A 121,896-nucleotide genomic window follows, 5' to 3' on the forward strand; every position below is an offset into this window, starting at 1 on the left:
TAAAAAGAGTTGAATCAAGGAATCAAAATAATATTTGTTTCAGACATGTCATTACATATCTCCTATTTGTTATACATACACATGTATAAAGTAAATAGAGAATAATGATAGGTTTAGTTCACACACACACACACGCACCCTCACACACACACACACACACACATATATATATATATATATATATATATATATATATATATATATAAAACGATATTACATTCCGCGTGTTGGACATAGATGATATTAATGACGCAAAGTGGTAATGCATTGTACTCACAGTGAGCTTTATTGTATCCCTGAAGAAGACGTGTGTTTAACGTCGAAAAGTTGGACTTCAAAATAAACTCAGTTGGAACTAAGTAAAATGCATTACCACTTTGCCTCATTAATATATATATATATATTTATATTTATAAAAGGAGGGTTGTGGAGGATAAAACAAACTATATATTTGTTTAGATTGTCACCGGTGTTATTGTAATTTTAACTTGTTCAAAGCGAAACACACCCGGATACCCGTGTATTTTTACAAAATATTGATAGAATAGGAAATGGTTCGACAGGAGGACTAGACGAAGTAAAAAAAAATAGGGAGAGAGAAAGAAACATAAAGAAAGTGAGAGAGAGAAAGGAAAGTAAAGGAAGTGAGAGAGAGGGAGAAAGAGGGGGAAGGGGTTCCACCAAAAACTCTGTTGTATTGGTGGAGTTGAAAAGAATGCGTGGCGCCGAAAAGTCGGAAATCTTTGCTTAGAATCTATTACATGTCGATAACCAATATGTTTAGGAGTGTATGATGCATTGTAAATTGTTCGATCGACCCACAGAGGAGACAGAATGCAGACAGTCGACCGGTATGTAGGGCTTGCAATCATATTAACGTCTCTTCCCGCCAAGTTTGTTGACTTCTGACGTTTGTGTTATCATTTCGAAGGTATTTCGAAAGGGAAAGTGATACAACTTTGCGGGTTCACAAGTATCCTTGTTATCTTTTATTTTTTCTTGGTCTTAATCTGCCCCCTCCTTCTCCCTGCCCTTATCTCTATCTCTCTCGCCGTCTTTCCCAGTACCTTGCTTTCTGTCACGTTTCACCTGTAAAAGCAATTACATTATGCACTAATACATTCTTAAGCATGACAGTGTAATACCATTTATTATACATTTTACATTTTGAAAGACATACGAAAAATATTGTGCTGGCGCATAATAATTCAGCAGTATTTTTTTCCTCATCATTTTGAGATTAAATCTTCTGAGTACAATCACGTCAACCATCAAATTTCGGTTTTTAAAGTATGTTAACATCTACCCAAGATCATTTTTTGTATCGGAGAGAAAAAAATTGGTTTCTATTTTCCATACTAAGTTGACCCGGTTTAGCGCAACCATAATTGAATATGAATACGCTTTTAACATACATGTAATTATCATTATTATCATTACAAAAAATAAAATGGCAATGGATTAATATCTATAATGATAGTAATGCGATAGATAACTATAACTATTTTTTAAGGAAACAGAATAAAAAATAATACGTTGCAATTGAACAACATTTTGAAATAATCATTTAAAAAGTACTTGTGTTTTTTATGTAAATCTGTCAATCCTGATGTTTTACTGAGGACTTTCTTCATAAAATACAATTATTTTCTATACCACTATTTTCATTCAGACATTTTCGATATAAATCACATTATCTATAAAAGTGAATAAAGAAAAATTGCTTGAATCGGTATGTCAGTGACCTTCACTATCACATTAGTGTTTAGGGTGGAGTAAATCGATTTATCCAAACACATCCCTTGTAATTGGCAATCAATTCATTTGTATAGATTAAACTTCTGCTTTCTACAAGAAGTCTGTCTTTAGGAGGATAAATGTCTCCTATTAGCCGACCAAACATACCTCAAGCAAAATGTGCTGTGCTGATTTGCTTTTTACACTATGGGCATGTGTATTGAATCATCCAATACCAGATTTGTCATTTATTTACTAATATATTTTCCCCACTTTTGATGGTTGTATAACGCTGTGAAGTAATTACGTTTACAGAACACGTAGACAGAATAATCACAGTCTGATATGTGCGAACGAAAATCGAACAACTGGCGTCGAGACCCGTTTTTTGTTATATCTCTGATCAAAATTGAGTGAGAGATGAAAAACAATGTTCAGCTATGAATATCGTTTGCCTTCATTTTCTCTCCGCAACTTCTCCCCCTCTCGTTTAAATATTGTTTTCAGAGAAGTCGGAGTTTAATCAAAAGAAGAGGTTCACAATTCTGTCACGGAATTAATCATGAATTTTGATTATTGTATGCTGTATATCGAGTAAGGAGCGATGGCGAAGAAATTTGGCGATACGGTGACTGGGAAATTTACATGTTCATTCGCTGAAGATGAAAGAAAAAATATCCCCAAAATGCAAGCTTTTGTATATTTCTATTATCAAAAATCCAGAAGATCATCACCCCTTGATATTTCACGAATCCAGGGACCAGCAACTGGGTATAAACCAAAACAATACCTCCAAAGTTCTGATTTGTTTTGACTTCAGCAAAATGATTGTCTTTCGATTTATTTACATAAATTTAGATCATGGGGCCTGCATTGCCATTTCTATTTTTTCAAAGGTTAATATACATTAAACTCTTCGAAATTGGACAATAAATTTTCGAAAAAGTTGTTTAATATTTCATTGATTAAGCAAAAATATATGTATTTTATTAATGAAACCAGTATTTAAGAGAAACAATTTTCCATATTTTACTCCTTGCACTATCTTAGCACATGTACTATGAAAAGTTACTATATTTTGAATGTATTTTGTTTTCTAAATTTCTAATGTAATTCTTCTTTTAGAAATAAAACTTTAATATTAGGTTTTTTTTCGTTCTTTTTCATTTCTTTAGATTAATCATGGTGGCAATATTTTGCGATCATAATAAAAATGCAACGAATTGATTTCGTTTAGCATAGTAGCAAAATCAAAGAACTCGGGATAAATAACAACTTGTATTGACCCCCTACACAAAATCACGTTTTGGAATAACTTTTGGTCTGGCTTGCAGGTATAAACTTATATAAGCGATTTTGAACTACAATACTAGGTGTTGGGGAGGGGGAAGCTGGGAGACCCTTGTTAGAGTTGAATGAAAAATTATTTTTAATTTCGACGGGTTCAATACATGTGTCACTCCCGGCATGATCAGCGGAATATGTTTTCCATGGAGACACATATTCTCGCAGAAATAGCAACATATCACAAATACAATCCAGTATTTCTTTTCTAAAATCATGAAAAAGATGGAAGTTACAACTGTTAATTATGCAACGTCATGGATGAAAGTACATAGTTTGCAAAATGGTAACCGTGTTTACTGTTAGCAATAAGAATGACTCATTGAGGTACACGATGTAATCATTGATATTATATCGATTATATTGATCTCATTTGTTATGTTATCAAGTCATTCGTGTTTTGTATGTTTTCGTTATAACATGATTCCAATTGAATTTTTAAGGAGCAACATAACAATTTCTGATGATTCAGAGTTGACAAGTTTATTTGATATATGTAGGATATTGAATTGCACTTTGGTAAAATTAGATTATCAGAATAATTAACCCATTCAATTTCAACGATCTAAGAATCAGGCTGGTCTATGATTTTTATAATATTTGTTTCTACCATGATCATAGGGGTACAGTGGGTGAATATCATTCATGATTACAATAATTTTTAAATTATATACATTAACTATATGTCCTTTCAATTTCATTATGGTTATGTTTTTTTCCTTATACTTTGTATCGTAGTGGATTCTTATATTTGGAGATGGCAGTGATATTCTTTTAATATTACACACGAAACATTGAGATAAAATCAGAACTCAATAAAGTAAACAACTGGTTTTAAATCAAACTCTCAGTGAATAATGAGAAAAAACTTTACATGGTTTTAAATCCGTAAAAGGAAAATAATATTGATGTAATAACCATCAAAATATGTTTACGTAATATCAGACAGTGAAGTTTAGGAAAGTTTGGGAAGCCACAGACCATCGATGATAAATTGAATGGAAAAGAATATGTAAATATGTCTCATGTAAAGTGTCAATAGCATTTGTTTTATCCAACAATTTAAAAATAATTTTTCTTTTGCGTATTATCTTTAGTATCGATCAAAAAATTAATCCTTTTTATTTATCATAAATTATGTTAACAGAGTGTCGGATAGTTGTCCAAGCACTTTTCGGAAGCGGAATCCACCTTTTTTTCACGACAGAAACTTACAAAGCCCCTATATGAAACACTTGTTTAAGTATATGACATTCATGTAACCCAGGTTGTCAATTTGATGTATTATGATTAATATTTGAAGGGTATTCTGCCATTGTTAATTAATGCCACCGCTATGTCTGCAAAAAAAATCACACTAGAAATTCCGATGAACCATTATCATGATTTTTACCCCCAAATAGTTATGATATTTCAAGAAAAACTTAATATTCTAGTCCTGTCCTATACTACACTGTTAAAAAAACCCTGATTTTACAGGAAAAAAAAAAGATTTTGCAGAAAGCAATAACAGAATCATTCTGTAAATTCATACGACAGGAATTTTTCTGCAATTTAACAGAACAGGTCTGTTTAAAAAAGGGGAAAAGGGTGTTTTAATAAAGGAAATTTGTAAGGTTCCATACACCAATTTCCTGTAATTTTACATGATATAATGTAAGATTACAGGTGTTCTCGAGACTCTGCTGCAGGAACTTCTTTTATTTTAAGGATAAATTTTTCTAACAGTGTACGGAATCTCCTTCCTTAAGTTCCTTAGGCACTGAAATCAAGCACATTCCTAATTATCATTAGGTTCTTCCATGATGACTATTGATCTAAACAATTTTACTTCATTTGTTGCTTTTAGGGTATCTGTCTTCGTTAATTCAATTTACTCATTACATGAATTTGTGTATTTGTGAGGGTTCTGCCTCGAAGGGCCAATCACCTATGTGGTTCCCTTCCCTTCCAATTGTCATATATCTGTCTAGCAGTGTTTTTTCAATATGTTTTGCTTTTAAATTTCATATTCATGGCAATTGGTAAATTAACTTGTACTTGAAACTTGCTTAGAAGCTTAATGTGTTGAATGTGGATGTTTTTAGTCTACTTCTCCTTCTTCGTTTTATACATGTTATTGTACTTCTTGTTATTGTTCTTCTTTTTTCATCATCAACTTCTTCATTTTTTCCTTTTCCTTCTTATTGTTCTTTCTTTCTTCGTCTTCTTCTTTTTCTTCTTCTTCTCCTCCTCTTCTTCCTCCTCCTCATCGTTCTTATTTGTTATTCTTTTATAATAAAATTATTTTTTTTAATTTTCGTTATCATTTAATTCTTTTTTCTTCTTTTTCTTATTCCTCTTCTGCTTCTACATCCTCCTCCTCCTCCCCCTCTTCCTCCTCCTCCTCTTCTTCTTCTTCTTCTCTACATCCTCCTTCTTTCTAAACCACAAACAAAGCTAAAAATCGGTACAAAATAATCTAACAAAGTGATTCGGCCCAAATCTTATTTACTATACACGACAGTCGACAACAATGGTCGAAGACAATATTCAAACTTTCCCATCACGTCGGCGCAAACAGTATCGTTGCAGATATCAATACAGTACTTGTCACTTATGAAATTGGCTTAATGTTGGAATTCTACTGTAACATCTTCGTTGTCATACCATCTTTACATTCTGACACGGATGCGAGATTAGCTTTCTGTTTTCCCTCGAAATAGGCGCCTAAAACCATCGATTTCTCATGCACTTAATACCGATGACCCATCAAAAATATTCAAAGACAAAAATTTACGATGATGCAAAATCAATTTTCTTTCTGCAAGGGTGTCTTTTCATGGGTTGGACAAATTCTATGAATTCCTAAGCAATAATCATTTCGTTGACCTAAATCGGTTTCATAGGATTGTATTATTATTAATGGGAGACAGAAATACACAATCAGACTGCGACTTCTTTTTCGTCTATAATATTTCCAACTGTAAAATGTCAATATTATCTCGGAAATAAGTTTAAGAATATTAATCATGTTAATAATAATCAAGTCAACGGTAATAAGATGTATCGGATTGTACACAGAAACAATAATTATTGATTTGGTCATCGAAAAAAAAAATCTGACAATACGAAATACATCATATTAAGTGAGCTTATAAAAAATTTTATCATTTTTTATGAGAAGTTTCAGATTGATATTTTAATTAAATGATTATGAATTGTAAAAACTAGTGTTTAAGAATCACACAAGGAGACTTTAAAATACATAGGAGAGTTCGTTTATAACATTGAGTAATAAAATATCAATCTTAGGGTGTTTAAATAAGTATGTGTATTGCACCTAACATAATTCATTCATTGCTGGTATATAAAAAAAACCCGAAAATGGTATGATTCCCTACACAAAGGATGTATACTTTAAAACTATAGTTTTTACTGTCAGCTATATACATTGTGTATCGCTGTGCTGAATTCATCAATACTTTTTTTACGCTACATCAAACTTGGTACTTGTAATTAAGTGAAAAGCTATTCAATTCTTCCAAGCAACATCTTCTCCCCTTTACCTACACAGTAAATACGCTGTGTAAAATTTTGTACAACGCTATTTAACTTTGCAGTAGTTGTTTAACAATTCAAACAACATTCTTTCATAGAAAATTTAATATCAAACTAGGTGTTATAAGAAATTGAACACTCTTGTTTAATCTGTTACACAACTACTGTAATATTAAAATGGTATAAACAGTGTTGTATAATAATTGCAAAAACGTTTTTTACTGCGTAGCTCACATGAAAAGTATACTTAGCTCAACACATAATTCACCGTATGACTACCATAGCTTTATTATTACACTCCCCCCATCATCGTGATGCCTAATCGTCGCCTCTTTCCAATAAAACGGTTATGCAAAGATAGTCTATTCATTTCACATGTTATTCTGGTACATGCATGGAAGTCTGATGTATACAATGAAACACAGCACACACGAAACAGAAATAAAATGTATTATAAGATAGCATTATTCACGGCAGGGTTCATGAAGACCGTTTTGGTGAAGGCATATACGCCATTTTCGCGTGGCGCCTGGATCGCTTATCATGTGACTCTACTCAAGTGTCCAATAAGCGCGGGGTATTCTTAATTTGCACGAGAAAGCAATGAAACGTTAAATAATCCTCTACAAAATTGTCTCCAAGCCTTTCATTATTCATTTAGCATCTTGTGAGATGGTGAAATGAAGTTTCCAAGAGTTGCGACTTAGATTGTTCTCCCAAAAACTATAAATAAAAGTATGCTCTGTCTTCCCCTTCTTTTCCCTCTTGATTCTCTGAATACTACTTTCATCTCAAGAGGGTTTCTTTGATCAAACAAACCGCATTCCTCTGAGTTTTCTACATTTTTGTTCCCAAATCAAACAGGAGCACTTAAACCGATCCATTGCCAGCGGCCACCTTTACACCTGGAGCCGGAAAAAAATCCGTTGTCGCGAAAAAAATTAATGAGCGACAAGTGGCCGTATTCTCTCTATTTAACGCCTTAATACCATGCCGTCATACCAGCCCAGAGCGCATCTCTCAAAATGGCGACCAATGTGGCCAGGGCAGCAACTAGCACGGTATAAAAAAAAAACATCCAAGATGCATCAGTGGATTAAAAGCATTTCATCGATTTCTTTCATTTTGGAATTGACTTTGTCAAAATGACGAAACCACTGCCTGTCTCCACTGTTCTTTGCCCCTGCGCGTAGTCAGTGTCAGCCCTTGAGTTGGAGTGCTTTACATTAGCTAGTGATACGTGGTTTGAGAGCGGCTCGAGAGAGTCTGTCGGGATTTGCTCATCGCCTGTTTCCCGCTATTTTCTGTATACACGGCTGCGCACGGTGCACGGGTGTCATGTCGCGTGCAGACCTATTCCCCTTTCAAGACATCGCGCTTTAAACAATGCCGACTCGTCAAAATGGCATTGCAAATACAGGTGCAGAAGGACAGTCGATTTGAAATAATTCGAAGATCCATCATGCCAATTTCTTAACATTTACAGACAAAATACTTCCTCTTCACTTTTCCTCAGGTAGTTCGGCGCCATCACATTCAATGGTAAAGGAATAATGTCACTAACTCTTGAAATAGGCGTACAAAGATTCTGTAGCTTATCAAATTAATTATATTAGTATATATTAATTAATGATTAATATATTTTATGATGCACCCAAATGGCGTACAAATGGAGGGGGGGGGGGCTTGGGGTCATGCCCCCCCCCCAAAAAAAAAAAGGGTTTCAAGGCCAAGAAAACAAGAAAGAAAGAAAGTGAAATATGACATTATTTTTCTGAACATTATGTCAAATTACAGTACTATCATAAAGTTAGACTGCATTAAAAATGTGAACAAATTTCTCGCTCACTTTGCTCGCTTGCAGCTTTTCAAAAATATTGCTCCATCCGCCGTGACTGGCCCCCTTAAAATGTTGGGCCCATTACGCTACTAATGCATGCTACATATTAGACTGCGATATTGTTATAGCAACATTTATCCAACTTTAATTTTATTTTTTGAATGGATTCACCTTGTACTGGACAAGGAGAGGCAAATTCTTGACGTAAACCGTATATGGTAGGGATTCTACACCATAATATCGTGTTCGATCTTAATAGTAAATTCTCTATAAAAAATCGACTCGAACATTAAAGGTCAAGTCCACCCCAGGAAAATGCTGACTTGAATAAATAGAGAAAAATCAAACTAGCATAGTGCTGAAAATTTCATCAAATCGGTTGTAAAATCAGAAAGTTATGACATTTAAAAGATTCGCTTATTTTTCACAAAACAGTGATATGCACAACTTGGTGAGTCAGTCGATGATGTCCATCACTCACTATTTCTTTTGTTTTTGATTGTTTGAATTATACAATATTTCAGTTTTTATAGATTTGACAATAAGGACCAACTTGACTGAACCATATAGTATTAAACAATGCTAATTCCACATGTTCAGGGAGGAATTAATCGTTGTATCACTTGACAATGAGGAAAAAATTTGAATATTTCATATAATAAAATACAAAAGAAATAGTGAGTGGATGATGTCATCAGTCTCCTCATTTGCATACCAGCCAGGATGTGCATATAACTGTTTTGTGAAAAATAAGCGAATCTTTAAAATGTCATAACTTTCTGATTTTACAACCGATTTTGATGAAATTTTCAGCACTATGCTAGTTTGATTTTTCTCTATTTATTCAAGTCAGCATTTTCCTGGGGTGGACTTGACCTTTAAATTGAAATATATATTATTTGGGATTTGAAATGAGAGAGGGGAGAGGGAGAGAATATGCACTAAGGCAGAAAGAGGGAATAGGGGATGGGAGGAGAGAAATTTTGATAGGCTTGATAAGTGAGATCTTGAAATATAGAAATTTGGATAGAAATGTAAACGTTGAAAACTGATCGAGTCAAATCTAAAAAGAGTTACACGATTATTAAGCTAAGAGGCTCCTGGCTCTGCAGCGATATTCACTAATGGGCACTCTTGCACGAATCTTTGAGGATTTAGGAAGACTTTAACAAACCGGCGAGAAAAACGGTGCTGCATCACCGACCCTCTGACTATTAAGAGCTAAAAAGACAGTTACAAAATTGGCTCTGATCGATCGACTTGTTGGTACAGCTTGAAGCCAAGGATTATTGGTAATTGAATAGCAATAAGCTAGTACCATCTCCCACTCTCTCTGAGTTCATCATCGGAGACACTAACCACTCTCAAGCCAGGGCTTGCCCGTGGTATGGCGAGAGGCGATCCGCCAAGGGCTGACCACTCAGAATCACTCACTCTTCAATTACTACAAAACATTTTCATTAAACACGAATATTGTTTTATTTATTTGAATTGTCTTCCATCTAATTTGTAATCTATCTTGGCTATACTTGATCAATTAACGGGACATTCTTTATTCAGCAGGCAGTGTCGTTTATCCTGCCCGTTTACTCATTCTTCAAGAAGCCGCATTTGACATCGATTTCAGGGCTCGAACTCCAGTGATGGCGGTAAACATTAACATCCAATTTCATCAAAGATTTTTTTTAAAGCAGAAGCAATCAAAGTGAATGAGATGGAGATAGATAATGATGGATGTGACAAAAATTCTTGAAATTTAATCATCAGTATACATTCGTATATTCTGCATCCATAGATTCAGCTGCTTAGAGTGAAGCCTTGTAGATTATAGTATAGTGGAAGCTTTTTTTATGATTTGTAATGTGAAATCTGTCTGAGTCTCTATTAGTATATTCTGTAAAGCTAATTAATCAACAATGATGATTTCATTTTCAAATAATCGATATTTCTTTGAATACTATGGACATATCACCTAAATCTTAGACATGATACAGGAGTAATTAGCATATATGTTTTTAAAATAAAGATAATTATTATTATCAAAATGGTTAAGTTTTTTCTGACAGACCAAAGTGGTGTGCATTAAGGCTTGGGTTGACTAGCTGCTTAGATTAACATGGCCGTCAATTTGAAAGATCGCTATTCATCCTCAAATCGTTTTGAGTGATCAGTTGGTCACGGATAGACATTTTCAAACATACTGACAAGTAATAAGATTACAATTGGCACGTTTGGGGTTTATTATGAAAACTATTACTTATTAGTAAAAATACAGGAGTTTTGTCTTTTTACTTTCATATACAAATAAAAGAAAGGTTCATGGGCGAGACCATTGATGCATAACGTTCGAGTTATCTTTTGTAAATGCGATCCAATTAAAGTGACTTTGTTATAATAATATTTTCAATATAAAATTTTATTAACATGAATATTCATATTCATCAAGTTTATACCGCACCCTTGACTTTGTACTAATGTTAAAAAGGCGATGTCACTGACGGATTCTGCGACTCCTGAAGTATAATAGTTTTTAAGTATTTTAGTTAGTACATGTCGGTATTTGATAAATACAAATCTTCCAATTTCATTAAATGCCCAGGTTTGAAATTGAACAAAATATTATGTGATCACTTTGATAGGGTGAAACAACTTGCGCAAGAAAAAAAGTAGTAATAAAGGATAATATATCAGAAAAGGGGGGTAATCATGAAGAACATAACAAATATATAGTCATTAAAATGTGAAATGAAACTATGATACTTGGAAATTGTTTTAGTTTTCCATGGTGAATATTTATATCATTGCTTTGGATTTAAGTGATTAAAGAAAAAACACATTCTATCCTTTAAGTCATTTCCTTCACATATAATCATGATATGTAGAAGGGGTCCAGTTAAGTTCACTGAGGTACATCACTTTAATTAGGTAAGCATTCACATACTGTATCTGGGTTTTTTACTTTCTCTAGATACTATTTCAAAAACTCAATAACCCATGAAATTGACCGTAAAAACATGCACCATGCATGTTTTATATCTCAATCGCTCTTGGCATCTATATCATTTTGAATTATATTATTATCTTTACCTTGTTATTTTCTTACACTATATTCTTATGTAAGCGTAATCATATGTTTTATATTCAAATTAAAATGTTTAAGAATTAAAATGAAATATTTATTCTCATTCAGGCCATTTTTACTTTCAGTTTCAATTTATTTTACATTTAAGATAAATCAAATTTCATCATTTTATGTACGAAATCAAAAACTAACTTCGAAACTGAAATGTATTGTTTCAAAAGCGTTAGGTATATGCACCATGGAGGGTTTTTTAACTAAAAAATCAACACAAGAAGACAGTGAAAATGTAGGGATCTAGTAAAAATCAGGCGCGTAGCCAGGGGGGGGGGGGGCGGTCGCCCCCCCAAAAAAAAAGTCCCCAAAAAGAAAAAAAAAGAAGGAAAAAAAAGAGAGGAGAAAAGGAAAAGGGAAGGGAGGAAAGGGAAGAAAGGTAGCTTTGTGTTTTTTTTTTCTTTTTCTTCTTTTTTTTTTTTTCATAAGAGAAACTCCTTCACTCTTGCTCTAAATTTATAAATGAATTTTGCTTCCGCGCTGCGCGCGGTTAAATGACAATATTGAAGATATCCATTGTTTCCCCCACCCTTTCTCTAACTCTGTTTTTCCACCTCAGCTATATGTGTTTCTTGCCAGTTAAAGTTCAAATGTATACATTAGGGCATGGAATTAGAGTAAGGTTAGGCCGAAGTATATGAAGTTATCCTTTTTTTTTTATTGATCGCGCAACTTCTGGTCGGGTCGGCTCCGGGCGGGTAAAATCTTTTTATCAATTTCTGCCGTCACCTCCATAAAGTCAACTTTTCCCGCTTTTCAGCTCATTATTAAACAACCATAATTTGGGGGCAAACAGGTTCCTAATTTAAAAAGAGGAAGGTATAAAATTAAATAAAAAAGTACAATATTTTTATCAAATTCTATTAAACTTCATGTCATTTCCCTGCACATTCATCTCCTGTCCTGTTTTGCGCCCTCAGTTTGAAATTTTGAATGACACTTATGTTTCTTTATAATTCAAAATGAAGCGCTTCAGGATAAGTCAAAGGAATTAGGCATCCCTTTTATATAATTTCAATAAATATCAGAAGTTTCAACTTTTTGCGCACTATTTTCCTTGTAATGAAGTTCAATAATCTTAGAAAATTAATTGAATTAGAGCCGATGGGGTATTGGAGATATCTGCATTTGATGAAACGTCCGCCCTTTGAAATTTCAGAGTTTCGTTGCTCTGCGCGGGGAGGAATATCTTCCTCCCGGCATATACACTTCTTCTCCTCTGTTTTGCGAGTTAAAGATATGCACTGTCGCTAAATTGTTTGTAATCAATTCTGATCTTTCCAAGGGAAGTATTCAATAAATGTTTGAGAATACCCTTTTCTCGGGACCCTTTTCATGGCAAAAAAAATGATAAAACGCTTTAGCTTCCACGCTTTGCGCGGGGTTATTAATTTAATTTCCTCCATTGTATTCCTTTTTTGTGCGTTCACAATCTTTTTTGAAAACAAGGTTCAAAATCACAATATAGTCAACTGAATTGGAGCTGATATAGGTACTAGAGACAAGAGAGACGGCTCCTTTTCATTTTAATTTATGAAACACCAAAAGCTTCGCGCTTCGCGCGGGAGGGGGAAATTCCCCCTCCCTGCACCCACCCCCTAGGGAGCGCGCTCTGTAAGTGTTGGCACGCTTCGCGTGCATTTACCGCCCCCTCCAAAATGAAATCCTGGCTACACGGTTGGTACAAATCTGTAAAAAAAAATGTATACACCATAAGGCTGGTTTAAGTTATGCTGCATATAATGGTATTAGACCATGCAGTCCGATACCAAACCCTGAAACTTGTTAAGATAGAAGCCAAAATCCACTTTGGATAGTATAGGTTAGTAATGGTAATAACACAGTCCCTCCAATATACATATTGATCAGCCATTTTGGATGGCTTGACCGAACGTTCAACGGTTCTAAACAATATAAGATACCAAATTCTAGAAGCGCTATCTCCATTGAGAGAATTAGATCAAACAAACTTTTACAGGTGGATTTTGGACATTTATATTGGACATCTTAAAAATTCATAAGTTTCTTCTTTTTTTCCCCGCATTATTTGACCAAACAGTAATTTTTGTATCACTTCCAACATCTGTCAATGTTTCATATACCACCCTATTTACTATGTGTATTCATGTCTTTGTAGGTATTCATTTTTATGCAGATCCCTATCACTCTTGGTAACTTGTTTATCAAATAATAAATAAATACATTATTTAATCATTTAAGAATATACTGCAAAAGTGATCAAAATAAAATGTCTATGAATTAGACAGATAATGCCGATGGTGTACTGGTGGGCTTTTGAGGCGGTGACCACCCCCCCCCCCCCAGGATCATCTAATAACTACGTACAATGGGAGTATGGACTGAATTTCCAGTAATTAGTAAGTTTTCCTAAATGTTGTGCTCTTCTCATAAGATGGAAAATACTCAAATTGACGCTATACCGGCTTCTGTTTGCGCACGCGACACGATTATTCATTTAAACCCATCTCTGCATCATCACTATTGCCCCAAGCCCGTGCTGTATTAATTGGATGTAATTGGGTAATGGCGGGGGGCATGCGTGTTCTTAAAGAGGTTGAGTAAAGGAAAGAACGGAGGTGTTAATACAGATGACGTTGCGGAGGCCAAAACGACGGAAGATGCCTGAATAAACATGATGTTGTTTGCGCGCGCGACTGATAGCACTATTAACCCGTCTTTTTTTTCCGGTATCGACATATTCGCCCCCCTTGAAAAGGTGTGCGTTTTGAGGGTAAGTTTTTAGTTGTGGGGCGCATGCATAATGAATTACAGTAACTGGAAGAGGAAGAGCAAGAGAAGGTTGAAATAGAAAGAGGGCAGAGAGAGAGAGAGAGAGAGAAAGAAAAGGAGGGGGAGAGAGGGGTAAAAAGGGAGGGGAAAGATAAATGGGTTAAGGAAGAAGACACGAGGGAAAGGAGAGGTATTAAATAAACACTTAAAAATTACATTATTTCAAAAGAAAAAGAAGAGAGAAATGCCATTAAAATTCTCATAGAATGGGCCAATATTGCCTTTCTAAATATGCAACTAGTCATATAGCCTCCATGATATTTCCTGAATGATTGGGTGTGAATCAAAGGTGACCACCATTTCCAGAATTATTTTCTGTACAAAAAGTTACAAAAAATATCTCGGTGGAGAAGCACTCTGCAGTCTGTTTATCCTGCCCCCTCCCCCTAAGCTACGCCAGTGAGGGGCCCGGTGAGGGGCCGTATGAAGGGAGGGGGTGAAAAGGCATACAAATACAGCTCATTTCTATTTCTTTATGAAACAGGATTCTGATATTTTGAGTTTGTCTTTTTTTTTGTAGGAACACAACTTTTATTTAACTGCATAATCTTTCTAAGAAATTTCTGATCTACTGTACGTATAAAACAATAGGTCCTGGGAACAGTTATTTAAGAGGTGGTGCTGGATCGGAAAAAAAATGACAAGCAAACGAAAAAAAAGTTCTCGCTCCAAAACGAAGGTGATTTTTGATTTTTTTTTACTTTTTAGCACACCAACCTGATTTCAAGGGGTGTAGCCTATGGTGTGTAACATACACAACGCTCCCCTAGACAAATCTTGGGGTGCTTCAGCACCACCAACCTCAGCACCCCTACTTCCCACTGCCATGACGTGAAACACGTGCTTAAACTTTTCGATACTCGTGCAGTGCGTTGGCATCTTAGCAATCGATATTACAAAGTACACGTAAAATTCCGACATGAAAAAAAATGCTCTCACCAACGTCCAACTTGGGTTTGTCTTACCAAAAGAACTTATTATGCCCCTTGGGAGAAACACAAGTCAGTATCCAAATCATATTAACAATCAATAAATAATATTAACTGTGTTTGGAGACAACTCGTGAGTCCAGCTCCGGTTTCTTCTGCACTATTGATTCTCCAGTTAATAACGATTTTGGTAAACCCCACAGCTACATCTTATATTAAATGAGAAATTTTGTTATTACGATAAACATGTGTGATTTGGATTTAATAAGCCAGAGTGGACAAAATTTCATGGGTTCCTTTCATAATATCAAGTCGATTTTCGTGGGGATATTATCTTTCACGTCATGGCTCAATTTACATCATTTTCCTGTTTAGCTTGTCAGCGTTTCAGTATCCCCCCTCCTTTTCTCTTTCGCCCTCTCTTACTTCCATGATAATTTTAAATAATGTATAGGACGAAAATTATGTAGGCCTGTAGGACGAAAAGTTTAACAAGAGCAAGTTTGCCTTATCGCAGTTTTCATACATGTTTACCCTCTTGTTTTCTTCCATAATATACAAGGCGCTATCGAGTATAGTTTGCCATCTTTGTATAGGCCTTATGCATGTTCTAAACTAGCACATCAATGATGTGGAGCTCATCCGGCATCTCGCAACGAAATTTAACACAATTTCAATTTCAGCCCAGTTGACACTGTAGTGAATTATATTGGTGACATAAATTGAGGATATAGAATTGAAATTAATGAAGAAATGACATAGAAGCACTTTTTTGTGATTTATGAATAAATTTCATATAAAATAAGCATAAATAATTTTCTAGTCAAAATTTCTTAACTCTGTGTAAAACCTTTGTGAACCTCATGTAGCTCTCAGATGGAACAAAAATAATCAAAATCAATCAACAAATAAATAAGTAATTTTTGTGAGTTGTGAAAATATATGAATAAATTAGCTTGAAATGGCGAAGAAGAAGCATTTTGAAATTGTGGACGGACGACAGATGACGGACGCCACGGCATAATAAAGCTCATTTGGCCCTTCGGGCCGGATGAGCTAAAAAAAACTGGACCAACTGAGCTTCAAGGTGGTTTTAAACCTTAACACGTGAGGCTGCGATTTTTAAATGTACTTTCAAGATGATTTCATAAATCTTTATTAAACTTGTTATTAAAACGACGCTATTGATACTGTTGGTTCCATGGAAACCACACTTCCTTGACAGCCCACATTACTGTGCAAAGTATAATTCAAACATTTTTTCCTGACAAATAGCAATCATTCTTGCCTCTCCAATTATATTTTCCGACATCGTCAATAGAGTAGCTTAAATTTTGACAGTCAATTTGATTCCTTTATTAAAGGCTTTACTACTTCAAGTCATTATAATCAAAATGGACAGCTAATGTCTGTATCCTGCCAACTTTTGCGAGAAGTAGTTTTTCAAGAGTTCGCCTGATTGATCGCCGACCCATCATTAAATTACCAAGAGATAATGCATATTTATCGAGATGTATGTTTCGCGGAGAAAAACCTCAATTCTAGTTATTCTAATTGTCTTAAGTCCATGCTTGGGTGACTCGAGATTGACTAAACGAATTTGAAGAAATCTTCTCAAGGCAGAAATTCGAAGGTTATGTCTACATAGCACCGCCACCTGTTTCAATATTTTCAAGCTTTTTTCTTCTCTTCCCTCAACGCCAAATGAAGGAATAGATCTTCAGTGCCTTGTGCTGCGGTATTGATTGGCTGTCCGAAGCGTAAACTTGTGTATTCATTTTTCGTTGACATTTGCTTGAGTCGCGCTGATGTTGGGCCAAGCGACTAACCGCCTCATTCTAAACCGCTTTAGTCAATCAAACTCAGTCAGTCGGTGTTGGAGCAAACCATTAGGGTCTGTTAGTTCAGGAGTATCGTGCCACAAACACCAGACTCTAAAAACTTTTGGCTACGCCACGGCTGGCAGCCGAGCCGAGACATGAGGAAGTAGAGATAAGCCAATTTCAGCCAAAAAGTAAAGTACTCCGTTTTTCTTTTTCCTAATATTCCCGGTGTTTTATCACCGCTAATGCAAACATTTCAAAGAATTGAATTGATTGGGGGTCTAATTAAATCTATTGAATGAAACGGGAAAGAGAAAGAGATTGATTATGTCATGATGTTAAAGAGAAACACATAAAACAAAATGACGTTTTAGTCTTCCAAAATCATGGCAGGGAGCAAGAGAAGTTTGCGATCACTTAGATATTATCCGTAGGCCTACGGGTCTATTTCAATCAGCCCTGGGATGGAATACTTAATAAAATAATGGTATGTGGTCATTCAGTCGTTAAGTCACGTGTGTCACTAACTTTTTTTTTGAAAAACCGCTTCCTAACAATAACTATTTTCCACGCTTGGTTTCAACTTGAATAATTTGTTCTATTCAAGGTTAAATGGGTGTTTTTTTAGGGGGAACTTACTTTTGATATTTTTAATATTAGATCAATTAAAATAAATTCCTTGTTCATTTGTTTGGTATTAATTTTTTATGTAAAGGGGAGGGGTAAGAGCAGGAAAAGGGAGGGGGCTCTATTAAGGTATTCTGTGAATATGACAATTTTACACAATTCTTGTTCCTGATCTTATAATTCATACATGTATATTCAACAGACTGATATTCAATATGTTCTTGATATCATCTCGTTATCCCATATAAATATGACTTAATAAAAGATAAAGGGGCCCCTGCACACATGCACATATACAGTGTATATATAATTTACTTTTGAATTCTGAATCTGTATTGATGTTACTTTACGACTTAATATCCAAAAATGCAAAGAGTCCTGCCATCTTTCTAATCATCACAATGTTATTTCCATTCATCCCATCTTTCTGGTTACATTATACTTATATTGTATATTGCAGTCATCTCTCCACTTGCAACTAAATATTCACAAGTCTTTTACACTCATCCCATTTGCTGTTGATAACTCAACAATCACAATTTGATTTGCACTCAACTAATCTTTCATCATCTATCACCTCTCTTGTCGTAATCATTCCTTTCGATCTTTCTCTCACTTACATTTTCATGGGTTCTTCCTGCCGTCAATCTCTCATTTTCTTTCTTAACAGGTGAAGACAAACACTAAATGACAAAGGAGGAAAACAAATAGAAATAATATTTACTGACCATTTCACATTTATAATATATAATCATTTTACACAATATTCATACTTTACTTCATAACAGTACATTTTCACTTTAAATACTTTCTTGCTGAACAATGACAGCTTTTGGTACAAGCATTGAAAGGCAGTCGTGAAATGATTTTTGCTTCTTTCGTGCACACTAATAAAATGTTATTTTGATAGCCAATGATCAATAGAAATGTTTCTGACATAATAACAGCTTACAATAATTGGTGGGAAAGAGTGTTTATATAATTATCCCCCACACTGCATTTTATATTGAACTTCTAGTTCCCATCTGATGTTAATATAAATTGATCTGATCTGATCATCTTTGCTCCCATATCATACATGAGCCAAGTTTGAACTGGAGTCTCTTTACATGACCTATGACTTTGATACCAGAGGAAAATAATCAGATCATTGTAACTCACACATGCAGACTTGGACCAAATTTGAAGTTGATGTGTCAAACATTTATTATGAAAATGGATACAGGAAAGACAAATGCCCCCAAAACATGCCTCTGTCAACCACCTGTGTTGGGTAGAATCATAAAAAGGAAACAGCTGCATACAACCTTTGAAAACTTTGTGGACTGCACATTTCACTGCAGGTCGAGTACTAACAATTTTTACTAATTTTGCTTGTCAGAATAATTTTTGTACTGGGGAATTTTTCATGAATTAACATTTCACATATTTGAATGAGCTTAGAATATTGTTGTTACTAGTAATCTGACTGTCATAAAAATATCAACTAGGGCTGATAATCACTCCCATAAACAACCCCCAAAACGTTGTCACAGTGATGACACATCTTGCCAAAAGGCAAATCACTCTAGGAGCATATATGAAAAGTGCAGTGCATACACAAATCAAACACAATCAATTGATTTCAATTTGTTTTGGGGATCTCTCCAGTGACAACTTCCACCTAATACCCCATCGATGAGCCACTACATTACCAAATGATATTGATCCCCATAACACTGACTTAATGGAATCAAGAGAGGCACCTTCAAATGAAGGGGGAAATTATTCTTCCCTTTCAAAAAGAAATCTAACAACATTACAAGTATCATCACGAGGCACTTGTTTAAAAATGACAATAATACTAGTAAGCATAGTTACAAAGAGTTAATTCATATCTAAAGATTGGGTAAGGATCCAATGATGTGGATAATATTGAATGATGTGGATAATATTGAACAGTTTCATCAGATTTTGAAGCAGCATGTTTGTTATATATCATCTATAATCTTATCTGATAATACAGAGTAATCCAGGAGAAAAAAATAACTATTTATCATTAGATTTGCCAAAACTGAATAAGGCTTTCAAGAGATAAAATATTTTGGGCAGATTGTATTTGTAAAATTACTTGTGACAAATAACTGACAATATATTAGCTTGTTTCATGCTAAGATAAAGAATCATTTTATCTGGAGAAGTCTTAAAATGAATGTATAATGAATTTGCTAGAATAATAGTTGATGTGGCTGGATATTTATCAGAGTGTTGGCTGTTCTCTGATTAAAAGCCTGTATAATAACATAGATAAAATATGTGCTTCTTAAATTTTCATACCCAGATATCTGACAAAAAAAATACAGATAAATGTTATCTAATGAAGGAAAAGTTTTGGGTCAATAAAGAAAAACAAATTTCAAATGATTTTCCATTTTCTATGCTTGGGAACAGTAAGGCACAAAATGACTTTGAAATTGTAAAGATAGGCACATAGTTCTGTTCATATCTACACTTTAGATCTAGATCCATAGAAATTTAAATGAGTAAGCTTAGTATACGGGTAGAAAATAAATGCATAATACCTGTGATTTACATAAAATTGAATAAAATACAAGTTGGACAGGATTCTGTGAGAGCATGGCTCTTTAAAAACATGAAGGAAATTAAACCAGATCAAGGATGAGAGATTTTTATTGAATTAAGGCCCCAAAACTTACCACACCTGTAACTCAATACATAGAGAGGAACACAAAATTGTAACTCTTCAGTACACTTCTTACCATGGACCTTATGCTAATTCATGTTAGTTACACTTAAATTGCATACTGGAATAACAGAATAAAAAAATAATGCATATCCAACTCTCAAAGAGTCTAATTTAATACCATATCCATAAGTGCACTACACTTGTGTCTTGGTAGGGTTAAGTGAACTTGTCATCCTATCTACAAAATCATGTAAAGCCAAAAGCATGTTAATACATACTTGTAAAGCATTGTGCATCATCTTACGCATTTAACAATATTTTCATTTCATTAAGTCATTGTAGTGCACCCCTTTAATTTCATGTGGAATATTTTGTTAAATCTATACAAATATCTGTTGCTTCCTGAAAAAATACTATCAATGCCATTTGCACTCTCTTATGAAAGTTCTCACACACATTAACGGAATGCTCTTGGCAAATACAATCAATTTTATTCATAAGGTTTACTTTGTGCCCCAAATAAAAGGTATATCTGTATATTCTGATGAACCACTATCAAAACTACTTAAAAACGTTGATCAATAGTTTCCGTTACTTAGCGTACTTAATGAAATGAGCCTGGGGTCATAACTCAGTGTGTGCTGATGATGAACCCTCACAAAGTTCTGTAGAGAAAAAGAAAGACATTAAAATATAAGTGAGCTCAATATCATCCAGGTACATGATCAAAATTATAGTTTTTTTTGTCTCTTCTAAAACAATTTTTTTTTCACGATAACCAATTGCTTTTGATACCACTTTTTAAATAATCAAATTTGAAATGGATTTTTTGAAAATAATTTCAATTGCTAGAGCTTGTCTGCAATTTTGTTAAAGATTCAATAAATATTGGACTCTTATTCTTAACAATTAAATGTTCCAAAAGTGTAGTGATCATGATATAATTTTCCCTTGACCAAATCAATATATGTAATCTTCTTCTGATAATAATGCTAATTTCCCCAAGGTTAACAATCCAGTTCTAAACAAGCTGGTCTCCCAGCAGGCCATGCATACTAGTACAGTTATTATTATTGTTCTCCATATTGATATGCTAAGCACCTTTGAATCTTGACCAAACCTATATACTGGCTTCAAGAGCTAACTATAGTTACTCTAGTCTGCACACTGTAATTCAAACTTTTGCCTAGTCAATTATCTAATTACAGCTCTTTTTTGCCATTTTCTGCTGTTCACTTTGTACAACTCCAACAATTATTTTGTTTTCCAAAATCAAACATCTTTTTTAAAATACTGATATGATTTAGGGAGTATTTTTCATTCTTCTACAATCCTCTTGATGAGATCAGAAACTGATTTGACCATATAATCCATTCAACTGAAGTTATTTGAACCATATCAAAGACATATCAACTTGAGAAATCTTGGTAAATTCCTTAAAAAGAATGCATGATTCCAGTCTTTTGTTTCGGAGTACTGCAGTGACTCGTACACAATAAACATATTCTACTCATTCCAAAAGATGACATCACTTGTTAAACAATAAATACTGTGTGGGATGACATCTTTATCTATTCCAATCAACTTTATCTGAAAAACATGCAACTAATTCTTAATAAACACCAATTACCGTTTGTCAAATATGAGATGGAACCTCAAATGTCACTTTCAAACAAATTTATCAGACTAACGCAATGATCTTGGCACACACTTCACTTACGTGTAACACTGGAGCACAGTCTGGTTTCAATGTCCGTTGACTTTTCCCTGTACAATCGCAGCACTTCATCTTCGTACTCTTCAATAATATTTTCGCACTGGGAGGAAAGGGAGAGTGAAAACATTGAAAAACAATTTCTTACTCAACTACAGAGATGATTTTAAGGAAAACCTCCATCTGGATTCTTGTTGGAAACAATATAATATGAGGGAAAAGAATGAAGTTGTTGCGGCACTAGCCAGCAAATGAAAGTAAATGAGAGAAATGGAAAGTGACAGGTAGGAGGAACCACTCTATTCCCAGGGGAGGATAAACAAGGGGGAAGGGGAGGGTCACAGGAGTGGTACATATTAGCACCAAGTCCTTGAGAATGAACTCACAACAGGAACCACCCTGTCAAGGGCATACACTGAGCTGTAGACATGATATCTTTCACCTTTCTTTAGAAACACAGGCAAGTGATTCAAGCTAGTCCACAAAGAGTCCATGTTTGCCAATAAATTAGAACAATGACACTCTTAGGGGATAGGTAAATTGCACTTCCTAGAAAATGCACACAACATATGGAATCTATATTTTTACACAAATTTAAAGATGCTATTACTCTTTTTCACATATATTCACATTTCCTAATGATACCTTACCATGTATCAATGCTTACTACAGACAGAATACTAATTTTATGTTTGAAATGTGTTTTCTTCAGTGTGTAGTACTTCAGTGAATTTCTTGCTTATCTCTTCCATGTAAATTTCCTTAAAAAATTATATTACACCAAAGTAAGGGTTACACATTAAGAGATTAAAAAGCAAACTTATGGAGAAAAGAGGCAGCGGATTTTCAGACGACAAGGTGGAAAGTATAAGGAGGAGAAAATTTTCATTACAATGTCACTGAATAGATGAATAACGTACGACAATGTCCCTCAGATATGTATTTGATTTCTATGACGGAGAAGAAAACATATTAATTAAAAGAAGCAAAAGTTTCAACTTTTCGTATTTTGTTCCCCCACACATCTATTGGCAGTTTCATCATGTATTCAATCAAGTATTCTCTTCACTGAAGAAATCAACATAGGAGCTTTAACAATACAAACTTGTAAGGTTATAAAAGGAGAGTACATCACATAATGCTGACTTTCTACTTATTCCTGACAAATTTTGGAGGGGAATGACCACAGTTGAAACATTTTGGAACTGTGTGGGCGGTTGATGTCTGCGTTGTTGGTTAAAGTAAATTTCCTTTTCGAAATTAAACACTCGGCATTTGATACGGCAGCATAATACTCTCCATGTGCCCTGCTGCTGACTACAAAAGAAAGATACTTTCTGGGCAATTACTTCTCTAAAAATGATCAATTTCCTTCGGCAATACGATGAGTTTGTTGGAGAAACATTAAGCAACCTTTTCCTCTCCTGTGTTTTCACTGAGGGAGGTGGGTATTTTCAAAGGAACTGTAGAGTCAGGTGTCATTTTGTGGCAGACATGTTTTAGAGCTTGATCAAGACTATTCATTGAGACAGTCATGATTTTATATACTGATAAGCTGTGTTTCTCCAATATATTGTCCTCACTGAATTAATTTTGATGGGAAAATAATCACAACTATTCTTTGGATTTCTCAAAGTTAAAAGTTTACTTTCAGCCCAGTAGTATTCTATATTATTTCTTACCAGACTTAAGCATAAGTCAGGTAGTGTTCTATTTTCTTTGATGCAAAGTTAAAGAACACGATTATAATGATTGCTCATGATTATTGTGCCATTGAGTCTGTAACTTGACTGAAGTTGGAAAAAAAGGAAATCATAAAGCATAGGTATGAACTAGAAAAGTTCAATTGAACAAGGACACTTTTTTCATTTTAAAGAGATCAACTTTCTAATGGTCACTAGCCTCATAAACTACCCAATTAGTGATTTAACCACAATATACACCACCAGGCATCATCATCCATTCCAAACCTACCACAATTGATTATTAAATACGTTCCACAGTTAAAGTGAAATCCATGTCATTTTCACCAAACTGTGCACATAGATACTTTAGCACCTGAATATTCCAAATATGCAAAAATTAACATGAGTCCATGTGCATGATTTTTTGCTATAGAGCTTCACAGTTCACCCAAAAGGATGTTCTTGAGAATTGTGCATTCAAAAGAAAAGGGCACGTTTATACCTCACAAGATCACTACAATGAGTTTAAACCTCTATTAATCTGAAAATTTCATCAAATTTCACTTTAAGATGGAGAATCTATTTATATTGCTATTTGTTTGCTCTTTTAAGTCTAACAGCACCTCTGGCAGTCTTGCCTGCATTACGTGATTCAATATAGCAGCAGTGCTGACTTTGAAAACTACAAAAAAATAATTATTCACAAAAACACCATTCATATGATACAATACTACGTTCATTGACCCTATATGACATTTGACCTTGGTCATGAGACCCAAGACTTGTCAGTGATACTTGATTACCCCTATGTTCACATTTCATAAACTATATCCATAAACTTTGAAAGTTATGACAGCAATTTAATAATTACCTCTAACATGGCCAAAGTTCATTGACCTTAAATGACCTCTGACCTTGGTCATGTGACCTGAAGCTCACACAGGATAATCAGTGATACTTAATTACTCTTATGTCCAAGTTTTATGAATCAGTTCCATAAATTTTCAAAGTTATGATAGTAATTCAACAAATACCCCTAACTTGGCCAAAGCTAATTGACCCTAAATGATCTTTGACCTTAGTCATGTGACTTGAAACTCAGGCAGGATGTTTAGTAACATTTGATTACCCTTATGGTCAAGTTTCATGAACTAGATTCATATACTTTCGAAGTTATGACATTTCAAAAACTTAACATTAGGTTAAGATTTTAATGTTGATTCCCCCAACATGATCTAAGTTCATTGACCCTAAATGACCTTTGACCTTGGTCATGTGACCTGAAACTAAGGTAGGATGTACAGTATCACTTGAATAACCTTGTCCAAGTTTCATGAACTAGGTCCATATACTTTCTAAGTTATGCTTACATTTCAAAACTAAACCTTCAGTTAAGATTTGATGTTGACGCCGTCGCTGCCACCACCGCCATCGGAAAAGCAGCGCCTATAGTCTCACTCTGCTTTGCAGGTGAGACAAAATGGTGTGAAAGATAACAAGAACCCAATCTCAAAAACGTGAAATTTCAATAACAAACTTGAGAAGTACAATAAATGCTGCAATTCATTCAAAACCCATGTTATTTTCACCAAACTTTGCAAAGTTGTAAGGATCCTGCTAAGTGCGAAGGATAGATTCCTTTTGGAAACACCCTCCTCTAAAACCAAGGCTACTCTTGGAGACTGTGTATTTAGCTATGCAGCTCCAAAATTAAGGAACCAACTTCCCCTTAGCGTTAGAATGACCCAGTCTGTTCCTTCTTTCAAAGCATTATTGAAGACATCTGTTTAAGGATGCTTTTAAGTAGATCATCATTTTTAGTTAGTATGAGCAGTAGGAGTATCCAAAGCGCAGTAGAGTATATTTATATAGTGTCTGCGCTATACAAATTTATCATTCTTATATTATGATAAAGTTTTAGAGGAAGGTATACCTAAGAGGTGCAAACATCAAAAGTAGAGATTCATGTGCTTGTTTTCAAACTATCAGCACTTTTATAACAGAAAATGTGCTTTTTAAAAAACCAAAAACGCATTAAATGCTTTGAATCTATGTGAAGAAAAATTCCAAACCACTCTACCATTTATTCAAACTCAGGGTTACTTTTGTCATACTTTGCAGCACTGCAGAGTGAAGTATTTTGATATTGTAGAGGTATTTTAAAAATGTTCCATGGAATAACTCCAGTTTATTAGCTTCATAAAATAACACATTGGATCTGCAGCTAGAGTGCAGATAAAGAGAAAAATCAGCTCATACCTACAGCTGATTAATCACCTGTTCATCCATTGTGACGTCAGCGTGCATAGTGTAAAATATGCGCAGATCATGATGCGCACAAACACAACTATGGAACGTCCTTAAAAGGACATAAGTCACACACCCCTCCCCTGATAATTAACAGAAACCACATAAGTGTTTTTTATTTTTGTGGGGGGGGGGAGATTCCTTTTTGAGCAGCCTTGTGTTGATTCACACTGTGTATACAGCAGTGTTGTGGTCTTTTGTGGCCTCAAGGCCGCAAAATCGTCAAAAGTGCCTTCCACTTTTCATCAAACTAGAGTGAAAACTTTGACTTTGTCTGATTGTTTTTGAAATCAATTTGTCTGTAGACTCCCTGACAATTTGATTTCAAAACAATCCGAAAACCTGAGGCAAAGTAAAAAAATCTAGTCGTCCTCAAAGGGTTAATAATATGGTTAATTGGGTAAGTGGTTATGTATGAGTGGGTGTAATGGTCTATATGAGTGCACTGTACTGTATATGTATATGCAATGTATACCAGTATGTATATGAGCATCAGTGTATGTTTTTTATGGAGGTGAAGAAAAATAATACATAACCAAAGCAAAGAGCATCACTGGGCAAAGAAATGACAGTTATTAAGGTTTTTTATGAAATCTGTGGCAGTTGCCACCAAATAACATCACAATATTTGGCCATGGCTGGCCTTTTCCTGGATCTCCGGCCTCGGCCGTCCTTGTATTGGAATATTTGGCCTCGGTCTGGCCTCGACCCTTCTGGCCTTGGCCTTGTCCTCAGGTGATTTGGTCTTGGACAAGCCAGCCCAGACACAACACTGGTATACAGGCATGGATTCAGGGTTGGGGGCAATGGAGGTACATGCCCCCCCCCCCCTTTTGGGGGACCTTTTATTGGAAATACAGTGCTTTGACCATTTTATCTTTTTTAGAGACTAAAGGTCAGGTAATTTTTACTTGTCAGTCAGAATTGCCCCCCCCCACATTTCTGGTAAATCCTGGAACTAGATGGTTCCATGATATTTGTTCCAGCGAGAATTGCTCTGCTGCAAATTCCACACATTAATAAAATAACCAACTTCAACCCTGGATTTAACACTATACCCTATTATAAACATAATCCTAACATAAACCCTATTGCAAGTTTGCAACCCTAACTCTATAGAGTACCGAAGTGATGTCACAAAAAACTTTTCTAGCATTTCTGCGTTTTTGATACCATATTTTGGTAGAGCATGAGGAAATACACCCACTACATAAATTTGGTGGGAATCGGTCCTAGGGGCCTTAATGATCTCATGAACAGGGTTCCCACAGATATTTGAAAACAGAATTCAATACTTTTCCATGAATAAATTGCTGCTTTCCATGACTTCCCCTGATGTCCCGGGAGTTATGTAATTTTGGGATGTCACAAAACTGGGAAAAATGGGAATCATGAACACCAATTATAATAGCATAGTATGAGAGTTGCGAGACACGACAAACTGGAAAGCTGCCATGGCCAAGAGAGGTAAATGCAATTCCATGATTTTTCCATGACTTTTCACAAATTTTACAAATTCCCTGACTTTCCATGACCACAAGTTTTTCCAGGATTTTCCATGACTGTGGGAACCATGATGAATACATAATTAGCCCCATTGAAGTCAGTGTATTATTGGCCTGGTTCTAAATGTTAGGAACCAGGCTAATAATACATTGACTTTGATGGAGCTAATTACATATACATGAGGTCATATCTTGGGGCCCATGGACCGATTCCCACCAAATTTGGGTTATGGGGGTTTGTCATCATGCTCTACCAAAATATGGTATAACAAGAGTGTCGCTAAGGCGAGCACATAATACGACCTCATATCATTTGACCTTTTGACCCCTAGATGACCTTTGACCCCTTTCTTATCATAGGTCGCATGCGGTATTACCCAAGGATCACATGTACCAAGTATTAACATAATTGATGAAAAAATAAAGAAATGAGAGCAAGTTGAACAAAAACTTTTACATTTTCGAACGGACCAACAGGAAAAGTGCTAACTGGTCTCTGCCGAAATTTGTTCAGGCGAGACAAAACCATGCAAGACTTTCTGAGGAAAACAACCAGAAGATGTGAATTAGTGTGTTTAGAAAAATAATTCGAGGTAGAAAATTAATATCAATAAGAATTTACATTGTACCTGACTTGCTTCATAGTACTAAATAGTTCCTAGTAGTAGTAATACAGATTTCTAAAACAACAGTTTTATTACAGGATGAACTTGCTCAAAATTTGACACCATGTACAGTGATTTCAAATAATTACACTATGAGAAATTTCCCGGGTGCAATGTTTTTTGGTCCAAAACTAATTGCTCTATTTCTGATTTACTTTCTTTGGAACTTGTTTACATTTCCCACATACAAAACTAAAACCAATGGCCTTAAAGTAATGATTTACAGACATGTGTTTCTGCATTAAAGAATCATCTGAAAAGTTTCTACTTTGTAGGTATGATACCCTCTCTCATTATAAGTAATAAATATTTAGGGTAATTCCATATGTATAATGATTTATTCATATTACAGTTGAAGGTGCAATTACTACTAACTTCCACATGATGAGCTCTAAATAATTATGAGTATCCCATCAACATTATCATGTGAGCACAATAATGTAGTAAACAAGTTGTGCTTTACAAACAATTCTTTTAAAGTCAGAACAATATTTTGATTTCAATGAATAAATGTGTCAAAATATGTTGGCTGCACTATTTGGACAGCAATAATAGGATAGTGAATTTAATTTCTAAATCTGAGGTATTTGGATGAAACAAGTGGAATGCCTCTGGCGGTCTCACCTGCATCACGCGATTCAATATAGCAGCAGTGCTGACTTTGAAAAGTACTATCAAATAATTATTCACAAAAAACACCATTCATATAATGATACAATACTACGTTCATTGACATTTGACCTTGATCATGTGACCTACTAAAACTTGTCAGTGAAACTTGATTACCCCTATATCCACATTTTATACACTATATCTATAAATTTTAAAGTTATGACAGCAATCTAATAATTACCTCTAAAATAGCCAAAGTTCAATGACTTTAAATGACTTTGGTCATGTGACCTGAAACTCGGACGAAATGTTCAAAGATACTTAATTACTCTTATGTCCAAGTTTCATGAATCAGATCCATAAACTTTCAAATCTATGATGGTAATTCAACAGATACCCCCCACATGGCCAAAGTTCATTGACCTTGGTCATGTGACCTGAAATTCGCACAGGAAGTTCAGTGATACTTGATTACTCTTATGTCCACATTTTATGAACTAGACCAATAAACTTTCAAAGTTATGATGGTAATTCAACAGATACCCCCAATTTGGCCAAAGTTCATTGACCCTAAATGACCTTTGACCTTGGTCATGTGACGTGAAACTGCAGCAGGATGTTCAGTAATACTTGATTAACCTTATGTCCAAGTTTCATGAACTAGGTCCATATATGATGACAGTTATGATGACATTTCAAAAACTTAACCTTAGGTTAAGATTTTGATGTTGATTACCCAACATGGTCTAAGTTCATTGACCCTAAATGACCTTTGACCTTGGTCATATGACCTGAAACTCAGGCAGGACGTTTAGTAATACTTGATTAACCTTATGGCCAAGTTTCATTTACTAGGTCCATATACTTCCTAAGTTATGCTGTCATTTCAAAAACTTAACCTTGGGTTAATATTTGGTGTTGACGCCTCCGCCGCCGTCGGAAAAGCGGCGCTTATAGTCTCACTCTGCTATGCAGGTGAGACAAAAACTGTTTGTCCTTTGTGTACCTGTGCAATAGTGGGACCAACATTATTCATAAAAGAAATATTTGGATAGCAATAATTTTGACGTAAGAGACAAAAATCATGGATCAATTACTCATAATACATTATGTCCAGGGGAGTGTTTCATGAAAGGACTTGTCGGACGTTTTATCCGACAGTTACCATAGTAACAGTGCCTCTCAGCCAATCAGAATCAAGGAAAGATGTCAGATCTGACATCTTGTCGGACAAAATTGTTGATGAAACGCTCCCCAGGAGTCAATTTACTCCTTTACATGATTAGACGTATTACAATGCCTTTGGAATATTTTCTCGGTCATCCAAAAATTTGAGATAAAAATTAAGAACCCCTGTGTAATTTACAATTAGGTGATTGATTTAATGATGGTTTGAGATATCAGGGAAAACAGTGAAACAAAAAGCAAAAAATATTTAGTTTGAAAGGCCTCTACAATTTTTGAACATCTGTGAAATTAGGCTTGTGATAAAGCACATGTGCTTGTCTGTGTCTACACAACTTCTAATCTAAATACGGGGCACAACTTACAGCTACTTTCAGAATTTTTCCTGTGACGACGTTGATAGATACATTTGTAAGTTCCATATCCTCCCCATTCCTTGCCTGGTATCTGACATAGGTTTTCTCATTGGTTTCTGGATCTATCCTTTCAGCATAGTCGGTCATTTTATCACAGACATTCTCCATCACCTCTGTAAGATGGGCCTCAGATCCAGCATATGGTATCTGTAAAGCACAAAAGGAGGGGGGGGGGGTGTTATTTCTTTTATATTTTTACATGCAAACTAGTACTATCACATAAGAGAAACTTTTGGAATTGGTACAATGTGAGCTCAGGCATATAGCAAACAGGTCTTTGGGGGACAGGATCACAATCTTGCAAAAACAGCAAAAGCTGTAATTTTTTAAGGCTTTAGAATACATTACATAATCTAAGAATAAATTGTCATTGGTATTCACTTTATTTTTGCTTTTATGCTCATTTTCAATAAAAAAAATAAAACATGCAATCAGATTGAAGATAAAGTTGTAGGGCGATGAGGGTGTTGAGTATCTTTCAGAAAATGTGCTAAAATTTCACTTTTCAGTTACAAAAATTTACTTCTGAACATATGACTTTTTCAAACATTTATCATGAATCTATTTCTTATCAGTTTTATTCATTGGGAATACAATTTAGGTAAACAATAAAATGTCTGTTTAAAAAGGTGGATTATCCATAAGCAAGAATTAAAAAAAATCACAATCTTGTGTTGCTTTCCTGAGATGTGCTCATGTCAAACAACTACAATTTAATGTTAGCAGCATAACATCATCTGAAATCTCCTTACATCGACCTTTCAATCAAGTAAATAAATATTTTTAATTTTCTTTGTAGTTTACAACCAAATCACATCACTATCCAGGAAAGGGTATTTCATGCAAAGGTGTGAAATGTGAATTTTCAGAAAGTTTTTTGGGTTTTAATCCCATAAGGTCAAATGGCTTACAAAATAGCAAAATTATTTTAATTATTATTATTAAAGGACAAGTCCAACCCAACAAAAAGTTGATTTGAATAAAAAGAGAAAAATCCAACAAGCATAACACTGAAAATTTCATCAAAATCGGATGTACAATAAGAAAGTTATGACATTTTAAAGTTACGCTTAATTTCACAAAACAGTTATATTCACATCCTGGTTGATATGCAAATGAGGAGACTGATGACATAATCCACTCACTATTTCTTTTGTATTTTATTACATGAATTATTAGATATTCTAATTTTCTACTCATAGTCAAGTGAAACAGCGATTAATTCCTCCCTGAACATGTGGAATTACCATTGATTAATATTATATGCTTCAGTAAGTTGGTTCTTTTTGTCAAATCTGTAAAAAATGAAATATTGTATAATTCAAACAATAAAAAACAAAAGAAAAAGTGAGTGAGGGACATCATCATCTGTCTCATTTGCATGTCACTGAGTTGTGCATATCACTGTTTTGTGAAAAGTAAGCGAAACTTTAAAATGTCATAACTTTCTTATTTTACATCCGATTTTGATTAATTTTTCAGCATTATGCTTTGATTTTTCTCTATTTATTCAAATCAACATGGGGTGGACTTGACCTTTAAGTCTTGTTTAATACAGGGAAGCCTCATCAGTGATGCACACTGTTCTCCCAGAGGGCCCTGTAAACTATTTTAGTGTTGTTAAAATAGCAATTAACTGATTGACTTGGCCCTATTACATATTTCACATGATTGTTAGGGAAGGAGAATAAACATCTATTAATAAATTATACCCTTTCTCCCACACTATAAAAGATTGACTTAAAAAGAAATAAAGCTTACAAAGCTTCAAAGATGACCAAATATATTGCATCAACCTCATGGAAGTGACACTTCTGTCAAACTTTCAACATAAGAGCTAATTAAGAGGTGTTTTAAAAATTGGCATTCAATTCTCAATCATTACAAGCCTCAATGAATTAGAAAACTAAGAAATGCCACAAATACATATTCTGTAAATGAAAATCATTTGTACTTTAATTCACTCAGAAACTAGATTTGGCTTAAATACTGGGTGCAAGAGAAAACTTCTTTTATTTGTTGAATTAAAAATGTGAAATGACCTTGGTCTGTTTCTGTTTTCCTGTGGGGTCAATCCTGAAACTTCCAACAGTAATGGTCTGACGAGGGTCCTCTTGACTAATAGCATACTCCACTTCACTGATCAGCGCTCGGCAGGCTACAGTTCAAACACACAAATTAATATGTTAATAAGAATTAAAAATGAAAAAAAAAAAACAGGAAAATTCCAATATTGATAATTAATCTTTATTATTGACAATGACACAGCTTTGTACTTGAGGTTACAACAGTGTTGAGGTCATGTTTTTCATAACAGAAAATGTTTTCTGATTTTCAATAAAAGGTGTGAACATAATATTTCCTTTATTCAAATGATTTTTGTATTTGTTTATTGGTCATATTCTCTAATGGTGGAATACATTTTGAAAATTAACAAGAAATAAATAGATTTTCAGCCTGTTGCCCCTATTCCAATAAAAATATCAGGACTCAGTCTTCTTACCTCCACAATATACATTAGAATCTATCTCTCTTCCTGCTTGAACACTGGAGTAAAATGCTAGTACAAAATAGGTCAAGATGGTAGCTTTAAGAGGACAAATCCAATACATCTTGTTCATTTACAGGCATCTGAAGACAAAAGAATAATCAACGATTCAATCTAATCATCTGAATGTTACACTTACACCTGAATTTAAAAGCATTGGAAACACCATCTTTTCAAACATACTTCCTTGTGCTAAGCCATAAGCTGATTTTTGAAGCACCAACAACCTAGTAAGCAATGATATTTACAATGTCTTATACATTTTTTTTTTATTGGGAATTCCCCTTCTCAACATCCCTTTTTTCCCTCTCTGTGCAAGCATATAGGCACCAGTTTGGCCATTTTATGCATTGAAGAGATCATCACTGATCTATTCATCATTTTTTTTAGGATCAACCACCTTGAATTATGATATTCTATGGACCGGGAAAAGGAATATCCATGGAATCAGATGGGGGCATAATTACCATGTTTTGAATAATTTGAGGGGTGTTTTAAAGTACACTTGTGGTACCTCTGTGTTGTGAAAATCTGGTGTAATGATCCTGGGCTGCGCGCTTTGTGTGCAGCCCCTGGGTTAGACATGCCTAAGGTTTTCCAGGTACTCCACAGGTGGAGAGTAGATGTCGAGGTCCTGCCTAGCCAGGAGTCTCCTCGAGTAAAAATCATTCATGAAAATTATACTTTTGAAAATAACCCTCTCTGACTCTTAATTACAAGCAGAAGCTTGTTTTCAATAAATTTTTTCGAAAAAAGGAGTTTTCCTTTTGAATATTGATGCTTTGATGATACCATAATTGGCCTCCAAATTCAGTGGTCACGAAAATCTGTGCAATTACATATGGCAACGTAAACAGCACTTGGCGAGTTAAATCCCATCTTTTAAGCATTAATTCTAAAAAAATGTATATTTTATTTAATACTAACTTAATATCTATCTTGAAAAAGATCAAGATCTATTCCAATGTTTTTAAAAATTAAGTGATTGGTCATTTAGCCTACATTGATATGTTTAGGGCTTGATCACTTATAGGGAAAGTTGAAATAATGGGGTAAAAGTTTAATTTAGACCTGGCTCAGCTCCATGGAGAGTAAGCTCACTTTACTCTTTAGTGAATGATTTTTACTCTCTAGGAGCTTCCTGGCTAGTCTTGCCTCGCTCAAACAATTAAGGGGAAGATCGGACACTTTGGCGATTTTTTGAAACACTCGATTTCGCAAAATGGGGAAGGGCGCCCAACAGCGTTCATTTGCACATCAGCACTCGGCTGTGTATAAAACATATCGGGAAAATGAGAGAGGGGATTTTGGAGGGCACAAGCCTGAAGCCAAGGGCAACACATGTGGATAATCCCATCTTTTTCTTTCTCAGATACCTCAAGTAACGCTGTGCCAGGCCAGGGCGCTCTTCTCCTTCCCGAGCGTTTCATTGCGCGCATGACTATGTACTGTTCAGTCTTCCCCTCACTTGTTAGGCATGGTGTGTCACATTTTCAGCAGTTGGGGAAACAGCGAAAAAGACTCAATAAGCCGGGAGGCAAGGCAGCGTTACTGCCAGTACTGGCCTTTGCGACATTACTCGGATGCGGTCCCTGTACATTCTCAATTGTAAACAAGTTTATTCGTTCACATTACAACTACAAGTACATTCACAGTACCGGTACCGGTAAAAATAAAAAGTGACAATCATCAGTTCGCAAATTTCACAAAATGAATGATTGAATTCAAATAACTTTGCATTCCAAGAAACACAATGAATTTAGATCCATGCATTAAGGCATAGATTGCAGAATGGGGCAAGACTTTCATATGAAAACTCCACTTACCAACACAAAAAGGTGGAGTTTTCTTGTCGATCGATGTGATGACCTCTTCTGCTGCCGGTCAGTTCGGTCGATATACGTATATCATGGTACAAGTTTTTAGTCTTTAATTCAAGCTCTTGCATATACCCTTGCGCAGCACAGAATTAAAAGAAAGGGCCTTTACCAGTCTATCGTACTTCCCACCAATGATCTTCGTCCACGCTGATTAATAAGACGAGACCATATAGAGATATATTACTATTATGGACGACGGAGTATTAAATTTTCATATTTACGAAATAACAGTAGGCCCTAGATCTATATAAAAATAATATTGATTCAGTGGCGTACATGGGTGGGGGTGGGGACACCCCCGAAAAAAAAAACAGAAAGAAAAGGACAGGAAAAATAAGTAATATTCACAAAATTAGATTATATTCAAAAAACGCGAAAAAACGTCAAAACAACTCGGGACTTTTGAGAAAATGTTGCCTCCCATGCCATATTCTATGACTTATTACGCCATTGCATTAATTCATTTGCATAATTCCAAAAAAATATCAGCTACTGCATGTGCCAATTTATATCAAAGATTTTCTTCTACATTAATTGTGCGTGAAATCTAATGATAAAAATATTCCACATATAGGCCTACTGGGATGGGGGGGGGGGGTGCTATGCATGCATATACCTTTTATCTTCATCCACATGCATTATGAATTTCTAGGGGTATTAAAGTAATTGCAGGAAGTTAATGATTTATTTTGTTTGTTTATGTAAAGTTTTCAATCATTGTTATGATATATTGTACTTTTCATCTTCGTATAGGCCTACTTATTGTTATAGCCATTGGAAACCACACTTCTTTGTATGTGTACATTGACCAAAAAGAATATTGAAACTTGAAATTGGCACATTAACTGCAGTAGTACTGCAATACTTGCAGTACTAAATAAAGATCAATCGAAATTGATCCGAGTTTCGAGATACCTATCCAGAGAGCATATCATCAACATGGGCATTCTAACTATATTTTTATCATTAAAATCAATAATGCGAGCGCGAAACGCGAGCTGAATATAATTGATATTCCTATGTGAAAAATGATCAATTTAAGCACTAATTCAAGCACTGTGTAGGAAAGTTGTGAAGTGGATATTTTGATCACTCTTAATAAATGATTTTTATTTCGACCTTGGACCAGGGCATTGTAAGGACATTTTGTCATCATATGAAAATGATGAATATCTTTCTATTCTTCTTCCAAAGCACGAGATATTCCATTCTGAAAAAAGGGACAATTTGATTATTAGGAATTCATGAAAATGTTATTTTGTATTTATTAATCTTATTCTTATAAGCCTTGACAGCAAAAAATTTGTCGAAATTAAGGCCAGAAAACTGGAAAATTTAAGCACTTTTGTAATTATGAATAGGATGCATGGGTTAATACATTTCTAACAATAAATGCAGCGCTTATCGCGATGTCATGAAAAGGTGATTTTAAGTAGTTTGTTATAGAATAGCTTATTATTATAGAGGTAATTAATGATGTATACATTACTCACCAATTAAAATGCGAGCGCGCAGCGCTGGCTGATAGGTTTTGACAATCAAACCTGAAAAGGGATATTTTTGTATTTATGGAATACATGAAAAGATTAGGTTGACAGATAAAAATAACGCGAGCGCGCAGCGCGAGCTGAAAATGTTGATCCTGAGACAATAAAACAGACATTTTACATAGCACCTTTTGAAAGTCAATTTGTAAATCAAACAAAATAATGAAAGCTCGATGTCGGAGCAGAAACATGTTTTGTATATTGACTTTAAAACTTTATATGTTAAGCTCCGTATCAGCCTATTGAGGAATTATCTTATGTAGGCCTATCTCATCCAACACGCAATGCGAGCGAAATTTTATATAGTGACATGAAAGATTTTTCAATTTTATTTTCCAAGTCGTACTCCTCTTCCTCCTCTCTTTTTCCCTTCTTTTTTTTTATTCCCCCCCCCCTTCATTTTGCTCCGCCAAAAGGAGAGGGGCCTGGATCCGCTTATGTAAATTTGAAAAGCAAAAAAAAAGCAAAAAAAAAAAGGTTTCTCTGGTGCCAAAAAATTGATAACTAGCCCCCCCCCCAAAAAAAAAGATTTCAACAAAAATGTAGGTCTTTTTCCATACATTTCTTGTGACACACCTACCAGAATTCCAGGGGGGTGCTACCTATGGAAAACAATACATGCAGCACCCCCTGGGGAAAACTTTGGGGGTGCTTCAGCACCCCCGCTTCCCAGGGTCATGACTTCAGTTAGAGAGTTACAGCCCAGCTCCCCTGAAGAAGCGTTTCTATATCCCTAGCCAAGATCTAGGTCTTTTGTTTGTGAGGAACCCTGCTGTGAACAAAATAACGCAAGAACTGACAGGAACAGTGGTTTTCAGGTTGCAAACGACAGTTGGGTTGACACTCCATTTTTACACAATGAAATGAAGGAAAGAGAGTACAATCTTTTCATGGTTTTAAGCTGCCTTTATTTTCATTAAATACTTTTTCAATTCACATATCAAATAAACTTATGCAAAAAGTGAACCTGAAATGAAATAAGTAAATATAAATGGACATTCAGTTAAGAAAATCAGTGTAAAAGTCTTCTTAGACTCCTAACTATATAGTAAAAAGTACTTGATCAATGAAATGTTCTATATAAACAGTCTATAACAATTGAAACAGAGTGATGCCTAATAAGCTTCAAAAGTTCACTTTATCTTCCATTACAAAACTACATTAATTATATTAAAATCTTATTTATCTATCTATCTACTTATTGATATAACACAGACCTTTCAAAGGCTGAACCGCTTAGGATTATGTGTAATCGTGTCAACAACCAGATGCATCGATTAGAGCTTCCTTTAATGCACAAATGAAAATGCAGAAAGCAAACATCGAGAAAGCTTTAAAAAAGGCAAAGATCACAACTGGCAGGAGGCTGTTTGAAGAGGAATTGGAGGAAGCAGAGTGGTTGGAAGAAGATGGAGGTAACAGACATAATTATTATTAATATCATCATCATCATCATTTTTATCATTAATATCTATTATTATAAATTCTACTAGCAGCAATAAATTTCAAAACATTCCTGTTATTTTCAAATTACAGATCTGACTGACATCTCCCCTTTGGATGAGAGCTTGCAGATCAACAAAGACGAAAAACTCCAGTGTATATACAGGTGATAAATATGAACTTCCATTTATATTAATATGCTGTGAGCATATAATATCAAACCAAAACTGAAAAGGGAAACTGAACTCGCTAGGAGGAGTGAATCTCTCTCTTTCTACATTTACTAGCAAGATTGGACCTAAAAAGTGACATTTGCACTAAATTTTCAAACTATTACTAATAATTTGACAAACATGCATCTCAAAATTTATAGTGCATAAAAAATTGATTGCCAGCATGCAGTGATATGATAGAAATATGTAACCTTTTTGCATCCAAACTAAGCATATGAAATAGCTTTGCTTTTTACAGGGTCATTTAAATTCAACTGATGGTGGGGATTCACTTTTTCTTAAATAATTTCAAAGATCGCGTACCCCCTTTGCTAAGTTGAATGCCATCTATTTGATTCATCTGATGGTTGTGTGGGCATATCTTACAGAGTATAACAATTTACAATGAATGCACAGATAGCGTCATTTTAACTTAATGATGTATTTTTTTTTTAACATCAAGTCAAAGAGTGGTCTGTACTAGAGTATTTACATAATAGGTTCTCTACTCTGCACATCCATAACTGGTAATGTATCTTAACTCAATTTCACAGCATTATGCACATCAGTCACTTGAAAATATTGTTTGATTTGTCCGATTCTGAAAAATGGCCTTGAAAATATTTCTTTTACCATGGGCTCTCATAATGGCAGTAAATGACAGCACTTTTCCATCACTTAAAATATCAGAAAAAATCAGAAAATGATATACAATTTCTCATCTGGAAATCATTTCTATACATGACTTAAAAACATAGAAAGGGGGATGTAATTCCTAATTCATATATATCTTATTTTAATGAGTGTTTCTCATTGATTTTCTTTCAGAAGTATCAAGCAATACCACAATCACAGCAGGTATGTTTATATTTGAATATTTTTTACAAGATAAATAGTTGATTCTTCTAAGGGGTAATGATGAATTAAAAATGAATGAATAAACAAATAAATATATCTGAATGTAAAGTCATCAATAAGCCAAAACATATCATAAAAATATACAATGTTTACCCCCTGGAAATCATTTATATATAAGTTAAAAACATAGAAAGGGGTGTAATTCCTAATTCATTAAATCAGATTTTGATGATTGTTTCTCACTGATTTTCTTTCAGCAAGATCAAGCAATGCCCCTATTCCAGCAGGTATGTTTTACAAGATAAATACTTGATTCTTGGAAATTTTACCACTGAAGATTTTTTTTTTAATCAATAGAACATCAAATAAACTTCTATCTAAACAACATATTCTCAAACAAGCAAATGGAACACTGAAAGTTGAGAGATGCCTTTTGAACAAATTTATATCAGTTCTTCTATGTTCGGCAACTGTGATTCCTTCACCCTTGAATGCCAACCCACAAAAAATGGCATTACTTGGCAAAATTGAGATACACTCTAAAGGTTTGATAATTAGTTATAGTACATTTCTTACAATTGGCATGCACGCTATTAGATTTCAGAAAATATTAATTTTACGGAAAGTCAATGTTAAAACATAAAATATATGTCGTAACAATAACTTTTTATTAAATAATGAACAAAAGCATACAAATTATTGTATCAGGCTTAATGTCCTCAACCCCCCCTTTCCAACAACAACTGTACATTTATTTATTTATTTATTTATTTATTTTGTTTTATTTATTTTATACTGCAGGGTAGGCCTGACATAACGGTTTACTCGGCCGGCCGCGCCGTGACCCAAGCTCAGAAGGACCCACCAAGTTCAAAATGGAAACCAGATCAAGAGCCAGAATTAAGCCATCGAGATCACCTCCAAGCAATGAACAGCCCAGTCTTCAGTCGGATGCCCATGCCGGGGAGTCACAGCCATTAAGATCACGTCCCACCAGGAGAAAGCCACGTCGTAAGTCGGATGCCATTGCCGGGGAGTCACAGCCATCGAGGTCACCTCCAAGCAATGAACAGCCCAGTCTTCAGTCGGATGCCCTTGCCGGGGAGTCACAGCCATTAAGATCACGTCCCACCAGGAGAAAGCCACGTCGTAAGTCGGATGCCATTGCCGGGGAGTCACAGCCATCGAGATCACCTCCAAGCAATGAACAGCCCAGTCTTCAGTCGGATGCCCTTGCCGGGGAGTCACAGCCATCGAGGTCACCTCCAAGCAATGAACAGCCCAGTCTTCAGTCGGATGCCCTTGCCGGGGAGTCACAGCCATCGAGGTCACCTCCAAGCAATGAACAGCCCAGTCTTCAGTCGGAAGCCCTTGCCGGGGAGTCACAGCCATTAAGATCACGTCCCACCAGGAGAAAGCCACGTCGTAAGTCGGATGCCATTGCCGGGGAGTCACAGCCATCGAGATCACCTCCAAGCAATGAACAGCCCAGTCTTCAGTCGGATGCCCTTGCCGGGGAGTCACAGCCATCGAGGTCACCTCCAAGCAATGAACAGCCCAGTCTTCAGTCGGATGCCCTTGCCGGGGAGTCACAGCCATCGAGGTCACCTCCAAGCAATGAACAGCCCAGTCTTCAGTCGGATGCCCTTGCCGGGGAGTCACAGCCATTAAGATCACGTCCCACCAGGAGAAAGCCACGTCGTAAGTCGGATGCCCTTGCCGGGGAGTCACAGCCATCGAGATCACCTCCAAGCAATGAACAGCCCAGTCTTCAGTCGGATGCCCTTGCCGGGGAGTCACAGCCATTAAGATCACGTCCCACCAGGAGAAAGCCACGTCTTAAGTCGGATGCCATTGCCGGGGAGTCACAGCCATCGAGATCACCTCCAAGCAATGAACAGCCCAGTCTTCAGTCTGATGCCATTGCCTTGGGGTCACAGAGTTCAAGATCATCTCAGTCAAAAGCACCCATCAACCAGGCAGGAAAAGAAGAAACTTTAGAGAACATAAACGCCTTTTTAATGCACCAGTGGAACCAATCTATGCCAGGGAAATCCTGGGGAGGGTACGACGCATCAGTCCAGAGAAAAGCAAAAACCGGCGGCAAGTTTCAAGAGAAAGCATATCGTGATCTGTCTTGGCGAGGCGTACTGAATCGCTATGTAGGAGCCAGTGTAAACGATGAACAATTCTTTATCTTACGGTGTTGTGCAAAATGTTATCGCACCGGGGAGCAAGCGACAAACCACATACGCTACAAACACGTAGAGTATGATGAGAACAGGCGTATCAAATCGTTCAAATTTGATCCCATGTTGAAGAAGGCACGCCTAATTGTAAAGCAAGAAGACATTATGATAAATTTCACACTTAGTCTCAAAGAATTGCAGTAATTGCATGTTGACATACCTTGTTAGATTAGAAAAATGATTACTAGTTTTTAACTTTAAAACCTTATACATGTGAACAATTGCTTATAAGATTGTGATAACCAAATGGTGAATATTGATGATTCTTTCAGATATGCCCCTTGGAGTAACCCTCGTCTTTGATAACGTAAACCAGCACACCAAGACAAGATTTAATACAACAGAACACACCAACAAGCAACTGAAGTTTGTTCAGAGCTACATGTATGCTGCTTTGGACCGCATCCCATCATTCCACCTTGATGATAACTCTCATACAATTGAGCAAATGGAAGGAATTAGTGAAGATATATTTGAAATGGTGAGGTACATAAGCACATTCAGTTTTTTGTTTTATATTTGTATGAAGTAAATCAACGAATGCCTTGACTGTGAACTGATGAAAATATTAGTGTGCAGTTATGTTCCCTCATCCTAAATCATGCAGAAACTGTACACAGAACTAAGATGAGTAATAGTATTTTTTATGTGAAATTATTTAAAAATGTTGTGTATTCTGATATTCATTCTCCAAACTTTCTTTTCAGTCTTCTCAACATCACTCTTGTTTCCATCATCTTTCTTTCTCTCCCTCTCACTTTCATGCTACCTTTATCCATACATTCTTATTGATTCAGATTTCACTTTTAAACATTATTTGGCAGGATCTTGAAAAAAACATTAATGTTAATATAATTGCTCTTACAGATTGGAGTACCTCATCTTAATCAAAAGGATCTTGTCCTCTCATATAACTATTTTCAAGGACATGGAGGTAGTTGATCATATTCCCCATCAATATTCTTCTGAAACAAAGAAAAGGAGCACTATAGTAAGTATCATTAAGAGTTCTGAATTATATATATATATAGACATACATAGACATATATATTAGACATTGATATTGCACAAACTGTATGTGAAGAAGATGATAAATCTCTTAAATCCTTGAAAATCGAAGTGCAGTTCTGGTTTACCTTTAGTAATCTTAGTCCCATATGTTTTATTTGGGAAAATGTATGCATATTTTAATATACAGGCAATATTGTGATTGTTATTTATAATCCTATTTTTCCAATTTTCCTCCTAATATTCCAGAGAGATACATGGCTCATATCGTGTTAAGAGCATTTACTTCTTAATGTTATTGAGGTCATTATGTGCGGATCAAATGATAACATATTTGATGTCACAAAATTGTCTGCTTCTCAACTTTGCTGCTCCATATCTAAAGCATGTTGATTAAAAACCATTTTCTAACACAGGGCATCAGCCAACAAAACCCCAAAAAACAGGAAAGCAGTCCCTTTGTACATAATCAGATATGCCTTGGTATTCGCTATTATAAAAAAACATGCATGTTCTCATTAAAATGCACATAATCACTGACGGCGGATCTCGTTCCATCAAAGAAGAGGATGGATTTTTTGGTAAGAGAAGTCAGCGCCAACCAGGTTCAGCTTCACGAGGAGCGAATCCGGGTGGTCCGGGAGTGGCCTGTCCCAAGGACGAGGCAGGTGGAAGAGTTCCTGGGCCTTGCAAACTACCATCGGTAGTTCATCAAGGGATTCGCTGGAATCACGGTCCTCCTGTACATGATAATGTGCAAACGGCCATTCTGTTGGTTGGTCGAACAGCAGCATTTTTTCGAGGAGATAAAACAGCGGCTGACAGAAGCGCCGGTATTGACCGTGCCCAATAGGCAGGATATGTTTATCCTGGATACGGATGCTCTAAATGAGGCTATAGGTGCAGAGCTTCTCCAAGTGCAGGACAAGCAAGAGTGAATGGTGTCTTATGGCAGCTGCACGCTCATTGCGGAACAGCGGAGATACTGTGTGACTCGGAGGGAACTGCTGGCGATGGTCAAGTTCACCCACCAGTACCGTCATTACCTATTAGGGGAGGCATTTCTGGTCCAGACAGACCACAGCAGCCCTCCAGCATATGGTAACCTTGAGCGAAGGGTTGACCACAACCATACGCAAGAACAGGTACACGCTGCAGTATTACAGGTTAGGGAAAACCTGAAAAGAGCAGCACAAGACATAAATTCCAGGCCTACTCAGAGGTTGATTGGAAACCATTTGATGGCTGCCCCCGAAAATGTCAGGGCAAATATGAGCCCACTTGGCTTCTTACTTTACACAGGCTCAAATGCACAGGGTGTTCATAGAAGAATATGGCAAGTGTGCATCCTTGAGTACCTACAAAATAGTATTCAAATGCTTATAAGCACAAAACACAAGCCAAAGAAAGACATGTGTGGTGTGTGCACAAACAAAACAAACATGAATCCACAGAGTGCTGAAAGGGAATCTCTGGATGAGGCATACAAAAAATACAGAGCCGAAATTGAGAGAATTTGGGGAATTAAAATAAAAGAGTAAAGAGAAATGCAAATGAATCCATATTCATATCCAGCTGCCATATTTGATCTCCAGCAAGTCTGGAGATTGGAATGGTACAACTTGACGCTGTATGATTTGCATACAAAGGATGGCATCTGATATTTTTCTAATGAAACCATAACAAAGAGGGGTTCATGCAGAATAGTGACATATCTGCCTGATTATCTTCGCGAGTTAGATATACCAAGCGTGTTAAGGAAGTTGCCCTATTCAGCGAACAAAACAAAAATTTGGTTCTACTACCTTCCATGGCTATCGCTCTCTTGAAGGAGTCAATTAATGTCAATGGCCTGAATTCATGAAGGTGGGCTAAAGTTATACAGGGGTATAGTTAACACATAGGTTAACTATACCCTAGGTATAAATTTAGCCCACCGCGCTATTCGCAAACGGAGGACTAACTAAAGCCATGGCTTAAATTTAAGTCCATTGATTAAATCATAAAAAAGAAGCTAGCATACCATCATTACTGTACTGAGCATGCTCAGTTGTGATATGATAGTCTGCTTGTAATGGAGTCTGGCAAAAACAGATCTGCCAACTGGCACCACAGCGAGCACTACTTTCTTTTGGAGCTGGTGCAGGATAGAGCACATGTATTTGCGATCAGAGCGAATTATGCTCTTACTAACAATAGAAAAACCCTTGCATGGGATGAGGTTTGCTCTTCCATTATTGCAAAATTTGGGAATAAGTGGACAACAGCTTAAATCATGAATAAATGGGAACAGCTACGGGGAAAAGCCAAAAAAGAGTACGGTGAGTGGCAGAGGCGCACAATTACTTTGCATTGGGTAGTACACATAACAAAACAGTCGTATTTGTAGAAGTCGAGAAACACCACGTGTACTAAGTGACAAAACTTACTGTCCTGAATGCGTTCTGAGAGGAATTTATTGACAAAATAGAAACACAATTGACAGAAATGTGCCATAAGCTGGAGAGAGAAAAATAAAAAATGCCAACTGCAATGTTGCAATGTTACTGGCATGGTGTTATCCAATGCAAGAGTGAACAGCTACACAGGAATTGCTTCTAAAGCAAAACCTGAATGTCTTCACTCATTTCTAGAGCCAAAGGCCCCTGCCTTGCACAATGGGAATAAATATATCCTTAGTGATTATCCATCTAGGTATCCAGAAGCTGTACCTGTACCCTCAGTCAAAGCATCTGGGGTAGCAGATGAGCTCATTAAAATATTTAGCAGAGTTGGTATTTCAGATTAGTTACTGAGCAGGGTACAAACTTCATGTCTACATTCATGAAACAGCTGTGTGAGAGTTTAGGGATAAAGCAGATAAGAACCAACCATTATCATCCCCAGGCCAATAAATTAGTAGAGAAGTTTAATGGTACACTCACTCTCAAAGGGATGCCAAACCCCACAAGGATCTTCAAGCAGATATTCCCCAAGCAGTTAGATGAAGAAGGACACCCTTTCAAATTTTTGGTGATAAAGAGGAGAACTCTAATGGGCATTAATGAAATGTGGATACCACATTATGGGTGTGTCAGTTTCCCATAAAGTATGGAGAAAGAGAGTGGGCAATTAGAACATTCTTTGATATGGACACCCATAGCTAAACTAAGACTGCCTAGCTCTTGTCAGATGAAGCTAGTGATGCTCAACTGTGCAGTGTAAGAGACTGCAATCAAGCCTATAGGGGACAAGGCCCGAGGGGGGGGGGGGGGCCACTTCCATTGACGAGTGGATACCATGCGCGACCATGAGGTCTCGAAAAGCACCCTTAACACGTATTTTCTAGTTTCTGAAAATGCACCCCTTAACAAGTATTGGCGTGTGAAACCCTACCCTTAACAAGTATTGGAAACAAAACGATACTCTTGGCAAGTTCCCTGAATTGACCCCCTAAACAAGTACAGCGATATTTTTTATGTCAAGGACGTCGGTTTACCTTCACCTACATTATTGGGTTTGGTACAGCCCCACCTCCCACATCTCGCGCAAATCGTACTCTAAACACGTAGTGTTGACTCTTGGCGCAAAAGTACATCCTTTATAAAACAATTAAGTCTTAATTTTCTACACCCTCGCAAATTTTACCCTAAACACGTAGCTTTCCTAGCGAAAATAGATACCCTTTTTTCATTATTTTAGTGTTTTTGACACCCTTATCACGTTACGTAACGTGCCCTATCTTGAAAAAGACATCCTTTTTACGTGTTTTTTTGGTTGCGCATGGTATCCACTCATCAATGTAAGTGCCCCCCCCCCCCCCCCCCCGGGGGACGAGGACCTCCATGCACAATTCCCTAACCGTTTCAAAGGCATTGGGAGATTCCCTGGTACGCTTCATTTGACTCTGCACGAGGATGCCAAACCTGTTCTGCATTCACCAAGAAGGTTGTTCATCCACTTGAATGATGAACTGGAGCAGGAACTTTGCCCCTATTTGCCCAATTGTAGCCAAATTTGGGTAGTAGATGTCTCATACCAATATCAATAAAGTACAGGAAAGATGTGTGTACGTAAAACTGTCAACTGTGGAAACTAGGTTTTAATTGGGAGCAGAAGGGTATTAAATTACTTTGTAGTATTCATATAGATGGGGAGAAATTAGAAGAAGTTGAGGAAGCAATTTTTCTAGGTATAACAATAGATAAGCATCTCTGTACGAAAAGCCATATGGACGAATATCTAAAATTCATGTAAGAAAATAGTCATTTTGATTACAAAAGTTGGTATCCAAATTTGCATTGATTCTATTACACATTTAGTTTTTATAGAGTCACATCTCACTTATGGAACCAATGAGTGGGGAAGTACATTAAAAAAGTAGCCAGAATCGTATACATCTTTCTAAAAAAAATGACAGTGCAATTACTTTTAGTCACTGGTAAGCACATACACGCCTAAATTCAGATTTTAAAGATTTGATAACCAAAATCTGTGTGTACCTTTATGTATGATCTGTGTAATAAGATATTGCTTCACTCCTTAGGAGATTACTGTAATTTTATAGAGCACACATATTCTACAAGACAAAAGGGAAGGTCAACAGGTAAACATTCCAAAACAAAGAATAAATCAAGGGTAATTTCCACTTTCTTTTCTTAGGTAGTGAGTACCAGATGAAATCAAACTGAATAAATCCAGAAAAAAGTTTTAGGAGATCTTTGTTAGCATAATTCCCATCACCTACTCTACAGTATATAGATATTTATTGCAATTAAATACAATTCAAATTTTTACTGATATCCTTTAATACAAGTAAATTGCAATTTAATATTCATTATAATTTTGTTTACTGCATTGGTAATAAAGTGAGCCAACAGAACGCTCTTGATGAAAATTGGCATTAATTGAATAGGTAGTTCATTTCATAGCTTTGAATTTTTCTCTGTGTAGGAAGCATCTGATGATGAATGAAGACTATGTGTAGGGTGATACTGAGATAGAATTGCGCAAATATGTGAGAGACCGAGAGTGAGTAAGAGTATGTATTATTGCACCAATATCGTTGAATGATTTCATATAAATCTCTTTCAATGAAAACTATATGAGTAATAGTCATTACAATTACTATCAAATTAACCTCTGGATGCAACTTGATTAAAAGTGAAGAAGAATTTTCAAGATGGTTTCTGGCAAAATACAATTCAAGCAAATCACATATGGAATTCAAACATTGTTTTTCTCTACCTCCACAATGCCACTGCATTGCCTTAGTAACAACCATCAACTAGGCATAGCTCCTTTACTCAAGGTGTCTTGACATGATTCATTGATGCTGCTTGCAGAATGCACAGAACTGTTATCCAAGATTTCAACAGGAATCCTCACTCGGTTCTTGGTGCAGTTGCATTCCTCCTTCTTTTTCTTCATCTTGTTGTCAGAGGCATAGTGAAGAGCTAATTCCGCACATCTCTGGCAGCAGGTGGTTAGTCCAGAGGTCCTACAGGATAGGCAGGAAAGGACTAGCTGATGACAGTGTTCACTGCTGCATGGTTGGTATTCATCCCAAGGCTTCGAACAGTGGAAACATTCTGTGAAGATAAAAAAATCATAAAGTAATGTTAATTAAATTATTTGGTTCTAACTTGACAGCATAAAAATGAAAGCACTATTTATGTTGTATTTGCCCAAGAAAAGGTTTGCATTGACAATTGTTTGCCATGTCTTTGATGATTTTTCACTTCTTCTCCTCCCTTTGCCCCTCCTCATTCCCTCCTTCATCTCCTTTATGATTTAAATTATTTTCATTAACATCATCATTATTCATCTAAGTCGATCCTTTCCGTTGGTGATCCTACTACATTATCACAATCAAAAGACCTCACCTGCTATGACATCCCGGTTTGTCTGAATAGCAAAGCGGTTGTCAAAGACAAACAATTTTCCTCTGAAGAAGCCATCTGGATAGCGATCAAGATACTTGTGGATACCACCTTCAAGCTGGAACACTTCTTTGCAGATTCCCTGTGAAGACAGTACACTTCATATCAAATATTCAGTAAGTGAACAGTCAATCTAACCTTTGTAATTCCTGTATCATACAGATGTAAGAAAGTTGTATCAACCTAACCATCAAATAGTGATATAAATCTACAAGTGTTCTGAACAATCAAAGAGAGCTATTCTTTTCAATTCTTTCACGAAGAAACTGCATCATGTGATAATGATGCTGCATAGCAGTGATGAATGGGAATAGAGGCTTTAATTTCAGAGGAGTTTACTCATCTGAAGTACCCAAACTTTTCATCCATCCTAATACCAAGAGAGCTTTCTTAAAAATACAAGTGGAACGCCTCTGGCAGTCTCGCCTGCATTACGCAATTTAATATAGCAGCAGTGCTAACTTTGAAAACTACTATAAAATAATCATTCACAAAAACACCATTCATATAATGACATAATACCACGTTCATTGACCATAAATGACATTTGAACGGTGACTTAAGACTCGTCAACTACACCCATGTCCACATTTCATTCACTCTATCCATAAACTTTCAAAGTTATGATGGCAATTCAACAATTATCCCAACATGGCCTAAGTTTATTGACCTTAACTGACCTTTGACCTTGGTTTTGTGACCTGAAACTCACAGGGGATGTTCAGTGATACTTGATTACTCTTACATCCCAACTTTTATGAACTAGATCCATTAACTTTCAGAGTTAGGATGGTAATTCAACAAATACCCCCAACTTGGCCAAAGTTCATTGACCCTAAATGACCATTTGAGCATGGTCATGTGACCTGAAACTCTCACAGGATATTCAGTGGTACTTGATTAACCTAATGTCCAAGTTTCATGAACTAGATCCATAAATTTTCAAAGTTATAATAGTAATTCAACAAATACCCCCAACTTGACCAAAGTTCATTGACCCTAAATGACCTTTGACCTTGGTCATGTGACCTGAAACTCAGGCAGGATGTTCACTAATACTTGATTAACCTTATGTCCAAGTTTCATGAACTAGATCCATAAATTTTCAAAGTTATGATAGTAATTCAACAAATACCCCCAACTTGACCAAAGTTCATTGACCCTAAATGACCTTTGACCTTAGTCACGTGACCTGAAACTCGAGCAGGATGTTCACTAATACTTTATTAACCTTATGTTCAAGTTTCATGAACTAGGTCCATATACTTTCTAAGTTATGATGTAATTTCAAAAACTTAACCTTAGGTTAAGATTTGATGTTGACGCCGCCGCCGCCGTCGGAAAAGCGGCGCCTATAGTCTCGCTCTGCTATGCAGGCGAGACAAAAAACCAGTTTGATAAATTATATAAAGTTATGTGAGCCATCTCATGCACTAAACAAATGATACTGCTTTCATTATTGCCATGATGATGATGATGAAGATACTGCTATTGCCGATGATGATGACAGTGATGATAATGCTCATGATCTCTATATCATATCAAGAGCTCAACTTTACTAGAAATATTACCACCAATTCAGTTCGTCTACTGGTCAAGTCTGGAGACATCAGACTTTAGTAAAATTAATTTCAATGTAATCATTTCTCACCATCTCCATCATGTCAAGAATGCAGTCCACATGATTCTGTATGAAATCCTGTTGTGGCTTGAGAGCAGTATGGGACATTTTGACGAAAATGTATTATCAGGCCTTGGCCCAGAACAAAATTCAGTCTGCCCATTGGACCCATGCACAGTCATGGTACATCGTTGACAGTTTATGAATCATGGTTCAGTTCATAGAATATAAAATCTCTTTTTAGATCCCATTTATAGTCTTGCAACTGTCCAGCAATCATGCTTTCTTTCTTCTAATTTTGCAACTATAAATCAACATTGACAAATTGAAACCTTCGCTTTGCTTAACCTGACCCACATTCAAATCTCACTATCAGGCAAGAGAAAAAAAAAATAATAAGACAATCCACGGATGCCAAATGCACATCACATTTCCATCACCTTTCGGGAATGGTTTACCACAACACCTTCACCTTTGTAAGGTATATTAAAAAGCAACTAAAAGCCTGACACCAAGATCACACTTTACTGTTAGCTGGCCAATGGGTTGACCAGTAAGGTTTAAGTCACTGGGTCTCAATAAAAATTTGTCTCTGGTTATGTATGTAAATGTCATAAAAAGAAATTTACAAGTGAATTTCATCATCACAATATTAAAGATCAAATGATATTTTGAGTTGTAAGGGTTTATATTCTAACTACCTAATCACATTTGTAATAAAAATATCCAATCATAATTACCACAAACCTTTGATCTTAGATAGGCTGATCCCCTTTCACATCTGATACCTCCAGTGCAGTACATAAGGACCTTCTTGTCTGCAAACACTGCTTCATTCTTATCCACATACTCAGGCCAGTAGCTAAATTTTCGAATGTCTGGAGTGATTGCATCTGGGAAAGCACCCTATGGATACAAACAGATACTATATTATCTACTTCTCTTTTACATGATAACATCAACCATAAACAACTTTCAGTTCAAACACTTTTATTTACTTTTATTAGTTAGAAAATGGTTACAAAATGTACTATGAATTTATGAAAAATAACTTTCATAAATTACTTTGTGCATGTTATGTGGACTTATTATATGAACAAATCTTTCAGTAAGATTGATAATCACTTCAGCTTTATTGTTAATCTAGCTATTCTCAAAAGGTTTACTTAGTGAAAATAATTCACTATTTCTTATGTACTTTTAAAAGTTTTTTTTTTTGTAAATTAAAATTTGGAAATAAATAAATTGAAACTCAGATGAAGCAGACCTGAAAGTGATCTGAAGTAGAGATTCCATCACTAAGCTACAAAGTGGATATGATAAACCGAATAAATTGATATGGTACAGAGTTATAATAGATACAGTGGTGCTTAAAGGTTTGTGAACCCAACCAGAAAAATGAACATATTTAAAAGTGTCCAAGTTCTGCCAAGTTATAGATATTTAATTGTGAAGTCAGGTGATGAAATATTACTTATTCAATAAAGTTTATTTCTCTGGGCTCGCCCGACATTGTAGTGTTGTTGTCTACATTCAACACATCAGCATGAAGGAGTGCATTTTGTGGTGGCGTTCACCAACTTTCTAGCACCACTGCATATCAAAAAAGATTATACCACCAGCTATACAAGCATAGAGAAGCTTAAACCTTGATCTTATCAATGTCCTGTTTAATCACCTCTATGCTGTATCCCTTCCTACATGATTTTCTGTGATTTTACTTAAACAATTTCTTAACCCTAAATAGACTGGGCTATTTCAACACCTAAGAAGACGGGGGGGGGGGGGGGGGGGCTGATTGATTTAGCCCCCCCCTTATGATCTCGGCCGTCGATCGCGACGAAAATTTGCACGCGCTTTACCCATGGCATTATCTACAAAACTATAATATCAAATTCTGCGAAAAATCTCATTGCTCATTGATTATGTTAATTTATGCATAAAATCATAAGTTTGCTCTAATTAAAAAAATGATGCCCCTAAAATGCTAATTTTTGTTTCACATACTCTTTATAGGCATCTGATTAAATTTATTTTAAAAATATTTCAACATCACAATTACTTTTTATGTATTTTATTGTTTTCTAAATTTCTTATGTATTTCTTTTTTTTTTTTACTTTTTGTTTTTTATTGTTTTTTCAATGGAAATTGTCGGAGACTTTATTTTGACCATAAACAAGATAAAAGTTATTGGTTTTAAGCAGTAAAAGGAAAAATATGATACATTTTATGAATTTTGGCTAAAAACACTATTTGCATTGGATTTGTACACAAATTCACGTTTTTGAGCAATTTTGGATCTGCATGCACTTACGAAATGTTGTGTAATTTCGGAACCGCGTACCCGGGGTCACAATTTTGGTCTCAAAAGTTGCGCGAGACTTGAAAGTAAAAAGTCAGCGAGTGATGCGGTCAAAAAAGTTTGCGCGGCGGATTTATCGCGGAAAATGTCGAGGTGGGGGCTGAATCAGCACCCCCCCCCCCAGTCTTCTTAGGGTTAACTCACAATTCTACTTTCATAGAAATTCCTGCAGTCAATGAAGACTGTATCTGTCTTTTTCCCACTTTCCTTGGCTTTTCTGTTTTGCTGAACTTCTTCATGAAACTGGGTGGGGGTAAGGTGAGAACCTACATGTAAGAGAGTAACAGGTATTCAACAATTAACAAGAATGACATCTATACATGCACATATTTTGGTTATTCAAAGTCAGCGATAAGGACCCCCATTATTGTTTCATTTAAAGCTACTTCCAAATATTATGTATCATCCCTTTTGTGGTGAGCCAGGACATGAGATGCACTAAAGTCCTACACTAAACTCTCAAAATATTCAAATATCATGGACTATTTACATAAATTTTTAGGTCTTAAATACTCCTAAACATCTGTAAAAAAAAAAAAAAAAATCTTTAAGTTTGATAATCTGTTGCATGAAGGATAATTTAGGAAAGTATTTGTAAAAGTTCTACCAAAAGATCAAAACCCTTTTTTGTTGAGAGAAATAAACAAAATATTACTAGTTGACAAATATAACTTATAGAAAAGGAAGAGACTATAATTTCCTTAATAAATCATTTTCACCAATATTTTGAGACAACTGATGCTTTCCTTAATTTTGAATTTTCACTGTTCAAATCTATTTGAAGCCATTTTTATGCTTTAGTAGTCCACATCATCATAACGATTCTGCATACAAAAAAAAATCAATTGCAAATCACATAATTTGAAGAAATTAATGACTGTCACAGGATATACCGATGCAATCAATTTGATTAAAAACTGGAATACAACCCACCTGCCTCTTTGAAACTGATCAGCTTAGGATCTACACCCATTGGAACAATCTCTTGATGTAATGAGACAATTAGACCACCAGGAAAACTTTCATGACCTCCTTGACTTGTCTTTGGGGAATAAACATAATAGAATAAAACCAGCAATTACATTGTTTGTAAAATAACATGAAATAATTGTTTATACGAAAGAAAGTCTGATTTATTTTTAATAGTTTATTTCATACATTCTAACTCTTGATACATTTTACAACTGGATGGATTCTCAACTTGAGATATGAATTTGCCATTGCAAGACCAAAAATACATTACACAAATGATCTGACGATGACATCTGCAACTTTTGACCTTTGATCTTGTGACCCCTACACCTAAGCACATTATGCTCATCCCATATAAATACACCAAAAATCAAAGTTGATCCCTAAAACTGTTCTTTAGTAATCACTAGAATTATGTAATTTCTGGTATAGTATAACCTCTGTGACCTTTGACCTTGATACCCCCCCCCCCAAAAAAAAAAAAAAAAAGAAACCTGGACAGATGGCTGGACGTACAACCCCAAAACATAATGCCTCCAATTACTACCTGTAAAATAACATCATTTCATGTTTCAGAACTTCCTATAAGTAAAATACTATATTAAGGCAGAATTTTGCTATAAATGTTTCATCAATGCAAGTGCAAGTGATACTTGTTAAGAATATGTACCCTTAATTTCTTTCAGAATATTTAGGAAGAATTAAAATACACATACCTTGAAATCTTCTTTCTTCATGCCTGTGAAGCATGGGTGTGACATGACTGCTTCAATGTACTTCTGAGTGTTCGATAATGCCCCACCAACTGTACCATTTAAACCTTCTCTAGCTATCCTGATCTGACAGATAAGATGAAGAAAAAATTAGGTCAGCAAGCATAAATAATTAATAAACAGGATTCACTCTTAAATGAAAAGATGAAAAAAAAAGAAAAAAAAAAAGAAAAAAAATCTGACCAAATCCATTTTTATTTTGTACATTACATTTTAAAAATCAGTCATAAAAACCCTTTTTGACTTTGTAAAACTAAAAGGCATGAGACAAAAACAATATATTATACGCAAAGATACATTTTTAGATTTTAATGGACAATGCTTTTGACCAATCAACTGATTCAAAGAAAAAGGAAACACTGTTTGCAAAAAAGTATACCTTTCCATTTAAATGTAGTCTCCTGCATAACTCTTTCTGCCATTCACATATATCAGGTGGATCGGTCAATTCAACATATTTGTAGAACAGAAGGACTTGGCCTTCCTGTGTCATGCTTTTGTTGTCGAAATAGCTTCCTTCGTCTTCAGTATTCTTATTGCACTTTATAGGTAACCAGGGTCGCACTTCATCCTCAGAGTATGAGGGGAGTTTTTTTCTGCAATCACTAATGCCCTCACTTGCATCCACATCAGGTGGACTGAAACCATGGTCTGGAATCTTGTTCTGATCATAAGGCTTTCCTGATCTGCGATAATGCTCTTCCAGTCCCTCTCCTGCTGATGCACTTTCAAAAATATCTTCAGAGCTGCTGAATGTAGATTTGCCTCTTTTCAGAGCTTTTAGAGCAGCCAATGTTTTGCTCTGAATCTCTTCCCCATGTTCAATGGATGTGTGCTTGTTGATATCAATGGCACTCCTGAAACAGATATTGCAACATTTCCATTCTGGTGGGTGGTCATTCACTTGCTTGGTTGATACAGTCTCAGCAAATACCTGAATGACATAGAAAACATAAAACAATGATCAAATATTCATACAAATTGAAAAGAATACTGGTATGCAGCAAAAATATACTGTAAGCTCAGTCATTTTGGGTGACTGACCCACTTTATGAAACAAGAGTGTCACTAAGGTGAGCACATAATACGCCCGCCTGTAACGCGAAAAATTGAGTAATTGTTCAAGCAAGAAAAGTGGAAGGTGGCGACTTCACCTTTGACCTTCTGACCTCAAAATCAATAGAATTCCTGGGATCTATGCTAGTATCATACACACCAAATGACCAAATTATATGAGCCTAGGTTAAACTAAAGTTATCACGTTTACCAGGACTTCAGAAGGGTAAGTTGAAAACATGTCGCTGTGAACTTGACCTTTGACCTTTTATTATCAAAATCAATAGAATTTGTGGGATATATGCTAGTATCATACACACCAAATTATATGAGCCTAGGTTAAGTTAAACTGTAGTTATCACATTTACAAAAACTTCAGAAGGGCAAGATGAAAACATGTCAGTGTGACCTTGACCTTTGACCTCAAAATCGTTAGGCTTCCATGGAACCATGCTAGTATAATACTCACCAAATTATATGAGCCTAGGTTAAGTTAAACTTAAGTTATTGCGTTTACAAGGACTTCGAAAGGATAAAATGAAAATATGTCACTGTGACCTTGACCTTTTGACCTCAAAATCGATAAGCTTCCTGGGATATTCATGCTAGTATCATACACACCAAATTATATGAGCCTAGGTTAAAACTTAAAAGTTAAACTGAAGTTATTGCGTAACTTACAAGGACTGCAGAAGGGTACATATGAAAATATGTAATTGGATCTTGACCTTTTGACCTCAAAATCAAGAGGCTTCCTAGGATCCATGCTAGTATCATACACACCAAATTATATGAGCCTAGGTTAAGTTAAACTGAAGTTATCGCATTTACAAGGAAAAGTTTACGGACGGACAGACAGATATTCATATTTATCGGCTGATGCAAGTATTTTACGTTTCATGATATTTATTGGCTGATGCAAGTATTTTTTTAAAATCTAAGTTGGCACTGCTCATAATATCGTCACCCTCTATGCGCGTCTTTAAGTTGTAGCTAGGCTACGATAACAAAAACGGCAAGATGGCGACAAAGACTTTGAGTAAACGCTCCTGCTCTTAATTATTTTTCTCATTTTTTTCGATTTATTTGAATAAATACATGCACCATTTAAAATAGTATGTGCAGGAGGTAAATATACTTTTAGCCCATTTACCATGTTTAAATTTTAAAGTTTGGGCTCAAAACCCTAAAGAAAACCAGTATTTTGGACTTTTTAATTAGAGCAAAATTGTCAGATTGTTGTCCCCAAAATACTCTGTTTGTGTATAGCAATGGCATCCCGTCCCTGCGGCAGGGTCCCTGGCTCCATACTATAAAGACTCCTCTCCTGTCCTGGCTAGCCCTATCTGAGTCTGGGAAAAATCAGAAAATATTTTTTTTTAACCCTCCAAACATATTACATGACATGATTAAAGACATGAAAGAGTTTACAGTACCAGGGTAGATCTTTTATTATAAATATAGGATGGGGGATCGGGTGTCCGGACACTTTATATTTTTGAAGCCTTCTTTCATGTCTTTATTTGTCTTTGGATTACACTAAAAATATGAATTCAATAGTTGTAATCATCTTCCATTTTGTTCTCCATAATATTTCCTTACATTTTGTACGAAAAATTGATGAAACTTCGCTTGTAAATTTTTCCAAATGACTTTCTAAAATTGATCGTCCGGACACACAACCTGTCCGGACACACAACAACTGGGTATACTTATACTAAGTTATAGTCTCCTTAATACGAACCTTCTTTCTTGTTATTCTCTTCATGCGAATCGTCAGTGTTACATCCTGGTCCATGATCACATCAGTTTCCTATAATATTCCTAATAGTAACACTAACAGAATTTCAGAAAGACAGGGCAGCCATGTACATAGCATTCGATTCGTGAGAATGTGCATGCAGCATGGCGCTACCTGCCATTTACTACGGTACCGTACGGTACTTACGGTAGTATCTACCGCTTCGTTGCATTTTATGGAACGCTTTAATAGGATATAACTTGTTGAAATTCTTTGTATAAATGTTTTCAATGGAAAGTGAATACATGCTTGTTTTTATTTATTCCACATTCTGTTCATGATATACAGTTCTAGACCTACTTCAAATGCATTTTTCTTTAATTCAACAAGATCTACAGGTTATAATAATAATTTTTAAAGGAACAATTGGCTTGCTATACATTACAATTTTCAGCGCAGCCACGCTTCATTTGTCGATCAGGCCAGGCTAGTATCAAGTACCTAAATCATGTAAATGTGGTTTTCAGCTCCATTATTATCTTCAGAAGACAGCAAATCGTCCACAAACCCTCTATCAGTCCTGCCTTGTCCGAGTAACCATATTGGGAGCATGGATCCTTCGCAGGAATTGGTCAATATTGGGGAGAGAAATTTTCATGGTAAGTGCGACGGAGGATCGTTAACGCAACGTATTGGCCTCGCCCTCGCATAACTCCGGGAGCTCGAGCTCCGCGCCTGGTGCCAGCTGAGCTAGCTATTGCATATTGCTACTTGTATTGTATGTATGTACGTACTATGTCGCGCTACGTAGGTACCGTTTGTGAAAAAAAAAATGAAAATCATCAAATATCAATAAATTTGATGTCAATTGAAAGCTCTTAAAAAGATCTTTCAAATTATACCAATAACTTTATCTTTAATTTTCATCAACTTTCAACTCAAGGAATTATAAAGTTATTCACTTTATTCAGTTTAAGTCGCGATGATTCATCCAAATTTGTAAGCTTCAATTCAATGGAGTCTCAGTATTTGGTTGTTCCGCTGAACTGCGTTGGCTCCACTCACTGATTCATAGAGTCTAGACTGCACTGGAGAGCTTGGAGGCCCATACGTAAAGACAACGTATTAGCAGTAACGTTAGATCTAACATTCGGTGGAAACCCGAATTTAGGATTGTTTTTTGTACATAAAACGGGCGGATCAAGCTCCTGCCAATAGGGGGGCCCCGAAATTTTTTCTCCCATATTTTCCCCGGTCGGCGGCACAAAGTTGATTTCTGTTTTTTTTTTTTTTTAATGAGCCAAAAATTTGAGGGGGCTCCATACGGCATTGCGCGTAATAAGAAGTTGTGAGCGAGCAAAAATTTTAACATTTTAATTACAATAATCAAAGTTTGTGATAGGTTTTTGCATAACATTTGAAAAAATATAGGCCTATATTTCACACTTATAATGGGCTATTCCACGGTTACTCACGTTACATTTGGAGACACCTTGACTCATACTTAGTGCTGTAACTCCATTATTATTGATAGGAACTAAACATCTCTTTATCACAACAAAGTACACAGTCTGACTATCCTTTGTATAAAAACAAAACTTGGGAAATTTTATTATGCTCCTGGCAAATCTTTGGAATGTGTCGGTTACTCACGTTACATGATTTGGACATGCTTAAAATGAAAAGTCGACATAAGTGAAAAGTCTCCTCATACAAGGCTTTTATGAAAGTTGTTTATATCCATTTCAAAGAAGTATATTAGGGAGACAAACTTTGTACATAATTAAAAAAATAAAGAACACATGGTTTTTACTTGGGGTGCCGATAATATGGTTACTCACGTTACGGTTACTCACATTACATTTTGTCCATGTATGGTTAACAACACAAATGTCATTAAAAATTCAATAATGCGTGTAAAATTCATTGCTAGGAACATCAAAAAGAGATATCATACAAAAAATTGGAACAATTTGAGCTTTATTAGGGAGTAAGAGGGAAAAGTATGATTTTGCTTACTAATTATGCATAAATTAGCATTATTGCTTAATACCAATTTGCATGAAATGAATTACTGATAGTATTGTAGATTATGTCCAAGACAACCTGCGTGCAAATTTTCGGCGCGATCGTGCGAACAAAAGGCCGAGATCTCAAGGGGGGGCCTAGGAGGCCCCCCCCCCCGGGCCATATTAACTCCCAAAATACCCCGGCCTAGATAGGGTTACAGGTAAGGACATTCAATGTGTTGTTCGAACACTCTTTAAAGTTTGGTTAATTGAAACCAAGTCTTACTAATGCACTCTCGCATTGTGAATACTTCTACTAATATTCAATTTTTTGTGTGATTGTATGACCACTGATATTTTGATGAACAAAGAGTCACATCAAAGAGGTGTACCCTCATTTTGCTTTTAATTAATCAAAAATAACTTCACAACTCACCATGAGACTTAAAACTCGACATCCCACAGAAAATGTTACCTAACTGCATAATTTTTACTGGTTACTCACATTACATGATGGTTACTCACGTTACAAAGTTACTCACATTACAGTTTTTCTTCATCATTTTTATTAAAAATTGTACTTTTTAATGATTTTGTTAGTCATCACTGTGTCAAAGATTGTTTGAAGGAAGAGAATTTAAAATCCCACCAATTAACTGTGCAGAATTTTTCTCTCAAAAAACAAAGTCATTTTTTTCGGTTACTCACGTTACATCACCTGAGCAGGTTGCAATATTCATTTTTGAATGAGTACTACAAATTTACTTGAAAAGCTGTTGTGTATTTTAGGTAATTTGACTCTTCTAAACTTCAGAAATATATAAAGTGGTATGATGTTGCAATAACAAAATGGTAATAAGGCATATTTCATTTTTCACTATTTTTCTTGTATTTTGGTACAGAATGGAAGACACAACTTTTGACCATTTTTTTCCAAAGTATACATATGAAAAAAACTTTTTATTTCTTGTTCCTGAAACTATCAAGCATGAAGGACTTAAAGTATTAAAAAATTCAAGAAAATATTGAATTTGAATTTTTAAGCTCATGTCCATCAACCTGTGGAATTAATCCGTTTCCTTTTCTCCCCATTTTCCTTAAACACAGATGTAGAGAAATATATATGTATGTAAATATATATATATATGTTAAGCCCGAGTCGAATCAATTTTAAAATCGGTGTTCGATCAATGTCATTGAGCGCTGGTGCAGATTTTGCAAAATCGGTGCATCAAAAAAAAAAAAAAAAAAAGTAGGCCGGCCGATTCGTTTGGCCATCGCCATCGATCGTGCATGTGCAGTACTGTGCTTTAATCAAACCAGAAAATTGCAGAGATCAACATAAAATATACCTTGCATTCATGAACAATATTAATATCATTATCATGACCATAGAATATTATTTAATCGTAATATTTAACAATAATTTATATATGATAATCATTAATATGCATTTAGAGCTTGATGTGAAACTTTGTATTTCGTTTCAATTTTCAATGACGGACATCACATGACAATCGACTTGAGTGAGTGCACTTGTCTAAAAAAAAATTATCACGTCAGGATTGATTCTCGCACATTGTCAACATGCAGAAACTCTTTTCAAGATCGTAATATCACCATATAATAACATTATACATGACAAAACAGAGAAAATTGCGTTTGTTACTTTTTCCATCAATTTGAAGTTTATGCCCAACTTTGGGCTCTGATTTCATGAATGAAAAATATGTCATACGTCATCGAACGCGCATGCACATTGTGCTTCTTTTCTCGGAGACGTCTAGATGGAATAAAATTAAAATAATGCCAATAATAATACTTCCATATGAACATAACATACTTTGCTGACATCGTTAATATTTTTAGTATGGCCATCAAATCTTATAAAATCGTAATTATTTAACATCCAATAATAATTTTAATGAATTTAGAGCTCGATCCGAGACATTCGTATTTATTTCGATCGCATGCTCTTGTGTCTGAAATAAAAATGGATTATCATATCAGGATTAATTCTCGAACATCGTCATAACTCATATTCTACAATCTTTCCTCACATTCGTTATATCAGCATTGAATACCAATTCAAATGACCATCCAGAGAAAATTACGTATTATAATTATTCCCATCAATTTGGAGCTTATTTTGGATCCAACTACACGATCTCAGGCAAGTTACAGTGCTCTCCGCTGGTTGCTGGCAAGCACGCCTGTCGTTTCGGGAGAGTGAGTGTACGGGGCTGTGGACGGGGCTAGGTGTGTGCGATGCGAGTCTGGACTGCAAATGCTAGTTGACCAAAAATCATTCGGATCGACTCTGCATGATTCATGTCTTTATCATTTTAAACTTATATGTTGTCATCTGCAAATATCATTGTTGAAGATATTTTGGGAAGAATTCTGCATTGGTCCCTGGCCTTTTTTTGTGGTTTGTGATCATGGAAAATACAAACAAACTTTGCTCTGTCATCTGCTTGTGCAACGCTCACCCGGCCATGCCAGCGCTAGCGCATGCAGTGCGTGCATAGCGCATCGACACGACAGCCGGAGCAAAAAAAAATTGACTCGATTTTCCCGCCTTCAAAATTCGATGCATCGATGTTCGATCGAATTAAAGCTGTCGAACACCGGTTTTCAAAATAATCGATATGACTCAGGCTTAATATATTTATGTATATATATATATATTTCTCTACATCTGTGTTTAAGGCAAATTTTTTTGTCTTCTTTCAATGTTCGTAATGCGCCTTAACGCCCTCTACCTTTGTCTTTACGTCTATATGTGTATTATGATGGAATAAACCCATTCATAGACTCTGCTCTTTCGTAGGATGTATGCATATATATATATATATATATTGCTTGTTTTTATATCCAACAGAATCTTTACTGATACAGAAAAACAAGCCTTTCAAAGTGGGGCCTTCATCAGGTATGTTTCAGCTTTGTATTGATACCATATTAATTTTATTCTGTTCATATATTGAAATATCTCATAAGACCTTTAGCTCCTTATTTTCAGATTTTAAATGTTGGTTTGAAATTGATTGCCACAACATTCTTACAAGCCAATAGCTTGCTATATTCATGAATAGTTGGCAGCAGAGCAGTAATACTTGTAATTACATTCAGGTCACTGTACTTGTGTATGTGCTGTTATCGCTAGTCCTGTTGATAAACGCATGTTTTGCCACTGAGCGATATATCGATATCGTTTCTCTCCTTGTCGACAATACCCACAGTTATGTAGGGACAGTGATTTTTCGTGATCGCGGAAAACGGACAGAATTCACAGAAACAGCCTTTTGAAATGGATAGTGGCCTTTCAAACGGAAAATCACAGAAAACATATTTTTCCTCTAAATGCGCATAACAGCAACAGAAATTACTCCAAAATGTCAACAAAATACTTACTGGCCACAAAACACAATCTCACTTCGCTACAATCATGACAATCCAAATATAGTGACCCCAGTCCACTCCATCACTCAATTGTATCAAAAACATTCACAAGCGCAAGCTCAATTTAGCGACCAAAACAAGTACCAACCAACGTAGAAGCGATAAGCAACACGGCCGTGTGTTGTTGCCCTCTGCGTTTGAAGCTGTAACAGCATGATATCAAAATGGCTGATAGGCGAAAGTCGTTGACTGCTCAGAATGATGTCCAAAAAGCCCCAAAATTATTGATCAAATTTCATCCAATCCTAAAATAATGCTAATAACGTGAAAGGCGAGGATGTACTCATGCTAAATATGTTTCTTAAAATATGTTATGTACTTGTTGAGATTCGATGAACACAGATTTTAATGCATTGTTAGTACAGTGGCAGATACAAATTTTGACCAGCGCGAGTACTGTGACATCGCTAATCAATGCAATGCCTATTGATTTTCTATGTAATAAACAGAATTGTCACATATTAATAAAATGTTCTTTTGTTGATAGTTGTCGATATCGGTAAGATATTTCTACTGATATATCGACAGAGAATTTTCTTACTGATACCAGCACTAGTATTTTGTAAAATTCAGTTTTGGTTCTTTACAGAATGAAACACACATGTAACATCAGCCAAATGTTATTCATGACAATACAATGGCATTTGATTACCGGTAAATCAATATCAGGAAATGTGTTCCTAATGAGATACATATATTGTATGGTTAATGGAGCAATTTGTGTTATTTTCATATCTTTCTGTGATGACGGAAGCATAATATTAAAGATTAATGTTCCAGAGTGCCATCATTCAATTTTTTGTTAGATGAGATGGTATCCTTAATCTATTATATGTACTCAATGAAAAACCCGAATGAAATAGCCAGGATCCTCAAGGCATTTATAAGTTATGCTTCATTGATCACAGATAGGTATGAAAATGACAAATTTGCCTTATTTGCCATAAATCAACCATATCTGTTCATATATATGAATGAACAAGATTTCTGTTGATCATGTTGATTATTAGTAAATTAATTGTCTTGTCTTGAATGAGATATAGTTCACTTGATGTTACACACCTGTATCATAAAAACTTGCAAAAATACATAACGCTGGGTTGAATACATGTAAGTTGGGTTTCAGTTGGTGATTTTCTTTCTTACTTTTTATCAATAGTTTAGCTTTGATTTTCCATTGCATTTTCAAATGGAAAAATCATTCTATTTCTAAATTATTTAAGTTTTAGTTTATAATATCTTATATCTTAAGGAACATCAGAATTTAGAAAAGGACCTTTTCATTGAAATAATGTTATGAGGCCTGAATAAGAATAAGTAGTAAATTGTATAAATTTTTCGGAATGACACAGATAAAGATTTTGAAATACAACGCCATTGCATGTAGGCACCTCACCTATCAATTCAATTATGAAATTTGTTATAATCAAGAATATTTTCTCTGGTGTAATACATTGATGCTGCAGTACTGGACAGAGTGAAATCATTTCTACCACAAATGGAAGTGGCCAACAAGCAGCTTGAAGAGAGGATTGCAGATGGTAAAACAGTGGATCTAGACATTGAAAATGTTGATAATTGTGAAGGACCCATTATCGAAATGGTAAATACTCTGTTATCTCATTGAAAATATGATTGCACTCTGTGTTAAGACAGTGTACCGTAATTTATTATAAAGTAAGGCATATTTTTTGAAATAGTCACTTAAAATTAAAACCACCAGTCAAATTTAGTGTATAAATTCAATATGAGATGAATTAAAAATCACCTTTGTAGGTACATATACAATTGGAAATTATAATAGAAATTAATATAGCACTCAAATCCTCTCTGCCGAGTGCTAAAAGAGCCATTTCTGGCTTTATTCTAATCACCCTGTGGCCCAACTTTGCAAGCATTAGCATTATTCTTTAAAAAAATCTTGTTCTTTTAACCCTCAATCACCCGGGGTATTTTGATTCTTGTCATTCCCGGGGGGGGGGGGGGGCCATTATGGCCCCCCCTTAAGATCTCGGCCGCTGATCGCTCGAGCGACGCAAAAATTTGCATGCTGGTTGTGTGCGATGTAATCTACAAGGCTGTATGGTAAAATTTTCCAAAATAATGAGATTTTATTTTATATGAATTAATTATGCTAATTTATGCATAAATCATACTTTTTGCTCTAATTCACTAAATAAAGCTCCTAGAATGCTAATTTTTGGTTAAAATATTCTTTGTAGCATTCTTAACAATCGCAATTAAAAAAAACTTCGGTTTGGAAATCAATTTCTTATGTATTTTATTGTTTTATGAATTTCTTATGTATTTCCTTGTTTTTTTTACTTTTTGTTTTTTATTGTTTTTTCAATGGAAATCGTTCCAGACTTAATTCTGATCATAAGCAAGGCAAAATTAATTAAATTCAATCAGTAAAAGTAGAAATAATGATACATTTATGAATTTTGGCTAAATACACAATTTGCATTGGATTTGTACATGAAATCACGTTTATGAGCAATTTTGGGTCTGACATGCACTTACATAATGTTGCATAATGTCGTAACCGCGTATCTGGGCGTCACAAATTTGGTCTCAAAATTTGCGCGAGACTTGAAAGTAAAAAGTCAGTGAGCGGCGAGGTCCAAAAATTTTGCGCAGCGGATATATCGCGAAAATTGTCGAGGGGGGGGCCATTATGGCCCCCCCCCCCCCCCGGGAGAATTAGGGTTAATGGAGACATGTATGTAGTGACCAATTTATCTGAAATTATAGAGATAAACAAGAATATTTTAAACTTAATATTATTGATCATAAACAGAACTGCAATTAATTAAGTTGTGTTTGAACAATGTATCATACATATAACAGATTGACATGTAGATTTAGTAACATAGGTAGACAAGCACAACAAAGAAGTTCCTCTCCCTTTTTGAAAATACATTTGCCGTGTTAACAAAATCATTATGAATAAAAATGATTTTCTTGGCTACAGCTGTTATTATACTGATGGACAAACCACTGGATGAAATACTATTGTCAATGAGCATTGTGGCGCATATTGTTACTAACTAGGCATAAATTTCACTTCTCACTTCTGAATATGGGATATCCAAGAGCTTCAATTTTGTTTGTATTTATCTTTTTATTTTACTGTATCGTTTTGTCATTTTATTTTAATATGGAAAAAAGGAATGTACTACTACTTATTTTATGATACAGTTTAAAGGAGAATGAAACCCTTGAAACCAGCTGAATCCATATCAAAGAGAAAAATCAAAGAAACATATTGTTGAAAGTTTGAGGAAGATTGAATGAATAATAAGAAAGTTATGAGCATTCGAATATTGAGATCACTAGTGCCATGTAGATCCTCCCAACGGCAATGCGACCAAGATCTGTGATATCACACACGTACAACTCCCTCATTACTTTAGTACTTATTTCACTTATATTCTCACTTTTATAGAGTCTATCACAAGGTGAGGTGTTCTCTTTATGAGATGACAAGTACAGAGGTTTCACAACATTATATCATTGATGAATCGTTTGTCATATGATTAGAATGAGCAAAAAGAGATGTTTTGGGGTATATTTTCAGTGTCCAAATGGGAGAGTTGTACGTGTGTGACATCACAAATCTTGGTCGCATTGTCAATGGGAGGATCTCCATAGCATTAGTGATCTCGACATTCAAATGCTCATAACTATTTTATTGCTAGTCCTATTTTACTCAAAGTTTTGTTGATCTTATTCTTTGATTTTTCTGCTTTCACAAAAGCTAACTTGCTCCAAGAGTTTCATTCTCCTTTAATGAAAATTCATGTTTTGAGGGAGTGATATTATACAATTATATATCCTCGGATTCCTTACAAAAAGTCACATCTTCACATTTTGTATTGGGTCAGTGAGCTCAATAAAAAACGTCATCTTTTTTTAAAATTAAATGTAAAAAAAGTAGAAAACCCATTCATTTCACTAGAAAATTCAAATCGGTGTACCTTTTCACAAAAATCCATCTCTGACTGTATGAAAATAAGTGGTGGTAATTGCATCATGGTTGAATAAACACAATTTCAAAATATTGGGAAAAAAATGCTATTCGCTGATTTTCTAAAGCGATTTCACTTCTTCTGCATGCCCACATATTCTTGACTTGAGGCAAGTTGAGGGATGAATCAGATTCTCATAGAGAATTAGCCATGTTGTGTATGAACAAATTATTTTTCAGCATGCTGGTTCGATATTATGTTGTGGTTCATTGAAAAGGAGAAGTTGCCTTCTTTTGTGCGAGGTACATGGTATTTTTTCCTCTTTAAAAATGTTCTCCCTTTTACTTCTACAGAATCTTGCCTTGTGCGCACGTGATGAAAATTCTGATGAGGAAGAAAGTGAAGAAGATGAAAGTGATAGTGATGCAGACATCCAAGTTGAATTGGAACATACCAAGTCAAAAAATGAAGACGAATCCCTCTTAAAACTAAAAATACCAGGAAGAGGAAAGAAGCCTAAAGATGGAAGGACATTGATTGAAATGATGCCAGGAGAGTCGACCAATACCAAAGATTGTTTTGAAAAGGACAAGACATAGCATGATGGAAATTAAAGATCTAATTGAAACTTTAAACTTTGAAGAGTGGAGAGGCGGCTCAGTTGAAGCTCTGTGCAGCCTGTAAATTCAAGGAACAAATGTACAAAATCCACTAACTGCCAACCTGTCTGATGTAAAAACCTTCTGAACAGTGTTCTGGCTTTTCAGGTTGAAGCCTTTTCAAATTTATCATGATCATGACACCAGTAGTGTTACAGTTGTAAAATGTCCATACATGGTGTTTCATAGCACTGTAAGAGTAAGGTGTATGATGGGGAAGATTTATTAAATATTGTGTCCTGATGAAAGCTTCTTCAACTCTCAATGGCATCTGTCTTCCAGAACATACTGGTTTATACTGGAAGTGATAACATTTCTAGTCACTTGCAAAAAGTAAAAATTGAATAGAATGTGTCTCCTAATCATTGGGCAAGATCTATGGTCTTTTAAAAAAGACAGATTTTTGTAAGTTATTGTTTGTTTTACATTTGTAGCTTCAATTTTGTGGAGGGAATTGCTGGTAGAAATTAAGACCAAGGAACTCTTAAGAACAACATCTCAGGCGATGGTTAAATTCAGTAGGCGAGTTCAATTTTAAAGTGAAATCCCTCAGGTACATGAATCTTCAAGTTTGAATTATTGTAATTTGTGAGTGTAGAAATGGATACATCAAATATATTGTTTCCTTGAATCTCTTTAAATTACATGTGTATAAATGCATTCTTTGCATACTGTGGTCTAAAAATTGCTTCAATTAGCTGATTATGTGACTTAATATTGGTCAACTTAAACTGTAATTCATATAGGTACAAATAATTTTCCACCAATTAACAAACAAGTATACAGCAAATAATTTAATACCAACAAAATCGCCTCTCTCCTATTCACTTTTATTAAAATGTTATCAAAATAATAATTTATAAGGTCTGTACACATATTTGGTTTACAGAGTCCATTGTATATCTTTTCTTATTAAAGCTGCTATACATTTTCCCCCTCAAATTACAAAAATCTACAAATATCACATTATTAAATCAAAGCAAATTTGTGTTGAATGTTGGATTAAAAGGATACGTGTATTCCAGATAAAATATGTCATTGATTGATTGTGACAGCCGTGCAGTCTGAAACACCACGGACTTGTTCTTTGGAATGAAGTTGGTATTGAATACCCTTGTTCTGACAAAAATGATAGCAATGATTGTGAGTGACTATTGAGATAATTGGCAAGTTCATCTCTCGCCTTCTTTCCATTAACAGCAGAAAATAAACTGACCTAGTTCTGAAAACCACAGAAATAACTATGCCTAAATTTATGTTTATCTATTTAAAAACCTTTAAAATGTACTCTTTTTATGTGTGTGAAAAACCAAATCCACAATCACATTAGAAAAAAATGTAATTGTCTTTATAAGACTAAATACATTTGCAGTTTTGTCTAATGTGGTTGGGAGAGTGCAAAAGATTTAATGAGAGAAATGCTATATGCTGATAATGCCTCGGTTTGAGGAGTGAGAAATGGAGGGACAAAAGGGAGACTTTATGGAAATGGAGAAAAAATGATATCAGAAAGGAGCTGGAGGGATGGTACAAGTGAATGTTATGTGATGAGGATTACTGATTGAACCTTTACCAAAGCTTTTTACTGGCTTCATGCGCAATAGAGAGAGAAGGAAATAAGTGTATCTTAACCTTTGAAATTACTTTCAAAACATTAAAGGCAATGTGCAATGGCATACTGATTTGCATCCACATTCTTATCAATTTCCAGCAAAGCTGACTTGTTTCTTGAATATACATTGGCACAAATTTCATTTGTCATAGGAACCAGAAGTACCTTTGCCCAAATTCATGTGTTTCTCTCTGTGACTAATCATGGTAAGAGTATAAATTTGCTGAACCGGAGCACAATTCTTACATTGAATAATTAGATTTAGGCATTTAGATTCATCTCGTATTGGTCAAGGAAACATGCTTATAATTAGAATAGACACACCATGCACAGAGGACATAGAAGAATACTGTACAGGCACTCTGGTATTTATTTGTTTACAATCACTATTCATTCTGGCCCAGTATCACTGGTATTAAGTTAATTCCATTTCTGATTTTCCACTGATAGTCTCTCACAAAGTGATGATCCTCTTTCCATGTCACAATGTAAAATAACTGCTCTCTGAATCATCATGCCAGTTGTTATTATCTACCTTGGTAAAAGATGATTCCACTTTAACCGGTGATAAGATTAATGCTCCTTGATTCACAACGGTTACAAGATGCTGTTCCCATTTTACATTGACATTTCTTCCACTTCACTAATTAAAGTTCCCTATTTCGTAGCATAGTCAACTATTGAGCCATTCTGTTTTCCATTCTCCACTCTGGTATTTCTTCCAGTTCATCTCGTACAGTGATGGTCCTCGTTTCATAATGACGGCACTGCCTAGGCATTCATCACCATGGTAGAACACAGCAAACTAAAATAAATATGAGAACAAGATTGAAAGTCATGTGAGGGTCAAAATATCTTTAGTAAACCTGGGTGCTGGTTTTTCCCAGATGATTTTATGAAAGGTTTTCTTGACTACGATGATCGAATGAAGAAATTACCATCCTGGATCAACAACTGTGCCCAACATAAAAAGTCAGTTGCAAAAACAACTTTGTTTGCATCCACACAGACAAAAAGCTCAAAAGAAGCCCATTGTATTTACATGTCTTGAGACAATATGATTATTTGACATATAAATCAGGAAGCTTCTATACACTAGCCCAAATAGTGTGTGTGTGTGTGTAATAAACAGACATTAATAGTTTGGTAGAACAGCCTAGCTTTTTAGATAACATGTACATGCATTGCCGTTATTATCCCTTTTCCCTGCATGTATACATATACTAGACGGGTCAATATATGGTTTAACCCGGAACAAATTGCAACAAATGATTTTTCAACTGTTTCTGGCAGTATTTTACCTCAGGAATAACATACTAAAAATCTACCAAAATCCGCATCCGGGAAAGTGGTTATTTTCAAGATGGCGTCCAAGATGGCCACCATTCACTAAAAATGGATATAACTCACTCATTATCCACCCTAGAATCCTATTTTGGTTCATATTCCATGGTCCAATGGGTAAACGAATTTATTTAATACAAGTTGAAGTGAATATTAGCACTCCAGGGTACCAGGAAAATCCAAGATGGCACCCAAAATGGCTGCTGTAGTCTAAAAATTCCACAATTCATCTATTACTTAAGTGGCTTTAATTTGGTTTCCATTCGATTGTTTTAATGATGAAGTAGTACATCGGGACAAGTTAAAGGACAGCCAGTGGTCTGGTGTGTCCAAAAATACAAGATGGCTTCCAAAAATTGAGTTTAAAATGGCTGTTTATCCTTAAAATGGGCATAGCTCATATCACATCTACCTGAGAGATATGATTTTGGTGTCTAGACCATGGTTTCAATGGTCAAATAATAAATTGTGACAAGTTACAAGGACAGTCAGTGGTCAGGTATGTTAAAAAATCCAAGATGGCTTCCAAAAATTGAGTAAAAAATGCTGTTGCTACTTAAACAAAACCCAACCTAGTTTGTTCAATATCCTGGAATATGATTTTTGTGCCTATACCATGGTTAAATGGGTCAAATAATAAATTGGGATAAGCTATAAGGACGGTGAGTGGTCAAGTATGTCCAAAAGTCCACGGTGGCTTAAAAAATAATATCAATTAGCCGCGATGGTATTTAAAAATGGACATAATTCATGTTATAATCGTCAAGGGCATATGATTTTGTTGCCTATATCATGGTTTCAAAAGGAAGAAAATTAGTTACAAGGACAGTCAGTGGTCCAGTATGTCGAAAATCTAAGAAAGCTTCCAAAAATCGGAGTCTAAAATGACTGCTGTTACTTTTAAAATGGACATAGTTCATTTAAAATCCACCAAGGAGATATGATTTCGGTGTCCACACTATGGTTTCATGGTTAAAACAATACGTTTGGACTGGTTACATTGATCTGCAGTTGTCCAGTTTGCCTAAAACACAAGAGGGTTTTTAAAAAGGGAATCTAAAACGACTCACGTTCAATAGTGGTCAGAGTTCTACAATATTCATCTGTAAGAAATAATGTTGGTGTCCTAATTGTGGTATGAAGGGTCAAATAATGCAATCAGATAAGTAACAAGGATGGTTAGTACTCAATGTTGTCAAAGAGTCCATGATGGATTCTAAAATTTCATCAAAATGGGTGCTGTTACCAACTCATGAAACAATAATAACTTGTTGGTAGATTGGTAGATTTTTAGTATGTTATTCCTGAGGTCAAATAGTACAAAATACCGTTGAAAAATCATTTGTAGCAATTTGTTCCGGGTAAGGCTATTTTTGGTCGTATATTGACCCGTCTAATACTGTAGGGGAGAAAGTACATGAATTATTGAACGGACATGCACTCCAATATGCATGTACATGGCTAAGTCATATCTGCAGATTTGTGCATATTGAAAAAGAGAGTTTATGAAAATGTACATACCTGACCTGGTGTTAGCGCCCTCATTGGTTTACTGAGAGAAACAATAACAGAGCCCATGGAACTTAAAGTCAAAGTACATTTTGCTGAAAGATAGAAAAATTAGACCATGGTTACTTATGTTCTTGAAAACATGTTCTTTTAAAATATTGACACAATGAAAAATTTGACATTGTCAGCAGATGCTCAGGATTACTACATTAATAATTTAATTCATTCATTCAGGACTTCGGGTATTTTAAATGTCAATTTATGGAGATATCGTGTATTTAGACATGAACACATGCGTTGGTACCTCTGTTCAACACACATGTACAGGTATTAGACCTGTTTAATATCTGTTAACTGGTTTACAGGTGGTACTTACTGAGACCATGGACATGCTGGAATCTGAAATCACAATCCATCATCTGGTCCTCTATTAATTCTCTTGGTGCCTGGTGGATCCAATGGACTGGTCCAGTCATAAATGTTTCATGAAACAAGGCAGGGTGGCGGGTACTAGGTGCCTTAATGATATAGAAATTAGCATCTTTTATCATTGAATAAGATATTACAAATTAGCATGAAGATTTAAATGCAGGGTTGGGTATACTACAGGAGGGTGAGTATCACATAAGCACCAAGTGGGTAATCCTAATAAAAAGACCAATGCAAGAATATTCTCATTATCACACTTCAATTTTCCACCTTTAACTATGAACAAAGTATCAAAGCTACCTCGGACCAAAACTCATGGCCCTAGCTGCACTAGCTGAAACCCATTAAAAGAGAGGTATAGTTAACCATTACTGTAAAAGAAAATGGAAACCAAGTTGTCAAAGACAAAAAAAAATTTGCCACAGATTATAATTATTGAATTCGGAAAAACTTACCACAAAGATAGTGTTATTTTCAGCATCTTTGTCTACCACAAACCATCTTTCCTTCATGCCACCAATGTTGGCTCCTTGACCAAGAGTGAATAAGAAATGACCTGTTGATGTAAGCAGATATATCACCAAGATGTATGAACTGCATGGATTTTCTTATATTATCATTACCTAGATTTCTATTCCATGACATTGTTCTTCTGGGGGTATTTTAAGAAATATGATGAAAATTAATATTGAAAACAATTTTAACAAAGCAAGATTCAGAAGATATTGGCACATAAGGGGCAAACATTACATAGACAGAGAATAGTGTAAGCAACATAGAATGTGAAATCGCTCTACTACTTTCCTAAACAAATTCAGAATGATAGGACCCCCCCAGAAAAAAAGCTCCATATTTTACAAATAAGTCTGTAACCATGGGCTACCTTAAGTAAAATTAACTTTGAAAACTTAAAACAAAAACTTTCCAAAGTTGTTTTGAGATGGAATGTTGATTTACCTTGGTGTTCACCTACTACTGTGTCATTCTCTACAGAAATAAAAGTTCCTTGTTTGGGTTCAAGATACTGTCAAGATTACAAATGGATAGCCAATTAATCAAGAAGCAATCAGTGTAAACAGTTTGTAGTAAAAATACCTCAAAAAATACATGTAATTAGAAATGTAGGTGAATGTTTGAGAAAAATCCATAAAAGATTAAGAAAGTTATTAGAATTTTAAATTTGTGATTTGTGATGTCGTACATGAGCTGCCCCATGAGCTGCCCCATATGTTATGTAAAATACCCGGTACACGAATCTCCATTTTTAATAGTTCATGATGATGAATATATATCACAACACCATGCATGAGCAAGCATACATTGCAGGTAAAAGGTTTAATATGAAAACTGTGAAAGGGCTTGCATGGTTAATGCAAAATATTTAAAAATTATGCTGGTGAAAAGATAATTTCCAGCATTTTTCAGGTATTTCTGAACTACATGAAACGAATGGAAAATTCTACATTGCATGAATCGCTATCAGACACTGCCTATTCAAATAAAATTTCCACACATAATAGAGATAGAAAAAATAATCTGTATTCATAATATGGCTATTCTTTGAATTTGTCTTTATGTGAGCTTACTGATGCATAATCTAATAACACAAAAGTTAACTGTAGTGTAGGACCACTGGGATGCAGGGATTTAGATTAAAAATGTTTAATATAAAATGACACCACTTTGATAAAAACAAATGACCAAATTATTAGCAATTTTAAAACTTCAGGCTCCTAAAGTTTGAAACATCTAATAAACATTTCACTGTTATCTTCAAATCGATTGACTTGATAATTATTGCATATCAACAAAAACAAGTAACAAAAATAATATACATACCTCCTTAATGAAAGTTTGAAAATGCCTTCTTCCAATGAAGCATATCCCCATACTCTGTAATGGAATTACATGATAGCCAAGTTATATCTACAGGTACATATCTTGTTAACACAGTCAAATACATGATAACTTTCTCATGTTTTCTCTATTCTTCCCTTTTCAGCAAATCTATGATGTTACTGATTGCAAAATATATACATTTAATATCAAACATACACTATACTACTAAAAACCTCAAAAAATTGGCAATTTTATGAAAATCCTGCAATTCAGGACAGGTCTAAAAAAAATCAATATGACCCTGGTTTTATATTTCAATAACATCTGTCTTGTTTACAACAAAAAGGAATTTACCCCTCTTTTTTATTGGGGGGGGGGGGGAGTGGCGTTTCATTAGTTATAAGAGTTGTGTGCAAAGTTGAATAATGAAACAAAAGTTTTACTTTGGATATTCTTAAACGTTTCTCTCGCTAAAACTGAAGCTGCTAATCCAATTGAAATTAGGGGAGATCGGGGTTACTTGGAAGGCAGGGTAAGTTGAAACATTGTAATTTTCTTTTTACGCCTATTAATAAATTTATGCAATACTGCCCTCAATTTATTGCCATTATCAACAGCCATCCACCATATTACAGACAACACATGTGCAACAAGCCTGGTGAAATTAAAAAGGAATTTTTGTTTTTCACCTTCTGAGTAATTTTCTTTTTCTTTCAGAAATGTTTTATTATCTCAGAGAAGTTTATATATCAAGTTTGCCAGTTTGGGGTATACTAGACACTTGTACCAAGCTACAAAAGAAGGTTATTAATATGCCATGGTGAAGTCACTTTTTTGTGCTGTAAGCTTATAAATGTCACATGGGCCTCTGGGGTAACTTGAAACAAAATTGAAGGGGCTATTTGGAACATGTTTCAACTTACCCAAAACATAATTATGAATAAAAACATTGGATTTGAGATGTATACAGTACTTCACACTCTTTTGAACATGTATTGTAAACCATGCTTGTTTTGTTTCTCAGTTAGGTCTGAGTGTGCTTATTGTAGGTCCCTAATGCAATATTAACTCTTATCAAACGGGGGGATGGTCAATTTCAGCCCCCACCCCCTCGACAAATTATGTCACTACGCCATCGCACAAAATTTTTTGACCGCAATGCTCACTGACTTTTTACTTTCAAGTCTTGTGCATCATTTGAGACCAAATTTGCGACGCCTGGGTACACAATTTTGAAATTATGCAACATTTTGTAGGGCGATTCCATACGTGTCGTACGTGACATTTTGACAACAATTTTTAGTTTCCTAGCCGAATGCTTGAGCAATAAAATATTTTTGTTGTCATTGATAAAGCTATAGTGGGTAGTCGTGTGAAAAACTAATAAGTAACACAAAAAATTGATTATGGGTAAAGTATAGGTGAAAATGGTGTGTGTCGTACGGGACGCAGAAATGTCCCGTATGACACGCAACATTTTAAACTCTAATTCACCTATGGACTTCATATTTTTGTTGGTTGTCAGTTTTTTTGCATGTCTACCCAGTAGTACTTTAATATTACCACAAAGCAAATTTAAGTTCTTTGTTTGTTTGGACAGCAGGTTGATAAATGTTGTGAAAATGGTTGATTTTTCTAGCATGGAATCGCCATGTACATGCATGTCGGACCCAAAATTGCTCAAAAACATGATTCCATGTACAAGGTCAATGCAAATTGTGTTTTTCAACCCAAATCATGAATGTATGATATTTTTACTTTTGTTGGTCAAAATGGATTTATTTTATGCTATTTATGATCGCAAAAGGGTCCCCGACAAAGTTCATTGGAAAAAGCAATAAAAAACAAAGATTTGAAAAATATACAAGTACAAATTTAACAAGAGTGTCGCTAAGGCCAGCACATTATACGCCCGCCTGTAATGCAGAAAATTGAGTTATTGGTCAAGCAAGATAAGCAGAAGGTGGCGGCTTCACCTCTGACCTTTGACCTCAAAATCAATAGGCTTCCTGGGATCCATGCTAGTATCATACACACCAAATTATAGGAGCCTAGGTTAAGTTAAACTAAAGTTACCGCGTTTACAAGGACTTCAGAAGGGTAAGATGAAAACATGTCATTGTGATCTTGACCTTTTGACCTCAAAATCAATAGGCTTCCTGGAATCCATGCTAGTAACATACACACCAAATTATATGAGCCTAGGTTAAGTTTCAGCAGCTTTTTTCTGCCTAGGTTAAGTTAAACGGAAGTTGTCGCGTTTACAAGGACTGCAGAAGATGAAAATATGTCAGTGTGACCTTGAACTTTGACCTAAAAATCAATGGGCTTCCTGAGATCCATGCTAGTATCATACACTTCAAATTACAGGAGGCTAGGTTAAGTTAAACTAAAGTTATCGCATTTACAAGGACTTCAGAAGGGTATTAGATGAAAACCTGTCACTGTGATCTTGAACTTTGACCTTTTGACCTAAAAATCGATAGGCTTCCTGGGATCCACGCTAGTATCATACACACCAAATTATATGAGCCTAGGTAAAGTTAAACTGAAGTTATTGCGTTTACAAGGAAAAGTTAACGGACAGACGGACACCGAGCATGATACCATAATGCGTCCCGTCTAGGATGGGCGTACAAAAACAATTTTTTTTTTGCAATATTCTCGTAGTTATTCGTTATAAATGTAACTAGCACATCAATGATATGGAGCTCATCCAGCATCTCCCAACGAAATTTAACACAATTTTAATTTCAGCCCAGTTGACACTGTAGTGAATTACATTGGTGACATAAATTGAGGATATAGAATTGAAATTGATGAAGAAATGACATAGAAGCATTTTTTGTGATCTATGAATAAATTTCATATAAATTAAGCATAAATAATTTTCTAGTCAAAATTTCTAAACTCTGTGTAGAACCTTGGTGAACCTCATGTAGCTCTCAGATGGAAAAAAAATAAAGAAGTGGAATTTTCTGTGATTTACGAATACATTTTGCATAAATTGGTATAAATAATTTTCTACTGAAAATGTCAAAATTCTATGCAGAAGTTTGGTGAACCTCATGAAGTTCTACTAGATGGAAGAAAAACAAGTGGAATGCGTCTGGCAGTCTCACCTGCATCACGCAATTCAATATAGCAGCAGTGCTGACTTTGAAAACTACTATAACTCGCACAAGATGTTCAGTGATACTTGGTTACTCTTATGTCCACGTTTTATGAACTAGACCAATACACTTACAGAGATATGATGGTAATTCAACAAATACCCCTAACATGGCCAAAGTTCATTGACCATACATGACCTTTGACCTTGAACATGTGACCTAAAACTCGCACAGGATGTTCAGCGATACTTGATTACTATTATGTCCAAGTTTCATGAGTCAGATCCATAAACTTTCAAAGTTATGATGGTAATTCAACAGATATCCCCATTATGGCCAAAGTTCATTGACCTTTGACCTTGGTCATGTGACCTGAAATGCGCACAGGATGTTCAGTGATACTTGATTACTCTTATGTCCAAGTTTTATGAACTAGACCAATATACTTTCAAAGTTATGATGGTAATTCAACAAATACCCCCAATTTGGCCAAAGTTCATTGACCCTAAATGACCTTTGACCTTAATCATGTGACCTGAAACTTGCACAGGATGTTCAGTGATACTTGATTAACCTTATGTTCAAGTATCATGAACTAGGTCCATATATTTTCTAAGTTATGATGACATTTCAAAAACTTAACCTTAGGTTAAGATTTTGATGTTGATTCCCCCAACATAGTCTAAGTTCATTGACCCTAAATGACCTTTGACCTTGGTAATGTGACATGAAACTCAGGCAGGATGTTCAGCGATACTTGATTAACCTTATGTCTAAGTATCATGAACTAGGTCCATATATTTTCCAAGTTATGATGACATTTCAAAAACTTAACCTTAGGTTAAGATTTTGATGCTGATTCCCCCAACATAGTCTAAGTTCATTGACCCTAAATGACCTTTGACCTTGGTCATGTGACATGAAACTCAGGCAGGATGTTCAGTAATACTTCATTAACCTTATGGCCAAGTTTCATGAACTAGGTCCATATACTTTTAAAGTTATGATGTCATTTCAAAAACTTAACCTTCGGTTAAGATTTGGTGTTGACGCCGCCACCGCCGTCGGAAAAGCGGCGCCTATAGTCTCACTCTGCTATGCAGGTGAGACAAAAATCAAAATCGGTCGACAATTAAAGAAGAAGCATTTTATCTTAATTTTAAAAATACGCATAAATTAGCATATTTTATGAGTTTCAAAATTCTGTGTAGAAGTTTTGAATCCCCCACCTAATGCTACATGTATCATATAAAGCAAACAGAATTGAAATCAGACTTGAAAAAAAGAAGAAGCAGTTTGAAATTCAGTCAACAAAATAAAGAGGCATTTTCTGTGATTGATAAATTTTGCATAAATTAGCATAAATAATTTTCTACTCCAAATTTAAAAATTCTGTGTAGAAGTTTGGTGAACCTCATGAAGCTCTACCAGATGGAAGAAAAAGAATCAAAATCAGTCAACAAATAAAGAACCATTTTATGTGAATTTTTAAAAATATATGCATAAATTAATTTTGCATAAATTAGCATTAAAATTGTTCTAGTCAAAATTTCAAAATTCTGTGTAGAAGTTTGTTGAACCTCATAAAGCTCTACCAGATGGAAGCAAAAAATTCAAAATCGGTCAATAAATAAAGAAGCATTTTTTGTGAATTTTGAAAAATGCGCATAAATTAGCATATTTAATGAGTTTCAAAATTCTGTGTAGAAGTTTTGAATCCCCCACCTAGTGCTATCATATAAAGCAAACAGAATTGAAATCGGACTTGAAATGGCGAAGAAGAAGCATTTTGAAATTGTGGACGGACGCCAGACACCACGCCATTACCTCATCTGGCCCTTTGGGCCGGATGAGCTAAAAATTGATCTTCTCACTAAAAATTAGCTTTCTGCTAGCTAAAAAAAATTGAGTTAAAGGCAAAAACATACAAACAAGTGGAATGCCTTTGGCGGTCTCACCTGCATCACGTGTTCAATATAGCAGCAGTGCTGACTTTGAAAACTACTATAGAATTATTCCAAAAAAAAAACATTCATATATGATACAATACTACGTTCATTGATATTCGACCTTGATCATGTGACCTAAAACTTGTCGGTGATACTTGATTACCCCTATATCCACATTTTATACACTATATCTATAAACTTTGAAAGTTATGACAGCAATCTAATAATTACCTCTAAAATGGCCAAAGTTCAAAGACCTTAAATGACCTTTGAATTTGGTCATGTGACCTGAAACTCGCATGAGATGTTCAGTGATACTTGACGACTCTTATGTCAAAGTTTTATGAACTAGACCAATACACTTACAGAGATATGATGGTAATTCAACAAATACCCCCATTATGGCCAAATTTCATTGACTTTTGACCTTGGTCATGTGACCTGAAATGCGCACAGGATGTTTAGTGATACTTGATTACTCTTATGTCCATGTTTCATGAATCAGATCCATAAACTGTCAAAGTTATGATGGTAATTCAACAGATACCCCCAATTTGGCCAAAGTTCATTGACCCTAAATGACCTTTGACCTTGGTCATGTGATGTGAAACTCATGCAGGAAATTCAGTAATACTTGATTGACCTTATGTCCAAGTTTCATGAACTAGGTCCATATAATATTTTCTAAGTTATGATGACATTTCAAAAACTTAACCTTAGATTAAGATTTTGATGTTGATTCCCCCAACATGGTCTAAGTTCATTGACCCTAAATGACCTTTGACCTTGGTCATGTGACATGAAACTCAGGCACGATGGGCCAAGTTTCATGAACTAGGCCCATATACTTTCTAAGTTATGCTGTCATTTCAAAAACTTAACCTTCGGTTAAGATTTGGTGTTGAAGCTGCCGCCGTCGAAAAAGCGGCGCCTATAGTCTCACTCTGCTATGCAGGTGAGACAAAAACAAATCTAGGGGAAATTGCAGGTCGGTAATTAATAGAAAAATATTAACAATTTTTGTAAATTTAAATTTGATGTAAATGTAAATTTGATGCAGAAGTACATGAAATTGCCGATACACTTAATTGTATGTAAATTAAACGCACACAAATATGCGGAATTCTACTTCACAGTCGGCTTGCATGAGTAGCTGTATAATAGAAAACAAAGTTCAACGAATCAGAATACACACCTTTAATATATATTTTAAACTTTAAAAAATAAAGCAAATAGGCTAAAACCATGTAATATTACAGTTGAAAGTAGTTTTAGTATTTATTCTAAATTGACCATGCAGTGTTCCAACTTACCCCATACCATGTTCCAACTTACCCCGTATGTGGGGTAAGTTGGAACGCTTGCGATGGTCTTGTTCAAGGTGGATTTTTTTTCAGTAACCATCATAGAGTTAAAAGTTTTATGGGGTACATTTGAAGCACTTAGATATATGCTTTACACTGATATATTGATTGTTCTCGAATAAAATCTATTTGGATTTTACAGCCATTTTTGTAAAAAAATGTTCCAACTATCCCAAATCTCCCCTCAAGATCAACTAGAACCAAACATTGCTCATTACCTCTTTCCTTTGTGCTGCCCTCTTCAGTCCAACTTCATTAGCAATGCGCTTTACTATGTCCTTGGTTAGATGACCCAAAGGGAAGAGAGTTTTTCCTAATGCTTTCTGTGTGATTTGTGAAAGGAAGAAAGTCTGGTCTTTCCAGCTATCAAGCGCTTTCAAAAGTTTCACTCCTGCAAGGGAAAAACAGATGTTACCTCAGGGGCCCGTTTCATAAAGCTGTTCGTAAGTTAAGAGCGACTTTAAGAACGACTGGTGATCATTTTTTGTGGTAAATGATGTTCACCATTATATGTTGGTGATTATTTTAGCGCGAAAGAAAGGATCACCAGTCGTTCTTAAAGTCGCTCTTAACTTACGAACAGCTTTATGAAACACCCACCAGATATATTATGTATTTTATATTTTTTTGGTATGGCTATTTTTCTCTGCACTTTTTCATTTCATCAGGTGGAGAGAAAAAATGAAATAGGGGATGGATGCAATGATCTCATGATCAAACTGTTTTAATCATTTACTAGTGATAAAAAAAATTGTCAAATTGATTTATCTTTCATGGTAAATGGCACTGATATGTAAACTAGATACAGGCTAAGGCTGCACATGACAACATATACTGTGATACTGAAACTTCAACGAATGAATCATGAAAAATATAAACCCATTTTTTCCCAGATAGTTGTTTTGACACACAATAAATACAGTCAAAAGATACCTCTAGCAGCAGAATTCTTGTCATACAGAAACTGTTCTCCTATACTCGTTTGAGCATAATGGCCCGTTGCTAATCCATCGGCATCATACTTCGTCATTGCATGGTCTAGAAATTTGTCAAACTTGATGTATTTATTGCACAAAATATCAGGATTTGGTGTGAAGCCCTGTTGGTATTGCTTTAAGAAATCACTGGATTGGGAGAGAACAAGATGAACACCTTGATTATTTCCGCCAAAAGATAATTTTGAATCTTAAACAAATATCACAATCATGAATTAAACAGTAACAAGTGGAACGCCTTTCAGCAGTCTTGCCTGCATTATGCGATTCGAAATAGCAGCAGTGCTGACTTTGAAAGCAGCTCTTGAATAATTATTCACAAAATAAAACATTCATATGATAATAAGATACTATGTCCATTGACCAAAATGACCTATGACCATGATCATGTGACCTAAGATGTGTGATATTCAATCATTCATACTTGATTACCCTTATGTCTATGTTTCATGAACAAGATCCATAAAATTTTTAAGAACTTTCTGGCCCGAATTCACAAAAAACCTAGCTCCTGGTTTTTGGTGGTTTAAACCCCCTCCTGGTTTAAACCCCGAGCTGGGTTTTTCATTTGCGTTTCACAAAGGAGGTTTAAACCCCGAGGGGGTTTAAATGCGTCATAAAGCGTCATGAAACGTCATATTTTTTAGTCAGCTCTGAGATATGGTTAAACCATGGTTTAATTTTACGAGCATGCTCACTTGAGAAGTTTGTGAAAAATCTGTGAAGCGAAGAGAATTTTTCTTGCGGTCTTGGACGTGTCAAGCGATCTTCTTGATCAGAAATTCGTAAGTATTCTTCTTTGAATTCGTAAAATAAATTCCCGCTTTCCTTCTCTGGAATATGTTGATACGTTTTATGCAGTTATATAAAATTGCTAGTGTTGTTTTTCATGATTGCGAACGATGTTTTGGTATTGACAAGTCCAGACGATGCACTTTATCGTCGCGTGTGTATTGCCACAGTCCCATCCGTGCATTTAAGTGTTGGGATATTTTGACGCTGTGGTTGTTGAACGAATTGAAGGTGCTCAGCCGCGGGCCGGGCTTAATTGTTTTATGAGCTTCACAAGGATATTTATATTATAATGACATCTATATCTTAATTTGTAAATGTCAAGATGAAAATAAAATATCTAAATCTATATAATTTTGTACTATTTTGTGCATTTTAAGAGGAGAAAGAAATGTTTTTTTTTTCTCAATTTGACTTTGCCTGACTAAACTTAAAATAAAAGTAAAAAGCCTAAATTGCATTTCAAAATATACATTTGTAGATCGAGACCTACCTTTTTACTTTCGGCACAGGCCAATTTTTTAGGCTGTAGGAATAGTAAAGAGTTGATTACTCAAAGTTTGGTCTAAAGTCTTTTCACTTGGAAATAGAGAAAATAGAGCCACCCCCCCCCCACCCAAAAAAAAAAAAGATTAACATTAGAGGCCTAATTTTGAAAGGCATATTCAGTTTCGAACAAATTATTACAATGTTTTTTTTTTACTTATCATTCACCGTGTTCACTATGAGATCTGCATAAAGTGATAAACCAATAAATATTTTTTTTTAATGAAAAATTAGCGTTTTTTTTTTATTTGACCATTGTTTCACAGAATTACATCGACATCAGAGGTACCATACAGTGTAGGTCTCTATGGATTATCTCCATCTTCTTCACAACCTTAAATTACTAAGAGGTATGATTATTAATTTGATTTACATTGTTTTTATTGAAATGATTTGATGAGATAACGAAAATGAAATATTGAGACTGAAGAAATGAAATAGCTAGTTTTTGTTAATCTCAGGAAGTACATTAATTATTTTGGCAGATCATTTGGGTGTGGAAACGACCCACAACGAACAACTACTACTACGATCAAATATACATGCACAGGTACAGTTTGGAATGATAATTAAGATCACAAAATAAAAGAATTAAAAATAATATTCAACTCTTCTGCATACAGCTACCTTTGCCAAGATGTTGTGGGCTACGTGATGCTAAAAATCCATCGAAATCGTACAAGGATGGGCCATCTCGAGATCAGTATCGACATTTAAAAGAAACCGTCATCAATATGCTGGAAGCCGAAATGAAGAGGGACACACAGAGGATTGATCAACTTCCTGTTTATTTGCAGGTGTTGACAACTCTCCATTTTTATGCAGTGGGTGAGTAATTTAATTTTTCATAAACGATTATTTAATGTTTATTGGCACTGTTAAATCTAAATGACTGAGATTGTTTCTATAATTTTAGGACTCCAGATAAAGGTGACAATATCTAGAAATCAGAGGAGCACATAAATAAGAGTATCATTTCAGCAAACAGTCAAGTACCTATGAATTGCATACCTTAAAAATTCCAAAACAACCACAGCAGTAGTGAGGCTCTGCTTTTACAACTGATATGTCAGGTTAGAGTTATAAATTTTGCCATTAACCCGTGGTAGAGCTTCATGAGCTTCACCAAACTTGTACACAAAATTTTGAAATTTTGACTAGAAAATTATATATGTTAATTTATGCAAAATTTATTCATAAATCACAAAAAATGCTTCTTCTATTCTATGTCATTTCTCTATTAATTTCAATTCTGTTTCCTCAATTTATGTCACAAATATAATTCACTAGTGTCGACTTGGCTGAAATTAAAAATTGATGGTACGTTGTTCGGGTACTGTACAACCCAATTATTTTTGTTTACTTTTAATCAAAAGATGTGCATAACTTCAAGAGTAGATGCACTTAGTTGTTTGGGTGGTGTAACTTGAGGCAGTGCTGGATTTGAAGTTGCCGTTTTTCCATGGTTGAGGGAAATAAGAAAGATGATTGTTTAATTATGTGGAATACCTGATATTTATATACATTTTCAAAAAAGTAGATGCAGAACTGATCTAAACTAGCATATTAACAGAATTTGGTATGTATGAAAATGAATTCATTGGATAATTAAATTAATTTAAAAAAAATCAATTTAAAAAATAAAATCTATTTTTTATTAATGTCAACACAGTTACAAAAAATAAGCGTGGAGGGAGTGAAGTCAAAGTAGATGCACTGGCTTTGCTAGGTGTTATTGGAACTTGATCTATACATGACCTGTAATGTATATATATATATATATATATTTTTTTTTTTTTTTTGGGGGGGGAGAAACATTATTGTTTATTGGATTAATACATTACATGTACTGAGAATATTATATGCCTATAGAATGTACACTCTAATGAATTTGACATTTGAAAATATTTCCATTATAATTTTTTGTCGAGGTATTCTGTTGTACAATCATTAAAACAGAAAATAATTATATGATTGAATATTGCAATTTTCATGATTTCTCTATGTACACCGCCTTGAAATTTTGAAATAAAAAAATAGATAACTTTAAAATATTTAAACTGCTTTGATGTAAGATGCTTCTTATTACAGGTATTCTGTTGATGGACCTTGGAGACTTCCTGGGAAGTTGATGTTGGTGTTGGTTTGTCGCTGTAAAAAGATAATGAAATTCATAACACAAGATTTTTATGTAGGCCTATATATTTTATAGAGAAATGTGTGGGGAAGAGTTGGTTAAGAATGGTTGTGACCAAGAGCTCAAGAACTTTTCTTTTAGAATGCCAATTTGTAATGCTTATATTTCCATTTAAATACAGTTATGTATTTCCGAAAGAGCAAGGGGGAGGGGGCGACAGAGAGAAAAAGGTAGTAGGATGGTGAATGTGTGTGCAGAAGCGTACCTAGGATTTTCCACAAGGGGGGGGGGGGCAAAATCGTCCGCAAAAAAAATTGATAAAAAAGGGTCTACAATCACAATTAAAAGGATTTCGTACCAGAAAAAAATGGACAAGCACTCGTCAGGGGGGGGGCCAGTCTGCCCCCCCCCCCCGTAGGTACGCTAGTGTGTGTGAGAGAGATAGAAAGAAAATGAGCGGGAACAAGAGAAAGATTATTATTAGAACTTTATTTTCACTTCAATATTGTTTAACTATTGAGAAAAGTTTCAAATTGAAATGAGAAATAGAAATTCAAATAATTTATTTTGATAAAAAAATATTCAGGAAATATATATGCTAAACCTCTAAAATATTTTGGGAATGAAATAAACTTCTAATTCTAGCTACAACTACCCCACCTCCAAAAAAGGTTATCATTCCAAAAGTCGGGTCATCTAGTCCCAAATACATGTTTTATTTCGATTTTGAATGATTTTGTATTTTTTACCATCATAAAAGACCTAAACTATTTTGAGTAGGGATATCCGCCAATGTATCAGTGATCCACAAATATTTATTTTTATGCGTGCTAGACTTATGGGATGCGCTTTTGATTACCATAAAAAAAATAAATTAAAGATTTAGGGAATAAATCAGGGCAGTCTCAATGTTAAGAAAGTAAAATAAACAAATTGGAGGATAAAGTTTACTCCAGAAAATTTTGGGGACGTGTTCTTTCTAGAATTTACATTTGAATTGAATTTTTTTTTATTTTTGGCAGTGGAACTGGATTCAAAGGTTGTTTCACAATTTTGATTATGACGTAAGAACAGCTGATCGACAATCTTTGTTATGGACTTATGGTTGTTGTTTTTGTACTGAAAAAGCATTAGAAGATCCATACCTTTAGAATATTGGTTGCCGACTTGCCGGACGACTGTACGGGCATGCGCGTTGTTAACTCTCAGCTCAGCTAAGCTAAGCGATTGAGATCGTAGACATGCACAATCAACAGCTGATTTTCATATTAAATGCCGCTTACCACCAAAAATTAAGTATTATGAGAAAGCGATCTGATAAGATACTACTTATTCTTGAAACTGATGAAGTAATTATATTCATACTTCAAGTTTCATCGGGTAATCTTCATATTACATCTGGTTGTTGTCATTTTATTTTCAGCCGAATTAAATTTATTCAATGATTAAAAACATGACATCGATGTTTATGGATGGGACCGACATGAGATTATCGTTGACGACCGCAATGGTTGAGACAAATTTTCATTTTTATTGCATTTTGTGATGTATCTAAAAATAGCAGATGTACAATACAATTCGACTCATCCAACAATGAATAAGTTTTTAATGTAATCTTCATATTACATCTGGTTGTTGTCATTTTATTTTCAGCCGAATTAAATTTATTCAATGATTAAAAACATGACATCGATGTTTATGGATGGGACCGACATGAGATTATCGTTGACGACCGCAATGGTTGAGACAAATTTTCATTTTTATTGCATTTTGTGATGTATCTAAAAATAGCGGATGTACAATACAATTCGACTCATCCAACAATGAATAAGTTTTTAATGTAATTTCATTTCATGTAATCGATTGAGATTGCAAATTTCGGTAGTTTAAACCCCAAACTTTGGATTTTCGAACCCTGTTTGCTGTGGTCAACAAGGCCCGTAGCAGACAACATACGCTCTACTGAGCATGCTCAGAACCGTGGTTTAAAATAAAACCATGGTTTAAACCATGGACTAAAGAAACCGTCGTTGGTGAAACAGAGAGGGGGTTTAAACCCCCTCGGGGTTTAAACCGTGGACTAAAAAACCCAGGAGGGGGTTTAAACCCCCTCGGGTTTAAACCTCCTTTGTGAATTCGGGCCTCTAAATTTAATGATGCCAATTCAAAAATACCCCCAACATGGCCAAAGTTCATTGACCTTAAATGACTTTTTGATCTTGGTCAAATGACCTGAAATGCGCACAGGATATTCAATACATGGTGGCTCTTATGTACAAGTTTCATGAACTAGATTCATTAACCTATAAAGTTATGACAAATCCACAAATACCCCCAACATTACCAAAACTCATTGACCCTAAATGACCTTTGGCCTTAGTCATGTAACCTGAAACTCACACAGGATGTTCAGGGATACCTGATTGCTCTTATATCCAAGTTTCATGAACTAGATCCATAAAATTTCAAAGTGATGATGACAATTCATCAAATACCCCCAACATGGATGGCCAAAGTTTGCTGACTTTAAGTGACCTTTGACCTTGTTCATGTGACCTGAAACTCAAACAGGATCTTCAGTGATACACCATTACCCTTATGACTAAGTTTCATGAACTAGATCCATATACTTTCTAAGTTATGACGACCTATCAAAATCTTTAATAGCCTTGATTAAGATTTTGATATTGATTCCCCAAACATGATCAAAGTTCATTGACCCTAATTGACATGAAACTCAGGCAGGATGTTCAGTAATACTTGATTACCCTTATGTCCAAGTTTCATGAACTAGGTCCGTATACTTTCTAAGTTGTGATGACATTTCCAAAGCTTAACCTTGGTTAAGATTTCAATGTTGACGACGCCACCGCCGTCTGAAAAGCGGCACCTTCAGTCTCGCTCTGCTATGCAGGCGAGACAAAAAATACTGTGTTCTCAATATCATCGGTTTCTCTTTGCTTATCCTGTCACTCAGAATGCCTAAAAAATCAAAAATTTACTGCATTTATTTCTTTAAAACTTAGAGAGTATATGTCACAGCTGCATTGCTGAAGCAAGGGTACATAATTATCATACACTATAACACTAATATCAGCATTATCATAAAGGCTTATTATAATCACTCGGGTCGCGTTCGCGTTCGAAATCACTCGGGTCGCGTTCGAAATCACTCGGGTTTTGGATTTTTGGCGATTTTTTTTTATTTCGATGCGATTTTTTTTCTAACGGTGTCTTCAATGGGACAAACACGCTGGGCAAATAAAATGAAATTGAAATTCTAGTTTCGTTTTCAGCCAGCAAATGCCTTAAATAAAATGCATCATCTTAAAGGCGCAAGTGCAATTAAAATGTAATAGAAGTCGCAAGCACGCGCGATGATTCGGAACATGTTATTAAAATGCTGTGGGGAGGTAACGTTTTCAAATCAATTTATTACTATCTTCAGAAATTAACTTTTGATAACCAAGAACAAATATAAAAGAAGCGGGGTCCGCTATCACCACGAGGTTGAAGAGAAGTGTCTATCATCATAAAGGAGGTAAGAGAGTAGTGCAGTGATGTCCGTCGATAATACGACCTTTAAAATTTCACGGCGGCGTCCGCTATCACCACGAGGTTGAAGAGAAGATATCTATCCTCGTAAACATCGTCAGAGATAATACTGCGTCTTTCTCCCTGATTAATGCGACCTCTAAATAGCTAGCACCTCAAAAAAATCTTATGTATATATGTTCTGAACGATCACGCACTGTAACTAGATCTACGCCGATATTTTATATCCGATTTTTCCTTCAAGGGGCATGATCGAAGATTGGCAGGTGATCGCGCCGATTGTGGTAAAATCGGGAGCCGATTTTAAAATCGGTTAATTAGAACAGGTACAATTACGATTTTAAAATTTAAAATTAATTTTAAATCGATTTCCAAAATCAATTTCAAAATCGATCTAAGATCAATTTTAGATCAGTTTTAGTGTTAGTTTTTAAAAGCCCATTCACATTTTTACTGATGCTGACGAAAAGTTAGTTTGGTTGTCAGAGCGTTATTTGTCCTGCGTCTAAATAACTATGTCCGATCGAAGGACCGTTTTAATTTCGGAAAGGTAGGAGAGACAGAGAGAGAGACTGATCCCCGTTCAGCTCAACGTATACGTTTGGCACGCGAGCACAAAGAAGATCAATTAAGCACATCACCTAATGCAATGTTTCGAGAATTTAGGTAGGGAATTTTTAGGTCTCCAGTTACTCTCCAGTTACTTAAAACATGATATGGCCATTTTATCTATAAAATAAGACAAATTTTATGAGAAATGGACAATAGTTAAGAGCAGAATTTTAAAACGCCTATCGGAAAGATCGTCCTCAAAGCTCATTACGTATTAGACAGCTGGCAGCCGTCTGTTTCGAGTTTTTTAACATTTTTATTTCTCCTCGTACACAGACGGCTCGCTATGGTGCAACCATCATGACGGGGTTAACAATGCAAAATCCCCCATACGGCGCTCATCGATTTTTGTCTTTATTTCATAAAAATATATGGAAAGAACTGTATCAAATAAATATTATTATTCTGTTTTGTCCTAAAATGCACCAAAAAAAGAGAAAATAAACTTAAAAGGGGAAAAACAGTAACTAATTGCTTCGGCTGTCGCGCAACTTCACTTCCCCGTTTTATTGGAACTTAATGCATAAACATATGGCCATTGAGTCCCTGTACAGATCGAGCTAGAACTTCGGTCTCTGTATTGGTGAGTGGAGCTAATGGAGTTCAGCGGAACAACGAACATTACAGACTGGAGACCGAAGCTTTTGGTCTAATTACGTATATATGCATTAAACCACGGATGGCTGGCTATGCATACCGCTGAATAAAATACTTTCGGACGAGCTGCAGACTGACTGGCACTGTAACGTGGGATCTAACTCGGCTGGACTCACGTTACCTTGCTCCATGCTACCGATGCACGCCGTGTCCGACCGTGGCCGGGTCCCGCCTTGGGGCCATTGCATGCAGGCATACATGTCCGTACATGGGAATGACGATGTAATATCGATGTGGCAGATATGGCAAGTTCCGACTCGGAGTCCTCGTATAAAAACAGTAGAAGTCTGGATGTATTCTACTTCTAGGATAGTTGAGCCACATGGCTGATTTGCTTGTTTGTTATGTTAAGCAGTAGGCGAGTGCCTTTTATTTAAGGCACTTGCCGGCTTAAAACGAAACTAGAATTTGAATTTCATTTTATTTTCCCAGCGTGTTTGTCCCATTGAAGACACCGTTAGAAAAAAAAATTGCATCGAAATAAAAAAAATCGCCAAAAATCCAAAACCCGAGTGATTTCGAACGCGACCCGAGTGATTTCGAACGCGAACGCGACCCGAGTGATTATAACAAGCCTTATCATAAATATAAAGCATCATCAAGATTACGTGTGTCCTTCCTTACCTAAACACATCATGCCAGTATTCCTGAACAAAATTGACCTGATGGAAGGGAATCTGAAGAATGTCACAAGCATTTTGGGCGTCCTCACAATCTCTGTCTGCTGTACACATCCCGGTCTCATCCAACACATCCCAGTTACGCATGAATAAACCTGTCACTCTGAACCCTGAAACAAAAAATGCAGAAGAATCAATGGATATACCTTGATTCAACTTAAGGGCAAATTATGATATGGGATATCAGTGTTAAATGATGTTGCAGACAATCAATGGATTCAAAATGTTAGAATAATTTGTTCTAAATGTATATAAGAAGGAATTGTGTAATCACTACCTTTTGAGGCAATGAGGGAAGCTGCACAGTAACTTTATAGAATCTTTAAAAATGGTACTACTCCTCACCAGACCTGCCAAATAGAGTACCGAAGTGATGACATCACAAACAAGTGGAATGCCTCTGGCCGTCTCACCTGCATCACGCGATTCAATATAGCAGCAGTGCTGATTTTGAAAACTACTATAACTCGCACAAGATGTTCAGTGATACTTGGTTACTCTTATTTCCACGTTTTATGAACTAGACCGATACACTTATAGAGATATGATGGCAATTCAACAAATACCCCCAACGTGGCCAAAGTTCTTTGACCTTACATGACCTTTGACCTTGATCATGTGACCTGAAACTCGCACAGGATGTTCAGTGATACTTGATTACTATTATGTCCAAGTTTTATGAACTAGACCAACACACTTTCAAATTTATGGCTGTAATTCAACAAATACCCCAATTTGGCCAAAGTTCATTGACCCTAAATGACCTTTGACCTTGATCATGTGACCTGAAACTTGCACAGGATGTTCAGTAATACTTGATTACTATTATGTCCAAGTTTCATGAATCAGATCCATAAACTTTCAAAGTTATGATGGTAATTCAACAGATACCCCCAATTCGGCCAAAGTTCATTGACCCTAAATGACCTTTGACCTTGGTCATGTGATGTGAAACTCATGCAGGATGTTCAGTGATACTTGATTAACCTCATGTATAAGTTTCATGAACTAGGTCCATATATTTTCTAAGTTATGATGACATTTCAAAAACTTAACCTTAGGTTAAGATTTTGATGTTGATTCCCCCAACATGGTCTAAGTTCATTGACCCTAAATGACCTTTGACCTTGGTCATGTGACATGAAACTCAGGCAGGATGTTCAGTAATACTTGATTAACCTTATGGCCAAGTTTCATGAACTAGGTCCATATACTTTCTAAGTTATGCTGTCATTTCAAAAACTTAACCTCAGGTTAAGATTTGGTGTTGACGCCGCCGTCGCCGCCGCCGTCGCCGTCGGAAAAGCGGCGCCTATAGTCTCACTCTGCTATGCAGGTGAGACAAAAACCTTTTCAGCATTTCAGCGTTTTTGATACCATATTTCATTAGAGCATGATGAGAACCCCCGGGGGGCCACTTACATTGACATGCGCGACAAAAAAAACACGAAAAAAGGATGTCTTTATCAAGATAGGGCACGTTACATACGTAACGTAATAAGGGTGTCAAAAACACTAAAATAATGAAAAAAAGGTATCTATTTCACTAGGAAAGCTACGTGTTTAGGGTCAAATTTGCGAGGGTATAAAAAATCAAGACTAAAATGTTTTATAAAGGATGTACTTTTTGCCCCAGGAGTCAACACTACGTGTTTAGAGTACGATATGTGCGAGTTGGGCTGTACTAAACCCAATGAAGGTAAAACCGACGTCCGTGTTTGAAATATCGCTGTACTTGTTTAGGGGTTCAATTGAAGGAATACTTGCCAATAGTATCGTTTTGTTTCCAATACTTGTTAAGGGTAGGGTTTCACACGCCAATACTTGTTATTTATATTAAGGGGTGCATTTTCAGAATATGGAAAATATGTGTTTAGGGTGCTCTTTGAGATCTCATGGTCGCGCATGGTATCCACTTGTGAATGGAAGTTGCCCCCCCCCCCCCCCCCCCGGGTGATAACCCCCCACTACCAAAATTTGGTGGGAATCAGTCCATGGGGGCCTCAGATATGACTTCATGAATACATAATTAACATTTAGAACCAGGCCAATAATACACCATGTACACTGACATCAATGGGGCTATGTATTCATGATCGAGGTCATATGATATATTCGGGCCCCATGGACCGAGTCCCGCCAAATTTTGGTTGTGGGAGTTTTTCATCATTCTCTACCAAAATATGGTATCAACAAGAGTGTCGCTAAGGCGAGCACATAATACACCCGCCTGTAACATGGAAAATTTAGTTTTTGGTCAAGCAAGAAATGTGGAAGGTGGCTACTTCACCTTTGACCTTCTGACCTCAAAATCAATAGAATTGCTGGGATCTATGCTAGTATCATAAACACCAAATGATATGAGCCTAAGTAAAGTTCAACTAAAGTTATCGCGTTAACAAGGAGTTCAGAAGGGTAAGATGAAAACATGTTAGTGTGACCTTGACCTTTTACTTTTTGACCTCGAAATCGATAGGCTTCCTGGGATTCATGCTAGTATCATACTTATATGAGCCTAGGTTAAGTTAAACTGAAGTTATCGCATTTACAAGGACTACAGAAGTGTAAGATGAGAACATGTTCAGTGTGACCTTGACCTTTGCCCTTAAAAATCAATAGGCTTCCTGGGATCCATGCAAGTATCATACTCACCAAATTATATGAGCCTAGGTCAAGTTAAACTGAAGTTATCACGACAAGGACGTTAGAAGGGTAAGATGAAAACATGTCCAGTGTGACCTTGACCTTTGGCCTTTTGACCTTAAAAATCAATAGGCTTCCTGGGATCCATGCAAGTATCATACACACCAAATTATATGAGCCTACGGGCAAGATGAAAATATGTCACTGTGATCTTGACCTTTTGACCTCAAAATCTATAGACTTCCTAGCATCCATGCTAGTATCATACACAGCAAATTATATGAGCCTAGGTTAGATTAAACTGAAATGATCACGTTTACAAGGACTGCAGAAGGGTAAGATGAAAACATGTCACCGTGACCTTGACCTTTGGACCTAAAAATCAATAGGCTTCCTGGGATCCATGCTAGTGTCATACACACCAAATTATATGAGCCTAGGTTAAGTCAACTGAATTTATCATGTTTACAAGGAAAAGTTAAAAGACGGACACCGAGCGTGATACCATTATACGTCCCATCTAGGACGGGCGTATAAAAACGCTGATATGCAAAAAGTGAAAATTGATGAGGTCACACTTAGGTAACATACTCTACAGTATACAGTGCGTATAAAAAAACAGGATAGTTGGAAAAGTCTATAAAAACATTGTTTCAAATTATGATATCTATATTTTGATGTTAATAGATGCTCTGAAATCTTATCTTTGAAATGCCATTAAAAAAATAAATTTTGTTCATGCTTGAGCGAACGCGGGACATTTTTAATTTTATCGGGGGTTCAAAAAGAGGCTTGCGCCAAAATGGCACAAATTAGAAATTTGATTATTTCTCATCTTGTTTCTCATTGTTCTTCACCAACATTACCGACACACGCATTCGTAATTTTGGCAAAGAACAATGAGAAACAAGATGGCGGCGTAAACATCGGGCAAGTCTCCCCCATCTTTTCATCACATCAGGTACGGAAATGAAGGACTTCTCCTGTAGGTTTTCCGATCTTAACTTCTGGTAATTGACGATTATCTAGACAGTTTAAACTTGTGAGACTTTACGTGCATTGAGAAATGGAGGTTTTAAATCTTCCCCCCCACCAAAATTTATCCAACAGATGTTTAAACATTTCCACTGATTTCACTTCCCCTACTTCTGTAGGCAGTTTGTTCCAGTCAGAAATTACTCTTTGACTAAAAAATTTGCTCCTAAGTTCCAACCGAGATCGTCCTGTGAAGAGCTTGAACTTGTGACCTCTAGTTGCTAAATGGATTGCTGGTGTGAAAAATGTGTCACTCGAGATCCCAAACTTTCTATTTAACAGTTTGTACACAGTAATCATATCTCCTCTTTGTCTTCTGTAAAACAGTGAGTGAAGGTTTAGTCTCTCTAGACGTTGCTCATACGGTAAGCTCTGGAGACCAGGAATCATGCGAGTAGCTCTCCTTTGCACCTTCTCTACTTTGTCTGCATCCATTTTGAATCCCACATGCCATAAAATGTTCCCATATTTTATAACATTTTTCTCATTTTTTTGATGAATTCTTGTTTAAAAATTGAAATCGATAGCGTAGAAATGTCGGAAATGAAGTTTTATCCCATTTACATGATTTAGGGCTAGATCTTTTTAGAAGGAAAGTAGAAATCTCGGGGGCTAAAGTTTCAGGTTTTTTGACGGTACACGCAGATGAATGGGATGGAATCCCTGGCTAATAAAATAAAAATAGTGAGTGGGTGATGTCATCGGTCCCCTCATTTAATGTGCATATATTATTGTTTTGTGAAATTAAGCGAAACTTTAAAATATCAGACATAACTTTCTTGTTTACATCCGATTTTGATAAAAATTTCAGTTTTATGCCTGTTTGAATCTTCTTTTTCTATTCAAACATGTCAAATTCAAGCTGATTTGACTCAAATCAGCTTTATTTTTGTTGGGGAGGACATGGTTGACTTGTCGATATTGTCCTTTAACTTAAAGGACAAGTCCACCCCAACAAAAAGTTGATTTGAATAAAAAGAGAAAAATACAACAAGCATAACACTAAAAATTTCATCGAAATCGGATGTAAAATAAGAAAGTTATGACATTTTTAACTTTCGCTTAATTTCACAAAACAGTTATATGCACATCCTGGCTGGTATGCAAATGAGGAGACTATGACGTCATCCACTCACTATTTCTTTTGTATTTTATTATATGAAATATTCTAAATCTAATTTTCTTCTCATTGTCAAGTGATACAACGATTAATTCCTCCCTGAACATGTTGAATTAGCATTGTTTAATACTATATGGTTGTCAAGTTGGTCCTTATTGTCAAATCTATAAAAAATGAAATATTGTATAATTCAAACAATAAAAAACAAAAGAAATAGTGAGTGATGGACATCATCGACTGACTCACCTAATTGTGAATATCACTGTTTTGTGAAAAATAAGCGAAACTTCAAAATGTCATAACTTTCTTATTTTACATCCGATTTTGATGAAATTTTCAGCACTATGCTACGGTACTGCTAGTGCTAGTTTGATTTTTCTCTATTTATTCAAGTCAGCATTTTCCTGGGGTGGACTTGACCTTTAAGTTTAAGTTACCTTTGCTTTTCAGGATCCAAGCAGCTACACTGCTATCTACACCTCCAGACATAGCACACACTAAATGCTTGGCCTTGGCCATGATGACGTCGCGTTGCCGGGATCAGCCACGTCGCGTCCACGAATGAAGTACCGGTACCGGTAGGATGGAGCAGAACTCACTGCATGCACAGGCACTGCTCGGCCTCGGGCGCTGGGCGGACAGCTCGCCGCGCCGCTCCCGGACTTCTCATTCCAAGGTCTGCTGCTGCAGCCACAGCCCAGGCCGCTGGTTACGTCTGGTTCCGAGTTAGCTAACCTCGCTTGGATATTTAGTGTGAGTGTTCCACTTCGGAGCTTCAAGCTCCTGTAAATTGTCCATAAAAACAAATTAAAAAAGAATGTTATTTTCTCTTGTATCGAGAGACCAACAAATTACGCCATACCCATGCCAATTTCAATTAGTGACTTACGCCTTGGCGCGTGTAGTACACTGCATGCCCGCGCGCGCGGGCGCTGGCAACCGTGCACCGTGCTTACATTTATTTTTATTCATAGGAGAATATTGAGGGGGTGGTGTTCTTTTTATTTGGCAACCAGTCAATTTGACTATTTTCGCCGAGCGGCCAAGTTAGTCTAGGTCAAGTCCACCCCACAAAAATGTTGATTTGAATAAATAGAGAAAATCTAACAAGCATAACACTGAAAATTTCATCAAAATCGGATATGAAATAAGAAAGTAATGCCTGACATTTTAATGTTTCGCCTTTTTTACTCAAAACAGTTATGCACAACTCAGTGATATGCAAATGAGAGAGTCGATGATGTCCATCATTCACTATTTCTTATGTTTTTTATTGTTTTAATTATACAATATTTCAATTTTTACAGAATTGACAATGATGTAAAACTTTTCTGAACCACGTAATGTTAAACAATGTTAATTCCACATTTTCAGGCAAGGAAAAAACTCCATTGGACATGAAAAGGGGAAGAAAATCAATATTTCCTATAATAGAATAGAAAGGAAATAGTGAGTGGGTGACGTCATCAGTCCCCTCATTTGCATACTGACCAGGATGTGCATATAACTGTTTTGTGAAATTAAGCGAATTAAACTTTAAAATGTCATAACTTTCTTATTTACATCCGATTTTGATGAAATTTTCAGTGTTATTGCTTGTTATAGATTTTCTCTATTTATTCAAATCAACATTTTTCTGGGGTGGACTTGACCTAGACTAATAATTTTTGAAGAAGAAAACATTTTGGCCGGATAATTTATTGGGGCACTTTTTTCTCTTATTAAATCTCTACCCGAGCTTAAAAGTGTGGTGAAAACTTTCGACATTACTACCATTTTACCCCTTTCTTCCTATTTTTTTTTTTTTTTTTTTTTTTTTTTTGGGGGGGGGGGGCTGTCATTTCTTTCACAATAAGGATCGAAGTTCGTAATTTTGTCCAGGACCAGGGCTCAAGTTCATTTTAAAGCTCTTCTTGTCATTCTTCTCATAAGGTCATAAAGGACTTGCCGGCCTGAGCTTTACAGAGACCATGCACATCAGGGGCGGATCCAGGATTTGTAAAAGGGGTCATGTGCAGGGGGGGGGGGCATTTCAGTGTTCAGAAAAAAGGTGATTAATGAGCCCCCCCCCCCCAAAAAAAAAAAAAAAAAAAAAAAAAAAAAAAAAAACCCTGATCACTCCCAATTAATGGTGATTTATGTCGCATTGCCTTTCATGTAATTTATCTTGCTCAATGTAAAATTTTGAAGTCAATATACAAAACATATTTTTCGGAAATCGAACTCTCATTATTTTGTTTGATCTACAAATTAATTGTTAAAAAGTGCTCTGTCAAAAAAAATTGTTTTATGGACTGAATATTAACATTTTCTGCTCGCGCTGCACGCTCGAAATTTTTTTGATATGTCATATTGTACCAAAATCGTGTATTCCATAAAGTTCTCAAAATATCCCTATTCAGGTCGGATTGTCAAAATGTATATCAGCTATTAGCGCTGCACACTCGCATTTTGATTGGTGAGTTATGTATACAATCTCAGTTTCGGCTCTCAATTCGCGCTCGCATTGATTGTTGAAAATATATTAACTATCATGCATGTTATTCATAATTACAAAAGTGCTTTAAATGTCCAGTTTTCAGACCATAATATTAACATATTTCCTGCTCTTATTATGAAAGCTTATGGATCTGATTCACATAACTTGGATGTAAGAGTAATTAAGTATCACTGACTGAACATATTGTGCGAGTTTCAGGTCCCCGGGGGGGGGCACTCGACCAAAAAAGTGGTAGGGGTGTGCCGCGGGCGAGACAAAAAACGGGGGCCTTGGAGCGGGCTTATTGTAAAAGGAGGGTCCTCGGAACGGGCTTCGGAACTACAAATGTTTGTGAAAACGGGGGTCCTTGGAACTAGTGGATCGCCAGCGTGTGAGTGCGAATGCATCCATATGGAACTAGTCTACAATTGTAGACCCACATCTGCAGTGTGTGTATCACAGCTGATTCATAGCAGACTAGGTCTACTAGAGCCTGCAGATCCCACTTCACGAGCCATTCAGAGTCTGCATAGCAGACTACTATGGAACGGGCATGCGTGCATGATGCAGCTAGCGCGGCATCCGCCGGGTGCGCTCGCGCAGAGGCGATGGTCCATAGACAAATAAATGTGGATATATAGGGGTAATCAAGTATCACTGACAAGTCTTAGGTCACATTATCAAGGTAAAAAAAAAAGGTCAAATACCATTTAGGGTCAATGAACGTATCATTAAATGAATGGTGTTTTTGTAAATCACACAGCTGCTATATTGAATCGCGTAATGCATGTGAGACTGACAAAGGCGCTTTACTTGTTTGGTGTAATTAAATCTCGAATTTTTCCACTCGCGCTTCGCGCTCGTAACAATTGTTTAGTTATATTGTTTAGTTATAAACTTATTACCCTTTTCACGATTACAGAAAGTGCATACAATTTCAAGTCCGGTGTTGGCCTTGGTGTTGAAACAGTGGCGTGGCTATGATTTTTTTCTGGGGGGGGCACTGTGGGTCCTTGCTTTTTAATGGGGGGGGGGGCAACATTTTTACTGTGTATATGTGTCACGGGGGCAGATCCAGCTTTCGCCTATGAGGAGGTGGGGCTGATATCGGCCGCTCAAAGTTGATTTTTCTTTGTTTGAAACTATTAGAGTGAATTATAGTGAATATAATATTCTTATATAAAACAACAAAAATTTGAAATAATTTCATATGAGCCCTAAATAAAAAGTGCGAGTGCGAAGCGCGAGCTATTTTTTTAACTTTCTTGCATTTTTTCCTGAAAATTTAACATTCTGGGCAATGTTTTAGTAAACGTTCTGGCCAGATCGAAAAGGGATCGACCTGTTGAGGACTGTTTGCAGTTACCCATGAAGATACATATTTCAACATTTAAATAATGTGAGCGCGAAGCGCGAGCTGAAAATTTTTGATATTCCGACCTAAAAAAAAAACTGTCATTCTAAATGGTGACTATCTTCCTAATATTCCTAAGCGCGAGAAGAAACTTGTCGATATTCCATTCTGAAAAAGGGCCAATTTAGTTATCAGGAATTCATGAAAATTTCATTTTCTTATTTATTAATCTAATATTGTTGATTATTAAGGCTTAAAAACTTGATGTTTTTAAACATTTTGTAGTTATGAATAGGCCACATGGGTTAAAATATGTTTAACATTAATTAAAGTAGCTTGTTATTGACACATAACTAACCAATCAAAATATGCGAGCGCGCAGCGCTATAGCTTATAGGCCTACGTTTTGACAATCACTTCTGAAAAGGGACATTTTAAATAGCACTTGAAAAAATCAATTTGTAAAAAAAAAGTAATAATGAAAGCTCGATAGCCAGGATTTCATTTTGGAGGGGGTTGTAAAAGCGCGCTCCCTAGGGGGTGGGTGCAGGGAGGGGAAGTTTCCCTCTCCCGCGCGAAGCTTTCGATGTTTCATGAATTAAAATGAAAAGGAGCCGTCTCTCTTGTCTCTAGTACCTATATCAGCTCCAATTCAGTTGAATTTATTGTGATTTTGAACCTTATTTTCAAAAGTGATTGTGAACGCACAAAAAGGGATTATATTAAGGAAATCAAAATAATTACACCGTGCGAAGCGCGGAACCTAAAGCGCTTCATCATTTTTTTGGGGGGGATAGAAAAGGGTCCCGGGAAAAGGGTATTTTCTAAGTTATATTAAATGCTTTCCTGGGAAAGATCAGATTTGAATGATTACAAACATTTTAGCGACAGTGCATATCTTTAACTCACAAAACAGAGGAGAAGAAGAATATATATACAGGGGCGGATCCAGCCTTCGCCAATAGGGGGCCCGGAATTTTTTTTTCAACCATATTTTCCCCGATCGGCCGCTCGAAGATGATTTTTGGTTTCTTTGAAGGGGTAGTCCTAATAGTCACTTCTTAGCTTCATTTTTTTTAAATCAACATAAATATATGATAACATAATCTTTATTTATATAATGCGAGCGCGAAGCGCGAGCTAAATTTTTTCGAAATCATATGTATTTTTTCCTAAAATTTGAACATTCTGGGCAATGTTTGTTATCCTGAAAAAGATGTGTATGCAACTAAATAATTACTCTACGAACGCGGAGCGCGAGCAGAAATGAACTGATGGAAAGGAACATGTTAAAGACTGCATGCATTTAGACATGAAGACGTTACATATTTTAAAAAATCAAATAACGCGAGCGCGAAGCGCGAGCTGAATTTTTTTGACATTTTTACCTAAAGAATGGAAATTCTAAGTACTTTTTGTAACATAAACAATTGATGGGAAAATTTCGAGATTTAGACCTACTGAACGAGACACTCTATTCATGTTTTGTAAATCATGAAAAGGATTAGTAACTGGGGATCTTCCTTACATTACTAATGCGAGCGCAAAGCGCGAGCAGAAAATTTTTATATACGTTTTGAACTGATCGAAAAGGTACCTATTAATGACTGCTTGCACTTAGTCAGGAAGACGTTACATATTTCAACTATCAAATAATGCGAGCGCGAAGCGCGAGCTGAAAAAATTTGACATTCTACATAAAGAATGGAAAATTTTAATAAATGTTTGTAATCGTGAACAGGATAGCTATATAACTAAACAATTGATAATTTGATGCGAGCGCGAAGCGGGAGCTGAAAAAATCGAGATTTAGATTTAAAAACGGGACACTCTATTCATGTTTTGTAAATCATGAAAAGAATGAGTAATAGGGGATCTTCGTACATTAATAATGCGAGCACAAAATTTTTGATATTGTGATCTGAAACTGGATAATGATTTGAGTATCTGTATAAACATGCGCGCGCGTGTTTCATATTTAAACCTAGAATCTAGGCATTCTAAATACATCTTCCGATCTGAAAAAAAAAAAGGTTTTGATATAGGACCGGGACATCCTTAGGACATGTCATCATATGAAAATGATGACTATCTTCCTTTTAGTATTCCTCTTGCTAAGCGCGAGATGAAACAATTAAAAGGGACAATTTGATTATTTAATTGATATCTTATTCATTAATGCCTAATGAGGGCACGAAATCTGATGATATTATGGCCTGAAAACTGGACATTCCAAGCACTTTTGTAATTATAAATAGGATGCATCAGTTAATATATTTAAATCATTAAAGCGAGCGCAAATTGCGAGCCTATTTTTTATACACTGTCATGAAAGGGGATTTTAAGTAGTTTGTTGTATAATCAATATTGAGACAACACAACTCGTCAATCAAAATGCGAGCGTGCAGCGCGAGCTGATACGTTTTTACATCAGACCTGAAAAGGCATATTTCGAAAAAATTATAGAATACACAAAAATAATAGGTACCTGATAAATCAAAATTTTAATCGATTCGCGAGCATATACAGAATATAGCTTTTACACAACACGTTTATTCAACCCAGTTGCGTAATGAACCAAATATTTTGAGGGGGCAAAACACTTTGTATTCAATAATAACTCATTGCAACGGAGCCAATTGGCAATATTATTATTCAAATCTTCATTGATTTTACGTTCAAGGCATGTATCATCAGCATATAGTGATAATGTACTGTGCCGAACAATTTGGTTATCATTCAAATACATTATATAAAAACATCGGACCAAGGATACTTCCTTGGGGGTACTCCGCAAATTACCGAACGGGGCTCAGAATAATTTCCATTGATAACAGTTACCTGCTTACGCATACGAAGACAGTCTTTTACCCAGGCCAAACTTTGATCATCAAAACCATATATACGCGCAGTTTATCGATGATGACGTCATGGGGAACCATATCGAACGCTTTCTTCAAATCTAGGGTAACCAGGCCGACCATTAGGGCATGGAATTAGAATAAGGTTCAAAGGCCGCGGAACGGTTTTCAAAGTGGGGGGGGGGGGGGAGCTGACCATGCAAAAATCACAATCTTGGTCATTTTTACGTTTTTGTACACGGGTTTTGGAAAAAAAGTGGGGGGCTGAAGCAAAGACCTTATAATATATTACTAGACCGAAAGCTGCGTGCGCGTTCAGCACAAAACAAATGAGATTAGGCTCCGCCTACCGCGATCATTTGAAGACAAAAATAAGCCCTCATTGACATTCATGAGCATGAAGATATTCATAATCCGGCCTTTTCATTGGCTATGAGCGTCATTACTACGCGATTTCCCCGATTCTTTGTCATCGATACTAGTGGTATCGTGTTACAGAATTAATTATTCATTTGACCTCATTACGTCATCTAATTTATTCATTCTGAAACTTTTCTTTCCACACACAAAATGGACCTACAAACACTCCGGTGAGTACGTATTAATTGATATAACCACATGAATTCAGTGGACTATTTACACATTTCACACTGTATTTTGTGATCTTAGGTTATTTCTTTAACAAATTAGAGAATTTGCTATCATTCTTCTGTTAAAGGAAAGCAGAATTTGGTCTTTGAAATTGAAGTTAGATTGTCATCGTCGCCCAGTGCAGCCTGTATGTTGCTTGCAGTGTATTTTGTACGGGTTCCTAGCCGGCTGGGAATCGAGAGATAATCGGGCTGGTTGGTTCACCTCCAACAAGGACCAACCCACGATTGATTAAAACAAGAAGAATGAGGCTTCTTTTTGTACACTGTAACGTTAGATCTAGAGGGAGATCTGGATCTATCTTCAGTAGATCGAGACTCAGTCAGGAATAAACTGTGAAGCGGAGTGTGCATGAAGATACGCCTGTCATTGTGTCAATCCTCAGACTCAGTCCTCACTTTGTCTTTGTTTCAGATATCAAATTTATTTTGCATAACTTCAGGCTTCTGCATTTAGCCCCCACCCATTTTAACTCTTATTGTTATTTATAAATATAGTTAGATTCGGTCTTAGAAATAACATGCTGCTCTGCATGTTTGTCTTATTATCAATAGATCTAGGACCTAGATCTCTTAATCCTAGGCCCTATACTTAGATCTAGGCTACTTTACTTTTATTTATTCATCGATGCTATCAAGAGCTAGGCCTACCTAATTAAAATCTAGTCTAACTTATACTATAATAGGGAGACCGCGCGGACGTCAATTGCATTCCGCCTTTTGTTACACGCCGCACGGACCTTCAACGAGCAGCTCACAAAAATACGACATGTCTCTCATTATTTTGCCATCACAAAACAAAATAGTCAATATATATCAAAATAAGCCAACAACATCATCATCAAGTATATTCTCAAGCTAATCAATGTCGAAATAAAAGAGATCGTGGTGTTTTATCATGCTTTTGAAGCAACGGAAATGACCCCTCACTCACCGGTTTGAACAACGGTTCGTCAGCGCGAGCGCTAACACACGCAAATTCGCATAGGTCGCATTTCCCCTCGAAATGGTCAGAGATTTTGGAGCAAAATTCCACTTTGAAGCATTTTCGACACTTGATCCTCACATCGTATGATCATGATCTATATACCAAAAGAAAGGAAATAATTTGCTCTGTATACTCATATCGGTTTACAATTCACTCGCTTTCGCCAAAAAAAGATATAATGAGAAGTAACATTCCTTCTGCGATAGCGAGAGTACGATTAAAGTCTCTGTACGTAAACCGAGTCCAGTTTGCATTTTCGACGATGCTGAATCCGATTATGACATCATTTTTTCGCATATCCCTGAGGATCATGTGTCGGATTGCAATTCAAAATACCCTTACCATGCGAGTTTTTGAACAGCGAAAAAAGGGCGTGGTAAACCCGATGACGCCAGATTAAATACGCGCTTTCTTAATGACGTCAAGCGGTCCCGCGCCTATGGTCACGTGCCCAACCGGCGCGAGAATTCAAAGTTCATCGCGGGTGTCGCTGTGCGCAATGCTATGGAGTTTCAATGCAATTTTGTCTACATGTACTTTGTGAATGATCGTGAGTCGAGTGTATCGCTTACACACGTACACATGCACGTGGATGATTTGCATTTGCACATGTAAACTTAGTGACTCATCACTGGTGTAATCATTCAACAGTGCATGTATTTTGATCTGTCCATTTATCATCCCATGTTTTACATCAATCTTTGAATTATCTTTGGTCGATATATCAAAGTCTCGCGGCAGCAATCATATTCAACCAAAACAACAATGTAAGTGGAAGAAGACAGTCCAAATAATATTTCATCAAGATGCATCAAGGCCGGTGTGCTACCGAGACCTCGACATTTTTAAATATTTTTTTTAAATGAATTTTCGAGCCGGCCAGACTTTGATATATTGACCAAAGATGATGCACCCAGAGAGAGAGAGGGGGGTTGAGAAGAAAAGAGAGGGAGCAGAAAAAGAGATAAGTTAGATGTAAGGGGAGAGGTCGGAGTAGCAGTGTGATGAGAATTTATGTAAATTGGGTAGAGACCTCGGGGTAGAGACAAGTTCACGTTGTGTAATTGAACAAAAGAGATCAAGCCAAAAAAAAATTGAACGTTGATCATGCTAAATTATATAGTCCTGGATGATGTCAAAAGTCAGAAGGCAGGTGCAATCTACCCCCCCCCCCTCCACCAACCTGTACCTTCATCGGCACAAGAATTTAATTGATAGAATAATAATTTTGCTGTCCGTCTTCGTATATATCCCTCGAACTTCGAAGGATGATAAAAAAAGCCGTCTCTAAGTCCAAATATTTTGCCCATTTCCCGGACTCATTTCTTCATACTTACAGTAGAAAGGCTCTTATAATCCTATATAAAATGATTCCACTTATTCCATATGGAGAGTGTCCTTTTTTCAACCATGGTGTTGGACGTACTTGTATACCTCTCCATGATTCAACTCTGATCGTGATTCAGCTGTGCATGGACCTTTCGTTGGAATATCCGTTACCATGGTGACCGGCGGCCAAGATAACATGCAGGTGGTCATTGTTTACAAATATCTGGAGACTGAGAATGGAGGTTAAATGCCGCGTCATTCCCAGGGGTCCATGTTCTGAACATGGAAACGATTGTGGTTGAGCCCCGTTCCCACGGTAGTTGCCATGACAGAGCAACTATAATTATATACATGTAGTAAGTTCTTTGGATCCCAGTTTTCAAAGCCTTCACAAATCATAGGAAATTTATCAATTACAACTCGCTATCTACGACAAATATAATAATGACTGTGTTGGAATCAGTTACAACCAAAATGCTAAATAAAAAAGAGGGGTTAATTATATTTGAAGGGGTGAATCCAGGAATTACCAGAACGGGGGGGGGGGGGGGTACGCTGTTTGGACGAAAAGAAGTTGGCTGCCACTGTGAAGTTGACAACTCGATAATTTTCTGACAATCAAGCAAAAAGAAATCAAAATGGAGTGGATGGAAACTTGTCGCCCCCCCCCCACCAGCACTGATTAAAAGCATTTAAAAACAATTTTCAAGAAGAATCAACGGGATCACGAATAAGAAAGAGAATCACACATTAAAAAAAATCATTTACATGCAGAATTAAATTCATAGAACAATAATTTTGCTGGCCGTCTTCGTATATATCCCTCGAACTTCGAAGGATGATTAAAAAAAAAAGCCGTCTCCAAGTCCAAATATTTTGCCCACTTCCCGGACTCATTTCAGTCATTATTTTTCTTCATCTTAATGCTTACAGTAGAAATGCTCTTATATATAATCCTATATGAACTGATTCCACTTATTCCAGATCGAGAGTGTCTTTTTTTTCAACTATGGAGGGGTATGGAGGTCCCTCTCCATGTTTCAACTCTGATCGTGATTCAACTGTGCATGGACCTCTCGGTCCATGAACTGAACATACGTTGGAATGTCCGTTACCATGGTGACCAGCGGCCAAGATAAGATCATTGTTTACAAATATCTGGAGACTGAGAATGGAGGTCAAATGCCGGGTCATTCCCAGGGGTCCATGTTCTGAACATGGAAACGATTGTGGTCGAGCCCCGTTCCCACGGTAGTTGCCATGACAGAGTAACTATAATCATATTAGTTCTTTGGATCCCAGTTATCAAAGCCTTCACAAATCATAGGAAATTTATCAATTACAACTCGCTATCTACGACAAATATAATAATGACTGTGTTGGAATCGGTAACCAAAGTGCAAAATCAAGAAGGGGGTTAATTATTTGAAGGGGTGAATCCAATAATCAGAACGGGGGGGGGGGTGGGGTTACGCTTTTTGGACAAAAAGAAGTTGGCCGCCACTGTCAAGTTGACAACTGGATAAATTTCTGACAATCAAGCAAAAAGAAATCAAAATGGAGTGGGTGGGAACTTGCCCCCCCCCCCTCCCACCAGCGCCTGATTAAAAGCATTTAAAACAATTTTCAACAAGAATCAATAAAATTGATAAAAAAGAGAATCACACAATTAAAAAATCAATCCCATGCTGAAAACTACATGCTGATTCTTCTCATTCTTTGCCTCGCCCCCCCCCCCCGCCCCATCTCGTCTCGAATTTTGGGGAATACCTTTTTCATGAGGTGATGATTAAACTTTCTCTGTCTTAGCAGATACACAACTCGATAATGTACTGCCACATCACATGCAAATCACAGACAAATGCCAGACTCTCTCAGACCATGTCAGACATAAATATAAACAAAGGAAATTTCCACGCCGTGTCGTGAGCCACGTGGGAAGGTACATTGAATGGACACACTTTTGATGCACACAAATAATCCCAGACACATTTCATCATAAGCTTTTGTCTCTCTCATAACCTCTCAAGCATTGGTTCTGGACGTTACGATCGCGTCTCTTTCCCCCTCTCTCTCCCTCTCTCTTTCTAATTCTATGCATTGCATTCGCTCGTGACATGGCTTGACCTAAACCTGACCTAAACGCACCCGTACGGGTGCGTAACTCGAACTTTTGAAGACAGTCGGGGTCAAAGTAATACATATTCATGACCGTGCAGCGTAAAAATCATGGCGCGCTGACATCATTAGCAACATTCGCGGAGACTCCTCCTTACGAGGGAGGCCTTCATTTCCTGAATTGGACGTGAACGCGTATCGTGGATGACCATATTTTGGGAGGTTTTTGAGCTATTATTGGCGGAAAAATGTCAATTTCTCTTCGCTTGTAACTTTGCAGTAAAATGGAATAACTTCAAGAAATTCGGCAGTTGGTATGAGTGAAATTTTCCCTATAAAATGATTACAGTCATAGCACGTAAGTCCAACCCTATCCAAAGATAAAAATTAGGTCCGGTCTCCCTACATACTTTCCCAAATCTTCGACACTTACCCCCAGGGCTTATGATCTAGGTCTGTAATTTAGGCCTAGATCTAGGTCTGGGCTTAGACGACTCCATTTACATGTACGAGTATGATGACTGTCAGTGGACCAAGGACTAGATCTAGATCTACTCTCGGTCAATAATGGCAATGAAGTCTTAGCCAGGAATAAAAGTCAGAGTCAGACATCAAAAATTTCTAAACCGATATAGGGTCTAAATCTCGGTTTAGAACCGAAGCTTTACTTTCTAGGTCTAGATAGATCGAGAGTCCATAGTTGGTCTAGATCTAGACCTAATTTAGATACATGAATGCTGTCGCACAGCACTGAGTCTCGTTGGACTAGATCTATACTTTCTTACAAATAGATCTAGACCTAGTGCATGAGATTATGAAATTGTGTTAAAATCAAATGAAATAAGATTCGGAATTAAAAAGATCCAGGTTTTTTTTTTTTTTTTTTTTGGGGGGGGGGGAATGTGAAAAAATTTAGAGAAACCTAAAATTCAGAAAGCGAGGGCCAGAAGCGACCAATATTACCTAGCCCTAGGGCCGTTTTGTGCATTTTCTAAAGTAAAATTGAAGGATGTCATGCAATTCTCTTTTTGATGAAGGTTTCACATTTCAGCTCTTACCCAAACCCCTCCTCCTAAACATACGGCCATGAAAAAGATCACTTCTTATTATTCTCTCTTTTCTTTCACAAACAGGTTGAGTTTGAAGAACAAGAAAAACAGTAGAGGTCTACCTATATGGTTCAAGATGATGATCATAAGTGCATGCATCATTTTGCAGATTCTCATCCAGGTATAAAACTTAAACTAACCCATACAAAATTACAGATACATTACATGCATTGAATGTTTACCATGTTTACATTAAATAAAAATAGTCCGAGCCACAAAGAGGTAGGATCTGTAATGAATATACACTTCTTAAATATACAGGCTCTCGAGTCTAAAATAGAACCAATGCCAAAAGTTATGTACCTTGGGCAAATTTATAAAATACCGGTTAGGTCATGTCCTTGATCTACTAGTAATTAAATGGCCTTTTTATTTCCTATTTGTTTATAAACAAAGCAACATTTATTTTTCATATTTTACAAAATTCATTTTATTCATTCTTCAGTGTGATATTCATATTTCATATTTGTAGATTTACGATTATTTAAAAATCTTGTTATTTTACATTTTGTCCAATAGGATGATGCAGTTTTACAATTTCCATGGAGGTGATTGATGATGACAAATAATTGGTGAAGTAGGCCTAATAGAACAGCGACTAGACCACAAAGAGAAATACAACCTACAGCAGTTATATGAGTGAGTTAATTAGTGAATATTTTTGATAATGGAGGTTGTTCACATTTTTTTTGGCAACAAATAGACCTGCCTTTGAAAAACCCATTTCAATTTTGTTTTTAGATTATAGTTAGTGTCGTTTTTAATCACAGATCAAAATATTCTGTGCAAAAAAACATATCAACTTTCATTCTGACTATTTATATAATTTACATATATGTTGATTCATATATTCATATTTATGAGAAATCTCTGTCATTTTTTCATAGAGTACATGTAGTTATAATGGAGAGTGGTATGTAAACTGCATAGAGCAGGTTTAAGTGATATGCTTTATAGAAGTACAAGTTTATAATTAGTAGAAGTAAGATTCTCACTTTTCTTAAAACATTTATGTTTTTAAAATCACAATTTTAATTTAAATTCATTGATTTTTTTTTCTCTATTTTTTCAATCTGCAGGACTGGTGTAACAGATGTTTTCATTCAAGAAATCCAACAATTCAAGAGTCTGACTTAGGAACCACTTGATGAAGATGGAAAAGGTTTTTTTTCCAAGTCCAATTTTTCTCAAAAAAAACAAAATTATTATCACAACCCCAAATTCATGACGTATGAAATTTCTTGTTGATTTTCATTAAAACTGGTTGCAAAAGGAGAAGCTATAAACATACAAATAGGAGCGGCGGAGTGAAGTTAAAAGTGGGGGTGGGGGGCATAGGGAAAATGCTGTATTACGTGAAATTTTTAAGAAGTTGCGAGCGAGCAAAATTTTGACATTTAAAAAAAAAAAATCTAAAATATTCAGAATGATATATTTCACCCTTTTCTTTCCTTTTCTCTTTTTTTTTCTTGGTCGTGATTTTTTTTTTTTTTTTTTTTTTTTTTTTTGGGGGGGGGGGGCAATAGTCCATCAACCCCCCCCCCTCCATCTGTACGAAACTGCTTATATACCCCAACTCATGAATTATTAAACTTAATGCACAAAGGATTTCCTTCATAAGTACCGGTATATTATCGAAATGAGAATATTGTTTTCTTGTTTCTAGGGCAATCGTCATGGTGACCATAAAACGGGTCCTCAGGTGAAAGGGGCACAGAACAAGTTCTTTATGAGCACTTTTCTTGGGTAAAAGGGGGCAGTGATTCGAGAAAGGGCACTTACAAGAAGGCGAGGGGGCACTCTTTAACACTTGAAACGGGCCCTCAGATGAAAGGGCACAGAACACGTTCCGGGGGGGGGGCATTTTGGGGTTAAAAAATTGCATACAAGGAAGAGCACTTGGTAACACCTAAAACAGGTTCTCGTCAGGTGAAAGGGACACAGTACACGTTCGTGAGTGGGCATTTTTCTTGCATAAAAAGGCACTTTTCAGTGATTCAAGAAGTAGGGGGAACTGTGCCCCCCCCCCTCCCCAGGATCGCTGCCCCAGCATACAAAAAAAAAAATATTTTGGTTCAAAGTATTAACATACGCTTAAGAAAAAGGTAAAGCTTTATCCTCTGATAATGTGATATTTTGTTATGGCTAATTAATAAAATTCACAACTAACCAGATAATTCCTTTATGTCTTTCATTTGGGTTCATATAGTATTTGTACAGAGCTAAAATGAAAGGGATTTGGAATTGGCAAAATTCAAAATGAGATGAAGATCGAGAGAGGGAAAGAGTGATGAGAAGTGGGTTGAAAAGAGATGAGAAAGAAATGGAGGGGCACATATGAAGAGATAATTTAGAGGGGGTGGTAAGAGAGCTAGAATGTGGGAAGTAGGAACAAAAGGGGTGGAAGAGAAATAAGACGAGATTTATGGAAACCAGGAGACAGATAACAAGTGGGAAAAGAAGAATAAAATATATGAAGAGTTTAGTTGCAAAAGGGGTTAGGGCCACTTTGGACCATTCCGAGAAAAACTGTTTTTATTCTCACTTATTGCAATATTCTTATGAGAAACTAAATTGTCATGATGTACTACTCTATCATGTGAACATAAAATTTGGTATAAAAGAAATCTACCTGTCTTCAATTTTTTTCTATATACTTTAAAAAAGATATCATTGTGTATACCTAACCCCTTTTGCAAGTAAATTGAAGTGAATCCAATCTCTTTTGATTAAAAAAGTGATTTTTTTTTGCCACTTCCATTCACGTTTTCATTTCAATTTCAAATTTTCTTTGGTATCATCAGAGTGACTGAAAATTTAGAGGTTTAGAAACAGAAAACAATAAAATATATAAAAAATGGACCTAGCCCCTTTTGACAAATGAGTTCTTCAGAAGAGTTTAGTTGCAAAAGGGGTTAGGTCCACTCCAAGAAAATAATTCTTTTTTATTTCTCCCATATTGCAATATTCTTATGCAAAACTGAATTTTCATGATAGCCTACCATGAGAACATAAAATTGGGTTTAAAAGATATTTACTTGTCTTTATATTTTTAAAGATATTATTTTCCAAAAAAAGTCTGTGTGGACCTAACCCCTTTTGCAACTAAACTGAAATGGACCTAACCCCTTTTGAAAAAAAATGTGATTTTTCTCAAGTTTGCCATATTAGTTCACTTTTTAATAGGAATTTCAACTTTTCTATGGTATCATCTTATATAGCTACTGAAAATCTATACATTAAGACATAAAAATCAAGTTTGATGAAAAATGGATCTAACCCCTTTTGAAAATGAGCTCTACTTATGTAGGAGAAAGGCGGCACAAAAGAATTTTGAGTGGGAAAATGATTAAATGAAAAAAAAAAACAGAGTAAGAAATGCTGGAGAATAAAGGGGACAGGAAACGTATTAAACATGATAAATTGGGGCCCGTTTCATCATGAGTTACAAGTATGGTAACTACGATCTAGGGATGGCAAAAAGCACTAGAGACATCTTTACCTAATCACGACTTGATCTACTCTTTTCATCTTCCCGTTTGGAATTAGCAAATGCCTATAAGACGCAATACAAACAATGCTTTGTTTTTAAGTGATATCGCTTGTGATATCGATACTTTATAGAGCGCAACCTATCGTCTCAGATTTGCGCTTGCTTGATTCGCTGAATCCTTCGCGTCTCGAGCGCGTAACAAAATGAATACATGAATGAATTTGCCAAGTTGACCTTTGTCATTGCGCTGATGTGCGTATTGTCTAATACACGTACAAAACCACAGTTGACGAGGGAGCATCGTACGAAATTAATATTAATGAGGGCTTATTTTAGCTTCTAATGGATTAAACAAAATGGCGGTAGCTTCGGGGGCTTGGGCTGAAGCCCCCCCCCCCCCCCGCTTCCGCGGCCCTGAGGTTAAGCCGAAGTATATGAAGTTATTTTTTTTATTCATTTTTTGTAATGGAAAAGGAAGGAAAGCGGGAAAATGTACGGAAGAAGAACATTTGAGATAATTAATCAAAGCTAAATTTGAAAACAAAGAAAAGGGACAATATAAAAATAATAACACGACCGGGCTGCCGATGATTGAAATAAAAGAGCGGGTATCAAAAGATGGACTGCATACAACATTGTGCTATTAAGCTTGCTAAATTTTGCTAAAAAAGACCCACGCAGTAGGGGCTCTTCATTTATAACCTTCAAATGGCTCTATAACGCCCCCCGTTAAATCAATGGCATACAGGCGCGGGGGGATCTTGGTTCCACACCCAAGAGGAAATAAAAGAAATTATAGGAGACAACGTATAATGAAATGCTCGCTTTGCACGCTGGCGACTTTTTACAAATTTTTCCCACATTGCTATTAGCAATGTGTAAATATATGATCATTTCGTCAAAACGCAAACAACGTGAGTTTGCCAATGTCCAGATCAAGATAAATAATTTTCCTATAAATCGTATGCACAAATGTAAATATCTCGGTGTGGTACTAAATGAATATATGACGTGGAATGACCAAATTGATAAGATGAAAAGCAAAATTACTTCAAGTCTATACTGTTTAAAACGCGCGAGGCCATATATATCTCAATATACTGCTATATGTCATTGTATAAATGTCTTATTCTACCCCACTTTGATTATTGTTCATATATTTGGAGAAATGCTAGGAAAACCCAAATTAATCGTCTCATTGTAATGCAGAATAGGGTCCTTCGAATTGTGCTGAAAGTAGATTCCTTGTTCAGCACATCGGCTATAGGCGGATCCAGGGGGGGGGGGGCTGAGGGGCCCGGGTCCCCCTATTGGCGGAGCAAAAAGGAGGGAAAAGAGAGGAGAAAAAAGAAGAGGAGGAAGATGAGTAAATAAAATAAGATGAGGGGAAGACTTGGAATATAAAAAGAATCTTTCATGTCACTATATAAAATTTTCGCTCGCATTGCCTGTTAGGTGATTTTCATATCTTGTTCAATATGGAGTTTAAATATCAAGTTTGGAAGTCAATATACAAAACATATTTCATCTCGGAAATCGAACTTTCATTATTTTGTGTGATTTTTTAAAAGTTCTCTGTAAAAATGTCAGTTTTATGGTCTGAATATTAAAGTTTTCTGCTCGCGCTGCGCGCTCGCATATTTTGATTTATCTTGCAGGTACCTTTTATTTTCGTGTATTTCATAAAATTTTCAAGATATCCCTTTTCAGGTCTGATTGTAAAAACGTATCAGCTCGCGCTGCACGCTCGCATTTTGATTGGCGAGTTGTGTTGTCTCAATATTGATTATACAACAAACTACTTAAAATCCCCTTTCATGACAGTGTATAAAAAATAGGCTCGCAGTTTGCGCTCGCTTTAATGATTTAAATATATTAACTGATGCATCCTATTTATAATTACAAAAGTGCTTGGAATGTCCAGTTTTCAGGCCATAATATCATCAGATTTCGTGCCCTCATTAGGCATTAATGAATAAGATATCAATTAAATAATCAAATTGTCCCTTTTAATTGTTTCATCTCGCGCTTAGCAAGAGGAATAGAAAGACAGTCAATATTTTCATAAGATGACATGTCCTAAGGATGTCCCAGTCCTATAAAAAACTTTTTTTTTCAGATCGGAATATCAAATAGTTTAAGCTCGCGCTTCGCGCTCGCTTTGATTTTCATGATAAAAGATTATTTAGAATGCCTAGATTCTAGGTCTAAATATTAAAAACACGCGCGTATGTTTATACAGATACTCAACTTGTTCTCTTAATTTAAATCATTTTCCAGTTTAAAATCACAATATTAAAAATTTTCTGCTTGCGCTTTGTGCTCGCATTATTAATGTAAGAAGATCCCCTTTTACTCATTCTTTTCATGATTTACAAAACGTGAATAGAGTGTCCCGTTTTTCGGTCTAAATCTCGATTTTCGATTTTCCGCTCGCATCAATTGTTTAGTTTTTTACTTATTCTGTTTAAGTTACAAAAAGTGCTTAGAATTTCCATTCTTTAGGTAAAAATGTCAAAAAAATTCAGCTCGCGCTTTGCGCTCGCATTATATAAATAAGGATTATGATATTACATATTTATGTTGATTCATAAGAATAAAGCTAAGAATTAGGACTACCCCTTCAAAGAAACCAAAAATCTTCATCGAGCGGCCGATCAGGGAAAATATGGCTGGAAAAAAATCCGGGCCCCCCCCCCCTATTGGCGAAGGCGGGATCCGCCCCTGCATCAGCATTATACACCAAATTGAATGCTGAATCAATCGTCCTTAGATGGAAAAAACAAGCACTTATAAGGTGTATTAATATTTATGTTACTCAATAAGCATTTGCCACATTTTATATAGTCTTAAGCAACATTCTACCAACACACTCCGGTACTCAAACAATATAATAAACTTACGAAAACACCCAAAACAGACTTTGCACGAAATAGCAGCCTATATCTTGACATACTTGATTTTAATTAATTGGCAGAACGTATTCGCACTTTACCAAATCTAAATTTATTTTAATCTGAAATTGAAAAGTCCTGAAATCTAGATTATCTTTTCTTTTACCAAACTTTTTTATTTTTTATTTTTGTTACAATTGTGTTTTTGTTTTTCTGTTTTGATTTTGTTTATTTTTTGTTTCATCCTCCCTCTTTAGTTTTGTATATAAGTTTTTGTTTTGCTTTGTTATGATTTGTTATTCTTTATATTGTTTGCATATTGCACGGCCTCTCTGAAAACCAGCCATTAAAAATGATCGAGGGCTTTTCACTGTGTTTATAAATCAAAATCAACTTTAACTGGCAAGAAAGTAACACACTAGTCCTATAGCCGAGGTGGCAAAACGGGCTAAGAGAAAGGGTGAGGGAAACAAAGGAGAACTGACTGCAGTATAGTCATTTAATCACGCGAAGCGCGGAAGCAAAATATATAAATTTAGAGCGAAAGTGAAGTAGTTTCGTTATACTTCTTTTGATAAAAAGAACAAAAAGAAAAAACCCACAAAGTTATACCTTTCTTCCCTCCCCCCTTCGCTTTTCCTTTTCTCCTCTCTTTTTTCACCTTTTTTTTCTTTTTGGGGACGTTTTTTTGGGGGGCGACCGCCCCCTGGCTACGCTCCTGATATCCGAGCTGAAATATATTTTATATATTACCTTCAAAACTTGATATCTTAAGCTCCATATCAGCCTATATTTAGCAAGATATGAATCTCATCAAACAGGTAATGCGAGCGTGAAGCGCGAGCGAAAAATTTATAGTGACATGAAAGATTTTTTGTTAGTCTTCCCCTCCACCTTATTTTATTCACTCGTCTTCCTCCTCTTAAGTATTATTTCCCTTTTTTTCTTCTATTTTCCCCCCTTTTTGCTTTCTATCCCTCTTTTGTTTTGCTCCGCCAATTTTTTCCGGGGGGCACCTGGGGGCACTTGCCCTCCCCCCGTGTTGAAATTTGGACTGCTTCCCCTATAGCTCCAAAACTTTTTAAGAGTTTATAAAACTGATCCAGATGCACATTATTAACATATCCCAACAACTAGTGTTTTCGGGAAACACCTTAATTTGTCATACTATACAGCCGTACTATCGTATAAGAGTAGGGGATCGAAACCCCGCGTAGTGGTCCACCTGCACCCCCAAATCACTTATATCGGGAGGAGAGACCTGCGGGTCATAGTGATTCAGTTCGCTTTTCGCCTCCCAGGCACAGGTGACGCCAAACAAATAATGATAATTTTTGGTGTTATAATCGTGTAAAAATTGACCTAATGCACCATCAACACCAATAATGGTCAACACTAATTTAACCTTGAAATCACCCAATGTGGTTGAAAAATATTCCAGGCCCTCCCCCGCCCCTATTGGCGCCGCCGCGAAGGCCCGAAGGCTGGATCCGCCCCTGCCAATTCGAGTTCAGTCTTAAAGGAGAATGAAACTCTTGGAGCAAGTTAGCTTTTGTGAAAGCAGAAAAATCAAAAAATAAGATCAACAAAAGTTTGAGTAAAATAGGACTAGCAATAAAAGAGTTATGAGCATTTGAATGTCGAGATCACTAATGCTATGGAGATCCCCCCATTGGCAATGCGACCAAGATCTGTGATGTCACACACGTACAACTCTCCCATTTGGACACTGAAAATATACCCCAAAACATTTCTTTTTGCTCATTCTATATGACAAACGATTCATCAATGATATAATGTTGTGAAACCTCTGTACTTGTCATCTCATAAAGAGAACACCTCACCTTGTGATAGACTCTATAAAAGTGAGAATATAAGTGAAATAAGTACTAAAGTAATGAGAGAGTTGTACGTGTGTGATATCACAGATCTTGGTCGCATTGCCGATGGGAGGATCTACATGGCACTAGTGATCTCAATATTCAAATGCTCATAACTTTCTTATTATTCATTCAATCATCCTCAAACTTTCAACAATGTGTTCCTTTGATTTTTCTCTTTGATATGGATTCAGCTGGTTTCAAGGGTTTCATTCTCCTTTAAAGAATTATTGCATGCGTCGCGATCTCGACCCCTGCCCCCCCCCCCCCCGGAAAAGTTTCTGCGTACAGTCTTGATGATGAGATCGGTAATTCATATTTAGCCTTCATGGCGTGGGGGGGGGGGGGTAAACCATAAACAGAGGTGGTATGTGTCTTGGTCAAATCCATGGAGCTATTGATCCAGGCGCAGGCTAGGCATGATCGAAGAGGATGAAAAGTAGACAATCATCTTGAAATCAAAACTCTCGCACTTTGGACTTTGTCATACTATACCGTACTGTACTATGAAGAAAAAAGAGTACCGTATAACCGCCAGAACTCGTACACCTTTTCAATAAAGGTCGCATAAAATGTATTTACGGTGTTTCTGGCTTACATTCTTGGGCTTGCGATGTAGCCGAAATTCTAAGCTTTCCGTAGGTGCCGTTCGATTTGGATTTTCTGGGGAAATAGTTCAGTGGGCGCGACCACTGAACTAGAGATACGTGGAATACGTGCAGCGGCGTAACAGGGGTCGGTGGCCAGGGGGGGCAAGAGCCAAAAATTTCCCGGTCATATCATGGTATGAACAGGCGTAATGGTGTAATGAGGCGACTATTTTGAGAAGGCCAGATATTGCGTATCGGGCAGAATTTATCTTTAAAAACAGTTGCGAGCGAGCGAAGCGAGCGAGCAAATATTTTGACCTTCTTAATACAAAAATTCAATTTTGTGATAGATTTTGACATGATATCCAGAAAACAATATATTTCACTTTTCTCTCTTTAGATTCCTTTTTTGTGGTCTGTACGATACGCCACTGTGAACAGGATTCTTTGTGGCATTAGCGTGAAGAGTAAAAAAAGAAGGAAAAAAAACAGGGGAGCAGTATAGCACATGTGCTAAAAAGCTGCTTTATATAAGTCCCGAGCGAGCGAAGCGAGCGAGAAAAAAAATCACCTTTTCATGAGAATCAAACTTTGAGCTATTTTTTGACATTATATTCAGTAAATAAAATCATATCCTACACTTTTCCTTTGCTTTTTTTTCCTCCTTTTTTTAAATTCTTGTTTGTAGAACTTTTTGGGGCCATGGCCCAACCCTTCCATACGCAGTGCTGTGCGGTTGGGGTCCGGGCAGAGCCCCCGAAACTTTTTGATATCAAAGCCATTTAAACCTCGCAGATTGCCGCTATTTTAATCAAAATCACGGTCATATACAGAATATAGCTTTTACATAACACATTTATTCAAACCGGTTGCATAATGAACCAAATATTTTTAAGGGGCAAAACATAGCAATGTGGGAAAATTTGTAAAAAAAAGTCGCCAGCATGCAAAGCGAGCTGGAAAAAAATTGCCAATTGAAATTAAATTCTAATTATGTGATAGCTTTTTCCATTATATTCAGCAAATAACGCATTTCATTGTTTCCATTCATTTCATGACATACGTTGTCTCCTACAATTTCTTTTATTTTCTCTTGGGTGTGGAACCAAGACCCCCCACGCCTGTATGCCAGTGATTGATTGTGATTGAACGGGGGGCGTTATAGAGCCATTTGAAGGTTATGAATGAAGAGCCCCTACTGCGTGGGGTCTGGGGCAAAGCCCCGGTAGCTTATTTGCATAAAATTTAGCAAGCTTATAGCACAATGTTGTATGCAGTCCATCTTTTTTCCCGCTCTTTAATTTCAATCATCGGCAGCCCAGTCGTATTATTATATTTTTTCCTTGTCCCTTTTCTTTTCCAATTTAGCTTTTGACTAATTACTCTCTACCTTCGTTTCCCGCTATTGGTTGCCATTTTGTCATCTTTTAATTCATTTCCCACCGTGCTATTGCATTACATAGGCCTTTTTCGGAATGATTTGTTCTTTCTCAAATGTCAGTTCTTCTTTCGTACATTTTCCCGCTTTCCTTCCTTTTCCATTTAAAAAAAAGTTTTTCTTCGTTTTCTTTTCCCTTTCCCTTTCCTTTTCCTCCTTTCCTTTCCCCTTTCCTTCCCCTTTCCCTTTCTTTCTCCCTCCTTTTTTTTCTTTTTCCCGTTTTTCTTTTATTTTCCCGGTGAAATCCGCCAGGGGGGGCAACTTGCCCCCCCTGCCCCCCCGCCTGTTACGCCACTGAATACGTGTCCCTATTCCCAACGTACACAAAGCCGTGCGGCAACGAAGAGCATCGGGCTTCACGCTCGACTGAGCGCGCCGCCATTTTGCTAGGTCAATACTGGCTGGTCGACAAATGCTGCGTGTAGGCAGATGGGAGAAAGGAACGCATAGAAAGTGTTCCTTGTGCTGTTTAAAGTTTTAGTTTGCTTTGTTACATCATGAACTATATGTTATTGAATACTTTCATAACTGAAAATGTTGATTTAGTCAGATTTTTGTATTAAAGGGGAGTAAACATAGCCTATATACAGACATGAAATCATAAAAAAACTCGACCTTTTTCACGCGCACACTGTGACAAAGAAAGGCCCCACAACAAATTTGCTTTCTGAGTAGGCCTACAGTTTGTCTGAACAATAAAGGCATTCTAGCTGGTTGCATAAAAAAAAAATCTTTTAACGACTAGAAATCATGTCCCTTTTCTCTAGCTTTTTTTTTTTTACACCTCCCTTCTCATTCAACTATTCATCTCATCTAATTTTCTCTGATTTTCCTCTTTAGTGTCCATCTCTCTTATCCTCCCTTTTCTCCATCCCCTTCTATTTCTTCCATTTCTACTTTCACGCCCCCCTCTCTCTCTTATTTCTCCCCTTTATATCATCTCGATCTCCCTCTTTATTATTTTTCCTTTCTCTTTGGCTTCTTTCTCTCTGATTTTCCTCTTCTTTCTCATCTCTCTCTCTTACCTTCCCTTTCTATCTATCCCCCTTATATCTCTCTTTTATTTCCCCATCTCCCTTATATCAAGCCCTCTTATCTCCCTCTCGTCTCGCCTTTCTCTCCTCACCTCTTTCTCATTCCTTGTCATTTCCCCCTTTCTCTCCCTCTCTCTTTGATCTTCCTCTTCTTTCCATCTCTTCTCTTTGATCGTCTGTTTCTTTTTTTCTCTCCGGCTCCATCTTTACCATTTTGCCTTTCTCATTTCAACTTTCTCTATTTAAATTTTGAGTTCAGGGTGAAAAATTGAATAGAAGTTTGAGGACAAGAAGGTTTTTACTTTTAATGAGCCTTCAAAGTTGGACCTTCGTGCGCTCAGCCATGAATTATCTAGGGGTGATGGATAAACAAATTCAACTCTAACAAGTTTACTAATTATATATAGAGCACAAATCAGAAAAGCATAGCAATGGTAATTCCATTAAAAAAGTTGTGGCACTAAATTTCGCTTATTTTCACATACCAGTTATATGCATATCCTGGTCAGTATGAAATATTCCACATGTCAAAAATTGCACAAAAAGACCACTACCTCTTGTCAAATATTTCCCGGGATCGTCCCGTATTTTGCTCCTTCAATTGTCCCGGCGTCCCGACAAACCCTTCCCGGGACACCTATCTGTCCCGTATTTTTAGAATACTGAACAAAATGTAGTTGAAACATTTAAAAGTGACGAATTTTCATCAAATAACCTAACAGATGACGAAGCAGAGACAACAATCGATAACTAAACTTTTGCAAAGTTTTGCGGGTGATTATCCTATAACCCAATACATTGCAAACGAGCTGGCTTCCTGCCTGTGTGTGGCAGGCTCTATGCATGTAGGATCGGAGCAGATTCTCAATGGTGCAAACAATCTCACATGATAAACAGTTTTTCCACCAAAATAATCACAAATTCGGCGGGAAATTTTTATGATCATAATAATATAGATTCTCAGACTACTGATTTAATAGGAGGCACAAGTTTTTTTTTGTTTTCATAACTGGATGTACATGTAATTGTTTTAGCTTTCATTTTGAGTCTTGTTGTGTAGGATGCCGGCGCTGTTTCCTCTAATTTGTAAGTTGACAATGTTTCACTTTGAAATTTTATACATTTCTAAACCACTTAGTTTTTCAAAATTTTAAAGATATATATCTAAAAAACACCAAATATCATTATCATTTCTGTTAGATGATTGGATTGCTTTTGTTTGCTTGAAGTTTGAACTTTTTCCTCTTTCATTTTTATTCTTCATCCTTCTATCCTTCCTGCTTGCTTTTTTTGTTCCATCTATCTTTTAATGTTTCCTACCTTTCTTTCCTGATCCTGTCTGTGTGTTAATTTTCTTCCTTTCCTTCTTTCTCTTATCTGCCCTTTTTATTTACTTCCTTCTCCCTTCCTCGATCACCTTTAATTTCTTTCCGTTTTTTCTCTCCTTCCATTATTTTTTTTCATTCTCTCCTCCTCCAATCTTTCCTCCCTCTCTTTCATTCTTTATTTAATTTTCCTTCTATTCTTTCCCCTTATTTTTTCTTTCCCTCCCTCCCTTCCTTCCTTCCCCCTTCCTGTTTTCTTCTTTCTTCGTTTCTTTCTTTCAAAGAATGAAAACATTTTTCTTTCCTTCATTCTTTGTTTCCTCCTCCTTTTTCTTACTTTTTCTTTCTCACCTTTATTTTGTCTGTCACACATCTTCCCTTTCTTTCTTTTTCTTTTTTTCTATATTCGATGAATTCAAAGAATGACGAAAACCTTTTTTCTCTTTTATTCTTTCTTTCATCGTCCTTTTAATTATTCTAACTTTCTTTCATTTTTTCTTTCTTCTTTCTCATTTCATTTCTTTTCTTTCTCTCCTTCATTCTTTCGTTCACCCTCCCTTCCAATTCTTTATATTTTTTTTCACAAGTATAACACTGTACCGTGTAGCCTTCTTTGATAATCTTTTTTTATCGATTGTCCCGTATTTCACTTTGTGAAATCTGGTCACCCTGATTTAAACCCGATTTAAACCCTTTTTTTAAACTACATGAATTACCAGGTCCCAGTACATTGTGCATATAGAAATATGGTTGTACATGATTGGCTTAATGACATTAAAATACTCTTTGCCACACTAAGTACATCAGTATTAATTCTATATTTATAGAGAAAACATATTGCATCTTGCACATACTTTCAATTGCCTTCTACGGTGCGTTCTCGAACAATTGACCTAGCAAAATGGCGGCGGTCACGTGACTTATCGAGTTCGCCGGCGATGTTTTGCTTGGGTGAACACGACTTCCACGTATTTTTAGTTCAGTGGGCGCGACGATCGCTACACTACATGCCAGAATTCGAACACCAGATGGCGCAATACAATTTGCCTGTTGATGATCGCGCGATCATATCCCCCTCGCTCTGTGATAATTAAATGATTGGTTTGTTGTTAATTCATTGTTTATTGACTTAATTCACCTCTTTATCTATTTCCATGTAGTTATTTTTTAATTTCTTCAATTATTTATACATTAAATCATAGGTTCCATTCATTGAAATAATTAATTTTCATAAATTTCATTGTTTGAATGAGTTTCTGCTACATTTAATTTATATTTCAATTTTAGAATAATTTCAGTCATATCACTTACTTTTATTTTGAGTTTTGTGCATATAGATTTTCTAATTTGTTTATTAAAAAAAATCAGAATGGATTCATTTATTTGCAATAGCTTTTTTATGTATTCCTCTCAATTACTATTCTTCTATGACTTATATCAAATTATTGATATTGTTATTGATTTATTATCATATTTTATTATTTTTATATTTATTGTCATTTTCATTATTGTCATTATTAAAATAATATTTACTATTATCAATGTTATCAATATCATCACCATCATTT

General features: G+C 36.0%; 4 protein-coding genes and 1 long non-coding RNA gene across 6 annotated transcripts; 2 read left to right on the forward strand and 3 right to left on the reverse strand.

Moving 5' to 3' along the window:
- Nucleotides 1–18,498: 18,498 nt before the first annotated feature.
- Nucleotides 18,499–35,224, reverse strand: LOC129256217 (protein canopy homolog 2-like). Its single transcript, XM_054894468.2, has 6 exons — nucleotides 34,934–35,224; nucleotides 33,063–33,190; nucleotides 32,602–32,717; nucleotides 30,509–30,706; nucleotides 22,191–22,287; nucleotides 18,499–21,135 (listed from the first exon to the last, which is right to left on the reverse strand). Exons 2-6 carry the CDS (start codon nucleotides 33,178–33,180, stop codon nucleotides 21,095–21,097), a joined length of 570 nt encoding a protein of 189 aa, XP_054750443.2. The 5' UTR covers nucleotides 33,181–33,190; nucleotides 34,934–35,224; the 3' UTR covers nucleotides 18,499–21,094.
- An 11,498-nt stretch (nucleotides 35,225–46,722) lies between these two features.
- Nucleotides 46,723–56,983, reverse strand: LOC129255490 (thiosulfate sulfurtransferase/rhodanese-like domain-containing protein 2). The gene is made up of 8 exons (XM_064097371.1): nucleotides 56,755–56,983; nucleotides 54,334–54,888; nucleotides 53,898–54,020; nucleotides 53,143–53,251; nucleotides 52,354–52,475; nucleotides 50,594–50,752; nucleotides 48,169–48,307; nucleotides 46,723–47,874 (listed from the first exon to the last, which is right to left on the reverse strand). Exons 1-8 carry the CDS (start codon nucleotides 56,806–56,808, stop codon nucleotides 47,567–47,569), a joined length of 1,569 nt encoding a protein of 522 aa, XP_063953441.1. The 5' UTR covers nucleotides 56,809–56,983; the 3' UTR covers nucleotides 46,723–47,566.
- Nucleotides 56,984–57,187: 204 nt separating this feature from the next.
- Nucleotides 57,188–68,997, forward strand: LOC129256986 (NOP protein chaperone 1-like). The gene is made up of 4 exons (XM_054895221.2): nucleotides 57,188–57,410; nucleotides 61,645–61,695; nucleotides 63,692–63,828; nucleotides 66,550–68,997. The coding sequence occupies exons 1-4, from the start codon at nucleotides 57,266–57,268 to the stop codon at nucleotides 66,793–66,795; spliced, it is 579 nt and encodes a 192-aa protein (XP_054751196.2). The 5' UTR covers nucleotides 57,188–57,265; the 3' UTR covers nucleotides 66,796–68,997.
- On the reverse strand, nucleotides 67,672–104,586 carry LOC129256983 (mitochondrial tRNA-specific 2-thiouridylase 1-like). 2 transcript variants are annotated; one of them, XM_064097372.1, is made up of 11 exons: nucleotides 104,456–104,586; nucleotides 95,224–95,569; nucleotides 89,933–90,098; nucleotides 80,948–81,138; nucleotides 80,233–80,405; nucleotides 73,589–73,642; nucleotides 72,707–72,773; nucleotides 72,205–72,305; nucleotides 71,697–71,838; nucleotides 71,333–71,415; nucleotides 67,672–69,272 (listed from the first exon to the last, which is right to left on the reverse strand). In XM_064097372.1, the coding sequence occupies exons 2-11, from the start codon at nucleotides 95,303–95,305 to the stop codon at nucleotides 69,141–69,143; spliced, it is 1,191 nt and encodes a 396-aa protein (XP_063953442.1). In that variant the 5' UTR covers nucleotides 95,306–95,569; nucleotides 104,456–104,586; the 3' UTR covers nucleotides 67,672–69,140. The 2 variants fall into 2 exon arrangements, with proteins under 2 accessions (XP_063953442.1, XP_054751194.1); XM_054895219.2 differs by lacking the exon at nucleotides 104,456–104,586 and having other exon boundaries at nucleotides 95,224–95,756.
- Nucleotides 104,587–107,684: 3,098 nt separating this feature from the next.
- LOC135153764 (uncharacterized) lies at nucleotides 107,685–108,977 on the forward strand. Its single transcript, XR_010293271.1, has 3 exons — nucleotides 107,685–107,795; nucleotides 108,194–108,313; nucleotides 108,754–108,977. It is a non-coding gene; the product is annotated as an uncharacterized LOC135153764 (long non-coding RNA).
- The last annotated feature ends 12,919 nt before the right edge of the window (nucleotides 108,978–121,896 follow it).

This window comes from Lytechinus pictus, chromosome 3 (assembly GCF_037042905.1).
Source record: "Lytechinus pictus isolate F3 Inbred chromosome 3, Lp3.0, whole genome shotgun sequence".
In the NCBI taxonomy this organism is placed as follows: Eukaryota; Metazoa; Echinodermata; class Echinoidea; order Temnopleuroida; family Toxopneustidae; genus Lytechinus; species Lytechinus pictus.

Bases quoted from the DNA above. Each gene is read 5' to 3' on its own strand.
- LOC129256217 (XM_054894468.2), bottom strand. From the start codon at position 33,180: ATGAACAAGATGTATTGGATTTGTCCTCTTAAAGCTACCATCTTGACC. The intron at 32,718-33,062 runs GTAAGAAGACTG...TTTGAACTGTAG, and splicing joins TTCTAATGTATATTGTGGAG to CCTGCCGAGCGCTGATCAGT. The intron at 21,136-22,190 runs GTAAGTGAAGTG...TTTTCTCTACAG, and splicing joins ACTGTGCTCCAGTGTTACAC to AACTTTGTGAGGGTTCATCA.
- LOC129255490 (XM_064097371.1), bottom strand. From the start codon at position 56,808: ATGGACCAGGATGTAACACTGACGATTCGCATGAAGAGAATAACAAGA. The intron at 54,021-54,333 runs GTATACTTTTTT...CTTATCTGTCAG, and splicing joins GACTACATTTAAATGGAAAG to ATCAGGATAGCTAGAGAAGG. The intron at 48,308-50,593 runs GTTTGTGGTAAT...CTGTCTTCACAG, and splicing joins CAGCCTATCTAAGATCAAAG to GGAATCTGCAAAGAAGTGTT.
- LOC129256986 (XM_054895221.2), top strand. From the start codon at position 57,266: ATGTGGTTTTCAGCTCCATTATTATCTTCAGAAGACAGCAAATCGTCC. The intron at 57,411-61,644 runs GTAAGTGCGACG...TATATCCAACAG, and splicing joins TGGGGAGAGAAATTTTCATG to AATCTTTACTGATACAGAAA. The intron at 63,829-66,549 runs GTAAATACTCTG...TTACTTCTACAG, and splicing joins AAGGACCCATTATCGAAATG to AATCTTGCCTTGTGCGCACG.
- LOC129256983 (XM_064097372.1), bottom strand. From the start codon at position 95,305: ATGGCCAAGGCCAAGCATTTAGTGTGTGCTATGTCTGGAGGTGTAGAT. The intron at 72,774-73,588 runs GTATGTATATTA...TAATCTTGACAG, and splicing joins TTCAAACTTTCATTAAGGAG to TATCTTGAACCCAAACAAGG. The intron at 69,273-71,332 runs GTATGTACATTT...TATTTATTTTAG, and splicing joins GGGCGCTAACACCAGGTCAG to TTTGCTGTGTTCTACCATGG.